The 143,334-nt window shown below is 36.7% G+C and overlaps 8 protein-coding genes, 3 long non-coding RNA genes, 1 other non-coding gene and 5 pseudogenes across 23 annotated transcripts; 10 read left to right on the top strand and 7 right to left on the bottom strand.

Moving 5' to 3' along the window:
* The first annotated feature begins 7,054 nt into the window (after nucleotides 1–7,054).
* LOC147945607 (uncharacterized) lies at nucleotides 7,055–9,122 on the top strand. Its single transcript, XM_087509315.1, has 3 exons — nucleotides 7,055–7,489; nucleotides 7,575–7,713; nucleotides 8,854–9,122. Exons 1-3 carry the CDS (start codon nucleotides 7,265–7,267, stop codon nucleotides 9,120–9,122), a joined length of 633 nt encoding a protein of 210 aa, XP_087365441.1. The 5' UTR covers nucleotides 7,055–7,264.
* Nucleotides 9,123–12,526: 3,404 nt separating this feature from the next.
* On the bottom strand, nucleotides 12,527–13,180 carry LOC104783717 (ubiquitin-conjugating enzyme E2-17 kDa-like). The gene is made up of 3 exons (XM_010508837.1): nucleotides 13,102–13,180; nucleotides 12,895–13,022; nucleotides 12,527–12,787 (listed from the first exon to the last, which is right to left on the bottom strand). Exons 1-3 carry the CDS (start codon nucleotides 13,178–13,180, stop codon nucleotides 12,527–12,529), a joined length of 468 nt encoding a protein of 155 aa, XP_010507139.1.
* Nucleotides 13,181–27,410: 14,230 nt separating this feature from the next.
* On the bottom strand, nucleotides 27,411–30,023 carry LOC104790591 (COBRA-like protein 2). Of its 6 annotated transcripts, none has more exons than XM_010504690.3 (6): nucleotides 29,662–30,023; nucleotides 29,241–29,320; nucleotides 28,676–29,132; nucleotides 28,414–28,570; nucleotides 28,061–28,329; nucleotides 27,411–27,975 (listed from the first exon to the last, which is right to left on the bottom strand). In XM_010504690.3, the coding sequence occupies exons 1-6, from the start codon at nucleotides 29,732–29,734 to the stop codon at nucleotides 27,692–27,694; spliced, it is 1,320 nt and encodes a 439-aa protein (XP_010502992.1). In that variant the 5' UTR covers nucleotides 29,735–30,023; the 3' UTR covers nucleotides 27,411–27,691. The 6 variants fall into 6 exon arrangements, with proteins under 6 accessions (XP_010502992.1, XP_087366193.1, XP_010502989.1 ...); XM_087510067.1 differs by having other exon boundaries at nucleotides 28,414–28,474; nucleotides 29,662–29,978; XM_010504687.3 differs by having other exon boundaries at nucleotides 29,241–29,356; nucleotides 29,662–29,942.
* Nucleotides 30,024–31,618: 1,595 nt separating this feature from the next.
* LOC104780194 (protein RALF-like 27) lies at nucleotides 31,619–32,121 on the bottom strand. The gene has a single exon (XM_010504685.3). It carries the CDS (start codon nucleotides 32,079–32,081, stop codon nucleotides 31,728–31,730), a length of 354 nt encoding a protein of 117 aa, XP_010502987.1. The 5' UTR covers nucleotides 32,082–32,121; the 3' UTR covers nucleotides 31,619–31,727.
* A 576-nt stretch (nucleotides 32,122–32,697) lies between these two features.
* On the bottom strand, nucleotides 32,698–34,941 carry LOC104780191 (putative methylesterase 11, chloroplastic). Its single transcript, XM_010504684.3, has 4 exons — nucleotides 34,384–34,941; nucleotides 33,616–33,852; nucleotides 33,383–33,526; nucleotides 32,698–33,290 (listed from the first exon to the last, which is right to left on the bottom strand). Exons 1-4 carry the CDS (start codon nucleotides 34,747–34,749, stop codon nucleotides 32,880–32,882), a joined length of 1,158 nt encoding a protein of 385 aa, XP_010502986.1. The 5' UTR covers nucleotides 34,750–34,941; the 3' UTR covers nucleotides 32,698–32,879.
* Nucleotides 34,942–38,015: 3,074 nt separating this feature from the next.
* LOC104780190 (uncharacterized) lies at nucleotides 38,016–40,627 on the top strand. 2 transcript variants are annotated; one of them, XM_010504682.2, is made up of 8 exons: nucleotides 38,097–38,395; nucleotides 38,743–39,181; nucleotides 39,284–39,340; nucleotides 39,433–39,514; nucleotides 39,631–39,697; nucleotides 39,786–39,971; nucleotides 40,067–40,127; nucleotides 40,212–40,627. In XM_010504682.2, exons 2-8 carry the CDS (start codon nucleotides 38,794–38,796, stop codon nucleotides 40,403–40,405), a joined length of 1,035 nt encoding a protein of 344 aa, XP_010502984.1. In that variant the 5' UTR covers nucleotides 38,097–38,395; nucleotides 38,743–38,793; the 3' UTR covers nucleotides 40,406–40,627. The 2 variants fall into 2 exon arrangements, with proteins under 2 accessions (XP_010502983.1, XP_010502984.1); XM_010504681.2 differs by having other exon boundaries at nucleotides 38,016–38,395; nucleotides 38,743–39,340.
* A 46-nt stretch (nucleotides 40,628–40,673) lies between these two features.
* Nucleotides 40,674–42,574, bottom strand: LOC104780189 (uncharacterized). 2 transcript variants are annotated; one of them, XR_015596663.1, is made up of 3 exons: nucleotides 41,766–42,546; nucleotides 41,390–41,519; nucleotides 40,674–41,044 (listed from the first exon to the last, which is right to left on the bottom strand). It is a non-coding gene; the product is annotated as an uncharacterized LOC104780189 (long non-coding RNA). The 2 variants fall into 2 exon arrangements; XR_766662.2 differs by lacking the exon at nucleotides 41,390–41,519 and having other exon boundaries at nucleotides 41,766–42,574.
* Nucleotides 42,575–45,096: 2,522 nt separating this feature from the next.
* Nucleotides 45,097–46,829, bottom strand: LOC104780188 (phenolic glucoside malonyltransferase 2 pseudogene; annotated as a pseudogene). Its single transcript, XR_015596662.1, has one exon. The product of XR_015596662.1 is annotated as a phenolic glucoside malonyltransferase 2 pseudogene (transcript).
* Nucleotides 46,830–69,262: 22,433 nt separating this feature from the next.
* Nucleotides 69,263–70,862, top strand: LOC104780187 (BAHD acyltransferase At3g29680 pseudogene; annotated as a pseudogene). The gene has a single exon (XR_015596660.1). The product of XR_015596660.1 is annotated as a BAHD acyltransferase At3g29680 pseudogene (transcript).
* A 2,927-nt stretch (nucleotides 70,863–73,789) lies between these two features.
* On the top strand, nucleotides 73,790–74,760 carry LOC104780186 (UDP-glycosyltransferase 79B4-like). Its single transcript, XM_087510065.1, has one exon. The coding sequence runs from the start codon at nucleotides 73,790–73,792 to the stop codon at nucleotides 74,588–74,590; it is 801 nt and encodes a 266-aa protein (XP_087366191.1). The 3' UTR covers nucleotides 74,591–74,760.
* Nucleotides 74,761–85,699: 10,939 nt separating this feature from the next.
* Nucleotides 85,700–86,458, top strand: LOC147945606 (uncharacterized). The gene is made up of 2 exons (XR_015596659.1): nucleotides 85,700–86,088; nucleotides 86,206–86,458. It is a non-coding gene; the product is annotated as an uncharacterized LOC147945606 (long non-coding RNA).
* Nucleotides 86,459–86,672: 214 nt separating this feature from the next.
* On the top strand, nucleotides 86,673–88,332 carry LOC104780185 (phenolic glucoside malonyltransferase 2 pseudogene; annotated as a pseudogene). Its single transcript, XR_015596658.1, has one exon. The product of XR_015596658.1 is annotated as a phenolic glucoside malonyltransferase 2 pseudogene (transcript).
* Nucleotides 88,333–100,778: 12,446 nt separating this feature from the next.
* On the top strand, nucleotides 100,779–123,880 carry LOC109132467 (MATH domain and coiled-coil domain-containing protein At3g29580 pseudogene; annotated as a pseudogene).
* Nucleotides 115,320–115,426, bottom strand: LOC147945605 (small nucleolar RNA R71). The gene has a single exon (XR_015597839.1). It is a non-coding gene; the product is annotated as a small nucleolar RNA R71 (small nucleolar RNA).
* A 44-nt stretch (nucleotides 123,881–123,924) lies between the features above and the next one.
* Nucleotides 123,925–128,147, top strand: LOC147945604 (uncharacterized; annotated as a pseudogene).
* Nucleotides 128,148–134,160: 6,013 nt separating this feature from the next.
* On the top strand, nucleotides 134,161–135,508 carry LOC104780184 (uncharacterized). Of its 2 annotated transcripts, none has more exons than XR_766660.2 (3): nucleotides 134,161–134,342; nucleotides 134,641–134,737; nucleotides 134,881–135,508. It is a non-coding gene; the product is annotated as an uncharacterized LOC104780184 (long non-coding RNA). The 2 variants fall into 2 exon arrangements; XR_015596657.1 differs by lacking the exon at nucleotides 134,641–134,737 and adding an exon at nucleotides 134,429–134,598 and having other exon boundaries at nucleotides 134,167–134,342.
* A 3,494-nt stretch (nucleotides 135,509–139,002) lies between these two features.
* Nucleotides 139,003–140,938, top strand: LOC104780183 (ninja-family protein AFP3). Its single transcript, XM_010504674.3, has 3 exons — nucleotides 139,003–139,164; nucleotides 139,449–139,861; nucleotides 140,490–140,938. The coding sequence occupies exons 2-3, from the start codon at nucleotides 139,453–139,455 to the stop codon at nucleotides 140,792–140,794; spliced, it is 714 nt and encodes a 237-aa protein (XP_010502976.1). The 5' UTR covers nucleotides 139,003–139,164; nucleotides 139,449–139,452; the 3' UTR covers nucleotides 140,795–140,938.
* The last annotated feature ends 2,396 nt before the right edge of the window (nucleotides 140,939–143,334 follow it).

Genomic DNA, 143,334 nt, shown 5'->3' with positions numbered 1-143,334 from the left:
ATATTTAATAAAAACATGTTGCACATTATTTTCTTCTTGTGCTAAGCTTTTTTAAATTAGAAGTAATAAATCTACTAAAAAAAACAGATAGAAGACAACATATTTAGGTTTGAAGATAATTAGAAAAACTAGTGAGATAATCTAAGCTTAGTGAACATATAATTGAACCTCATACTGTTGGTTTGCTTTCAAAATTGTGATATTTTACCACTATCGCAAATCTGTGGGTGGTTCAGCCTTGTCAAAATTTCTTATCTCTTCCTTTTCTTTTGTTTGACCGTTCATTTTATTCTAAATTTGACGAGGTCAATAATCATTCCAAAGTTTTGAGATGATATCAGCATAGACTTAAAAATAATAATTGGGGCGCGGTGATAATATCATTGAATTTTTCGGGTTAAGGACGTAAATTCGCTTTAATAAAACCAATACGATACTAGTTCGGAGCTGTTTTTCATATACTTGTTAGTAGTATATTTTCTCTGTTTCAAAATATAAAATGTTTTAATTAAAAGCAAACAGATTAAAAAATGTTTATTTTTAAAATGTTTAACCAATTAAAAATAATAATACATAATATAAAATATTAAATTAATCTAAAAATTACATAAAATATAAAAATATCCTATATTATGAACAAATTTTTTTTTTAAAACATCTTATACTATAAAATAAAAAAATTGAATATACATCTCTAATATTGCCTGTTAGAATTTAAATGGTAACAACAATAAGAATAAATAAATTATCTACTAAATTTATCTATTGATTAAATAGATTTTATTTACTATTCATCAAATATTATTTATAACATAGTGGTATATTTCAAAAAAATAAAATGGCAGCAGACCAACTCTAAACTAAACTGCTTCTAAATATAAATAAAATTGGTATGTGGAATCATCGGTCTTATTCTAAGAAGGACAAAATTGTTGACCTCAGTGACAAAAGTAGGGAAGGATCATGGGTGTTATATGACATCCACAAAATTATAAATTTTATCTCAGCTTTTATTAAAATAATTAATTGACATATCTCTAAGCAACTTGTCAGAGCCGTGCCCAGAGATTTAGAGGCCGTAGGCAAAAAAAAAAAAAAATTGTTTCATCTTTAAAATAATTTATGAAAATATAACACTTTTAATACTTAATAAACCAAAGGTATAAGATAATCTTTCATAGTATTGTGTTACTATCAACAACAAAAAATAGTTTGGTGATTATACGAATTTTAAATAAACTGTGGTATAAAAATGTGATATCTAATTAATATAAAAAAATATTAATATGCAGAGATCCTAACTTGTCGTTGTAATTATAGATTCTATGTATTGCAGTATTGCTCTATATTCACTATATTCCCTTATCACTACTTCACTAGTATAAATTTCCATAACCTTACTTTGATACATGCATGAACAAAAACTATTAACAATAATATGGCTTCTTAAACTTTCTACAAAATTAAAGGATGTAGGCGAGTGTTTCTTTTTTGACCATGTAGGCACGGCTCTGCAACCTGTTAACATCCCTCTAAAATTTTTGTTGACACCCCTTAAATAGATATAGCCCTCTACACCTCTTTGGTTCTTTCAAATTTTTTTTTCTATTTAGTTTTTTATATAACTTTAAAATATCTTATTATATAAATCTTGCTTTTCAATTTTAGTAACTCACCAGATCGTGACATGTTTTAGTTTTAACGATCATAAATCAAAGTTAAAAATTCATCAGATCGTGACATATGTCAGTTTTAACGATTAAATATCCAAGTTAGTAACTCATCAGATCGTGACATGTGTCAATTTTAACGGTCAAAAATCACATATCAAAGTTAGTAACTCATCAGATCGTGACACGTGTCAAATTTAACGATCATAAATCATAATTTTCAAACTTAATAAAACGATACATAGAATAATTATATTATTATATTAAAAAAAACTTTGTTAATCCTAAAAGGAAAAGAATTGTAAATATACCCCTCTATATAAGCAAAGAGATGATGACATATTTTTCACCAAACAAAATATTTTGACTAGTTTTGTTTTTTTTGGTAAATTTTTCTTCTTTGTTTTTTATTAACCTTTTGTTTGATACATCATTATTTTTGAACAAGTCTCGAAGGAAATTTGTTTGTTGTCTAATCTATTTCATAATGCATACTATGCAATCTTTGAATTTGAAGTGTTAACAAAGTTTTTTATGTATAATAACTAAGGTTTTTGAGATTAATAAAGTTCTCATGTTGTTATTATTATTTCTATTAATTAGCATAAAAAAAGATGAATACACAAATGCAAGATAACAACAGAGAATATATAACACTCTATCTACTAAACAGAAAGCGTTCTTATCGTCTAACGATAGTACGTCTTACAAGAAAATGGGCACCAAGAAATTTAAAAAAAAAAAAACAATGAGCTAATTAGAATAAATTTTCTCATAAAATAAAAAGGGGTTAAAGAAAATATACAGAAAATTATTAATTCTAAAAAATGTAAATACTCACTTCTATATAAACATAGATCGTCTCATATTATTCATCTAACAAAATAATTTATTCAAAAAATATTGCTTTCAACTTTGTTATATTGGTCTAACTTTTTTAATGGGAAGACAAAATTTCCTTATTTTTTTAAACTAAAATACGCTCCTACTTTCTATATTTTCAGTTTGGACTAGGTAAGATTAATATGTTGACCCAAAAAAAATGGAAGATTAATATATGCATCTTTTTTTTCTAATACTATATTTTAAAATTTATTGTAGTAGTTTTAGATTATTTAGTTTAATTTATATTTTTATCTTTGAAATATTTTGGGGGGAAAGCAAAAATGCTCCTTTTCTCATTTCCCTTTTTAAAAATGCCCTTGGGAAGCGTCCATTTTTAAGAGTACCCCATTTTTGTTGAAAAAGACAATTTTACCCTTAATGAAGTAAACCTAATTACACTACCTTCTCTTCTTCGCTGCCTCACTTCTCTTCTTCGCCGCCTCAATTTTCGTGTTCGTCGCCTCAGTTTTCGTGTTCGTCGCCTCACTTTATGTGTTTCGTGTTCGTCGGATCGTCCGATCGTCAGATCAAAATTGATTTCCTTTCGTGTTCGTCGGATCGTAAACTCTTTTCAGGTTTGTGGTTAAGATTTTCTTTTTCTTTGGTATATTCAAACTGAAAAATTGATTTTCGATCGAAAATTCAGATCGATAAATTTCTTTGATATGGATTTGGAATATGTAAACTCTTGCAAATTTCGTTTTTTGTTACCTCTTGTAAAACACTTTTTAAAAGCCCCTTGTTAAACAATTTTCGAAATCCAGATTCAGATCTATCTGACGCATTCAGATCGATAAGTGTGTTTGATATGGATTTGGAATTAGTAAAGTCTTGTAAATTTGGATTTTTGTTATCTCTTGTAAAACACTTTTTAAAAGCCCCTGTTAAATCATTTGAAATCAATTTTCAGATCAATCGTAGTTGAATTATGTTGATAAAGTGTGTTGATAAGACGAATTCAGATCGATAAAGTGTGTTTTTGAACTTTAAAAAACCCTTTTAAATCTCTTGTAAATCCGTTGAAAACTTTAATTAAGTGTGTTTCTTTAAACAAATGGCATCCAGTGATCTTGAAGCCCTTGTACTACCAAAAAGCATATATGATATGGGTTTTGAACCTATTGGTGGAGCAACCATATGTCAACATTCGGACTTATACCTAGTTGACAAGGTTAAAGGTGTATTAGGAAAAGAATCTTTCAAAAAGCTTCAAGATTCCTTCTTTGGGCCTTTCATCAAGCTTTCTGCCAGAGACATCAAATTTTCTGGGAAAATATTCCACTACTTGATGCAGAGAAGGCTGAAGACTACATGAAGTAACTTATGGTTTACCGTTGACATGCAACCTCTTCGGTTCAGCATGAGAGAGTTCTTTCTCACAACAGGTATTATAAAGTGTTTTGAATGGTTTTAAAAATGCTTTAAAACCCTTTACAAACCCTTTTAAAACTCTTTTAAAAGAGTTTAAAAGAGTTTTAAAAGTTTTAAAAGGGTTTTAAAACCATTTAAAAAGGTTTTGAATGGTTTTAAAAGGGGTTTTAAGAGGTTTGTAGGTTATACTTTGACAAGCGGTGTAAACCTTTTAAAACCCCTTTTAAAACCCTTTTAAACGTTTTTAAAGGCTTTTATACCCGGTTTAAATGTTTTAAAACCCTTTTAAAAAGGGTTTACAATGGTTTTAAAAAGGGTTTTAAAAGGGTTTTGAAGGTTTAAAAAGGTTTTTAAAAGAGTTTTAAAACCTTTTAAAAGGGTTTAAAACAGTTTTTTTTATCAATAACCTCGTATATTAGGCAAGTTTGAACAAACTAACATCATTGTTTTCTTAAACACATGGATTCAATGCAAACCTAGAGAACCAAGGAATAACGGAAAAGATCCAGTTAGTGAACCATATTATTGGGCGGTGAGAGGAGACTACACTTTATCTCAGCTTCAAAATCGACTTTTTTAAAAACAAGACAAGGATGAAGAAACTTTGGGTGATCAAGAAAAGGAATGCCTCGCTGCAGTGGTGTTAACAGAAGGTATTTTGATGACACCTTATTCTTTAGAGAAGATACCACTGTCTCGGCTTAAGCATGCATCAGATTTCGAGATGTAGGAAGCATATAACATCCTTGCTTCATGCATTCAGAAATTGGGTATTGCTTCTTGGGGAAAAGGTCAGTATAGTGTCAAGGGATTTCCCTTGGCATTAACAATATGGGCTTTGACTGCTGTACCAATTTTTGGTTCTACCTTTGGGAAAAGGAGTGATTTTTCTAAAACATTGTATCCGCTGTTTCTCAACTGGCACTCAAGTCGAGCTCCATGGTTTAACGAAATTGTTGATGTTATTAAGACAACAACTTGTGTAAGTTTTGAATTCTATTAAAAGTGTAGTTTTGTTATTCATTGGTTATCTTATTTGATGAGTTTTGTTTTGATGGATTTTGATTATTTTTGTAGGTTGAAGTCAAAACAACAATTGGAGATCCACAAGAATATAAGCATTTTGGTTGATGAAGATGACAATGATTTTGAAGAAGTAATTGGCTTGGTTATGAAAGACTATAGATTAAAGAAAGAAGAATTGTCTTGTAGATTAGTTGATATTTACAATGCCATGGGAGAGTTGGGTGACAAAATGGGGGAAAAATTGCCAGTCTCTGAGAAACATGAGAAAATGGAGAAAAAATTGTCAAATTCTGACAAACTTGACATAATCCTCTTCATGTTAGAAGACTTCAATAAAAGACTAGAAGCCATTGAAGAACCTGTCAAAACCACAACAGAGAAAGATAAGGATAAAGGATTAAAATTCCAAGATCACACCTTTTCCCATACATTGGACACTAAACTCTTTAACTGAGCTCCTTTTTTTTTTTTTTTTCGCTTTGCAGTCTCACAAAGATGAAGATGGACAGAATAGAAATGAAGAGGTTAGAAATGAAGAGGTCAATATCTATTTTGTAAATGGCTGTATAAAAGCTTTAATTAGTCTTTGTTAAGACTTTAAAAGGGTTTTAAAAGGTTTTCAATGGTTTTACAATCTGTTTTAAAAGGGTTTTTAAAAGGTTTTACAAGGTGTTTTAAAAGTTTTACAATGTTTTTAAAAACTGGTTTCAAATGTGACCAAAACCTTTTAAAATCCTTTTAAAACAGATTGTAAAACTTTTTTAAATGATGTTGTTCTATGGTCTTTTGTTTTGTTGCAGGCTGGCAAACAAAATGTTGATGGAGATATTGCTAGAGAAGATGTCGAAGAAAGCCCGTCTGTAGATTCTGTCCGTCCGTCAAACACACAAGATGGGAGCTACGCTGGAGACGATGAAAACACCCAAAAAACTGATGGTGATGATGGTAATTACTTTGAAGAAACACCAAAGGTACATTGATTTAGTATTTTTATAAGTTTCCAAATACCCTTTTAAAAGCCTGTTGTAAACCAAACCACAATTGTTATCATCTTCGAAGGATAAATCTCCTTCTCCACGCCCTTCTACACCAAAATTTGATCTTCTTTCTCAAGAAGATCAGGATAGTGGAAAAGACAAAAGCATGGGTAAAGAGAAGGGAGCAAGCAATAAGAAGAAAGTTTTGAGAGAGAGAGAACAGGTAAATCATTAATTTTTTATATAGTTGTTATGAGTATTTTAAAAGATTTCATCTTGTATCTCATTAGGTTTAAATCATGTAAACATTGTTTTCTTCAAAAACTTTTTGAACTGCAGAAAAATAAGCGTAAACCAAGTGACAATCCTGATGCTGATGTTCAAGCTAGAGAAGGGTATGTATCTAACTTAATAATTTCTATGAGTTATTTAAATTGTTTTCCAGTGTATCGATATAAAGTGAGATATTTTTGTGTTTTGTACCGCCACAGAAAAAGAAGAGAAAATCTGATGATGTTGGTGGTGTGCAAAGAAAAAGTGAACGAAATACAGTTCCTTTTATTCACACTCAACCGCCTTACACGGCTGAGAAGAAGAAGCACCCAATTTTTTTATCCTTTTTCCAAAGTTGATAATACCCGGTTAGAAATATTTACTGAATGGAAGAATTCAAGGATTTTAGTTTCTAGCAACAAAAGTAAAGGTTCAATTACTCTTTTATAGACGTTTTAAAAGATGTATTCATGGTTTTGTAAGTATTCATGGTTTTGTAAGTATTCATGGTTATTCTGTTTATTTTTGGATGTAGGCAACTAACAATTCTGGGTAACAAAGTTGATGCTAGGTGGTTCACAACACTAGACACTCCAGGGAAGTCGTTAACAACAATGGTATGATTACAAATCATAAGGTTTTAAAGGTTTTACAAGAGTTTTAAAAAGTTTTACAAGAGGTTTAAAAGTGTTTTAAAAGGATTTAAAATATGTTTTTTAAGCGTTTTCAAAGTTTTACAATGTGTTTAAACTGGTTTTTCAAGTCGTTAACAACAAGGGTTTTTTAAATTTGTAAACTCTTTTAAATTTCAAATTAAGTTCTAACCCGGTTTTTGTTGTTGTTTAGCATGTTGATACAGTTGTGAAGTTATTAAGCAAAAGAGTAGAAAGTCATCCGGAGTTCTATAAAAGCAAAGAATGGACGGTGGCAGGAGTATCTTTTTTGAGAGGGATTGATGAAAATTAATCCATATTCATTGACGACAAAGATGAATATGAGTTCCCTGAAGAAAGATTCAGTCAACTCTTCAAGGAAGCACCTACAAACAAAATATTGGCACCAATGATGGTTAAAGAAAAGCTTTGGATGCCATTGATGATCAATTTGGAGAAGAGGGTGTTGACTATCTATGATTTAGCCAAGTATTTCTACAGTAACAAAATTAAAGACAAACAGGTGGGTGCATATGCTGTTGCAATGCCGTATATTGCCCAGAAGAAATTTGGGATGAAAAATGATACAGAGAAATCTCCATTCATAATCAATATCATGAATTGCATACCTCAGGTAAATACTGTTGAGCTTGTTTTCTAGTTTTGTGATATGTTCTCTGTAAATATTGTGGACTCTTTACTTTGTTTTTTCTTGATAGGTTGCTAAGATTGAAGATAGTGGTGTCTTCATGCTAAAGACAATGGAGTGTTTAGCTATGAGCATTCCGACATATGACAATCTTACAAATGAGTCAATTGGTGATTTACGGCAGAAAATGGCGGTTGACATCTTTGCAGGTCAGTGTAGGTTTTTACATGGTTATTTAAACTGGTTTTAAATGGGTTTACAAGAGTTTAAAAATAGTTAAATGGTTGGTATTGCAATGTATTTTAATAGGTTCTAACATTAATTATATTATCTTTACAGAATTAGCAAATACCTAGGATATGGAAGTTTGCATCTTGCTGGTATATAAACGTGATTGGAGGAATGAAGCTTTAGCTTATTGCATCAAGAACAATAATGAATGGCAAAGATATTTCAATGTATAGTTTACAAGTAGATTTAAGATTTTTGTGTTTTTACTGTGACACTATTCTAGAAAAATGTTAATTTACTCCCTTCAGATTATTAAATAAAAACGTTGTTTATACTTTTCGAATCCTTTTAAAAACCTTTTAAAAACCACTTGTAAATCCTATAAAAATTAAAACTACCAAAACTAAAGACTTTTAAACCTTTTAAAATCTGTTTTAAAACGTGTGTAAAACTTTTTAAATGGTGTTAATACTATAAAACGTAATTTATATTTTAAAAGGTTTTATAATATTTTTTTATTATAAGGGTGAAAGCCCTAGGCCTAGGCCCAATTGTAAAAATATAACCCCTTGTATCATATTTCCTAAAAAGTCACATGTTCGTCTTCCAAAAAGTACAATTTTTCGTCTGGGAGGTTTGAAATCGCGAAATTCACTCAAAACTGTATTTTCTTAAATTGGGTTCTTGATTTCGTCAGATTGCAGACACAAAGTCGTCGGATTCAAACTAGGAGTTGGCTGATTGGGTACTCGAGGACTTCAAATTGCCATTTTCTTTGTCGAATTACAGACTCTTCTTCTCCCTCGTTTTTCCTCTCAGTCCTCTCTTCAAATTCGTCGTCTCTTCTTCTCCCATCTGTAAGTTTGGTTGGGAACTTAATTTTGACTTCAATTTCTATTCCAATTTGAATTTTTACGATATTTTGGTGAATTCAGAATTCGAAGGTTGAAAATTTATCAATGTCTTTAAAAAGTTTTATATTGGTTTTAAAATAGGATTTATAAAAGGATTTTAAAAGAATGTGAAAGGGTTTTAAAAATGATCTTGGGTGCATGGCATGAATATGTTCTTCTCTATAAACAATATTGACAGATTTTGCGATATGAGTATTTTTGAAGATTCTGCAAAGAAACTGTTCTTCCCAAAAGGATTAATCACGCCAGGCACAGAGGGAGATACATTAGAGAGAGTAACTAAATATTCTTCTGAGAAAGCTGTTTTGGCAACTGTAAAGAAAGCATTAACAAAAAATGAGTTCAAGAAGTTAGAGGAGTTTTTCTTGGGTCCAATTATAGAATTTGTTAATCGGAAAGAAATCAACTTCTCGAGTCAACTGGTCCACCACTTACTACAGAGGAGGATTTTGTCTGTGAAAAACGAGCTCTAGTTTGCATTTGATGATCAACCTATGCGATTTTCACAAAGGAAATTCGTCATTACAACAGGCCTTACGGTAGGTATTGTTACATTGAAAAAAGATTTGTGGATGAATAATAAAATGTCCTGCAAAGATCTTCGTCGTACTTTGGAATTTAAAGGAAAAGACATGAAACCTGATGAAAGAATTCGATTAGGTGCTTTGTTACTAGTAGAGGGAATATTGATAGCACAAAATCCAGTAGTTCGAATTCCCTTAAAGAATTTGGAGAGAGCCAATAGTTTTGAGAATTTCTGCAAGTATCCTTGGGGTGAAATTGCTTACGAATCATTAGTGATAGGCCTGAAACAAATGACTCTGGGATCGTTGGCAAAGATACAATATTGTATGACTGGCTTTCCATTTGCAATCCAAATCTGGGCGTTATCTTTAGTTCGCCAGTTAGAGGAACAATTTGGTGTTAGGGAAAGCATTTCAAGCCAAAATCAACATCTTCCGCTGATCTTGCAATGACAAATGACAAAATCCCCACAACTCAATGAAATAAAATTTGTTCTTGAGGCTGGCAAGGTACTAATACTTCTCTAGAAATATATTTTTTGTTTTCCAATAGTTTTAAAACACATTGTAAAACCTTTAAAATAGTGTTATTAATGTAATTTTGATTTACAATGTGTTTAAACTGGTTTACAAGACTTTACAACGGATTTACAAGGAATTTTGAGAATTATAAAAGAGTTTTAAAAGGTTTTACAATATCTGTATAAGACTTTTGATATATAATATGAATCGATTTATCTTTGCAGGTTGAAGTGAAAACAATTGTTTGTGATCCCGATGAATATAGCCATTTGGTTATGCCACCGAATGATGAAGACAAGGATTTTGATGAAGTTGTTAAACTTGTAATCCAAGGCTATAGGATGACTAAGGAGGAATGGATTCAAGGATGGATTCAAGTTGAAAAAGGAGAACAAAATCAAAACAAGCGTGTGAGAGAAGCTGGTGGGTCATCCTGGAATCAAACTAACAAAAAAAAAAGAATATCTTGTTGTGGAAAAATTGACATGATTTTAAAAACATGTCAACTTATTCACAAAAGAATAGTGAGACTGGAGAATCATGTGGAGATCACTACTGCTGCTGCAACACCACAGTTGGAATCAAGGGCATTTGAAGAAGAGGACGTACCAGCCTCTGCAACTGCCTTTCAAGAAGAGGAAGTACCAGCCTCTGCAATGCTTTTCAAGAAGAGGAAGTACCAGCCTCTGCAACTGCCTTTCAAGAAGAGGAAGTACCAGCCTCTGCAACTGCCTTTCAAGAAGAGGAAGTACCAGCCTCTGCAACTGCTTTTCAAGAAGAGGAAGTACGAGCCTCTGCCACCGATTTTGAAGAAGAGGACGTAAGAGCTTCTCCAAGTGAATTTGTAAGTGAAAAAAAAACTTAATTCCTTTTAAAATCATTTTAAAAGTGTTTTAAAGAGTTTTTAACAAAATCATATAAAATCGTTTTACAAGTGTTAACAATGGTTTTAAAAGGGTTTTCAATGGTTTTAAATGGTTTGAAAAAAAAAACTTAATTCCTTTTAAAATCATTTTAAAAGTGTTTAAACGAGTTTTTAACAAAATCATGTAATTGTTTTTAAAGGTTTTGCTAGTGTTTTAAATAGTATTAAACAAAATTTACAACATTTCATGGTACCTAAAGAAGAGAATCAAGATTATCAACATGAGAAACAAACTGACTTGAGAGGGGATACTAATGAAAATACCCAGGATACTAATGAAAATGATCCACAAGAGGAGGATATGAATAATGATAAGGTATGTGTTACTTGAATATGATCGACTGATTTTAAAAACCTTGTAAAAACATATTTGAAAATAATTTACATATGGTTAATGAAAATATAATTATTTATGCAGGAAGAAAAGCCTAATAGTGCTGATGATGTAGACTCAAGTCAACAAGAAGCGTACATTGTTATATCGGATGACGAAGAGTGTATTAATATTTCAAATACTGATATAGACCCAAGCCAAGAAGAAGCTCCCACTCAACTAGAAGACCCAAGCCAACAAGAAGTTCCCACTCAACAAGAAGACCCAGGCCAACAAGAAGCTCCCACTCAACAAGAAGACCCAAGCCAACAAGAAGCTCCCACTCAACAAGAACACACCAGCCAATAAATGAGCATTTGTAAGTTGTTGAATTCTTTATTATAGATGATTTGCTTTTTCGAAAATGACATATAATATTTTTTTCTTATGTTTGTATTAGTGCAAACACCTTCTACGCAGGAGAACACTATAAGTGACGAATAAATGAAACAAATCGAGGCAGTTATAAGTCGTTGGACTATACTCGGGGACATCAAATATATGCTTTCGTCAATGGATGAAGTAAGTTTGAAAAATCATATACTTGTTATCATAGGCATTAATACTAACAAAATTTGGATGTTATACATTGTAGTATCTTTGGCCAGGGAATAAGTGGAAAAAAGTTGTTCTCATGGATTTGGAAACTAAAGAAGATGTAAGTAAAGTAGCAAGGAAGGCAATGTTAATTCTTCATCCTGACAAAATTCCTAAAGATGTTACTCCACAAATGAGATACCTCGGTACCCAAATGTTTTCAACATTAAAGGTTAGTGAACCTCGACTTTTGTTAGATTTAATGCACATTTTACTGTTATTTAATATTAACTTAAATTTTTCTTTTCTTGTGCAGGAGTATAGGGACAAATACTTCAAGAAAAATCCATAATTTGCAGAGTTAGCAAAAATCTAGGTTATGGAAGTTTGCATCTTGATGGTATATAACGCATCAAGAAGAATAATAAATGGCAAAATATTTCAATGTTTAGTTTGCAAGTAGATTTTAAAAATTTGTCTTTTTTAATGTTAAGTTACTTCTGTTCGCTTGTAAAACCTTTTAAATGGTGTTAATCCTATAAACCGTTTGGTTTTACAAGAGTATATATGATTTACAAGAGTATATATGGTTTTTATAAAGTTTTAAAAGGTTTTACAAGTTTATAATGATATAAAACAGTACAACTAGCTCTTTAAAAAGGCTTTACAAGTTGTATATAATGTTTTAAAATAGTAAAATTGCTTTTTTAAATGGCTTTATAAGTTGTTTATAATGTTTTAAAAGAGTATATATGGTTTTTAGAAAGCTTTAAAAGGTTTTACAAGTTGTTTATAATGATATAAAACAGTACGACTTGCTTTTTTTAAAGGCTTTACAAGTTGTTTATAATGTTTTAAAACAGTAAATCTGGAAAAAAAATTGTTTGAAAATGGAGTTTACAACATAACATACTGAAATATTTTATTAAATAGAACAAATACAAGTTGAATTATTCAAGATTTGAAAAATAGATTTGAACTATTTACGATCATATTTTAGTTTGCTCTCCTAGCGTATTGGTTTGTCATCTCTCTTGCCATCTCTTCAAACCCTGCCCTATCGGTTTTGTAGAGGTTGGCAAGATTTTTATCGACCTGGTCCTCATCATCAAGCTCTGGTTCAATCAATTTCTCCACTATTGCCTTGAAAAGCCAAATAATCGGCATGGAATGCCAATATGTGGACTTCAACACTCTTAGGTATATAGCACCTCTTTCTGATATGTTTGGGTGGAAAATTTTTGTTTTGAAACAAACCTGCATTATTAAGAAATTATATTTAAAAAACTATTGAGTGGCTGCAAAAAGAGGAGTCCTAATACACATGCTTGCTAAATAAAAGGGAGTATAATCAAAACAAATACCTTTGGGGGAATATTTGGGTAATCACACGGAAAGTGAATACTCATTTTAAACACTCCCCCTTCATATGGGGTGTTCACCTGTCCGATTAAAGTAGCCTCCAACTTGAAAATGCTGTCATCAATAATTACTAACAAAAAGGCAAAGACACTCAATCTCTTTTATCCTTAACAGTAAAACAAAACTAATCTGAAGATGTAAGCGTTTACCTGCTGTGACGTTTGTCGAATGATCCTTGTTCAAAGATTTCAAGGCATGCCTTAGATGGGTTGAAGAAAATTGTGACATTTCTGACGGATTGAAGGAAAAAGGTAATAGGAATTGAGGAGTCTGAGAGATGATTTTTACGCTTTCGTGAGACAAAGGTTTGATGTGTAAGTCAAGAGCAAAAAGTATTTATAATACGCGAAGCGTCGCTTTGGTTTACAAAAAGTACCCCTTCAACGCGTAATAATAACTGAAGTGGTACTTTTCGTAAACGAAAGCGACACTTCGCGTATTAGCCCTTCAAACAATTACGGTTTTAAGAGCCTCTTGACTGTTTATCTCCGTCAAAGCATAAATCTTACCCCTTCAATTCTTACCCCTTCGCTGTTTCGAAAGCGACTCTTCGCGTAATACCCCTTCAATCGTCTTCCACAAAAAAAATTAAGCGATTCGAAATCAAAAGAGAGACTCTCTGGGCTTTGGGTAACGGCAAAAATCCTTTGTAGTATCTTGATTTATCTTCTTTGATGTTCGTAATCCAAAAGTGGTAACTGTGCCAATCAATTACGTTTTCACTTGACTGTTTGGTATCCTTTCGGAGGGTGGGCCAAAAAAACTAAATCCGAAAAGCCAAACAGAAGTAATCGATTGAGTGCCAATCAATTAAGGTTTTTAAAAGGTTTTACAACGTTTTTAAACGGTTTTACAAAAGTATATATAATTTTTTAAAGAAATTTACAGTTTTTGAAATATTTTTAAACGGATTTACAAGAGTATATATGATTTACAAGACTGTATATATGGTTTTAACAGGTTTTAAAAGGTTTTACAAGTTGTTTATAATGATTTAAAACAGTACGACTTGCTTTTGTAAAGGTTTTACAAGTTGTTTATAATGTTTTAAATCAATAAAATCTAAAAAAAATCAAAGAAAATGGAGTTTACAACACCACAGACTAAAATATTTTATTAAAAAGAACAAATTCAAGTTAAATTAAAAGAGAGAGAGAGTTAGATAGCAGCTACACAACTAGATTTGTTGTGTCCACACTGACCACACCTACTGCATTTGTATTGTTTTGAATTTGTCTTAGCCTTTACATGCTCCAATGAACTAGCTATTCTCTTTTTCTTTTGCCTGCCACTAGGTATACGAGTAGAAGGTGGGCGAATAGAAGTACTAACACTGTAACATCCGCGAACCGAAATCCCGGTTTAGGGATTGCATCGGTCGATGCACTATGTGCATCGGTCGATGCAAGGTTGTTTTCTGCGGATAAGTTTAAGTTAAACGCTGCGTTTTGGGTCGTGTTTTTGTCTCATTCGACAAGTTCAGCCGTTTTTGAGAGAAAAGAAGGGATAAAAAGTGTTCTTGAGTGTTCTTGAGCGTTCTTGGTGATTTCTGGTGTTTGGAGGCGTTTCCTGTAGAGATCTATAGCTGGGATCGTTGTAGGAGCTTCCTAGGAGCGTGTTCTTGATTGTTTAAGGTTCAAAAACTTCTTAGCAAAGGTAAGTGCATGACCATGGCTTATCTAAGCTGGAGATTCTCTGATCTGTTTGTTTATGTATTGTTAGGCTTGTTAGAATGTTGTATGAGGCGTTAGGAAGCTTTCTTGTGGCTTGGGATCGATTCTTGTGTCGTTCTCTCTTCCCCACCCTTCCTCCTTATCTGTTCAATTCCGCGAGAATTCGAATCAGCAAAATAAATTATTGGTTTAATATTTACCATAATATGTTTTTTTCACTTGAAATGATGAAGAAAAAAACAAAGAAAATCTAGAAAAATTTGTTTCTAAGAAAAATTATTATTATCTTAATATCTTTAAATTATGTTAGCGTTATCTAATTTGATATTTATTTTTAACTTTAAATAGTGAAGAAATAACCAAAACTTTTGTATCTTAAAGTTTTTTTTTAACTTATGCAATTTGATTTTTTTTTTGAAGTGTGATTATATAAATAAATTCAGTTTACAAAAAAATAACAATACATTTACTTTTTAGAAGACACATGTTAAAAAAAGAGATGCTACATGGAAGTTTATAAGAGCAAGTTTTTGGATTAATAACCATAATAAATACATTTAATTCTAAAAATTCAAAATCTTAAATGTATGAAAGCAATTAATCTTAAAGAAATTAAGGAATGAGAAGTTACTATTGTAACGTATGAAGTTTTTAAAAAACATTAATACTCCACAAAATATATTTGTTATAAATAATAGTTTTTCTGTTTTTTAGAACTAACCTATAAAAAAAACTTTGCTACTCTTTCCAACTTGCATAATAAATAACAACATTTTCAGTATTTTCATCATCCTAATGAGTCACTACAACCAAATTAATACAAAATTCTTTAATAAATATAATCATGTTATCAACAGTGGTCCTCTCCATCATAGGAACACAAATATAATAGAGACATTGTTTTTTTTTTGTTTAACAAATATTAAGTTTTACTTACTATATATATCTCAACATTTATCATTAAGATTCCTTTATAGTTTTTTTGGTAAAAAATTCTTACTTAACTATTGCCAATAAACAAAAGAAAAATTTGATATTCTAAAACAAAAAACTTTACTTTACATAACTTAATTATACATTCAAATTTTTTGTAGTCCAATTTGTTAAATGTATTATTTCCTACATTTTGGTATTGCACATATCTAATATTTTTCTATAAGTACTTTGTTAAGAAGTTATAAGATAATTTTTACTCTAACTGATATGAAATACAAAATAATCAATTTGAGAAAAAAATCTAAACAAATCTCAATATATTAAGCTCTGAAGTATATTTTCTATATTATTATACCCACGCAACGCATGGGACTCATTCCAGTTTCTAATAAAGATAGGAATACTACCTATGGTAGCAGACATAGCAGGCAATGTATAACTAAGCTTTAAACATTGTGTCTGAATATCAATGTCAAAATCTTCTAATAGGATCTTTACCAACTCATTAAATCTAGTATTTTCATCAATGTTAATTAAAGAAGCTCCCCTTTCATTATCTATCTCAAATTCCCAATGAATGTTCTTGTTCAACTTCCACAATCCACATAATGGATACAATTCAATCATTTGTACACCAAAACAAGTCGTGAGAAAACAAACCAATATCACGAATTACAAAACTACATTAAAAGAAGAGATATCCCAACAACTATATCAAAAAACAACAATAGATGTCCAAAGATCTAATAAAGGACTTTATAATCACGAACAGATCTAATAAAGGACTTTATAATCACGAACAGATCTAAAGAACAAGTGCTTAAGACCTAAAAAATTCTGACATCAAATTTGAAATCGAAACAACAAACTAATAGCTAACACAAAATTGAAAATGAAATCAAAATTAAAATTCAGAAAACAAGCTTACACGAAGGGAGAAGAAGAGACGACGAAGTAAAAGAGAGGACTAAGACGATGGGAGAAGCAGTGACAACGGCAAATGAGAGATGCGACCGGAGAAGGAGAGATGCGACCGGAGAAGGATAGATGACGACGGAGAAGGATAGACGACGACGGAGAAGAAGAGACGACGACGGAGAAGAAGAGTCGAAGACGAAGATGGTCGACGATGGAGAAATCGGCGACAGAGAAGGTCGAATAAGATTGTCGGTATAATTATGAAAGAAGGATAAAATTTTCTTTAAGAAATAAAGGAGGGGTAGAGTTAAAAATGGCCACCAGAAGAGGCATTTTTAAAAAGGGGTATCAAAGAAGGGGCATTAGTAAGAAATTCTCAAATATTTTAGATTCATATATTACCGTGCTTATAATTTTCTATTATTTCATTAATCATGCCAAATTACTTTTCTTCTAATTTCCCAACCTTGATTATTTTGTCCTAGACCCTTTTTTTTTGCAAACATAATTGTTACCATTCGTTCAATCTCAAAAGGAGATAAAGAGGAGAAGGTCATCAACCTAATGGTTGGATAAAATAGGGTAATCAAACACAAGCCTACAATAAACATAGATAGATTGGAAAAACATAAATCGTTGTTTATAGATCCATAGGAGCTTGAAGATAGAGGTTGCATCATGGTGTGTCAAAGAAACTTCAATAAATACATTGGATAATTTAACATTAGTTACTATCAAAAAATTTTATGACATTGGTAAATGGTCTTTAGTTTCATTGGTCTCTGGAGCAAGCCACTTTGAGATAGCTAAAAGACGTGAACATGTTCTCTCCACACAGGAGGAGGACAGAGCCGAGATTCTTTCTATGGTGGAGGAGGTTAGACGCAAGATTATCTCTCCATAGGAGGAAGGTGGGAGAGGTTGGACGCAAGATTATCTCCCCAAGGGAGGAAGGCGGAGCGAAAGTTCACTGCATGGTGGAGGAGGTTGGACACAAGATTCTCTCTATAAGGGAGGAGGGCAGAACCGAGGTTCTCTCTATGGTTAGTCATACACCATTGTAATGTAAATTATTTTTTATTCAAAATGTTTTTTGAGCCAACAATTTTAGTGATTAAATAAAATATGCAAAAGTGAAAGTAAAGAGATATATAATAGTTGGCTTAATTTGTTCATACAGACATTTTCTAGGTAGTGGCAAATAATATATTTGTAATATACAATATATGTAGGTGTAAAAAATATACTTTTAATGTTAACATACATAAAAAAAATTGTTTATAGATATAAATCAGTGTATTATAGAAAAAAAAGATTTATAAATAATGTACAATAAAAATTATTTTACAAAATTTTAAACCCGCATATCGGGCGGGTCCTTATCTAGTATAGATATACATTAGTGTATTATAGCAAAACAAATTTTATAAATAATGTACAATAAATTTTAATATATTTTTATTAAATTTTATTTTATTTACAAAACTTTAACCGCACATCGCACAGGTCCTTATCTAGTTAATATATGATCAGTGGGCTTTTTTGACAAACTGTTAGGCTTAGCCTTTAACAAAAATTTAATCAATTGTATATTTTGTAAACATAATTATAAGTTGATTTAAAATAAATATAAAAATCCCTAACACCCTAAACTGAAAAAGCGTAATTTCTCAAAATCTTGAATTTTTCCTCTTTCATCGTCATCTTTAGAATATTTCCAAAGTATGAGTGAGCCTAGAATTCATCTTTCAAATAAGTTTTTGTAATAACATTTTTGTAAGGGATTCTTACACAAAATACCATTTATTGAGCCAAATCTTTTGTTTTTGCCGTTTGTCTAAATAATTTTCAGTTTTGCCATTTTTACCATTTTTAAATATGTAATATTTCAGAGCTTTTTTTATAAAACACATACTTCATAACATAAACTATACTCTAAAAAAACTGGAAGCTAATAAACCCAAACATCATGTGTAAATTTATGTTTTTAGATATAAAAATGTGGCAAATCAACAAAGGGATTTCGAAAGTCCCACATCCCACAAATGTCATCGCAAAAAATCCTTTCCAAGTAATAATTTCTTTTAATATAATCTTTTATTTTTGAAAAAAATATTATGACACCCATAAATATTTTTTTGGCTTTGTCAATGGTTGACAGATTTGTCCACCCCATTGCCATAACCATTTAGTAAGCTAACGTTTTTGTGACACCCTGGTTTCAGAGACTTGGGAAGATGTTTAAAAAAATTAATTTGGCCACATATGTCACCAAATTGCACTTATCTTTTGGGTCAAGGGTCCTGAGAGAACTCCACAGTTAAGTGTGCTTATGCTGGAGTAGTCTTGGGATGGGTGACATTCCGGGAAGTGACTGTCGGAACTGTGCGAGTGAGGACACAACACAAGGAAAGATCATGTGGTGATTTGTAGGGACAATAAAAAATCTTTAAAACCTCCCGGACGTAGCAAACCGACTGTCGGATATAGATGGCTCAAGGGCCTAGTAAGAGGTCGTGAGGTCTATTAATGAAAGTGGGCCCATGGACTGAGATTGGACATAGGACCCACTAAGAGGTGGCGGTCGGAGCGTTCAAGTGATATCAGAGCCGAACCCAGACGAGTGTGGAGTTGAGTGGGCTCACACCGACAGGGGGTGACGATCTTGGTGCGCAATGAGGATGTTGTGATCTGTTAGTGGGGGTGAATTGTGACACCCCGGTTTCAGAGACTTGTGGAGAGGTTTAAAATAATTGATTTGGCCACCTATGTCACCAAAGTGCACTTATCTTTTCGGTCAAGTGTCCTAAGAGAACTCCACAGTTAAGCGTACTTATGCTGGAGTAGTTTTAGGATGGTGACCTTCCGGGAAGTGACTGCCGGAACTGTACGAGTGAAGACAAAACACAAGGAAAGATCATGTGGTGATTTGTAGGGACGGGAGAACCTCCCAGACGTAGCACACCAACCGTCGGATATAGATGGGTTCACGGGCCTAGTGAGAGAACGTGAGGCCCATTAAAGAAAGTGAACCTATGGACTGGGATTGGATATGGGACCCACTAAAAGGTGGTGGTCGGGGAGTTACAGTCTTTAACTTAACTTGTTAACGATGAATTAAATAGTTTAGTAAACTTTATCGAAACTTAATGTGTTCGTGCATGCTATATTTTGTAGAACTCCTATCGTGTGTCTTTCTGATTGGCTGAGGATTTCTTCTTATTCTTCGACTTCGTCTCTCTCTCGACACTTTTATAGAGCTCGAAGAAGACAACTTCCTTTGTTTCACTTGTCTAGAATTGGGTTATGGAAGATTTTGATTTTAGCTTGAGCAATTAGGTATCTTTTATGATTTCCTTAATTATAAAGTCCCTAAAAGTTTTATAAAAAGCTTCTAAGTTGTCTTTGAATCTGAAGGTTATACTAGTGAATTCTACTTAAGAATGGGAAGATGTTTGATATTTTGTTGTGAGCTACATGTACGGTTTAGTAAGAGCTTTATTTTGTTGTTCTTCTTCTGAGTTTTGGATCAGAAGGGAGTTGTTAAAAAAAGGTTTTTTTTTCGTTTCCTGCAAATTCAAAGGCTTTGGAAGCGATTTGAGAAATGTGGAGATCATACCGATGATGATTCTGATGGCATGACTACTCAGGTAAATTTTGTGAAAAATATCAAATTTTGTGGAACAATCATGTATAAATGTAATATGCTCAAATTTACTCTAGAGCTTTTTTTTGTGTGTGCAAACAAAGACTTTCATTACTTAAGCCTCAAGAGAGGGAAGTTCATACAACCAAATGGAAAAAGACAAACAAGGGGGATAAAGATAATGGTTACATGAGTTTTCCAAATGGATAAAATTTGAAAAATATTTTGGGACCATTGTGGAATCGACCATGAAGAAGGACTTCGCGAATTCCTGGATCAGCTTGTGATCATAGACGTCATGTGCAAAATATGCGACCCTAGAGCTACTCTCTCAAATTAAGAGATCGTTGTAGTATTTAGGGATCAGATCCACAAAGACTATATACTTACACAATGAACTTATTAATCTTTTAATTATGCTAAACCAAAATTGTAATTAAAAAGAAAAGCAAAAACAGAATTAAAAAGTGTTGTAAACTCAGGGAATTAAGACGCTAGGTCTAGGAAAATTCTCAGAAAATTATGGGATATTAAACCAATCAATTAAATAGGATTAAATCAATTAAAATCAGATCTAGAACTCTAAACTCAATTGTAAAATAAATCAGTTCTCAATGCAAATATTATCTAAGTTTTAAAACCCGAAAATCCAAATCTCTTTGCAAAATTCAAGTTAATAACAAGGTTTAAAAACAAGTTTAGATTGTTCACAAAATTACTAATCCAAATCTCTTTGTAAAAAGTAACTTTGCTCATCAAAGGTTTTATCAGGAAAATCAATTATACTTTCATATCAATTTATTTTCCTAAGTTATTAATTCTAGGTGATCAATCAATAATTAATATAGAGAGCAACCAAAAATGAAGATCACAGAAGAATAAGAATCTGAATAAATCAACAGATCTAATAAACCATAATAACCCTATGAAAACTCTGAACCTAACAAGAGATCTACTCAGACATGATCAATGAAACAAAAACCATGAATAAAATAGACATCATATAAGAATTAAAAAGAGAAAAACAAAGGAGTTTAGAAGGTTCTCTCAACAGGGCTGAGTTCTTGGCTTGTATCTCCAATCAGGGTCTCTCTCTCTCAAAAGGTTGCAGAATATAAAAATTATGTCTAAAAAATGACTTAGAAAACTTATTTATATTCCTAAAATACGTTCAGGGACTAATGATGCAAATACGAGAAACTTTTGGGCAGCTTCGTAAATCTTTAAAACTTTTGGGAAAACTTCCGATTTGGCTTGTGAGCACTGCATCGATCGATGTTGTGGTTGCATCGGTCGATGCATACTCCTGAACTCGTCTCCCAACTTCACAGCTCAGCCTCAATGCTTGATTATACTCCAAATCCTCCTATTTAGCTATATTATGCTCCATCCGTGCTAATAAGTATCTCATCTTATAAAGACTCAAAAACAACATAGAAAACAAATTAAAGACACAAAAAGTACACTTATATCATGGTTAAAACCCGTAAAAAAACCATGATATATCAAAATGTGTGAGAATTTTGTACTAGCAAAGTTTGTTTATTTGCTCATTTGTCTAGAAGTGATTTGATCTCTAGGTTCCTAGGTAACGAGATGTTTTTCACACTCCTGCTCATAACTGGTCATCTAATATACATTCTAAGGAAGAAGATGAAAAAAGAATCAGAAAATTTAGAGAATTGTTGGATTTGGCACTGTTCTTGCAGCAATGGTGAATTCATATTTGTATTGGATTTTGGCTTCTGTTTATGTATTATTTTACGGATTTTAACATCTAATGGTGTTCGATTTTGACAAGGGAAATAGAGCTATTATTGAAGTTCAGTTTGCTATTTATATGATTCATGCATTTGATCAGGTAAATATTCTCTTGTTAACCAAGCATACGGTTTATATGGATCTTGATAGGACTTACGATAAGAGCACAATATGGCGCAGTTGGTCATGGTGGACATTACTATTCACATTCTGCTGGAAGCAAAGGGACTGTTGTTTTCTTGCATCCGTGATCTAAATCACGTTGTCTTCTTCGAACCAAAGGTACTTCCCTTACTTACACCAACCATCAAAGCTTTTTAACACTTCTTTAAAGTCTTGAAACTTTGATCTTCCTACAGTGGCTGTATCGTAAAGCAGTAGAAGAAGTCCCTAAGCATGACTTTATGATACCTTTATCATAAGCTTGTTGGATAATTCCAAAGTATCTTAGGAAACAAGATATCTCTTCTAGAATGTTATCTAAAGAGATAATCACAAATAAGGATTTGTGTAAGGTTTTCCTAATACAAGTAGAATAAGGTGTTGTCTTATCTCTACATATAAATACAAGTCTATGGAGAGTTGTTCCATAAGAGCTTGAGAGAGATTTAGTTTTGAGAAGTTTCTAAATCAATAAGAAAAGTGTTTCTTATAATTCAAGTTTTATCGATTTGAATTGGTATCAGAGCTTGTGTTGAAGCTTTGAGATCGAGATCTGTGTGATCAACCATGACGGATGTGCAGAATCCTCCACCACGAACAAAGGACATTGGAGCTCCGACGATACAATGTCCGATGTTAACAACGTCAAACTACACAGTTTGGGCGATGCGGATGAACGTCTTACTCCGTGTAAGTGATTTATGGGGGACAATTGATCCAGGAGACGAGGATCAAAAGAGAAACGACGTCCCGACGGCGCTGATATTCCAATCCATCCCCGAGGCACTCATCTTACAAATAGGAGAGCATAATTTAGCGAAAAGCATATGGGATGCAATCAAGTCTCGTCACCATGGAGCAGACCGGGTGAAGGAAGCGAGACTCCAAACCCTAAAAGCTGAACTTGATCGGTTAACAATGGGAAATTCAGAGACGGTGGATGAATTTGCAGGGAAGATGTCAGGTTTAGCAGCCCAAGCGACCTCTTTAGGGGAAACCCTTGATGAAACAAAACTTGTGAAGATGTTTTTGTCAGCACTTCCAGAGAAATTCATTCACATAGTAGCATCTCTTGAACAAGTGCTTGATTTAAAAACTACTGGCTTTGAAGACATAGTAGGGAGGATCAAAGCTTATGAAGAACGAGTAAAGAAGAATTCTGCAAGTGAAGACCAAGGAAAACTAATGTTCGCCAACACCAATAACCGTGGAGGTTACGGTAACTTCCGAGGAGGCCCTAGAGGAAGGGGCGGAAGAGGTAGAGGTAGAGGTCGAGGGAGATCTAATAACCAAAACCAGAGCCAAGGAGGAGAAGTCTCAGAGAAAGATCAAAAGAAGAGGGATCTTTCTAAGATTACTTGTTGGCGATGCGACAAAACAGGGCACTACGCAACGAAGTGTCCAGATAAACCAATACAACAAGAAACAAACCTAAACGAGACTCATGAAGCTGATGCACTATATGTTCATGAAGTGGTATTCTTGAACGAAGATAAAGTGTTCCCAAAGAACTATGACACCAATAACAAAAGCGTTTGGTATCTAGACAATGGAGCGAGTAACCATATGTCCGGGAACAAGGAATTCTTCACAAGCATCGATGAGTCTATCACAGGTAGAGTAAAATTTGGCGATGGCTCGTTCGTCAACATTATGGGAAAGGGTTCCATAACGTTTGTAGCTAAAACGGGTGAGAGAAGATCACTCAAAGAGATTTACTACATACCAGAATTAAAACACAATATCATAAGTCTTGGTCAAGCAACCGAGAATGGATGTGAAGTTAATATGAAAGGTGATACGTTGACACTAAAGGATCCAGCTGGAAGACTACTCTTGCAAGTTAAAAGATCTTCCAATCGTCTCTACAAGACTCCATTGAAGATTGAATATCCTAAGTGTTTACTGTCACAAGATGATAACACTACAGAAATATGGCATGCGAGATTGGGACATGTTAGTATTGGTGTTATGAACAACATGGTGAAGAAAGAAATGGTTGATGGGATTCCACAAACATCACACGAGAAGAGTGTGTGTAGCGCCTGCTTAACCGGAAAGCAAATCAGAAATCCATTCCCGGTTAAAGCAACCTACCGTGCAACTCAAGCTTTGGAGTTAGTACACGGCGACTTGTGTGGACCAATTACACCAGCGACACCAGCAAAGAACATATATGTGTTTGTTCTAATTGATGATTTCTCAAGATATATGTGGGTTATGTTGTTAAGGGAAAAGAGCGAGGCCCTCGATCGTTTCAAAAGGTTTAAAGAGATGGTAGAGAACAGAACCGGAAAGAAGCTTCAAACCTTTCGAACCGATAGAGGAGGAGAATTTACCTCGAATGACTTCAACACGTTCTGTGAAGAAAACGGTGTTACAAGACACCTAACCGCACCTTACACACCACAACAAAACGGTGTTGTAGAAAGGAGAAATTGAACTCTCATGGAGATGACAAGAAGTTTGCTTAAAGCCATGAAGATACCGAATGATATGTGGGGTGAAGCCGTACGTCATTCAACGTATTTGATCAACCGAGTCCCAACAAAGGCATAACAAAATCAGACCCCGTATGAATGTCTCACGTTAAGAAAACCAAACCTTGAACACTTAAGAGTGTTTGGTTGCGTCGCATACGCAAAAATCACCGAACCACATCTAAAGAAGCTAGATGATAGGTCGAGAATGGTGATTAATCTTGGGACTGAACCGGGTTCGAAAGCTTACCGGCTTTACGACCCAATCACAAAGAAGGTACTTGTGAGTAGACATGTGGTGTTTGATGAGAAGAAGATGTGGGACTGGTCAGCTTTGACAAAGGAATCTGAAAACCAAGGAGAACCTGGAAGGTTTAAGCTAACGTATAGAGGTGAGATAGAAGATGGTGCTGGATACGATGATGAAGATCACGAACATGTGGACAATGATAATCATGATCACGAACATTATAATCACGATCCTTACCACGAGCCTATTCACCATGATGAAAACGTAGAAGCTGTAGATGGAGATATGGGAGCTGAAAATCAACCGATAGTGACGAGATTCGGTCGTGTTATTAACAGACCAAGATATCTCAATGATTACGTCTTACTTGCTGACCTACAAGTTGAAAAACTTTTATTTACTCTAGATGGAGAACCCGAAAGCTTAACAGAGGCAATGAGCTTAAAGGAATGGGTAAAGGCAATGGAGGCTGAGTTAGACTCAATCGTAAGAAACAAGACGTGGGAGTTAGTCGATAAACCAGATGGTGTTAAACCCATAGGAGTGAAGTGGGTTTACAAAGTCAAGAAGCTTGCGGACGGCTCGATAAACAAGTTTAAGGCGAGGCTTGTGGCAAAGGGCTATGTTCAACAAAAGGGTATAGACTTTGATGAAGTCTTTGCACCCGTAGCTAGAATTGAGACTATAAGGCTACTCATAGCTATTGCGGCAACAAGCGGCTGGGAGATACACCATCTAGACGTCAAGACTGCTTTCTTGAACGGAGAACTAAATGAGCTGGTTTATGTTACTCAACCGGAGGGTTTTGTTAAGAAAGGAGAAGAAAATCGAGTATATAAGCTCCATAAAGCGTTGTATGGGCTACGACAAGCTCCAAGAGCTTGGAACATAAAACTCGATAGTGTTTTTAAAGGGATGGGCTTCAAGAAGTGTAGGAAGGAACCATCGGTATACCTAAAGAGAAACAAGGAGAGTTTCTTAATTGTGGCAATTTATGTTGACGATTTGTTTGTAACATGTACTTCTCGAGATGTCATTGAACAATTCAAGAAAGATATGTCAAAGAAATTTGAGATGTCGGATCTTGGGAAGTTAACTTACTATCTTGGTATAGAAGTAATTCAAGGGGCTGATGGAATTCAAATAAAACAAGAAGGCTATGCTCGAGGAATGCTTGAAGATACAAAGATGGACGATTGCAATTTGGCCCTTGTGCCAATGGATCCAAACGTCAAGATCTCAAAGGCTGAAGAGGAACCTGAGATCGATGCCACACGATATCGAAGAACCATAGGTTGTCTAAGGTATCTCATTCACACAAGATCCGATTTAACGTTTGCCGTGAGTGTTCTAAGTCGGTACATGCAAAGTCCGAGAGAATCACATGGGCAAGCACTTAAACAAGTTCTGAGGTATGTGAAAGGAACCACCAACTTTGGACTATTCTTTAAGAGAGATGGGTCAAGAAAAGTTGTAGGTTACAGTGACTCTAGTCACAACGCCGATATTGATGACGGGAAAAGTACAGGCGGACATATGTTCTACTTTGGGTCATCACTAATAACATGGACTTCACAAAAACTCTCCTCAGTCGCATTGTCGTCGTCTGAGGCGGAGTTTATGGCGGCAACGGAAGCGGAAAAGCAAACCATTTGGCTTAAGGAGCTGTTAAATGAAATCCTAAGTCTAGATGAGAAGATCTTACTAAGGATTGACAATAAGTCGGCCATTGCACTCACCAAGAATCCGGTATTTCACGGAAGGAGTAAGCATATACTCTTGAGATACCATTTCATTCGTGAATGTGTAGAAGAGAAGCAAGTTGTGGTGGAGCACGTACCTGGGAAGGAACAGAAAGCTGACATCCTTACTAAAGCGTTAGCAAGGATCAAGTTCAAGGAAATGCGAGAGTTAATCGGAGTTCAAGAAATCAAGTCTCCCCAAGTTCAAGTTGGAATTAAGGGGGTGAATGTTGGATAATTCCAAAGTATCTTAGGAAACAAGATATCTCTTCTAGAATGTTGTCTAAAGAGATAATCACAAATAAGGATTTGTGTAAGGTTTTCCTAATACAAGTAGAATAAGGTGTTGTCTTATCTCTACATATAAATACAAGTCTATGGAGAGTTGTTCCATAAGAGCTTGAGAGAGATTTAGTTTTGAGAAGTTTCTAAATCAATAAGAAAAGTGTTTCTTATAATTCAAGTTTTATCGATTTGAAAGCTGAGGTATAACAAGTTCCTTCCACCGTTTCTTTTAGTTGACTATCACATAGTTGAGACTAACAAAAAGGAGTTTATGGTGAGGTTATAAGAGAAGGGAATGACATAACACTTGTTGGATGGGGAGCTAGACTTACCATTATGGAACAAGCTTTTCTGGACGCAGAAAAGGTTTTTTAGCTTTATCTTTTAACTCAATGATGATTGGTTTCCAGTTATTAACCCGGGTTGTGGACGCATATATTTGTACAGTGTCTTTTTTATTCAACTTATAAATGACTGCTTATATCATTCCAAAGAACTATATTAAATTAAAACATAGATCGATGAACATTTAAGCAAGATTGAATGCTAAAACTTATAAGATTTTATTGAAGAAATCCTACTATATTTTACAAGTTATTTATCTGTTTTGTAAACAAAATAAGGATTTTTTTTCTTTTCAAAATAAGGAAAAATGAATCTACAATACCGTTCTACATCATATATCAGATACAAAGAATGATGTTTAGCGTACAATTATCTCATATCATTGAGGTGGCTTTATAACACACTCACATAAACTCACTTGTAATGTAAACATCACCAAACATGTCCAGGACAGTATGTATATATGTATCCGAAACTGGATCCTGTCCGAGTTCAGAAGTATGAATCAGGTCAAAAGCGCGATTCTGTGGACCTGATCCCTTTACATAAGAATCAAGAAAGAAAAGAAAGTGATGAGAAGTATAATGAATGGCGAGGTTGCAAGGTTTGGAGTAGCGTTCGGAAGCCATGGATAAGAGTCTGGAGATGGCATGACGCAGTTATCACCATTGAAGTAAATGCGCCTCGGAAACCCCCATCCTTTCTCGAATGTGAACTTTGACGGGTCCTTTCGGAAGAGAAGCTCAGACTGTACATTGCCTACGGGACCAGCTTGGCTCAACAAATCGTTGTAGAACTTGATCCCCCAAAGCATGGCCGTGTCATCTGCAATATATGATCGAAAAGATGGGGAATAAGAGAAAGAAATATTGGAAATGAGAAATTGTAAAGATGAAGCTAAGGAACTTACTTATGTCAGCGTAAGGAGTAAGAGGTTTGTAGTTAAAACTGAAAAGCTGAGTGATATTGTCAAAGTTGGGATGCTGAACGACTAAGTTCCACTGCGAGTAGTTCATATTGTAGTTAAAGTTTGTGATTGCCACCTTCACTCGCCAGTACTCTTTGTAGTTAGTTTTGACATGCCAATGAACTCGGATGGGACACATATGCTTCGTACATTGTAAAAGTGGTTCGAGGCTGTTCTTCCCTGAAGCTGGTACTACCGAAGCTATCTTCGGGCTGTCACAAGAAATGAATCAGAAAATTAACAAAACAACAATATAACTAAACCAAGATTGAGTTATTTAGAGATAAGGAACTTACTCGACACATGAACCAGGTTGAGAACTATTTTGACATCCACAAGAACAAGTTGGGCATGGTACTATAGTTTCATTGTAGAAAGATGAGAGTGAGACACAACAAGTCGGAGTTTTGCGTGCTAGAAACTGTGAATACGTGCAAGTAATGTTCCATGTAACTAACGAAGGAAATTAAAGTAACAAGAGAGGTTGAATTAGAAGCAACAAAATATGTCTTATAAGGAAACATTATATGCAAAAAAAAACACAAAAGTTAAACTTACACAAGGCCTGAGTCTTTCTTCGTTTATCCGCAGAAATGAATTTGCTAGGCTTAACGATTTGCGCAGGCCCGCAAGTGTAACCAGGTCCTGGTCCCTTCAAAGTGACGTTCCTAGGCGCTCTAACCGTCGTATTAGTCGTGCCAGATTGACCAACACTAATCTGAAACGAAGAAATCGCAGTTGCTGGATCTTGTGCCCACGAGCTAATCACACCGCCTCTACAACAGTTGGATATCTGTTGGGTGTAAGGAGTTCCCGGTAACAAGTCAACAATGGTTGGAGTTTTCTTGCAACAATGAGGAATGTTACCCTTGAACTTAAAACAATCTCCTTGTTCTGTTGCTTGCGCACCAACCATACTCCATATAACTTCCTTCTTCCTCCAACTCCATCCTAATTGCCACCCGGGCGCTTGAATGTGACGGTATTGTTGGAAATTGAAGATTGTTACAACAGCCTGCAGCCAAATGCATCGGATAATGGTAATTATTAAAGGAAACATTTGAAACACGATTTATTCTATAACATTGGTGACTTTAGTAAGTGAAGTGTTAAGAGTTCTTACCACATAACCATCAGGAGTCCAGGACATAATATCCCATTTTATGGTAATGTTTCCAGTTGGATCAAGTGCATCATAAGCTTCTGTGTTAGAAAGGTTATACCAAATAGGTGAAGTCACTACCAGAAAACAGAACCAACACACACACACACAAACAAACAAACAAAAAGAAAAAATTCTTATCAATTGGTTAAAGATATTAGAAAAGATTAAAACCCAACAATTAAAATTTAGATAAACCCCAAACTATCATCTCATCATCGTCATCATCAATCATCATAAGTAGATCATTTCAAGGGATTTCTCAGAATAAGAAGCAATTCTTGTTTTATTGGTGCAACCTCTCAGAATTACGAATTTATCAGAGACAAAAGTGTAAAACAAGAAACTTATTCTTCTTTCTGACAGAGCATTGAAAACAAACCTGTTGTAATGAAACTGTTCCAAGAACAGAGAAACAAAAGCAAAACCGAGATTCTTGAGAAGTAAATGACCATTTCTCTGATCTCTGAGCAAAACCGTTTCTTTGCTCTCTCCCGCCGGCGGAAACTTCTCGAAGATGTGAGAAAGAGAGGAGAGAGAAGAGAGACAGAACAACTGGCTTAGTTTAAGTTAAAAAGACTTATAGAAGCACTTAAAGCTAAAAGTTTCTAGTTTTAATCGGTCTTCCATTAGCTCACGTTTTATACAGTTTCTAGATAAACTAAACCAAAACAAGAAATGTAATTACTATTTTTAAATAGTTTGAATAGCATACGTTACAAAACTTACACTAATCTTGTGAAACAAAACTTCAGTCTTAGCTGGCTTGCAAATATAATTTCAGAATTTTTTTGTAAAAAAAAAAACTAAATCTGAAAGTAGAGCCGGTCAAGTTACGCCTAAAAAAAAACTAATGATATATGATAAATTAATAATAGGAAAAATCTTACACTCAAATCAGAATTTCTATTAATGATATAAAAATACAGAAAATATTCTCATGTTCAAAGCTGTGGTTTTTGGCTGATATATTATTATAGTTGATATTTTTTGGTTAACTTATAAAATCAGTTTATAAGCTAACAAGAAAAAACTTATAAAAACAAACTGAAGTTTGCTAATTTTCAAGGGATCGAATAAATTAAGTGAAAACGAAGACTAGACTTACAACAGAATATTTTATTTTTATTCAACTAAGAAAATATATAAAATAAATATTTTAGTGGCTTTCAACTACAGCTACTAGCCTACTACTAATCTATTTGCAAAAGTACAGTTGTTTCGAGAAAAGGACGGCAACGTTTGTCACATCGGTTTGGGTCCAGCAGAATCTAGAACCTTAATTCTTTTGTGTTTTCGTCTGTCATAGAAAAAAACATCACCGCGTATTAAAATAGAACTAGGCTGCCTCGTCACAAGCCGTGTGAATTGGACAAATATTTCATATATGGGCTTCAAATTCGTGAATTGGGCCAAATTCGTCTCATTTATATCTTCAAAGCTTAATTAAGAGTTAAATCTTATTTATTAAACTTTTCTAAAACAAGATTTTATGAAAACTAAATTGATATCAATCAAATCTAAACAGAAAGGCATATTTCATAATAAGAAATAATTTAAAATTATGAGTAGGAGATTTTTGGTACTAAATCTAAAGAAATAACCTTCAATATCCTAAATTTAGTAATATAAAATATATTCACTTAGTCAGTATAAAAGTTTAGATATGCTTTAATTTCGGATTTCTTATTATGTAAAATATGGATAATATTCAACAAATCTGACTTGATCACCAAAATATTCTGGATTTCCTCCTATATATCTAACCTACTATAACCTCTATAAATAAGTTTTCACTAGCAAAAGAAATATCACAATACATTTTACCTTTTTCAACGATATATGAAAGTCATTCCAGAAATCAATGGTTGTTTCATTTGTCTATCTCAGAGATTTGAGTACTTTTTACAAAACTTTGTATTCAGTCAAGTTTAAATCAGCTCAGGAGCATGAGGAGTTTCCTTAGACTTAATAATGTCTCCATGAATGCAAGATCTGAACTTGGATGGGTATACAGTTTTGGAACTGATCTCAACTAAACTAAGTATCGTACGTTTTTTATATTTATCCATAATTTGTTAGCCATGTTTATATGCCTTCACAAATAATTTCTCATTTCCTATTTTCTTTCCTACGTATATATATATTTTTTTTCATTTTCATTAGCAAGCTTGTCTTCTTAGTTATGTGAATTTGTATTTTAATAGCTATTGTCAACCTCACAATTAGTTGAGATCCGGTTTGTATAACATGTTTTAATCTCTTAACGAAATTGAAGTTTCCCTGATTCAATATTTCTTATATATAACGTTAAGTGCATTAAATACGATCAACATGTGTTTACTCAATCGACCAACTTTCTTATTAGTTACTTTAAACACTCTTACATTTTAGTTACAAGATCATCATTAAAACACACATAATTAAGAAGAAAACTAAAAGAACTAGTTAGACTGCATGTTTGCATCTCTGGTAGTAAGTACAAGTTGATCCTCTTGGATTAACAGTTCCTATGCAATTACCGGCGATTCTACCATCACAAGTCGGCTGTTTCTGTAGAGTTTCGTAGCTTAAATACCTTCGTTGTTGCAGAATCCGCCTCACCACAGCCTCAACTCCTCCCTCATCATCCTCTATTCCCGCGGTTATGCATTCTTTGATGGTGTCTCCTGGGGCACATCCGTTATATCTCAAGTCGCTAGTGACATTCCTTGCAGATGCGGTTGTCGAAGCCTCCACGAGGAGAAGGAGGAGAAGAGAGACATTGAAGAAGAACGAATAGGATAAAAATGATTTGGTCATGTCTAAGCTAAAAAGTTTGGAGATGTGGATTGAACACGAAGATAATATACACTATTACTCTCTCATCATATGTATGCAACATTAGTTTATTTATTGTTAGTAATTATGTTCATATTAATTATTGTCTTGTTGGTCTAATAATTGCGGTTGGGGATTGACTTCAATTGTTATATAGTAGGTTTGGTTAGACACTCAGGTAATTTTAAACTTTGATATCATGACTAATAAACACAATCGATTTCGACAAGGATGAATTTATTATTATTTTTATCTTTTTGGACAAGGATGAATTGATTTCCATGAATCTTTACAAACATTTTATAGTGGCCTATACATTATTATAGTGGTTGGTTGACTCTGATATATATGCGTTCACTTTTGAGGAATTGTAAAGCATTGACTATCAGAAATTGAAAGTAATGTTTGTTGCAAAGTTTTATAGTATCCTTATCCTTTTGCATATATGCCAACTTGATTCACAGCTTCTATGATTCTCTCTCACAGGAATCTCATACTTCAAATTAGTTCATAAATACCAAAAAGAGAGCAAGCCCATGAAACCCTGTAGAACATATATAATAAAACAAATTTTGTAGTCTATGTCCCGGTAGAGTCATTTTTATGAACAATTTATTTCTGGTAAAACAAGAACAAAAAAAGAGAAAATACAGACATAACCTTAGAAGGATACAAAAGAAACAGAAACAAAAAAAAAATACAAAGGGAAGAGAGATCTCATGAGCCACTTTAGAACACCTGTTAGTGAATATGATAATGAAGATACTTGTGAGAAAGATGTTAAGTAGGGGTAATCCTGGCTATCTCAAGTAGAAGTTTATGCAAAGCTTGTGGCTTGGAGAAGAAAGGAGCATGGTCAGAGCCTTTTAACCGGTAAACTTTTTCAGGTGGACTACTATTGATCATGTTTTCTTGGAGAGTCACTGGTATGGCATTGTCTTCTAGCGTCTCTATGTAGTACCGTCTAACTGATCCATAATTAGCATCTGAAAGAGAGAGTTTCTCAAGAACCGGCGCAAATGGGATTGACCTCATTGATACAGAAGCCAATGCAACGTCCTTTGAAGGGCTTTGGTTAAACAAAAGGTCTTTGAGAAGAGATTTGTCTAAGTCAATTGCGGTTGGAGGGTTTTCATTACCATTTGTGTAGATAAAAATCTGAGCTGTCCTCATTAAATCCTTCTGACCAGCCTACAATGTGTGTGTGTCATAATAACCACAGTTAATATATGGCGCGGGGCAAAAAGACTGAAACAGGAGAAGAGATAAGTGAGAAAGCAAACCTTAAGAGAGAACATATCGAGTGTGCTTTGACCGTTGGTTAACATCGCTGCAGCGAGGTAAACCGCTTTTGAAATCTTTGAAGGAAACAGTTCCATTGCATAAGATATACAAGCTCCACCAAAATCGTGACTGACCAAGATCACCTGCAATTTTTACACACAACATTTTCAAGATTTCGAAAAAAAGAAATTGGAAGGGAAGGTGTGGAAATGGATGCAGTCAGATACAGAACCTTCTCTCCTATGGGAAGCTTTTCGAGAACATCGGTAAGTGGCTTCACATACTGAGACAAACTGGCAATGCTATTTATATTGAATGAGTTAATACCGCAACCAGCTAAGTCTATAGCGGTAACTTTGAAACCATCTTCCTCAAGAAGTGCAATGGTTTTGTACCAACACCAAGCGCCAAATCCTCCTCCATGGATGAGGACAAAATGGTTTGTTTCCAAGTCATCTAGCTTCACACCCTACTCAAGTACTCATAGTCATAGAGCAGGAAAAAAAATAAATGAACTTCCATATAAAGAATGAACCCAAAATGTATAAAATCATTTCCTAATTTGCAGGATGGTTAGGTTTGTTTGGACCTTAGGAAACACACAAATTGAATCATCTATACGAGATTAAGATGAACAAATTAATTGTCAAACATAAATGAACAGAACAACACATGAAGAGGATGTTTCCAAGTTTGCATCATTAAGATAATACTTTCAACATTACCTATTTCAGAATATAGTCAGTCTCATATTGTCACCACAATCACACCATTGATCATAATAATCAATGAAACAAAGATAGAGCCACCAAGTTTCAACTTTCAAGACTCAACACCAACCTCTACTACAATACTCAAAAGACTTACATTGCTCTGCAACCACTAAATCAGTTGAGCCAACTAGAATTATAGAAACTATAGAATATAACAATCCAAGACGCATCATTAAATGCCTGACACTAAGTCTAATTAAAGTGACAGTGAAGAAGAAGTAAAGAACCTGATTAAGAAACTGGTGAGGCTGTAACAGAGGATCAGTAGAAGACCTTGACCTCGAACTCGAGCTACGAGGCAACTGATTCTTCTTCGAACCAGAACCAGGATAACGCTGAGACGCCGACCGATCAAACGGCAAAGATCCTCCACCGTTCTGCTGTCGGAACAAGATAGCAGCAGCAGCAAGAGCGTGTTCTTGAATCACAGCATCTTCGAACTTGTTGTCTCTCCTAGAAGAAGAAGAAGAAGAAGACCTGACCCGGTTGCTATTGAGACCCGACCTGGAACCGGTAGAAGATTGTCGTTTCGTGATGGGTCGTTTCTTTTTCACGGGTTTAGGCGGAGCAAACAAAGAACAGAGATTTCCCATTGTTTGAACATGAGAGAAGAAGAGTGTGAAAAACTTTGTTTGAGCTTTATGGAGTTTTTTTAGAGAGAGAGTGACGTGGGGGATTCAGGTGAAAGTGGTGGCGAGAAAGTGGAATGGGAGAAGCTGGCAACTTTTTAATGGCTTTCTCGGAGAGTCTATAACCGTGAAAGGGGAGAGAGGGACCATTGCTTTAAGGGAAAAGTGCTTAAACCATCTCCAATATCAACTTGAAATGTCACAATTTTTTTTTTTTTTCTTTTTTTTGTCACTTTTGAGTTTTATTTTGAAGATTGTAAATTTAGCATTTGATACGCTCCCTCGTTAGCAAAATGTCATTGGTTATTCTCACACTCATCGTAACAATAGAAAGCAAATATTGGTTACACACAATGATACGCTCCCTCGTTAGCAGCGATAATGTTAAGAAAGCGGAATATATTTAGGTATATAAACGATTGGTATTATAGACCGCTTCTATTTTACTATATTCGGTATTGTTAAACTTTTTTGTTAACCATTGGCCACAACAGATCGGTCTATTAGCTTAATCCCTACATTCGTAGGGAGCGAGACTGGATCCTGGTGTAATAGTATCTTATGTATTAAGGACTTAGTTTTGGCCACCGTACTAAAGTCACTTCACCAATATTGTTAAACTTAAACATATGATTATAGTATTTGACGGATTATACGGTTAGAAACTTAGACGGACTAGTGGTCATTGGGCAGGCTTCGATCGTTGGACGGGATCCACAAGTTTAAGTGTGTCTAATAATTTTAAAGTTTTTTTTCAATTGCTAGTCTATGTTATTCGTTGTAAAACTGTTTAGACCCATCTAAAATGGATAGGCACCTACTAAATACTACTCGCTCATTATCATGATTGATTTGCTGAGGTTTTCTTTTTGTATAAAAAGATTGATTTGTTATCAACTTTTATCAAATAGTGTTAAGAAATTGTTAATTTTAAAAATAATTAATTAAGAATTTTAAAATTTAATAAATTATGATTAGTTAATAGTTATGAAAAATTTGTTAGTGTGAATAATAATGTATTTATAACTAAACATTATTTTAAAAAAAAAAAATTGTATGAAATTTTTACACGATCAATCTTTTTGATACAAAGAAAAGAGTATAATAAGAAAGAAGGAAGAAGAGCAAATCTTTTTGTAAAGACTTTTTATTCATCATTACAAGATAAAAACCGATTAATAATTACAAATCTAGACATGAATTAATCAAGTCCCAAATTTCACCTACTTAATATTTTCGAACTCTAATTATACCTCTTTGGAAATGGTAAATTTAACCTAAAAAATTTATGGAAGAAAAAAGACTAAACGTTTTTTAATTGCGAGCGTAACTTTCTCGTGGCTATCCACTTACAGAGACAAAGCACTCTTGCACATTGAGGTTCATTACGAAATATGAAAAAGACTACTAAAATCACACTTTTGTTCGATATATGATCATCACAGGATCAAAATTTTGTTTGGACCACCACTATATAAAAATAAAAGTAATTTTTAGCTAGGATAATCAGATCCCGAGGCATATATATAAGTAATAATATATCAAGATATGTAGATGCTAAGTTATCATCATCACATAGCACATGCGAATTCCCTTGCAATGGCATTGCAATATGTACACAATCACAGGAATAAGTAAAGTGTTTAAAAAAGTTAGTGGAAAATTTTGACCACTATGGCTACTTTAATTTGTCTCTCCGTGGAGAAAATATAACTTTGATATAAATCACATTATAAACTTTGATATGAAACATTTAAGGGTCTAAATGAAATAAAACTTTGATATGAAACATTTAATCCTATATTTTTTTTTCATCGCTGAACTATTTTCGTAAGATAATATCTTAGCATCAATTGCAAAAAGAAAATCTAACAGGGTACACGTCAAAAAATATAAGAAAAAGAGACAAAGCAACATCCTTGAGATCGAGATTAAAAATTAATGCATGAGCGTTTCCAGCTTATGATAGAGAGTGTCATGACTAGTTCTCAAACTTGTTAATAGAACTGATCTTTCGCTTTTTCTGACAGGGTTCTAACCCATCCTTTATCTGCTTCTTATGAGTACAGCGTACAGACCTTACGCTACAAGGAAAAGAAGACGTTGGAGAAGGGGTAACAACTTGTACGCTTCCGTTTGGATATCGAGAGGGCTCCCACCAGTTGATAGGTCAGCCCAGAGCCACAGTGAACTTGTAGTGCTACCGCTACGTAGCAAGTCAGATGCATAGCCATCGCACAAATTATAAGGGCCACAAGCCGAAAAGTTTTTAGAACCAATTATCTTTGATGAATCAATGAAAATTAATAAACCTGATTGTTTGTAGTTACTTACCACTGACTAATATTTTACTGATTTAGGGGCCGAAAAACTATTTATGAGAATCCAACCGTAAGCAGCTGCTTCATGAGCATGTTCTTTCAGTCGGATCTGGTCAGGTGGATCATAAGAAAGTGCCAAGATGTGTTATCGTAATATGTTTGGAATAAGAGAATAATTGATTATGTTTGTATTAAAAGTATAATATTTTTAGTTTCTATAGTTTAATTTATTACAATACACAAAATCTGTCAAATACTAAAATAAAACACTTGATTTATCTGTTGGACTATTGTTGTAAGCTATTGTTGTAAATAAATTTACACAAAACAAAAAGTTTAATTAATAATTTTTTTTACAAACCTATACTTCACCAGTTTCACCAATATTTATGTTTTTATTTTTATAAAGAAAAGTTAAGTCATATAATTATCAGGAAAACTAATTAAAATTATGAAAACTATGATTTCAAATATTAAAGTATTCAATTTTTTTTTTAAATAATAATGAATAGATATTTTATTAAATTATGTAACCATGTGAAGAGAAAATAAAAGTCCTCAAATTTACCTTAAGTTTTTTAATTTATGTAAATGGTGTAAGCAAAATAAAATTTCAAAACTTCACTTTCAAATGGTGATATATCAAACAAAACTTACTACATTATTTTCGAACAATTATTTTCTTTTATTTTTTCAATAAAGCGAATTAATACCACCAACAGAATTTTTATAATTAATAAAATTGCTTCAACTTTTAATAAATAGTTAGATTACTATCTAAAGAAGTCCTCATTTTAAAAAAAAAAAAAAAAAAAAGAAGTCCAATAATCAATATGGTTTTTCCTAAATGAAAATTTTCCCTAATGTATTTGGGCTATTCAAAACTTGGGGCCGAATCACAGCGGCTCTAACCAGTACTATATCTAATTAAACAACTGTACAGTGGTTTAAAACTAGAATAACCAACCCCACGACCCGACCCACGAATCTGACGACACGAGACGAGAGGGAGAGATCTAAAGACCCCACAAAAAGTCACGTCTAAACCACTTAACTTCCTTCTTGTCTCTCTCTCTCTCTCTCTCTCTCTCTGCAAAAAAATCTCTCTTTTCTTCTTTTTCCACACATCCTTTCCTTGGGAACACCAAACGACATTCCAAAGCCGTCGTTTCATATGCTCAGATCCTTAAATTCTCTCCTTTCTCCCAATCATATATTCCCCACAAACTCAATACGAAGCTTCATCTCTTCCAATTTCGTTCTTCCTCTTCAATTTTTCCAATTCATCGGTAAGTTTAATTTTTCCTCTCTTTTTTTTTTTTTCTTTAATCGGCGAATTTGTGTATAATCTTCTTTAGTCTTCATGATTTTAACGAAATCTAGACCGATAAATTGTGTAATGATACGAACATTTATTAGTTAATTTATGTTCTTTTTAAAAAAAAAGTTCAGATCATCTTTAAATTAACGTGAGATTTGTGGTTGCAAAGACTCAGATTTTTTTTTGTCCATTAAACGTTAATTATGTTTAATAATCAAAATTGTTTATATTAATTTTTTTTTAATATTTTCTGTATATATATATTTTAATTTTGACATGTTAATACATATATTTGTTACACTTTGGTCTTCACAGCTTCCACATTGAAGTACAACTAGTGATGCGAATTCTGAGGTTTTTTGAAGAATGAGAGAAATTATTGAACTATCTGTTGAAGAGGAACCTGTGATTAAGAAAGCTAAAATGACTGGTAACGTAGAGAATACTTACGAGGTTCCTATTATGTTGTCGTCGCAAACCGAAACAGCTGTTGAAGGGAATGTTCTAGTTCCTTTGTTAGATATTGAAGAGAAGAAAGAGATTTGTCTTGATGATGGAAGCTGCAAGAATGGCCAAGAAACCGAATCTAATGAGACAAAGATAGAGAATGATTCGGTGGCTGATCGAAAACATGTTGTTGTGAATGATGCAAACATAGGAAAGCTTCCTGTTTTAGAGGTGGCGAACAGTAACGAAGCTAATGTCATATCGACTGTTACGAGGAGTGATGAAGTTCCCGGGGTAGAGAACAAAGGTATCTGTGTTGATTCGAGTGGAATCAGAGAAGAGTGTGGATCGAATCCGTTGGTGTTAAGGAAAAAACTTCTTGTTCTTGATCTTAATGGGTTGCTTGCAGATGTAGTCTCTCCTCTTAAAGATGTTAAAGCCGACATTAATATTGGAAGAAGGGCTAGTGAGTTTTTAGATTCTTTTGTGAGTCCATACCAATACTTATTTGATAGTATAACTTATATATTAGTATGCAATTGTTTTTGTTTCTGTCAGTTTTCAAGAGACCTTTTTGTGAAGAGTTTCTGAAGTTCTGTTTTGACAAGTTTGAAGTTGGTATATGGTCATCGAGAAAGCAGTACGACATTACTCACACTTCGTCATTGACACTTTCATATATATATAGATCATATGATTGTTACTTCCATATTTGTTATGTATAATCAATATCACTTTTGTTTACTTGTCTTGCAGGAACAATGTTGTAAGAATTACTGACTTCTTGCTTGGTGATATGAAGAATAAACTGTTGTTTTGCTGGGTAAGGTGGTTCTTGCCATAGGTTTCTCTGTTTTCGGAACAAGTGTTCTAATATTCATTCGGTTTTTGGTTCTGATATATTTTTGCAGGACATGTCTTATTGTGCTACGACGACTGTTGGCTCTCTTGAAAATAAGCACAAATATGTGGTGTTCAAGGATCTAAACCGGCTTTGGGAGAAACACGATCCAAATCTACCGTGGCAAATGGGTTATTACAACCAAACCAACACGGTTTTGCTTGATGATTCTCCGTACAAGGCTTTGCTTAACCCAGTACGCTTTTTGTTTGCATCTTCTTTTGGTCTTTTTTACACAACAATTCTAGTGTCATATCGATGTTTTTTTTTTTAACTTCTTGAATGTCACAGCCATATACAGCGATATTCCCTCATTCATACAATCATCAGAACAAGACAGACACATCCTTAGGTATCCAGCAAGAATCAATCTCTTTGTAATTATATATTAGATCTCCTTTATTTACTATTTTGAATGCTTTCAATGGATTTTCAGGTAATGGTGGTGATCTGAGACTTCATCTTCAGAGGTTGGTAGAAGCTGAAAACGTTCAAGATTTCATCAAGAACAACCCTTTTGGTCAAGAAGCAATTACAGAAGCAAGTGAATCTTGGGAGTTTTACAAAGAGGCAATTCGTATGCTACATGTACCTGCTCAAATATACAGATTAAGAAACTTGATACGGTAGAAAATAGAGGATTGTTTCAAGATTATCTTTTTGTTGGGTTTGGGGGAAAACAGATGAAACAAAGAAAAATTAACGGAAACGGCGTGATGTTCGAATGTTTTTGTTAGAGATGTTTGGTGTTTCTTTTTTATAAGTTTGAAACAACTGCTCTTTTTTTTTTTTTTTTTTTTCTTTTGTGTGTAAGACCATCTTTACTCCAAAGACTCTTTCAAGTTGCTCAAATATAAACTAATCATATATTAAATACTAAACTAATTATAGCAATCCATTTAGAACCCCTATCACATTAATCATTAAAATAGTAATTTTTTGAACACCAACACACCAAGATATAAATTGCTAAGTCAAAACAGAGAAGCTTTTTATTAGTTGCAGCAAAAAAACGGAGCATAGAGAGATCAGAAAAAAGAGTAGAGAAGAAGATGGGAGCACACACATTTAACAAGTTCAGTAGTGTCAATGTGACACCACCTACATCTCGCCGAGACTTGTAGATTCTCTTAGATCATAGTAACATCTTAATTTGCTTCACCGAAGGGCAATATCACCAAACACGCCATCGTTTATAGTATTTTTAAAGCATGGTGTGAAGTAACATCAGGTTGTCATCAGCTTTTCTCTTGGATAGTTTATGAGACACTGAAACAGCCAACATTATCAGAAAGCTTTCTAATTGTAAATAAATGTAATCAAGACTCCACTAAAAGAACCAAAATTCTCACCCTCAAGTTAGATAAACAAATAAGAGAAAGAAAGAAAGATCAAACACTTTATCATCTTCTCATCAACCACAGAGCAGTTCGCTACCAAAAAGAAAACCAAACTGAAACTTACCCCAAGTATAACCAAATCATGGACAGTAAGTTATAGGCTACCAGAACGTCAGAATAGAAGAATTAAGTAAACAAAAAGCCCAAGCTTTTCTAATGAAATGGTTCTGTCTAACTACAAGCATAGCAATGAAGACAGGAAAAAAAATCTCACAACAGCTATATCATCTTATAGATCTAAAATGTGCCAAACCAGCAAAGATTGTTCACTATTCTGCCAAATCATTCTTGTTTCCTTTCTCACATTCTATCTGCAAAGCTTTCATCTTTTGTGAATTTAGCTCCTGACGCATACATTAGGAATAAAACTAGTATTAGTGCTTCAAAGTATCACAACCAAGATCATAGAAACAAAATCAGACTTGGCCAATGTAGAGAAGGATACTGAGAATGCACAAGACGATTCACATACACACACAACCAAAATTCAATTAAATTCTCAGCAACTGAACTAGAGTCTACATATACACACTTTGCTGCAAACTACTTATATAGGATCCAAAATAATACATGCTTAGAGCGACACAAACCTGATCAAGAACCAGCTACTTACAACTGATCCAATGTCACTTAACTGCAGAAGAAAGTGCTTGTGGCGAGTTGGACTTCACCTGAAAACAACCAAAAGCATACATCAAGTTCAGAAGAATGTTTCAACGACAAAAGAGGAATGGCAGCTACGAGACTGCCCTGTTGCAAATACCTTTCAAAATCAGTAATGTTACCTACGGCTCTAATAAGGACACTAACAATCCATTACCCAATCGAGTCCAGACAAACAAGGTTCATAGATTTAGATAAATGTTTTCAAATTATAAGCATAAGACTTTTTATAGAATCCAGTACACAATTGCAGTAGTTTGAGCTAAAAAAAAAGAGCTTAATTTGCATTGGTGGGTAGGTAGCAACTCATATTTGAAAATCAAAGGGAGATTTGCGATTAAAAATTAAGACTTTAAGATCCAAATCAGTAGAACAGAGATAGAACAAAAAAGAAAACAAGTCAACTACAAAACGAAGAAGAAGAAGAAGAAGAAAAAAAAAACAGAGATTGAATTAAATCACTTATCTTGCTCAACGAGGAAAGAAGGCTGTGATCGAGGAACTGCGATGATCGAAAAGAGATAGAAAAGAGATTGAATAGAGATAGAAAAGAACGGAGTTGGGCGGAGATCGAGGAACTGCGATGGCGGTGAATCGATTGATTCGCCTTTCGGATTGAGAGAGAAAAGAGAGAGGATCGCGAAAGAAAGAAGGAAGAAAATGAAAAAAGAAAAAAAAAAATTATTTACTCATCAACGTATCAAACACGCCACGTAATGTTGCTTATGCCTTGCTTAAGACCATGTGCATCGCCGTTGTCTTGGGCCGTCCCTCATGTTTTTGGAATTAAAAATAAATCAAAAATAACCCATTAACCAAAAAACGTATTCTCAACGGGGACGTTTTTTCTCTCGTCGACTTGGCCACGTGCTTCCTTCTGATTGGAAAAAGAAATTGTCTAGGTAAACAGAACAAAAACTTTTCTCTCATATCTCGACGGCGATTCCATCTTCTGTGTCTTCCGAAGGCGATCCGATCATATCTCCAGAAGTTGTCGACGAATTCCGGTAGCCGATCTTCTCTCTATCCCGAAGGTGGTCCGATCTGCAGTCGAGAGGTTCTGTCTTCTCGGGTTTCAGTTTGTCTCTTGAAGACGCACTTCATCTTCTCCAACGTTTCTTCAACTCTTCAAACCAGATTAAGCAGATTATGTTTTATGATTTCTGTTATTAATTTCTTAATTGTATGTTTTTGTTTTGTCAACTTTAAATAATTAATACTTAAACTTTCAAAATATTATTATTTTATTTGAGGGATCAAATACAAATAGACACCAATGCTCATACTAAAAATAAGAAACTTTCAAAATATTATTATTAAATGTGAGGGACCAAAAAAAGTCCCAACCGATGTGCATGGTCTAAGTTCCTTCCTGCAGAAACGTTTCTCCGCTTTTGTGGACCCAATTTTGGTTTTTTATTTATTTTTTAGGCTAAAAAATAAGAGAAACTCCCATTGACCATTGACCATTGACCATGCTACCGTGTTCTCGTTTAGTAATGCCCTTATGTTATAGGTTTTTTTTGGATTAATTATAGAAATAATGAATTTGGGACTGATTGTCCGGACTTCCAGTTTTAGGCATTTATTTTATCATTGAAGGACGATTTTACCCTTCATTGATGGAGCATCAAGATTCACGCATGTTCATCGTCTCTTATTCTTAAAGTATCTCCAAACTCTATTATAGAGTAATTTTTGCTTAAATTGATCTCTATCTTCACTTCTATAATAAAGATTACTATTTTTTTCTCTATTTATAGAAGAACTCTATTTTTTCTTCTATAAAGAGAGGTGAACTATTTTATTTACAAAGTAGTCCTCTTAATCTTTAATTTTTTTATTTATTACCAAAATAAATAAAATAAATATTTTTAAGAATTAACAATATTAATTTAAGTATAAATATTTATTCTAAAATATTAAGACTACCATTTGGAAAAGATAATTTATATAAATAATAAAATTTATTTTTATTCATTCCATAATAATTATTTTATTACAACAAAAATGGTATGATGTGATGCTCTTTATAATAATAAATGTTTAATTTAAATAAAAATAATAATTTTATGAAAGTGTTACAAAATTTAAATTAAAATGGGTTAGTTTGCAATTGTTATAAATAAAATGTGTTAATTATAAAATAAAAAAAAATATCTATTTGGAATATTTTTTTTTAAAATAAAAAATAGGAAAAACCATTAGGGCAATTTCAAATCTCACATACATGTCCTTCTCGAGTTTACAATTTTATGACTGTTAGGATTTGACAAATAATGCAACGATGCACAGAGATTCACTACCGTCGGAACTGCAGATCTGACAGATCTTATATGTGATGATTGTGGTTTTTGAAAGATATGGTAGACAATACAAGGGATAAGAGATCTAAAACTTTAAGAAAAGAAAGATTCACAAAATTTGTTTAATTTTTTCCCTTTGAATTCACAAGGTATTAGTTTTTAAGGTTTAATTTTGATCAATGGAATTGAAAAATGAAGATGTCGATGGTGAAACAGAGAAGGTTGAAGAAGATGACCTACTCTTTCATTAGAGTTAATTTTGTCATTTACCCTCACTAGAAAATGACTAATTTTGAAAGCATGGACAAAAATGCTTTATCTCAAATATATTTCAAATATTTGGCCCAAAAAAGGCTCAAATCAATAATAATCTTTTTGTTTTTTTTCGGACAAAGCCCTTATGTTAGGTATTTTAAGTGATTTTTCATGTCTCATCCAGGATTTTGGGGTGTTTATTCAAGATCGGTTCAATTTGAATTAATCTAAAGTAAAATTACAACTTAAACCAAAATGTAAAGTTTTAAGCAATCTTGTATCATCTTTGGCATGAGAGACATGCTATGAGACATGAAGATATCCGTTCACCGCATACTCGGCCTTTCAAGCTTTTTGATTAAGACTGTACGCAATCAACTTTTTTCAATTCTTGATGGTGGAGACACTCACTACGAGGACGGTCTTCGGCTGTGGTTTGCCACAAGACCTTACGCAAGAAAATAATATCTTCAAGTCTCTTCAAAATCTCTTTATTTTAATTTCTAGATTTGAGTAACAAGTATATGCATTTGTTGTAAAAAAGTTTTCTTGGTTGAATACGATCTTACATACATTGACTTGACAAAAATTACACCAAGACCAGAATTACACGATATACAGTATTCCGAAATCGAACCGAATATTAATTAGTTTCCGTTTTAAATGGGTACTGTTAGGAAAGTTACACCGAACAAGATTTATTTCTGTTTGAAACTAGAGCTATTCCCAAAAGTTTTATTGTGAGACAAACAAGAACAACTGAACAAGCTTTTACCTTATTAGTAAAATTTTACAAAACAAAAAGGTTTAACTTTGTAAACCATTCTTGAAAAAAGACATTACCATGTCCATTTCTGACTTTTTCAAACACATTCCAATCTCCACGCCACACGATTCATCACGTCTCTCTGCCATCGAGATCGCCTTCCCTTCGTCGATAGAGACAATATCAACCTTAACGGGTCTTCCCCACCCGAAATCCGTCTCGTACACTCCCAACCGGGTCGACCCGGCAACAGTCCCAAACTGTGTGCTCCAACTCTGAAAACCAAATCCTTCAATAAAGGAGTCCGCAATAGTCTCTATCTTTCTTGAACTCAATCCTTTGACCAAATTACTAAGAATCTCGGCCGCCGTCACAAACCCCTTCTCTTGCGTAAACTCCGCCGCCTTACGGTTGTAACAACCCACCGGAAACATACAGTTTCCGAAGTAAGTCGTCGGAAGCTTCGGATCCAACCGTTCTCTAAAATCTCCTACGAACAGAAAACTCACTGATCTCTCTCCATTTCCTCCACGTGCCTTAACAAAGCAAGTCCACGCGTAAGCGTAGGCAATGACAAAAGTGGACAAGTGAAGGCTCGGTGACTCGTTCTTGACTCGCTCCCTTAGTGTCTCGATGTCATCCCTAGAGAGCACGAGCGTGGCCAAGACAACGTCGTCTCCGAGTTTTTTTGCCGGACGCGGTGTCAAGCTCAAGACAACGTTGGTTTTGTCCTCTTTGAGAGATCTCACCATCTCTATCATCTTTTCATCGAGTCCGGTCGGATCTTTGATCACCGACCGATCATAAGATGGAATCAGATTCTCTGGCATGTTTTCAAGTTGTAGTTTGCAGATGTGAGCCCAAGTTTTGATGAACGTGCTTGACGTTTTCCCGTCTAAAACGGCGTGGTGTGCTGCGACGCCGATAGAGAATCCTTGGTTCGGGAACAACGTGATTTGTATGGAGAAGGCTGTGGCTGAGTCATCCGTAACAGGTAACTTGGGAAGCAAGGCGTGTAACTTGGAGACAGGACGTTGTCCATAGCCGGACAAATGAGAAAAGTCAGCTTCACTCTCGGCTATAGTCACCAAAACGGCGTCGTTTGGAGCGACAAGGATGCTTGGTTTGGGTTCGTTTGTGTTCCAGGTGATGTGGCCGGTGAGAGGGAGGTAGTTGCGGAGGACAAGGGAGAGAGAGAGCTTGAGCTTAGGGAGGATGATAGAGTGGAAATGCTCATGGGTCGACTCGGTGAGTTTGTAGAAGAAGACTCGTTTGACCGGGTGGAATAGTAGCCATGGTAGGTCGAAGAATGTTAAAGGGATTGTGAGCGAGTTGGCTGAGTTGAGGACAGCGTCCGAGTCGGCGGCAGGGGAGACTCGGACAGTCTCAGTGATGTGTAGCGTCATTGTGACGTTTGTGGAAGAAGGTAAAATTGATTTTGGAGTCTCAAATGGGTAAACTAATAATATATAGTAAAGAGTCGCAAATGTTGAATCAATGAATCTTCTCTACTTCGACCAAATCGTCATCTCTATTCACGTGTCATCAAATTACCTTTTTTCTTCTTTTTGACAACTTCAAATAAGTTTTGTTTTTTTGGTCAGATTTGGTTATCATATGACTTCTTTTCTCATTATGAAGTGTATTACTTTTTTTGTTGATATCCAAATTTGGAGTAGTTCACATTCTTCCCTTAAAATTTGGAGTTTAGTATATATAATTCTAATTTCAATACTACCACACTCACAATCTGTGATCGTGCGAAGCAATAACTTTCGATATGTATTGAATCTAGTGATATATATAAAATTTACAAATCTTATATTATTCGATTGTATATTTTAAAAAGTCTAATGAAATTTACTGTTATATAAATTAAATATTTTAAAAATTTATTTTAAAATCTACGGGTATTATTTGATTTTTAATGAATTTGAAGGATTTGTGCAGATTATAGAGGATTTCCTTGTTAAGAATACTTAGTAGGAATTATTGGTTTAATATTTGAATGGAGTTTTAAAGATTTTAAATGTTATGTAAAATCTGTTGTTTTATATTTAAGATTTTGTTAAACTTTGTTAAAGTTTAGTGTTATTAGTTTGTGATTTATAAAAAATCATTTAAAATCTTAACAAATCTGGGTTATTGGATTCAGACTTCTATAAAGTCATTAAAAGTTTTGTGTTATTCAATTAAAACAAAAGAATATAAAATTGTTAATGAGTTCAATTATTACGTTATTGATTCATGATTTTAGACACTTTCTTTACAAAATAAAGTCATGGAAAATATCATAAAAATACAGGAATTATTTGGAAGACTTTACAAGATTTTTAAAAACTAATCAACAAAACTCTCTAGCAATCTTTAACAATCTTTCATTTATTCACTTTTAATGATTTTGTTAACCTCTTCAAAAATCTTCATAAATTAGAATCCAATACCACCCCCTTAAGTCTCTTTGATTTTTTTCTACTGATTTAAAACATTCTACTCTCTAAGTTGCATTTAATGTAAAATAGTTTTTTTGGGGGTTTGTTTGCAAAAAGAGTATGTATTGCAAACTTAATTGGAGAATTGATACAATCACTATTCATAATTGGTAAAATAAGAAATTAGCTTTTTGTGTAATAGAAATTAGAGACTATTCCGATTTGGTGAAGATGGTGTCTTCGCCCTCGAGTGGCCAGCTTTCAAGCCTTATCTGGACGCGATTCAGCTTGACAAGGAAGAGTTTACTTCTTTTGCTCTGGTGTTAATTCCACGTAATCAGAATGGTGCTGCAGACAGATTGGCCCGACGTGTTCGGTCCTAACCGCGTTGATTACCTATGTAAACAATGTTCCTTCATGATGGCTTATTTGAGTCAATCTAGTTGTTGTTATCAAAAAAAAAAATGTGTGAGATAAGAGGGATAATGGGGGTATATGTGTTTTGGTTAAAATTACCAATAGAGCCTAATGTATTACTTGAGGGGGTGAGGATTAAATGAGGGACAATTCTTGATTTCACCCCTAGGGGTAAATCTCTTTTTTTTTTTTGCAACCAAACATTAAATAAATTAAAAATGAACTCCAAGATTGGTTGCCCAACCTAGAGGGTAAGAGTTTACAAAAGAAGTTTCAGAAATTAACAATCTTGAAGAACGGGCAAGGCAATTTGCCCTGACATTGGACTCACGAGAGATCCTGGTCAAGGTGAAGGAAGGGATGGAGGATCTGAGCAAAGAGAAATCTTCCAGCATGTTCGAGAAATCTGGCCAATCATCGCGTAGCTGCACCATCGCAAGTAACTCTGCACAATCTGTCTCGTAGGCTTGACAGTCAACCCCAGCCGCCAACAGAGACTCCATAACCCAGATCAGAGCTTGTAACTCCGCATGTAAGGGGGTTGGTCCGCGTCGAAGACTTCGTTGTCCCAGGAGAAGCGTCAAATCTTCACCATTACAATATCACCAACCCAAACCCTGAAAAGGATATGAGCCTTTCCAGGAACCTCAACCTGACAGCGAGGAAAAGAAGCCTATACTCCAAAATTAGTGGAGGTTGCAGATATCTCCCCGAAAAAGATTTGACCTCCTCCTACACTAATTTATCATTAGCTGCCTGATTTAAAATATCACTTGGTTCGGCCTCTATTCCCTGGAAAACCTTTTTATTCCTATCTTTCCAAACTGACCATAGAATCCAGAGGAGATGGAAAGCTATATCCAATACTCCCGACTGGGATGATGCCCGCCAAAAAATAAAATCTAAATTCGCATAGATTGAGGCATATGGAAAGCTCTCATGATCTAAAGATACTTGAGACAGCTCCCATATCCTTCGCGAACGAGGACACTCAAAAAGAGCGTGATTTATAGACTCTGCTGTAGAATCACATTTTTACACCGAGTATCACATCGAACTCTCCGATATGCGAGCCGCTCCAACACTGGGAGATTACCAGAGGCAATCTGCCAGAAAAAGTGTTGAACATTCGGGAGGACTTCCAGTTTCCATGATTGAGCCCGAAGGGCCATACACGTCGGCCCGTATTCAACTTCCGCGATTAATTCCCGAGCGAACCGATAACCTGATTTCACTGAATACTTCCCCGATTTAGTAAAATGCCATATTAAACGATCCGGTTTATAAGTTTTACTGACCGCCATACTCCGTATAAGCTGTATATCCACTGGATCCATAACCTCTTCAAAGATAGGCAAATGCCAGTCTTTCGTAATTGGGTTAATTAAATGGCTAACCATCAGATGTCTCTTATTCACCCCCCTTAATTTTAAGGAAACAAATCTTAAATATGGAAACAAATTATGTAGATCAATCAACTTTAAATGTTTTAGTTCTAATATAATATTACATTTTTTATTATTACATCTAAACCCTAACAACATTTTTATAAACCGAAACCGACATATAATTTTGTTTAATTGTAAAATCTAAATCCTAATCACTCTTTTATAAACCCAAACCGACATATAATTTTGTTTAATTGTAAGATCTAAACCCTAAACACTTTTTTATAAACCCAAACCGACATATAATTTTGTTTAATTGTAAAATCTAAACCCTAACCACTATTTTATAAATTCAAACCGACATATAATTTCGTTTAATTGTAATATGACAAAAATATAAACTCTAACCACTCTTTTGTAAACCCAAACCGACATATAATTTTGTTTAATTGTAAAATCTAAATCCTAACCATTCTTTTATAAACCCAAACCGACATATAATTTTTAAAATTATAAATTTAAACTCTAATCCTCTTTTATAAACTCAAACCGTCATAATTTCTTTAATAAAAGATCTACATAATTTATTTTCTTAATTTTTTTTTTTTTTTATTTTTTTTTTATTTTGATTTATTTTTTTAAATATGATATGACATGACATATTGTTTTATTCTAATTGGTTAATTAAGAGGGGGTGAATGAAAGTGGTTCACCCCTAGAATTTTTCTTAAATGAGAGTATACTATTATTATTTTTTTCTTTCTTTCTTTACACTACTCCTCAAATCTGATATATATATATATATATATATATATATATATTAATCGTCTTATTAAATGTACATATGAAAACTAAATACCACTATACTACTTTAACTTTTTAATGTAGATACCAACTTTAATAATATATAACCTAAGTATTTGTCTTATTATCTATATAGCATCCTAGTCAGCATAGTATTAACAAAATATTAACGGTCTTTGTGGGGTTTGTGGGTTTAGACCGAATTTGTTTTGTTTGTGTATAAAATTGTAACTCCCCGACCGTCACCTCTTAGTGGACACCATGTCCAATCCCAGTTCATGGACCTACCTTTTTTAATGGGCTTCTCGTTCTCTCACTAGGACCATGAACCAATCCATATCCGACGGCCGGTTTGTTACGTCTGTGCGGTTTTAAAGACTTGTTACCGTCCCTACAAATCCCCACATGATCTTTCCCTGTATTTTGTCCTCACTCGCACAGTTCCGACAATCACTTCCCTCAAGTTCAAGCACGCTTAACTCTGGAGTTCTCTCAGGACCCTTGACCGAAAAAATAATTGCACTTTGGTAACATAGGCGGCCAAATCAATTCTTTTAAATCGCTCAACAAACCGGAGTGTCACAGTTCACCCCACTAGAAAATCGTAACGTCCTCGTTGCGTACCAACACCATCACCCTCGACAGTGTGAGCCCACTCGACTCCACACTCGTCTGTGTTTAGCTCTGATACCACTTGTAACTCCCCGACCGCCACCTTTTAGTAGACCCCATGTCCAATCCCAGTTCATGGGCCCACCTTTTTTACTGGGCCTCATGTCCTCTCACTAGGCCCATGAGCTCATCCTTATCTGACGGCCGATTTGCTATGTCTGGGAGGTTTTAAAAACTTATTACCGTCTCTACAAATCACCACATGATATTTCCCTGTGTTTTTTCGTCACTAGCACACTTCCGACAATCACTTCCTGGAAGGTCACCCATCCTGAAACTACTCCAGCTCAAGCACGCTTAACTCTGGAGTTCGCTGAGGACCCTTGACCGGAAAGATAATTGCACTTTGGTTACATAAGTGGCCAAATCAAATTTTTTAAACCTCTTAGTAAACCAGGGTGTCACAAAAAGTCAAAGTTAATAGAAGTTTGTGTAGTTATAAGTTTTGTGTATGAATGCGATAATGTAACATTGCTTGTGGGTAGGCATGACCAAAATTAAACCTTAACCGTATTTCGAACCGTAACCGGACCGTATCTAAACCGTAACCAGACCGTAACCGTGTAAAATGGTTAAAAACCGTAACCGTTAACCGTAAATATATGGTTAAATTATATTAACCATATCCGTTAATTAACCGTAACCGTATCGAAACCATTGGTTAACCGCATAGTTAAACCGTAATTGGTTAACCATAACCGTTTTAAAAACATAATAAAATATACTACTAATTATTTATTTAATATGAATCATATGATATATAGAAATATGAGTACAATTAATAAACATATTAATTATAAATAAATAATATCATCAAATAATATCAACCGTATCATATTATCAAATAACCGTAACCGTATATAATCGTAATCGTTTCAACCGGAACCATATTTAACCGTAACGTTAAACCGTTTATTAAACGGTTACGGTTAAGATTAAACAAAATTTCTAACCGTAACCGATGGTTAATAAATCGTAATCATGATAACCGTAACCGTGGTCATGCCTACTTGTGGGGAGATAGGCCATTTTTCAATCCAAAATATATATTTATATACATTTATCCATTTACTATTTATAAACTGAAAAGAAGTGTTTTTTACTATTTGTATAATAGAAAACAAGTAGATATCCCGTGCTTAAAGCACAGATCAACATTTAAAAAAAATTTATAATATAATAATAAAATTTATTGTTTTATTTTTTAAAAAAAGTTACTTTGTTTGAGATAATATTTATTTTTGATTGTTCAGTAAATCTATTAGTCTATTTGAATATTAATTATTTTAGAAGTAATATTTTATTTTTGACGTATTATAACAGTTTTATATTGTTTGTTTGTTGTATTTGCATCATTATTTTAGAAATATAAAATAGTAATTTTAATATTATAATTGTGAGCAAATAAAAATTATTAATTTATCATCTATATAAATTTAGTTTTACCAACCCGCCAATGTGGAAATTAAAACACACATTTTTCATACATTGAGTAATATATCTTCGTTTTAAAAAAAATCAAATGACAACATATGCAGAAAAAAATATGCATTTTATTAATCATAAGTATTATATGAAAATTCCAAACAATTTGTAAATAAAATAAAATAAAAATGATAGGAGAATCATAATTTGAAATCTTAACAAATTCTTTGAATTTAGTTACTAAAATAATTGTATTGTATACTTGGATATATATCTTAGTTTTTAAAATTCTGATTGGTTTATATATATTTTTTCTAAAACAATTATTTCGTCCATAATTTATTAGAGAGAGAAAATACTTTTTTAGATTTTTTAATATTTGATCTGTGGGTGTTTTTTAATTTTTTAGTTAATTATATTTATTTAAATTAGTTAATTAAGCTTAATTATTTTTTTTAATGGCAATTGAATGTAATTTTTACACATTTTAAGGTTAGTTTTATATTTGTACTTTCCAATTAATATAGTAGGATATGTGAGATAGATGAGAGAGCGGAGTAAAGTGTAAGGGTGTGAAATTAAAAAAGGGCAGTTGAACAAAAGGGCATCCGTAAAATTCATTAGGTGTACAGAAGAACAAAAACATTTCAGCTGTACGAATGAAATGTGTATATTAATATACATATGTACACTAAAATAAGCTGTACGGATTAAAATGTGTGTATTACGATATATTTGTACACTTAAAAAGTTGTAAAGATTATTACATCTTTTCAGTAAACTAAGTAGCAACCAGCACTATGTGCGGGATAAATCGATTTAAAAAAATATTATAAGTAAAATTATTATCTAGAACCAATATCTGTTTGTGTCAAACATAAATACATAATATGTAATTAAAGATTTTTTTTTATTTATTCAAAACTGCATTTTTCGCGTAAATTTTTTTGACAACCCATCCCGCGGACCCCACTAGCCCCCCGCTAGCTGCCCCAACGGACCGTACGTGGACCCTACTAGCCCCCGCTAGCCGTCCCAACGGACCCCAAGCTGGCCCTGCAGGGCATCGATCCTAACCCGTCATCGTGGAAATGAAACTATTCATCCAAATCCACCAGTAGGTTATTGGTGCGCGAGGCGTTCCTCGAATCCTGGTCCCCACCCTTTAACAACCTTCCCACAGGACAAGCTGTCACCAATTGTAACCATAACAACATATACTAAATTACTCGATTGTTTAATTATTTAATTTTATAATATGTTAGTAACAATCAAATTCTAAACTAAATTTCTGAAGATAATCTAATTTATTGATTTAAGTTTTTTGATTAGGCTATTTAAATCTTTTAAGGTAGTCGGTTTGTTAATTTTTTTTTTCGTCGAAAATGTGATTTTATTTAAGAATAATGAAAGTCATGGTACATCTGTTTATACAACCAAGTTGGGGGAGATAAACAACTAGACTAGAAATTACAATTAAGACATCCATTCTTTGCAAGTAGATGCGCCTCATTATTACATTCTCGTCTAGCAAATGTAAATTCAACATGTTGAAAATATGTAGACCAAAGCAAAATATCATGGTAGAGTCCATCAATAGAGATGTCGTATGAATGGCCATTTAGTATTTTAACAAGTTTTTCACAAGTGATGCCCGAATCCAAGTCTGTTGCATTGCAGATAGTAAAGCTTTTCCTTCAGCTTCTAGAGGATTTGTTGCATTTGGGAGTACCGATGAACCCCAACCAAGAGATCCACCTGTGTTGTCTCGAAAAATCCATCCTGCCGTAGTCTTGTTTGTAGTTGCATCAAAACCAGCATCATAATTGCATTTAGTAAAGGGAAGTGTTGGTCGCTACCAATTTAATATGTGTTGTAGTGTAGTTAGATTTGCTACGTTTGGAGAAGGTTGTGTGTGCAAAATCCATTCTCAGTAATTGAGACACTTTCAAAAGTGAAATTGTTTCTTGATTTTCATATATGCCAAAGTAACCAGAATGGTAATAATTTTTGTTCCATGATAATATAGCCAAAATGGCAATATATAATTTTGTGTGTTTTAAAAATCAAATTTCTGTTTATGGTTTATCAAGTAACTATTACAATTTTGCATAATCTAATAGTCACTCATTTTAAATATATAATGATTTTTTTGTACTAAGTTTATTTATAATGATAAGGGTTATTGTCTCATTCCTTTTTAATAGCAAATAGATGAATATACAATTAGAACGTATATTCCTATTCGTTTATCAATATTTCCATTTTTAATGGATAATGACACTAAATATTGAGAATAATTAGTTTACATACTTAGATATATATAAATAATCATACATCATGATATCCCCTAATTTATTGACATTTTTATATTTATTTATGAATATATATAAATCTATATTTATTGGGAATTAAATTTCTTTTAATAAGTTGGAGATAATTCAGGGATAATATACTTATATCTATAATCAATTATAATAACTATTGAAATCTTGTTATTTAAATTATTATGGTAATAATACTAACATAAAAAATAATATTTTGTTATTATATGATTATGTTAATAAGTTATATGTTTAATAAGTTATATGTTCTTTATTTTTATTAACTTTATATTAATTGATATGTTTTTATAGCCATTTTAGAATATTTTACTAATATTGATTTTAAGAAATCAATATAACTTTGACTTGTATATTTGTAAGTAAATTTTAGTGAATTTTTGCCTTAAAATAGTATGTAATTATTTAATTAGTTTTAATATGTGATATTTAAATTTATGTGAGAAATGATGACATAAATAATTATTATTCAGTTAATTGTTTTTTAAATATAATAGCATGCTAATGTAATTATGTAGAAAATTAAAAAGTATTTTGCTAAAAGGTGTACAGACCTCTCTGGCACTGGCAGCAACACATTAGCTTTTTCAAAAGTGTGCTTCTCTATTAATATATAGAGGATATATGTTCTTTATTTTTATTAACTTTATATTAATTGATATGTTTTTATAGCCATTTTAGAATATTTTACTTATATTGATTTTAAGAAATCAATATAACTTTGATTTGTATATTTGTAATTAAATTTTAGTGAAATTTTTCCTTTAAATAGTATGTAATTATTTAATTAGTTTTATTATGTGATATTTAAATTTATGTGAGAAATGATGACACATATAATTATTATTCAGTTAATTGTTTTTTAAAAATATAATGACATGCTTATGTAATTAAGTAGAAAATTTAAAGATATTTTGCTAAAATGTGCATAGAGCTCTCTGGCGGCGATACATACGTTTTTTCAAAAGTGTGCTTCTCTATTAATATATAGAGTATAAGTTGATAAATAAATTGGTAAAAATTATTTGACATTATCAAATAAAAATATCATACAAATGCATATTAAAAAAACATAGGCCATGTTCGTTTATGAGTCGATGCAGTAGCGACTGCGACTGGTTTTAATCTATCTTCTTTTTGTGATTATAATTATTGTAAAGGGTATAACTATCAATTTTGTAAATTTTAAGTTTGGTCAGAGAAGAAGATGAACAGGCCTCATCTTTTATGTCTCGAGTTTCTTTTCTCTAAGTTCAACAATGGTGATTTGATTATAAAAAAGGTAGCCACAATTGCTGGTTCAAATATTGGTTTGGTTCTTCTCGTTGGGTTTTCCGACAACTCCAAACTATTAAAATTCTAGTCGCAGCGATCAAAATTGAAGGAGAGATGAAGAGATGTGACACCCCGGTTTTAGAGACTTGCGGAGAGGTTTAAAAGAATTGATTTGACCACCTATGTCATCAAATTGAAAATGTTTAAGCGTATTATGATTATTGTTTGACATCATAATTATAAACAAAAATTATGATTTTAATCCTTCTATTTTATAAGATAATATAATTTTTTTACGACTTTAGTAAAAATTAAAAAAATCATAAACGTCATCGTTTTAGTTCGAGAATTCAGAAAAAATAATAATCGGACTACTTATTTAAAATTAATTAAAATCTATTTATAAACGGGCTTAAATGGGTATACCCATCTAAATTTTTTTGTTTTTAAAACAGATTCGGTCGAAAAATAATATATTGAGCCAATTAAAGCCCGCGGACTTGCTTAGTTTAACATCAAAACATCCAATACTCGCATCTCTCACACCCCTCTCTCTTCTCTCACCACTTTCTCTGCACTTTTGCTTTCGGAGCTCGGAGCTCACACTCTCTCTTACTTTTTGCTTCTTTTCCGGAGGAGATGGGTAACGCGTTCGCAGCTCAGTACAAAAGGATATCTAGGTTTTTTTCCCGACCGACGAGGGGTTCGACCAGTACACATCATCAACAAATCCGATTCTTATGAAGCTTTTCTAAGAAAGTGAGGATGTCATATATTTGAAAGGATTAATTAACAAATTAGCAGATATAAAGAATAAGATTCATATTATAAAGTAAATAAGATTCGCTGAAATTTAAATTTGCAAAAAGCTCCAATGACCATTATGTGAAAATATATGTTAATCTGCATTAGAAAGAAGTCGGGAGAAACCCCATATTATATTTATTTCCATTGGGTACATTGTTTATCACACATATACAACTTTATTATGTTTTTATCTATTTGCAGTTATGTTATGTATTTTCCTTGTTTAGGTGACCACATTAAACATGTTAGTAGAAAGAAATAATAATATATTTTTTTTGTTGATCAGAAGAATGCATGCATGCGAATAAAAATTAGAGTGAGATATGATTAATTAATTAATTTTTTTTTGGAAAACATATTATTTTCATTTACCAAGTGCTTAAAAACAATATTGGTCTTAACATACACAACGCCTAAAAACCCAAATAAAAAATTGTATATTTACACAATCATAATTACTTAAATATACACAGCCCCTGAAAAAATAAACCCTCAACCATATACATAATCATATTGACTTAAATATACACAATCTCTAAACAATCGTTAATACATTAACTTGAACAGTATTCGCACGCAATCAATTGTTGAATTAAAAATTCATTATTTCTAATGTTAAAAGTAACAAATTGATAGAGTTTTAGTTAGCTAGTTGGATTTCCGGTAATTTGATCTTGCAGAATGTGGTTTGGGACCTCGGCCGCCGCCATTTTAAAATAGTAAGAGGTTAAAGTTAAATATAGTAATTTTGAATTAAAAAAAATAGAGAGAATGTATTTGTAATCACTTTGTGTTTTATTTTTTTTTCATTCCATCTATTTAGTATCAAAAATTGAAAATTGAAAATTTTATTTGGATCCACTTAATTTTTTTCCATTTCTTTTGTCTGTTCGCTTATATTTTATTTTTGCCTAATGTACTTTGCTTCTTTTTTCTTCTTCTGATTATGTTAGTTTTGGGCATTTTGGCCATTTTAAATTCTTATTATGTTATATATTTTAAATATCTTTGGACTGTGATTCTTATTTCTCCTTTGAAATCCTCTTATGAGCTTAAAATACTCAGACCAGAAATTTAAAAACCTTAAAATCTATTATCATTTTGTTTCTTCTTTGCATGTCTCATTCATTTCTTCGTCACAATGATCGGCCATCAGAAGATTTTGGCATAAACCTCACTTATTATTTTATTTGTATTTGGAGATGAAAGGATATTTTGGTTAAAAAACTAATAATATTTATTAAATTTTATCTGAGATATATATATATATATATATATATATATATATATATATATTTTGCTAGACTAGGACCCGTCCGATGTACGGATTTAAACTTTTTAAAATAAAATTAAATTTAACAAAGAATATAAAGTAAGTATTTTTAGTAAGTAAAAACTATATTTAAAAGCAAATAGATATACCAAGATGTCCAATGTAATATTTGGTATAAAAGGTGCGACTCTATGGTTGAGACAATTTATCACATTTTTTTATTAATGCCCTCACTCGTGTGAAGTTTAGAATTTATCTCCGACTCCAGTCTCATGAGAGGGTTTTCCATATAAGTAGGTGTACTCGAATTTGGATTTTGCTTTCTGGAGGGATGTCTCTCAACATGGTGGTTCTGATCAACTTCTTCAATTACCATAAATTTTATGGAAAATCTGGAAGGCCATAAATAAAAAAGGTTTTAAAGGTTTAGAGATCGAGACAAATGATATAATTGCTCAGGCTTTGGGCGATAAGTTAGTATGAGAATAAGCGCTCTCTTTTACGGCGGTCATGTTAGCTCCGTCTTCGTCTTCGGATGTTCAGGATTGGGATGGTGGTGTTGCGTTGGTGAGGAGCGAACCTTTTTGTTGGGGACCAAGTGTCTAAGACGGAGCTCCTCCCCTTGCATTCAGAGTTAGAAGCGTTGTTGTGGGCCATAGAGCGGATACGTGTTGAGTTACTCACTATGGTGCAGTCCCCTGAATATTGGCCGTCCTTCACCAACTTGCTCGATGAGTTTAACGCGCTGGAGTCTTTCCCACTATTCTCCATCTCTTGGATCCTGCGTGTGTCAAGTTCGAAGGCGGATTGTCTTGCCCGTACTTTGCATTCTCTTTTCTCTGAAGTTTCTTTTGTAAACCCCTTCCTTCTGGCTTGGGCAACTAACCGAGAAATTTCCTTTTAATTTATTGTTTGGTTTAAAAAAAAATAGAAACACTTTAAGTTAAAGAAAAATAGTTATAGATCAGTTCAAAGTTATTGAAATTAAATTAAACAAAGAATATATGTTTAATTTTTTTGGTAAGTAAAAACAATGTATAAAAGTAAACAGATAAACTTTTAATTATAGAAAATAATTGTTTTTCTTTTTTTAATCTTACATACTCATCTTATATATTACAATACCAGTCTTTTTGAATAAATTATTTATAGGTGAAAAAAATATAAGACGATATATATATATATTTTTTTTTACTTCAACAATATTTTTCTTTATGTAAAGGTGAATATTTACATTTTTTAGAAACAGTAATTAATTGTATAATTTTCACAATCATTTTTTATCTTATATAAAAAGTAATCCTTTTTTGTAAAATTAGCAACTTAAAATTAAAATAAGTAAACAATACTATACTTTTGAATTTTATGATATATATATATATAATTTATCTTATAATTAGATTTTAAATAAAATTAGGTTTTTATTTTATCTATGTTAATTTTATATAAAACCCTTTTATGGTAGGTTTTGAATTTTTACATTTTTATTTTTTAAAATTTTAATTAATTTAGAATTAACATGTGTCAACATCTGAATGATACAACTAACACGTGTCACGATCTTGTTAATAAGTAATTTTGACATCAAAATTTATATAATAAGATTAGATTTAATACACCCTCCTTTATGTTTTTTAAGTACAAGAGGTAGTAACAGATTTAACAATTCTAAATTGGGAAAATGTAAAAAAATCATGAATTTTCAAATTTGAGAAGAAAAAAACATTAACTTTCGAAATATCATTTAAATCCCAAACTTTCCGTTGATTTTTCAATAAAATAGCTAAATTTCATTTACCCGGCCATTTAAGACATGACGTTAACGTCCGTAAAAATCACAATAACGGAGCTAACTTCCGTTAAAACTAAAGCGACGTCAATTTAAGAAAACTAAAACTAGAAAAAAATAAACCAATTTCGGATTCGAACCCGTTCCATTAACAATAAAGCGACGGAGCTAAATTAGGTTTTATTTTATCTATTTTACTTTTATATAAAACTTTTTTTTACGGTAGGTTTTGAATTTTTACATTTTTGTTTTTTAAAATTTTAATAAATTTAGAATTGATATGTGTCAATATTTGAATGATACAATTAACACGTGATCTTGTTAATGAGTAATTTTGACATCAAACTTTATATAATAAGATTAGATTCAATACACCCTCCTTTATGATTTTTAAGTACAAGAGGTAGTAATAGATTTAACAATTTTAAATTGAGAAAAATATAAAAAAAAGTCATGAATTTTCAAATTTGAAAAGAAAAAAACATAAACTTTCGAAATGTCATTTAAATCTCAAACTTTCGTTGATTTTTCAATAAAATATCTAAATTTCATTTACCTGGCCATTTAAGACATGATGTTAAATGTCCGTTAAAATCCCAATAACGGAGCAACTTCCTGTTAACACTAAAGCAACATCAATTTAAAAAAACTAAAACTACAAAAAATAAACCAATTTAGGATTGAACCTGCTCCTCTTAGACGTTTTCCATGTAGCCATATCCAACTGAGCTACATTGTTTAATTAACCAATGAATGAACGCATAAATTTCTATAAACTAAAAGCACTAAACCATTCTTTGATTTACTGATACGGTTAGTTGGTTCTCTGCAACGTTGGAACTTCCTCTTTGTCCAGCGGAGAAGGCGATGGACTAATTTACCCGATAAGCTGCGAATCTTATTGGATATTAGAAAACTAGATAAATCTGGGGTGATGACCAAAAGAGATATAAGAAGAGAGAAACTCTTTCTTGAGTTTACAGAGGAAGCCAAAAGAAGTGAAGAGCTTAGCCATGGGCCTCTTGGCAGATCTGTTTCTTATTTTAAATTAATTGGTATATATATATATTTATGTTTGACAATTTTTGGATTATTATTATGACAACCCGTCCCGCGGATCCCACTAGCTGCCCCAACGGACCGTCCGTGGACCCTGCTAGCCACTCGCTAGCCGTCCCAATGGATCCCAAGCTGGCCCTGCAGGGCATCGATTCTAACCCATCACTGTGGATATCCCAATTCACCAGTAGGTTATTGGTTCGCCTGACGTTCCTCGAACCCTGGTCCCCACCCTTTAACAACCTTCCCACATGACAAGCTGTCACCAATTGACCTGCAAAGGGTCCACGGACGGTCCGTTGGGGCAGCTAGCGGGGGATAGTGGGGTGCGCGGGACGGGTTGTCACAATTATCATAGCTCAATGGCAGAGTACTTGTTATGGAAATCCAAGGTAAGGGTTTCTATCATTATTGGTTTCAGTTATTATTTTCAATTTTTTAAAACGAAGTCGATTATAAACATTAAAATGCCACACAGAGACTGCTAACAGAAGTTAACGCCGTTATTGTAACGGAAATTAAAATCATGCTTCAAATAGCCAGATCAATGAAACTTAGATATTTTATTGAAAAGTCAACAAGAAGTTTAGGATTTAAACGACACTTCGAAAGTTCATGTTTTTTTCTTCCTAAATTTGAAAGTTGATGATTTTTTTTGACATTTTTTCCATTTAAAATTTTTATTTTCCCTTTAATAGTTATTTAGAAATAATTGCATAACTATCTTTAACACATTATTGTATATTTTAAATTAAAACTAATTAAATTTGTGTAGATATTAATATTTCCTCTCCTTTTGATTAAATCATTTTTATGTATTTACACATATAAAACAGGTTTGTAAAAAAAAAATAGTTGTGTCTAACGTCCCACATCGACTAAATTTGAAAATGATTCAGAGCCATATTAACTTAACAAGCATCTAAATTTATAAGTTTGTATCCGCTTTAACTTAGTTATTTATGTAACGTCCCGACCACCACCTCTCAGTGGGCCCATGTCCACTCCGAGTCCATGGGCCCACCTTCCTTAATGAGCTTTGTTGGGCATAATTTTAATCATATAGATGATAGTAGATAAATTATATTATATTTATGATATATTCTATAAAGAATAGAGAATTATGCATTCTCTAGAACATTGAGTCGATACCAGCCGTAACGGTAAACATTGAGTCAATACAGGCCATAACGGCAAACATCGAGCCAATACGGGCCGACACAACAAACATTGAGCCAATTCGGGCCATAGAAACAAACAACGAGTCAATAAGGGTCGTAAATGAACTTTGGGACCGACTATGATTTGCTATGACATTATCAAGAAAATATTTGACTCAACCTCGTGTAGAGAATATTTGGAAAAATTTTATCTCATGAAGAGGCGGTTACTCAAACCCAAATCCCATGAGGATTAGGGTAAAGAGACTTGCCTATAAATAGGGAGCGATATCAGCACAATAACACACTAAATCGAAGCCAAAACAAGAGACCCAAAACATAGCTACACGACTCAATTCCTAAGCACAACTAGGGTCCTAAATTGACTCATTTTGCCTTAAACTCTTGTATTTGAGCTCGATAATTTGATCAATAAAAGCGATGATTCAACATCTAGTTCTTGTCTATGTAGTCTCTAAACGAATCGATTATTTTTGTCCAAACAATTGGCGCTAGAAGGAGGGGCTAGAGTAAACTACGTGAGATGATGGGAAACGGAGGTGACACAACTAACATCGATGTGAATGTCGCTGCTCAGCTTGAAGCCCTAACTACTAAGCTGAACGAGGTAGTGCATAAGCTGACACAGATCGAGGCAGATAATGCTAGGCTACGGGAGGAGAACGCCTCACTAGTGACAGCAGGGAGAATTTTTACCGAAGCAATCAATAGATTTTGTGGCGTGCAAGTGAATCGGATGCAAGACCTTAACTCAACGCCTAGAACCAATAATCGAACACCCACAGCGGAAGACGGACGGCAGGAAACTCCTCATCAGGAAGAGAACAGCGGAGGAAACCCTGACACAAGGCAAGCACGTGGAAGCCTAATCCGAGAAGAAAATATGGATCAACAAGGAGTTGTCAACACACCGCGGATGACAGGAATCGAGCATGGAAAATTTGCCTACTTGGAAGCAATGTTCAACAAACGTTTTGGAGAGATGGAAGCGATGATCGAACGACTACCAGGTGTAGCTTAGCCAATCCGGAAGAGAAACTTACACTCTTATGCTGACACACCGTTCTCTGATGAAATCGCACTCACTAAGATGCCTAGAAAATTCGTGCTACCAACAATGAAGATGTATGATGGAACATCCGACCCGGATAACCACATAGCGCAATACAAACAACGAATGTTCACGATAGCCATTCAAAGAGAATATCAAGAAGCTACCATGTGCAAAGGATTTGTCTCAAGCCTTACGGGGGCTGCGATTCAGTGGTTTATCAACTTGCCAAACGGGTTAATAAATTCGTTTGCATTATTGACGAATCTATTTATCGAACAATTCGCAAGCACCAGGAACCTCGAAAAGACAGCGGATGACCTTTATGAGGTACGACAGAAGAGAGATGAGTCGTTACGTGCCTAAGTGGGACGATTCAACAAGGAGAAGGTGTCGATACCAAATTGCAATATGTCTACTGCCATATCGGCATTCAAGAGATGTTTACTTCATGATGGTGACTTGTACAAAGAACTTACCAAGTATCAATGCAGAACCATGGAAAATATGCTCTCGCGGGCATGGGCACAAATAAAATGGGAAGAAAATACATCGTATCGACATCAACATTCGTCACATTTTAACTCTCGCGTAGTGAGAAACAAAATATCAACACGAGATGATAAGCCTTACCAAAGACATTGAAGCGAATACACTGGAGTCATATGTAATGGTGAGGAACCTTATCAAACTTTAAACAAAACTGAAAGTGAGGAGCGCAACTCATCAAAATGACAAAGACGTCAACGACGTTTCGATTTTTACGGCATGGTGATATCAGGTTATTGAAAGGTTTTATAAGTTATTATTCGTTTTTGTTTTTAGTTCTAGTTTTACTTCTTTTTTAACATTGATAGATTTTGATATAAAATAACTAAGTTTTTAGTAGCTCATTACCCATTATGAGAGTATACTTTGTCAACTTGGTAGCCATGTGCTGATGACAAAAAATCAGAAGAAAAATGCTTACCCTTGGAGAACCAATGCTAATGAATCGACAGACTTGAAAAGTTTACGAATGCTTACCCATTGAGAAAGTATTTTTCAATATGATAGTCACTGCTAACCAATTGAGGAAGCAGGTGCTAGCAAATTATGTGACGAATCACTGGATGCAAAAACTCGACAACGAAACACTCGTTAACAAGAATCTTATGGTGAGACACTTGATGCACAAATCTTCAAGACGTTCTCTACTAAAACTTAGGATTCATGTCATGAACATGGGCTATAAATCTTGTTGCAAGACAACAAAATCATGTCATTCGATGTGAAGCTTGTCACGATACAAGATAAACATTACTTACAACACAGGACATGGTCCTTAAGTTGTTCATATAGTAGTGAGGCCATTGCTACACGAATATGTGAACGATAGGCTCGCTACAAAAATTGGGTAATCACCTAAAGGCAAAACACTCACTGCACTTGTTGTAACGCCCCGACTGCCAGCTTTCAGTGGGCCTCATGTCCAATCCCAGTCCATGGGCCCATCTTTCTTAATGGGCCTCACGTCCTCATTGGGCCTCACGTCCTCTCACTAGGCCCGTGAGCCATCCATATCTGAAGGCCGATTTGTTACGTCCGAGAGGCTTTAAAGACTTGTTACCGTCCCTACAATTCACCACATGATCTTTCCCTGTGTTTTGTTCTCACTCGCACAGTTCCGACAATCACTTCCCGGAAGGTCACCCATCCTGAGACTACTCCAGCTCAAGCACGCTTAACTCTGGAGTTCTCTCAGGACCCTTGACCGAAAAGATTAGTGTACTTTGGTGATATAGATGGCTAAGTCAATTATTTTTAACCTCTCTGCATGTCCCTGAAACCGGGGTATCAAAATTCACCTCCACTTGTAATGCCCCGACCGCCACCTCTTACTGTCTCTCATGTCTAATCCCAGTCCATGAGTCCACCTTCTTTAATGGGCGTCACGTCCTCACTAGGCCCGTGAGTCCATCCATATCCGATGGTCGGTTTGTTACGTCCGGGAGGCTTTAAAGACTTGTTACCGTCCCTACAAATCACCACATGATCTTTCCATGTGTTTTGTCCTCACTTGCACAATTCGACAGTCACTTCCCGGAAGGTCACCCATCCTAAGACTACTCCAGCATTAGCACGCTTAACTGTGGAGTTATCTCATGACCCTTGACCGAAAAAGATAAGTGCACTTTGGTGACATAGGTGGCCAAATTAATTCTTTTAAACCTCTCCGCAAATCTCTGAAACCGGGGTGTCATACTTACCTACTAGCGAGATGTCGCTAAGGCAATTAAACGAATTTTGTATCCACCTGGTGGTTGGGTAAAAGATTTATGAACTTGACAGCAAAACACTTGCTAACAATAAATTCGATGTGAAACGCTTGAAAGTTGAACTCGTTAGAATGACACGAGAATTGGGTCACGAACCTGAATCATATCATGATCATGGCATCAATAATTTGGCTGTGACAAACTCGTCAATGTGAAGCCAATTCAATAAATTGGTTAGGAACCACGGTGTCTATTTAAAGCCAATGTATGGTTAGGAACCACATTGTCTATTGAAAACCAATGTATAGTCAATGTGTAGCAAATTCAAGAAATTGGTTATGGCTGCACTGTCGTTTCTGAACCAATGCGAAGTCAATGTGTAGCCAATTCAAGAAATTGGCTAAGACCACATTGGCGTTTTAGAGCCAATCTGGGGCCAAAGTGCGGCCAATTCGATAAAATGGATATGGCCAAATGTCGAATTAAACCAACACTGAGTCAACCGTCTATCTGATTCAAAGAATTAGAGCCAATGTGAAGTCAAGTTGTAGCCAATTCATGTAATTTTGGTTACGCTAACTTTATCATTTTAAAAGCCGATGTGAAGTCGATGTGAAGCCAATGTGATAATTGACTAAGGCTAAACTGACAAATTGGAGCCAATGCGGGATCAATGTGTAGCCAATTCAAGAAATTGGTTATGACTACTATATCGTTTTAGAGCCAATGGGAAGACAATTCACTAAATTGGCTATGACAAAATTGTCATTGTTGAGTCAATGTGGAACCAATTCATTAAATTGGCTATGACAAAATTGTCAATATAAAGCCAATGCCCAGTCAATTTGATAAACTGGTGATGACAAACATTGTCACAGGTCTTGCCATGGGATAAACATTGTCCCAAAACTACAAAACTACAAGATCACGATTTGGATCACGACATCGTTAATGGAAGGGAACGAATTAATAAAGTGCGAGAAAATGGCTACATCTAAAAGTATGTCATGACTTGTACAAATATTTAGCTTTATATTTATGGTTTAATAAAATGATACATTTGTCTATGCTACTCTTTAAATTTTTACTAAGAAAATAGAGAGTGGGTGGGGGGGGGGGGGGAGGGGAGACAAACAGTTAGACATAATTTTAATCATATAAATTATAGTAGATAAATTCTATTATAATTATGATATATTCTATAAAGAATACATAATTATGCATTCTCTAGAACATTGAGTCGATACCAGCCGTTACTGTAAACATTGAGTCAATACGGGCCATAACGGCAAACATCGAGCCAATACGGGCCGAATCAAAAAACAAGCCAATTCAGGCCATAGCGACAAACAACGAGTCAATAAGGGTCGTAACTGAACTTTGGGAACGACTCTAATTTGCTACAACATTATCAAGAAAATATTTGACTCAATCTCGTGTAGACAATATTCGGAACGACCTTATCTCATGAAGACGCGGTTACTCAAACCCAAATCCCATGAGGATTAGGGTAAAGAGACTTTCCTATAAATAGGGAGCGATATCAGCACAATAACACACGAAATCGAAGCCAAAACAAGAGACCTATAACATAGCCACACGACTCAATTCCGAAGCACAACTAGGGTTCCTAAATTGACTCATTATGCCTTAAATTCTTGTATTTGAGCTTGATACTTTGATCAATAAAAACGACGATTCAACATCTATTTCTTGTTTCCGTAGTCTCTAAACGAATCGATTATTTTTGCCTAAACAAGCTTCATGTCCTCTCACTAGGCGCGTGAGCCCATCTGTATTCGCCAGTAAGTTTGCTACGTCCATGAGACTTTAAAGATTTGTTTACCGTCCCTACAAATCACCATATGATATTTCCATGTGTTTTGTCCTCACTCGCACAGTTCCGACAGTCACTTCCCAGAAGATCACCCATCCTGAAACTACTCCAGCTGAAGCACGCTTAATTGTAGAGTTCTCTCAAGATCTTTGACCGTAAAGATAATTGCACTTTGATAACATAGATGGTATAATCAATTCTTTTAAACCTCTCCGCAAGTCTCTGAAACCGGGATGTCACACTTTAGGCCAACCATTTGATTATTCCGAATATAATAAATTTTACATTCTAAAAAGGTTAAAAATATTATGAACCTTTACACTTATAAAAATATCAAAATATTACTGACGAAATTATATATCAAGACAGTTTGAGTCACTATTAATATAAATATAAAATATCATGAAGTGTTACAACTCATGTAAATCATAATCTCATTAATTTGTTGACACAATAAACATTAGAATATTAGGTATATCTAATTAAGTGATTAATTAAGATTTTGTAAAAAATTAATTACGATTAAAATTAATTATCGCGGGTTAATTCCTAGATATAAAAATTTAGCAATCAAAATAAAAGTTTACAAAGGTATTTAAAGGACTTTATAAGAGTTCTAAAAGGAATTTATAAAAGCAAATCCAGTGGGAGAAGCGGGAAAGGTTGCTCAGCAAAATATATATATATATATATATTTAAAAGAAAGAGAGAGATTCATAATCGTTTCTCAGAAGAGCAACTTCAGAAACGTTGCTGACATCCATCTAACATGTGTTAAACTATTATTGATTTAATTTTTAATTTTTTATTTAAAATTTAAATAAATAATTAAAAATAATAAAATATTGTGTTTGAGAAATCTAGTGTGTTTCTATCCATTGGACATGACCTAAGGGGTTAAAAGGATTTTATATAGGTTTATAAAAGGATCTACAAGGGGGTTTAAAGTTTTACAATGGTGAACACCGAAGAATTCTATCAGCAAAAATAACTGGTGTTAATATGTGTTCATATCCACATGATAAGAAACTGAGAGTAATCTATCCATAAGGTAATTATATCACAATAGATAAACTTATTGAATTTGGCTATTACATAACCAAAATATTATAAATACTTAAAAGACTTTTATTTGTATCAATATTTGTGTTTTAGATTTAAGATTCTTAAAAATATAATTAAATATTGGTGATATAATATTAACATATATAATCCTAATTAAATGATTTAGAGAAATAATAAAAGAGTAAAAAAAGAGAAAACAAAAAAAAAAGGGAGATGGACACTTTTATATCTCTGCTAATTATGATTTAGAAATAATAGTATCATGTATTTAGCGTTGTTGTTGCTTATCGTAGGCTCTTCTGGAAGACCCGTGTGGTGATCGATAATCTTCACAGTTGCCGACCCAGCTTTCATCTTACAAGTGATGATCAATTTTTTGCAGGCATAGCCTAATCCCTTTATTAAAGTCAGATTTCCGATCAGTGACAAAATCTCCAAACTCAACGGAGTTGGTGTGCCTAACTCCAAAAGAACTCTACAATTTGAGTCCTGCGCATCTCTCAAATACAACATATTTCAAAATGACTGTCACAAACCGTTAAAATAAAACTGACTGTCACAAACCGACATAAATTCTGCATGCTTTTAAACTAATCACATGTGCGCTTGCGGCTTGCCTCTTGGTAGACGTAACATTTTCCTTTGAAGAATTTTTAAACTTTGTCTACTTGACATAAAGTTAATTTTGAGGTAAAAAAAAAAAGTTGAATTAAAGCGGTTATCCAACATATTTAAGAAAAGCCATCTTAAAATTGTGGGAAGTTCACTACATTGATACTGAAGCATCTCTATAATAGTCTAAATTCCATCACAAAATCTATTAAAAAATCCTTGCCAAACACATGTTACTAGCTGGTCTGAATCTGCAGTTCTAAATATTATTTCACTCCACTTGATATAGTTATTTGATTTGTAAATTAATAAAGTTTTATTTTGCGGCAAACGTGGATCTACCGTGAGTCCGTGATATATTATATAAGACCAATGAATTAAGAAAGGTCTATTTGAAAATATATATTTCTTTTTGTGACCAATACAAAGACACAAATCTTGTTTATATCCGATCTAGAGAGAGCTGATGAGCAGCCTAATCTTCATCAATGGCGTTAAAGATAACCAAGATCTCCCAAGTCAACCCAGCAAGAAACTCCTCTCATGACTCATCCGACCCACTTATTTACCCACTCACGTTCTTCGACTTACGGTGGTTAAAATTTCATCCAACCGAAAGAGTCATCTTCTACAAACTCAATACATGTTCATCGCCCGAGGCCTTCTACTCTGTGATCCTCCCCAAGCTTGAGCACTCTCTCTCTCTCGTCCTTCGTCACTACCTCCCGCTCGCAGGCCGCCTCACGTGGGATCCACAAGATCCTAAGCCACATATCGTCGTCTCCCCCCACGACTCTGTCTCATTGACAGTTGCCGAGAGCGATGCTTATTTTTCCTGTATTTCTGGAAAAGGGCTACGTCCTGAGACCGAGATACGCGCTTTGGTGCCCAAATCTTCGGTTTTTGGTGACTCACCGTCTCTTGTTTCATTGCAAGTCACGTTGTTTCCTAACCAAGGGTTTTGTATTGGTATAGCAGCTCATCATTCTAGTATGGACGGCAAAACAATGGTTAGGTTTATCAAATCATGGGCTCACATCTGTAAACATGGAGCCATGGATTTACCAAATGATTTAACTCCGTTTTTAGATCGTACGGTTATCAATGTTCCCCCAAGTCTCGATGCAAAAATCTTGGAACTTTTGTCATATTTGTCAAAAGAGAATGATAGCTTCAAAACACTGAAACTGCCTCCTATCGAGGAGATCAGCCCCGACGTCGTCCGGGTCACGCTGGAGTTAACTCAAGAAAATATAGAGAAGCTTAGGGAGCGAGCCAAAAGGGAGTCAACTCGCTCTCATCTTGAGCTTCACTTGTCAACGTTCGTTGTCGCCAACGCGTATCTTTGGGCATGCTTGGTGAAGACGCGTGGGGGAAATGTGAACAGACCAGTGCGTTTCATCTTTGTTGCTGATTATAGGCACCGGTTAGATCCACCGGTTCCTGATACGTATTTCGGGAACTGCGTGTTCCCCGTCGGTTGCTTTGGTTACAAAGCGGAAGTATTTTTGGAAGAAGATGGATATGTCAACGCGGTTGAAATGCTAAGTGATTCGGTAAGAAGTATTGGTTCACAAGAGATTGAAACAATTTGCAAGTTGTACATTAATGGAACAAAGAGTGTGGAACCGGGTACACAGGCAGGGTCAGTAGCTGGTTCGAACCAGTTTGGTCTATACGGGTCAGATTTCGGGTGGGGGAAACCTTGTAACAGCGAGATTGTGTCCATCGACCGAAACGAGGCAATTTCTATGTCGGAGAGGAGGGATGAGCCCGGTGGTGTGGAGATCGGCTTGTGTGTAAAGAAATGTGAGATGGATATATTTCTTTCTCTATTTCAAAATGGTTTAGAAATGGAGAATTGAGATTCTTAAGTTTGTGAGATTTTCTTGTCTTTTGTTTATATTTTTGTTGTTTTGTTCGAGGTTTATGGGAAATGTTTTGTGGATGCTTTATGATAAAAGTATGGGTTTGTTGGCAAAATAATACATTTTCAAAATTTTATTGGAATTGTAGTACATTTACTATTTATATTGGAAAAATAGATGAGTTTTACTATCTGTGTAATAGAATAGATATGAGATAGATAAGAAAGTGGGGTATAGTGTAGTAGTGTAAAATTACAAAAGGGTAGCTGCATAAAAGACATCCGTACAACATATTTAGTGTACACATTTATTACACACATATAAATATTTTTATTTTATTTATATTGAATATATTATATATCAGTTGTATAGATAAAAACATGTATATTAACATATATATAAGTACACTAAATGAACTGTACGGATTAAACTTATGTATTATTATTCATTTGTACACTTGATATCTGTACACATTACAATGTGTACAGATACATGTACAGACACCTGTACACATTATAATGTGTACAGACACCCGTACACTTAATAAGGTGTACGAATACAAAATTTATAAAAAATATTTAACATTATCAAATATAATCATTACACAAAATGCATATCAAATTATAAAAAAACATAGATTTTTTTGTATTTGTAAAAAAATTAAAAATATATATATATTGAATAGTATTGTAGTTATTAGATTCAAGGGGTAATTTAATAATATATATATATATATATTTAATTTCAATGGCACATTTGTAAATAAAATGATTAGTAGAAGATTAAGAAGTAAATCAAATAGTAGTAAATAGTGAATGTACTAATTCTCCAATTAAGTTTTAAAAATGTACTAAGATGGCAAAATGGTTAAAAATACACCCTTAAAAAAAATTGGGTTCAAATCCCTTTTATTACATATTTTTACATTTAATTCGGATTAGTTCGGGTGGGCATTTGGGTTCGGATATTACCCGAACCCGATCGGGTATCCGAACTTCAGAGGTACTGAATCCGATCAGGTTTTACACACTACCCGAACCCGACCTGAACCCCCTACTTCGAGTCGGGTTCGGGTTCGGATTTCGAGTTCAGGATAATATACCCAGAACTAGTTACAATATTATATATCACACAAAAATATATGATTGTTCTGGGTATAATTCGACAATAATATGAACTAACATGTGCTTTTAAAACCATACACATATAATTTAGCCATATCCAAAAGTAATATCTACAAATATGAACTAAATCATATTTACACCAATAAATATTAATGTTTCTGATTTTTTTTTTACTTTTGCTACTATGGTGTGGACAGTTTTTTAGTTTTAACTAAACATTCAGTTTATTTATATGACTACATGTTTAATCATATACTCAAACAATATATAATTTACATATATTTTAGGAAATCTTAATTTATAATTAAATAAACGTGATTTTTGTATACTTTATGAGGTAATACCCTTTTTAATGAATTAAGCAATTGTATACTTTATGAGGTAATACATTATTGAACTAGATTAAGTCCGTGCTGGAGCACGGGTTGAAATTCATTTTATTTATATTGTAATTTTTATATAAAATATAATTTATGTGATTGTTTTTAAAAGCCTTTTTAGCATGGGTTGAAATTCATTTTATTTATATTATAATTTTTATATAAAATATAATTTATTTGATTGTTTTTAAAAGCCTTTTTGGATAAAACATTATGCAATAAAATCATATGCTAAATATGATGGCTTGAAAAAAGACACATATTTTGTAAGTTTTATATTGTTAATGATTCTAGATAAGTACCATTACTATAACACTGGTTAAATTTTATTTTATACAAATTTTTTATATTTTGTATTTTAAAATAAAATTTTAATATGTTGTATTAGTTATGTATGTGAAGTTATTTCAACAATGTATATTTTACATCATAACTTGAATGTCATTATAAGAAATAATTTTGTAAATTTGGTTTTTAAAAAGCGAGTTATTATATTATGAGTAATTTGATATATTGTTATACTTTTTGTTTTAATATACTTGGTTTCTTGAAATTCTTTCATATTATAGTGACATTTATTTACATTGCTATAACAAATCAATTTAGAGTGTTCTATATTTTCTAACTTTTATATCAAGTTTCAATATTTTAAAAATATTTCAAAATAAATGATTTAAAGTTTACTATATTATATAAAATTATAAAATTCAACAAAAAAATATGAAATTGAATTGAAATATTAAATTTTGACCCGTTACTCAGGAAATTTTTTAATTCAATAGATATTATTTTTAAAGAATAATGTTACTAAAGCTTGTATATTTTATAGATTGAAAATTTTATATTTGTTTTTAAAAATTCAATTTATGGTATATCCGGAAATAAAAATAATTTTCAATTATAATAAATAATATGATAATTTATTTATTTCACAAAATAGACTCATATATATAAATGAGAGGTGAATTATAATGATAATTAACAAATTAATATGTTAAGTTAGATATCAAAAAAAGTTATTTGATGAATAATTTAATAAAGGAAATTAATATGGTAAGTTAGATGATATCAAATGATTATTTAGAATATTTTCTTTAAGATTTTCGGAAACAACGTGCTCTAGTAATTAAATCTTACGAAAATAAATTAAGGTTGCATCTACTATTTAACTTGTAACCAATTAATCTATCAATTAATCTATAAACTATTTATAACCAACTTATTAAAATTATATAGTCTATAAAATTATGTTGTGTACTTCCGTTTTATTATAAAAGGATTAATCAAAGTAGTTTTCTATAAAGACAACCACAACCAATCTTGACAATCACACTAACACGTGAAACATGAAAACCAATCAACTCCCACCTAATCCAACTAATCATTCACTGTCTCACTCTCACTGATGATAATAATACAGATAAATTTCACCACTAAAATCATCCGTCAGATGATCACATACCATATTTTTCTTTTCTAGGGGGGAACAAAATATTTCTTTCGTTTGCTTCTCTCGAAGATCCAAATATCTCGTTTTGGGCTGTAACAATTTTGGGGAAAGGTAAATGGGGTCAAAGTTTCATGCTATTCTTTACCCATGGTTTGGTTTTGGTCATATGATTCCGTATCGTCATCTAGCTAACAAATTAGCTAAGAAAGGTCATAGGGTTACTTTCTTGTCTCCCAAGAAAGCTCGAAAACAGCTCGAAGCTCTCAGTTTGTTCCCAGACAACATTTACTTCTACCATGTTACTCTTCCTCAAGTTGATAGTCTACATGTTGGCGCAGAGACAACCTCAGATCTGCCAAACTCATCTAAGAGAGTCCTCGCTGATGCCATGGATCTTTTACGCGGACAGATCGAAGCTGAGATTCGTGCTTTGAAACCTGACCTAATCTTCTTCGATTTTGTTGACTGGATTCCAGAAATGGCGAAAGAACTAGGAATCAAAAGTGTCAGTTACCAAATCGTATTCGCAGCTTTTGTAGCTATGTTTCTTGCACCTGGTGCCGAATTAGGTTCTCCTCCACCAGGTTATCCTTCACCGAAAGTAGCATTACGTGGACATGACGCTAACGTCTATTCATTCTTCGCAAACACCCGCAAATTTCTCTTTGATCGAGTCACCACAGGTCTTAAGAATTCTGACGTAGTCGCCATAAGGACATGCGCAGAGATCGAAGGTACATTTTGTGATTTCATCGAAAGAGAATGTCAGAGAAAAGTTCTCTTAACCGGTCCGATGTTACCTCAGCCACAAGGCAAGAATGGTAAGCAGCTAGAAGATCGATGGAATAATTGGTTAAACGGATTCGAACCATGCTCAGTAGTGTATTGTGCGTTTGGCACCCATTTCTTTTTCTAAATAGATCAATTTCAAGAACTCTGTTTAGGATTGGAGCTCACAGGTCTACCGTTTTTGGTAGCAGTTATGCCGCCTAGAGGCTCGTCAACCATTCAAGAAGCATTACCAGAAGGGTTCCAAGAAGCACTATTTTTTTGCATCGGTTTAGTCTATGTTTAAAAAAGACTAAACTTCTCTTCTTAAAAGTCGATGCCCCTGGTTGTTTTGTGGCAGAGACTTGTGTTTGTTGTTCTTTAGAGAAGAGAGAAAGAGTTTTGGGTTTGTGTTAGGGGTAGATCATCACCCCAACAAAAGGCCTGGCCCAGCAAAGGCCCAAAATAAATCTCCAAGGAAGGAGGGGCAGTTTGATTTTTTCAGAGAACGAACCGACACAGTTCCCTATAAGAATGGGTGTACGGTGTCCGAGAGAAGAGGTTGACCGAAAAGGGAGAGAATACTGATAACAAATACAAGCACTCATCCACTAAGAAAAAGCCGACGAGCTCGTAGCTCATCTATTGTTTCCCGTCTATTACCAGTAACTCGTCTAAATTGAATTGTCATTCGTCCTTTTGTGCCTCAACACCGATCAATAAAAGAACACTTCGACCTTCCTTTTTACCGAACTAAAATACTTAAATTGTGACCGATTTGGACATCAACAATTTGGCGTGCCAGGTAGGGGGAGCCAAGTCGAAATCTTCTTTGAAAGTTTAAAGAACGAACCTGCAACAGCTAGACGAGATGATTATAATCGCCAAAGAAGGAAACAAGGAAGCCAGTTCGTCGGGGGGAACGATGACTCCTGCGATGGACCAAGTGGACCAAGGAGTCCTCCCGACTCCGGACGCTCCAAGAAAGGCCGTAGCAGCGGAAAGTCCAGAAACGTTCGTCATCGCGACCAACCTAACAAGCCCGACGACCACAGAGCCGGCGCAGAACCCTACACAACTCACCTTGCTCAACAGTCGGCCCGTCTCCAGTATAGACGAGCTATTCCGTGGATTCTTAACGCGTCTCGACCAGCAAGAAGAACGAACCAACACCCGGTTAAACGCGCTGATCTCAGCACAAATCAGCTCTCAGGAGGAAATCAATCACCTCCACACCATCCAGCAAAACCCGGTGAATTTTCTCTCAGCAAGAACGACGCGAGGATCGCATGCGCAAGCTAGCAGCCTTGAACGAAATCCCACCGCGCGCGATGACGAACAGGACAAAAGGGCGAAGGACGCTGAGCTGAGAGAAATTAGAGAGACGATGCAAGAAATGGAAATCACATTCCATAAAGCGACGAGCAAAGCACCCGAGGTAGATGTAATGCTCGAAGCAACACAGCGGACGCCATTCTCTAGAAGACTCGCAACCACACCAGTAAAACGAGCAGTCAAGCCAAGGCTGGGCTACTATGACGGAACAGTCGACCCACGGGATTTTCTGCTTACCTTTGGAGTAGCTCTCGGCCCCTTGCAGTTCAGCCCGATAGAGTATGATGTCGGGGCATGCCAAGTCTTCGCTGAGCACTTGACAGGTACTGCTCTGAGTTGGTTTTCACGACTTCCATCCGGGTCGATCGACAGTATCAAGGATCTAATAACCGAGTTTCTGAAGCAATTCTCCGTTTTGATGGAAAACAAGAATTCCCATGCCGACTTGTACGCCCTAACCCAGGAGCGAAACAAATCGCTTCGATCCTTCATCGGACGCTTTAAAGAAGTCGTCGTTAACGTCTGGATTCCGGACGCTACAGCCATTGTCGCACTCAAAAATGCGCTGTGGTACGAATCTCGATTTAAGGAGGAACTGTCCTTGACTCACGTAGAAACCATAGCCGACGCTCTGTTGCGAGCCGCGAAGCATATCAAAGTTGAAGAGGAAAAGGCGGTCAATGCCAAGAAGCATGCCGAAGAAACAGGCGTTGAAACTAAGCAACCAATAGTCGTAGCTCCAAAGGTCGAACACATCGAGCCACGACAACATTTTTCCCGGAACCAAGATCGAACTCGTCAAACCTTCGCGATCGGCGAGAATAATTACATTAGGAAGGAAGGGGGTGAGAATAGTGCGACTCAATACTGTGATTTCCATCAAAGTACGACCCACGCAACCGAAGAGTGTCGCTACGTCCAGACGATTCTAATGGAGCGGTATAAAAAGGGGGCAATAGTGGTCGATTCCGACAAGAACAAGACAGCCCGACCCGGAAAAAACGACACCAAACGAGCCAAAAACATCACCCGAAAATTTGTTAAAGACTCCAAGACACTCGCCGACCAAAGTGAGGACGAGATAGAAGTTCCGAACGACGTCAATCATGGCAAACGACCACGCACTGATCATCAACCCGACCAACGTCCCCCAGTAATAAGACGGATAAACATGATCATGGGAGGGCTCGCATGGTGCAATGACTCGGTCAGGTCAATATGGGATTACACTAAGAAAGCCGAAATGAAGAAATCCTGGCCATCTAGGATCAGTTCCTAAAACACACCAATATCCTTTGACGATAGCGATCTGGAAGGCTTAGATCTCCCACATAACAACCCATTGGTCGTCGAACTCTTGATCGGCGAAAGTGAGGTTACGAGAATCCCGGTCAATGTGATCTTCAGGAATGTCCCGACACAAATGCAGGTCGGCAAAAGTGATATCAAGCCAGAGTGCTACTCTTTAACCGGTTTCAACGGAGATCATATCATGTCGGTCGGCACCGTTGATCTGCCAATCTTCGTCGGGGGGATGGCGAAATATTTCCGATTTCCCATCATCGACAAGCCGACTATTTACAATGTTATCCTTGGAACCCTGTGGCTCCACAAGATGAAGGCAATCCCGTCGACGTACCATCAATGCATCAAATTTCCAACCCCAAAAGGCGTGTACACGTTGCGCGGCAACCAGCTAAGCGCAAGGACCTGCTTCTTGATTGAGCATAAGATTCGCACAGCGAAGAAATTAAAGCAATCAAAGCAGCGGGTCGGCGACGACAGCTCATCACCGACCGACGGGAAACTGATCCCAATCTAGTAGGGCGTCGCCGCCACAGAGGAAGTAAGTCTCGACGAGACTGATAGGAAGCGTTGTGTGAATATCAGAACAAAGATATCTCCAGAAATGCGCGACGAGCTGATCCTCTTTCTCAAAACAAATACCTTGACGTTCGCTTGGATGTGACTGACATGAAAGGAATCGATCCGACCGTCACAACCCACGAGCTCAATGCCGATCTGACGCATAAGCAAGTCAAACAGAAACGACGCAAGCTAGGCCCTAAAAGGTCGCAAGTAGTAAACGACGAAGTTGAAAAATTCCTCGGTCCCGGGTCCATCGTGGAAGTAAAGTACCCTGAGTGGTTAGCTAACCCGGTAGTCGTCAAAAAGAAGAACGGGAAATGGCGAGTCTGTGTGGATTTTACCGACCTTAACAAAGCCTGTCCAAAGGATAGTTTCCCACTACCTCAGATTGATCAGCTCGTCGAAGCAACAGCAGGCAACGAACTCCTGAACTTCATGGACGCCTTCTCGGGATATAACCAAATCTTGATGCACAAGGATGACCAGGAAAAGACGTCGTTCATCACAGAAAGGGGAACCTACTGTTACAAGGTCATGCCCTTCGGTTTAAAGAATGCGGGAGCAACTTACCAACAGCTAGTTAACAAAATGTTCGCTGAACAACTCGGCAGGACCATGGAAGTATACATAGACGACATGCTCGTCAAGTCACAGCGCGCCTGCGACCATATCACCTATCTCCGGTAATGCGTCGATACTCTGAATAAATACGGGATGAAATTGAATCCGGCCAAGTGCACCTTCGCAGTCAAATCAGGGGAGTTTTTGGGTTACCTGGTAACTCGGCGAGGAATTGAAGCGAATCCAAATCAAATCAAGGCAATCATCGACCTTCCCTCGCCTAAGAATGCCAGAAAGGTACAACGACTAATCGGACGAATTACCGCCCTGAATCGCTTTATATCCAGATCAATAGATAAATGCCTGCCATTCTACCAACTCCTCAAAACCAAAGGGAAGTTCGAGTGGAACGAGGACTGCCACGATGCATTTAGGAAACTGAAGAGTTACTTGTCAACACCTCCGGTGCTTGCAAAGCCTGAGCTCGGCAAAGTTTTATTCTTGTACATCGCATTTTCCGCATCAGCGGTCAGTGGAGTGCTCGTCAATGACGACCGTGGAGAGCAACGACCTATTTTTTACATAAGCAAGTCACTCGACGATGCTGAAACTCGTTACCCAACATTCGAGAAGGTTGTCCTGGCAGTCGTCACTTTGGCACGAAAGCTCCGACCGTATTTCCAGTCGCACACCATCGTAGTGCTGTCCAACCAACCATTGCGATATATACTGCACAGTCCAAACCAATCTGGACGATTAACCAAATGGGCAATCGAACTCAGCGAGTATGATATCGAGTTCCGCACCCGCCCAGCCGCTAAGTCCCAGGTATTGGCCGACTTCTTAATTGAACTACCTTTGGAAGGTGTCGAGCCAACACCCTCCAAACCGACGGATGGACAGTGGATCCTACATGTTGATGGTGCGTCTTCTCACTTAGGCGCTGGCGTCGGAATTCGACTAACATCTCCAACCGGGGAAGTTTTGGAGCAATCCTGCCACCTTCGGTTCCAGGCAACCAATAATGTTGCCGAGTATGAAGCGCTCATCGCCGGCCTCAAACTCGCCAGCGGGATGCAAATCAACCGAATCAGATCCTTCTGTGACTCTCAACTCTTCGCTAGCCAATTCAGTGGTGAATACGATACTAAAACCGAACCAATGGCCGCCAACCTCGACGTGGTTAGGATCCTGTCTAAGCGTTTTGACGAGTTCGAACTCATTAAGATCCCGAGAGGGAACAAAGCCCCGACTGACGCCTAAGCAGCACTCGCGTCAACATCAGATCCTGACCTCCGACGGATTATCCCAGTGGAAAGCATCGACATGCCAAGTAAAGCAGAAACTAGCGCACGAACCTGCCTTGCTCTTCGCCAGCCCAACGAGATCAGGACCACCTGGAGAACCGTGACCTCGCGACGACAGTTCGAACCTTCTTCGGACGACGACAAGACAAATTGGCGGGTCGAGAGTCGCGCCTATCTTGCAGACGGCGACGTACCAACGGATTAGTGGGCCAAACGGTGATTGAAAACAAAGGCCGACCACTACACCTTAATGAAGGAACAATTGCTCCGATAGACCGCATCAGGCGCCCTCTTGCTGTGTTTACACGGGTACAACATAGAGCGAGTCATGATGGAAACTCACGAAGGCGCTAAAGGTAATCACTCAGGAGGACGAGCATTGGCACTATGAATCAAAAAGCATGGCCATTACTGGCCGATGATGATGTCCGATTGTGAAAAGTTTGTCGCCAAATGCGAGAAGTGCCAGCGACACGCCCCCATTATCCATCAACCGACCGAATTGTTGCGAGTCGGCATAGCCCCGTACCATTTCATGCGTTGGGCGAGAGACATTATTGGCCTGTTACCTGCTTCGAGACTGAAACGCTATATCCTCGTCCTCACCGACTATTTCACCAAGTGGGTCGAAGCCGAGTCCTACACCAATATCAAGGCCAAGGACGTCCAGCTCTTCGTATGGAAATACATCATCTGCCGTCACAGCCTCCCTTACGAGATAGTTATCGACAACGGCTCGCAATTCATCTCTCTGCAATTAGAAGACTTTTGCGCAAAATGGCGAAACAAGTTAATGAAATCAACGCCGAGATACCCACAAGGGAACAGACCGGCCAAAGCAACGAATAAAACTATACTCGACGGCCTGAAGAAAAGGTTGGATGCCAAGAAAGGTGCTTGGGCCGACGAACTCGATGGCGTACTCTGGTCCTACCGAACAACCCCAAGGGAAGCCACCAACCGAACTCCGTTCTCTTTGGCCTATGGCATGGAAGCAATGGCGCCTGCCGAAGTCGGCAGTACGAGTCTTCAACGAACAATGCTCATCCAAGATACCGCACTCAACAGTCAGATGCTCCTAGACAGACTCGACGAGCTGGAAGAGGAACGCGATAAGGCACTTCTGCGAATTCAGAATTATCAGCTCACCGCGGCCAAGTACTACAACAAGAAAGTCCATAACCGATATTTTAATGAAGGAGACCTCGTCCTTCGAAAGGTTTTCGAGAATACCGCTGAGCCAAACACTGGAAAAATGGGAGCAAACTCGGAAGGTCCATATCAGGTGTCCAAAGTCGTCCATCCCGGCGTGTACGAGCTTTTGACAATGAACGGTGAGCCGGTACCCAGATCTTGGAACTCCATGCATCTAAAGCGTTACTATTACTAAAAAAAAAAACTAGCTCGGCTATACTAGCTCACTCTTTCTAAATTCGAAAAATCATGTAATATGAACTACGAGCGGCTTGATCCCTCCGGATCGGAGGGTACGTAGGCAGTCCCGTCTGACGGGACACAACTGCTAGTAATATATATTCTCCTTTTCTTTATCATATCAAGTTTGAATTGTTATCATCCGCAAACGACTTCACAAACTATTTTAGTCGTTAATCTGGCCAGATAACGACTCGACGTTCCGACGTATTATTTAAGCTGAGTCGCAACTCGCACTATAGGGGTAAGCCGATCATCATGAGTCGCACCTGATTGTATAAAATTAGCCGAGTCGAAACTCCTATAACAGGCTTAAGCCGATCATAAGTCGCACCTGATAAAATCGATTTGCTACTTGTAATAAGAATAAACCGCCCATCGCACGTCGTATCTAACCAGCTTATAACAGTAAAAAGAACGAATAAAAGGGAGGGGATACGTTAAATCAACAAAAAATGTTGATTCAGAGATCAACAATAGTTTGATACGGGAGCCGACCCCATTCCGGCACATACCACAAATAGAAATACAAAAAAAAAACTCGACGAGCGAGCACTGCATACAAAACCAATCATTCAATTCCCAGATCGGCGTTGGTAGGTTCGTTAAACTCCAACCCGCCGATCGCTGTATGCCAATAACGGCACGACGCCTTCACATCCTTCAGCACGACCCCCCGGAACGTCAGCACTCCTAGCGACCATCTCTTCGAGATACGCGCAAATCCCTTCAGAACGACTGCTCTCACTGAAGTAGTGACTCGTGCTTTCTAGCTGAAAAATGTAGCGACGCAACACGTCAATACGAGCTCGGCAAGCGTCAATCTCCGCACGATCTTCAAACGGTCTCCAACCAATAACCTCAAGGTAGGAATCCTCACTTCAGCAAACGATGCCTCACGACGAGAGCGCTCCTCTAGCAATCGGTCCCACCTCCACTTCGGAACAAAGAGCCCCCCGTTGATCAAAATTTTGAGACACTCCACGGTTCCATCTATGCAACATAAGTGGAAATAGCGCTCGAACGAATGATGAGGGGAAATGATATAAGCCCTTAGCCTCTGGATACGAGCATGGTAGTAGTCGAGTTTCGAACGAATTACTTTTTCACATCTCACAGCAAGTCGCTCTCGCGCACTTCGTAGCCACGCCGAACTCGTTGTTACAGGCATAAGAGCAATTTCTCCGACCTAAAAACAATGAATTACTCAAACAAAATAAAACACCCGAAATGAGCTGGGTAGAGTTGAGGCTTATTTATATAATAAAATGCACAATTTCCGAAGACAAGCGACCAGTAAGAGACACCTCGGAAATCACACCCATTAAGTGATGGACACGAATCATAGAGGTTGCCAGATAAAAAGAAACTAATTCAAATAAATGGATAAAGGTTCACAAAGATCCGACCCCCATAAACGGCGAGTCAAACACAGAACGAACAAAAGGGAGCCGACCCCTGAACACGGCAACAAGATAATAAAGGGAGCCGACCCCTTGAACACGACAACAAGATAATTTTCGGAGCCGACCCCAATATGGTTACGATCCCATCAAACCAAACCGGCGACCGGAGAACCTCCCCCTTGTTCCTGGGTAGATACCTGCTCGTCCTGCTGTTCCCCTTGAACGACGACTCGACCACCTTCATCTCCTTCTGCTCGAGCGTCGACCCGCCCACCGCCATCTCCCTCCTGGCCGACAACTTCATGGTCCTGTACCTCCACTCGTTCAGTACCGGGAGTTTCCATCGCTACGGCATTCCCCGCTTCCTCTTCCTCATCGCTGGACGCCTGGTCCTCCCACTCATGACGCCTTGTCGAAGGAACATGTGGACATGTTAAAGTCGCCATCAACGATATCGGGAATGAAGATTTGTCCGACCTCCTCCTTAAGCTGAGCAGCCATATTTTGAACCCCCTCAACCACCCCGTCAGCTAGGAGAGATATTTGGCCATCTGCGACGAGTGTGTCCAACATGCGTACATTCCCGACGGCTTGATTATACTCCAGAAACCTCAGACGAGAAGACTCGAACGCATCAGCATAACTCTTGTGCTTCGACAAGAGCCTCTGAGCACGGCCAGTGAGATGGCGATAAGCAGAAATTTTTACGTAATGCCCATAGTCATCGCGACGATCCCGCAGCCTCTTCGTTTCAGCCTCCAGTGCCACCTTCAGCTCGTCACATGACGACTTAGCAGCCCCCAATTTGACAAGAAGTTCGTCCCTCTCGGTGACCAACCTGCTGTACCCGCGTTCAAGTTTTGCGGCATGTTCCTTCAGTTTTCGGTTTGAACTTAAGGCCTCCGACAATTGATTTGTGAGCCAATTGACTTTGCTAGCAGAAGGGTCGGGATAGCTCAGCAGCAGCAGCTTCTAACTCACGAATCCTGCGCTCGTAACGAGAAACCGACCAATTGATCGTCGCAATAAGCTGCAGAACGACAAAAAAAGGGAAAGGCTCAGTTAAAACATACAAAAAAGATGACCATAACAACAGACATCCGAGGAATAAGAAAACAAACCTTAAACGATGTCTTCGCAACATCTGTGACCGAGTCCTTCTCCTTCACCCGGTCGACCGGCATAAGGTGCCCTGTACCGAAATGAATTTTGCGAAATAACTCAGTGCAGGGTGTCACTAGGGAAGGCGAGCCCGCACCATCCTTCCTCTTTTGAGGGGTACTCCCCCCGGCACTATCAGCACCTTCTGAACGACCAGAATCTTCGTTCCTTTTTTCTAAAAAAAGTGCCCCAGCTGGGACGACCTGGCGATTAGAAGGTGCAGGCGGAACGACAGCTTTCTTCCCTGCACGAGCCTCAGCAAGACGGGCGTCTTGCGACGATGTAGTCTTCCTTCCCGCTAACAGCTCCTCCGCGCGGTCACGTGAATGAGGGGGGTCGGAAAGCGGAACGGATGCCGCCCCAATAGCTCGATGAAAACGAGCGGACACATCAAGAACATCCAAGTTTAGACGACCCATTACTGCCAATGGACAAGATATTTATAATAAATAAAATAAAAAAGTAGCTCGGCTACCCGTAACTCGCTCAGATACTTGACGACGAAGTTTTCTTCACTCAGGTCTTCTTCCCAGTCGCAGGAGTTGTCTCCGGCCAAATGTAAGGACCAGACGACTTGATCTTGTCAACATCGGCACGAAAAGTAGCAGGATAGGGAAGCAGACACCTCGGCACAGAAACTGCAAGACAAGAAATAGGGTTAATTACAATAACATAAAACCAACGCAAGAGGATACAGAGCAAGTCGTCTACCGGGCGAAAGATTCCACCCAGTGTATAAGGGAATTGAGGGATCTTCGACGACCCCCGAAACTACTTTCAGAAAGAAATTTGACCCGGCCCAGTTATAAATCTTCCCCTTCGTTCCTTCGACGAGTATTGGCCTCCTCGAACCAACATAATAGGTGCCCGGAGTCTTGTTTCGGTTTATGGGAATAAACCGAGTAAGTTCCTCAAAATGGTCGACCGAAAGATTGATCCCCACTGACTCGGCCATGATAGAAATGCCGACTGCATTCCGAAAGGTCGCCATCGAAAATTGATATATCGCCATCTTGCGGTTAGTACAGTACGACATTAAGAAAGCGGGAAGGGGAAATGTGATCGCACACTTGGTGAAAAGCTTCTCCAAGAGACATATGTAACCGTCCGGAACATCCCAAGGACGTTGACTTTCATCCGGAATAATAATGGGAGGAAGAGGATATAATCCGCCGAGCCTAACAGCTCTCTCAGCCGATTCGAGGTTGATACTCGTCCGAGGAACATGTGAGAGGATGTGCATCCTCGCCCCGGAAGCACAGGAGATAACTGGCAACGACCCACGAGTAACGATATCGTTCACGGGGATATCAGAATCGTCCAAGTCCTCATCAATCAAGGAGGGGATCGCGCAAGGAAGTTGGGACGAACTCGTAGCCGCCGCATAGGAGAAAGCCCGACGTTAAAGCTCATCCAAGAAAGAAGAATCCGAATACGTATCGGAATGAGGACTCGGAGGCGACCTAGGCCCACCATGACTTGGTCTGTCAACGCCATCAGAATCCGAAGAGGTCGCTCGTCGAAGGTGACTCGCCGCAGAAGAGTAGGAAGAAGCAGATCCGGGGGAAGCCATCGAAAGCGAATAAACCAAAGCAAAATAAAGGAGACAGACGATTTAAAGGAAGAAGAGGAGGAAGTGTACCTGATGACTCGAGAGCAGAAGATGACTCGTAGACAGGGTAAAGAAAATAAAGAAGGGAAAGAAGTATTTATAGGAAGGGATGGAGGATTCTAGAGATGCAATCATTACTCCACGCATTCAGCGGCGGTACGACTTCCGGGTCTCACGCGCGCCTAGAACCACATACGATGATTCGACCCCACACATCAAAAACCGGGGGATCCCACACGCGACCTTTCGCTTCCTAGAATCTTGTCCAAAAGTTACCATCCTAATGATCAAAAGAAAAAGTCTGAGATCATTTAGACGAGTTAAGCTCTCACGCCGAGCCATCTGGGAGAAGATGAACCTTCCTTCTAACACCAGATAGTTCTCCGTCTAACGGCTACGAACTGGCGTTGAAGGGGGGACTACTGTTAGGGGTAGATCCTCACCCCAACAAAAAGCCTGGCCCAGAAAAGGCCCAAAATAAACCTCCAAAGAAGGAGGGGCAGTTTGGTCTTTTCGGAGGACAAACCGACATAGTTCCCTATAAGAATGGGTGTACGGTGTCCGAGAGAAGAGGTTGACCGAAATGGGAGAGAATACGGATAACAAGTACCACTCACCCACTAAGAAAAAGCCGACGAGCTCGTAGCTCGTCTATTCTTTCCCGTCTATTACCAGTAACTTGTCTAAATTGAATTATAATTCGTCCTTTTGTGTTTCGGCACCGATCAATAAAAAAAGATTTCGACCTTCCTTTTCACCGAACTAAAATACTTAAATTGTGACCGATTGGGACATCAGATCAAGTAAGATATCAAAGGAAAGAGTTTTGCTTGGTTTGGTGCTTGTTTTGGTGTGGGAAGGAGAGGAAAAAGAGGTCAGAGCGTTGATGTGCCGTGTTGGGGTTGTTCTGCTTGTATTGTGTCGCTTTTTTCCATCAATCCTTCTTGACTTCTTGTTCAAAGTGAGTACTGGAAAATGGTTTATATAAAAATTTTAAAATTTGTGTAATTCGTTGTTTCTGAGATGGGTGGATTGATTTCTATTTTTTTGTGTCTTGTTTCTTGTTGTTCATTTGGAGGGATGAGCTGGTGCATGAGAAAGGATCCATTGTCGACAGAAAGCCAACGATTAGATAAGTTGACATATGTCATAATTACATTAAACACTAACTTTGAATTTTTTTTTTTTACAATTTACATAAATTGTTAGTTTTCTTATTTTAATTTTTTTGACATATGTCAAAATTTCAAATTAATTATTTGACACAGAGTCAAAATCTTTGTTAGTGACTATTTTAAAAACCAAAATTTATATAATAAAATTATTATTAATTATGTAGTTTAATTATTTATTTAAAATTAAAAAAGAAGTTAAAAATTTAAACCAATTACACGTTGTCGCGTGTGTCTTCCCATATTCTTACTTTTCATTCCTACTTTTTATTATTATTTATTTCTTTATATTATATCATATTATTAGTATTGTATTAGTGAAATCATATAACCCATACCGACATCATATTAAAATGATTTACTTTTGCTGTTGGTTTCGGGGCACTATATATATATATCATTCATTCAGTTGATAACTCCAATCAATCTTGTTACCTTCTTACCAAAAAAAAAAAAAAATCAATCTTGTTACCTTATTCGGTTCTTCCTCACCAATGACGCTACACATCATTGACATTGCCCGAATCAGCCCTGCCGGCTACTCGGACTTGCTCGTCATCCCTTTAACGTTCTTGGATCTCCCATGGCTACTCTTTCACCCAGTCAAACGAGTCTTCTTCTACAAACTCACCGAAGCGACCCATGAGCACTTCCACTCCATCATCCTCCCTAAGCTCTCTCTCTCTCTCTCCCTTGTCCTCCGCAACTATCTCCCTCTCTCAGGCAGCATCACTTGGGACCAAAACGAGCCCAAGCCAAGCATAGTCGTATCTCCAAACGACGCCGTTTTGATGACCATAGCCGAGACAAACGCTGATTTTTCTCATCTTTCTGGCTATGGACAACGCCTAGTGTCCGAGTTACACAGCTTGCTACCCAAGTTACCGGTTTCAAATGAGTCAGCGACCGCCTTCTCTACACAAATCACGTTGTTCCCGAACCAAGGAATCTCCATTGGTGTAGCATCACACCATGCTGTTTTGGATGGGAAAACATCAAGCATGTTCATCAAAGCTTGGGCTCACATCTGTAAACAGCAACTCGAGAACGTAATCTCTCTGCCCGAGAATATAACTCCATCTTATGATCGGTCATTGTTGAAAGATTTTACGGGACTCAATGAAAAGACGATTGCGACGGTGAGATCTCTCAGAGAGGACAAAACAAACATCAGAAGCTTAACTCCGTTTCCCGCAAAGGAACTCGGAGATGACGTAGTCTTGGCCACGCTCGTGCTCTCTCGCAATGACGTAGAGAGACTTAGAGAGCAAGTCAAGAACGAGTCACCGAGCCTTCACTTGTCGACTTTCGTGGTTGCCTACGCGTACCCGTGGACCTGCTACGTGAAGGCTCGTGGAGGAAGCACAGAAAGGTCCGTGAGTTTACTGTTCGTTGGAGATTTTAGACAGCGGTTGGATCCGCCGCTTCCGGCGACGTACTTCGGAAACTGCATGTTTCCGGTGGGTAGCTACGACCACAAGGCCGCCGAGTTTACTGAAGAGAAGGGATCGTTCATAACGGCAGTTGAGATCCTAAGCGATTTGGTCAAAGGATTTAGTTCAAGAAAGATAGAGACGATCGTGAAGGAGGTAGCGGACAGTTTCCATTTCCAAAGAGGAAGCACACAGTTTGGGGCTATAGCCGGGTCAACCCGGTTGGGAATATACGAGTCGGATTTTGGGTGGGGAAGACCCGTTAAGGTTGATATTGTCTCTATTGACCAAGGAGAGGCGATCTCGATGGCAGAGAGACGTGATGAATCGGGTGGTGTGGAGATAGGAATGTGTTTGAAAAAGACTGAAATGGACTTGGTAGAGTCTTTCTTCAACAATGGTTTACTAAGTTAAAACAAGATTTTTGAAGAGTTGTTCTTGTTTATTTATCCTTGTCATGTTTTCAATTTCATAGATCACTAATAAATTCGTTTGACAAATCTTTTGGTGTGTAAGCCTTTCTGATCAATCTCCCCATATATATACTCTCTTCATAAGATGCTTTGTAAGATTTTTATAGTTGTGAGCTTTGTACGTGAATTTTCTACAATTGCATCTCCTTAATTTGAACCTTTTCAAGAAATACACATCAACAGATCAAATACATATGGCAAGAAAGTTTTTTTTTAATTTTACACACGTCTAAGAGTATTACATTGACTATTTCATTCAGTCAACTTATAGCTAGCTATAATGAAAACATTTGTATTTTCCAATTGTTCAATTGATTTGACTTTACATTGCATCATTCGTAGTATTTTTTTTTTATCTTTTTAATATAACAGATTTCCATTCCACCTTTGCCTAAAAAAGGATATCATTTTCATTCGTAATATTTGTATCTTTCTTGTTCAAATTTTGTATTATATATCTCAGACTAGTACAAGTTTTTGACGTAAGAAGAAGACTAATAGAAGTTCTTTTTGTCTGTTCTTGTTTTGCCAACACGTGTTTGCATTTCGAAAACTTTTGTCTGTTATGTTAATATCTGCGTTTCGGTTAACAAAAAGGTCACGAGTACAAAAATCAGAAGCAACAAGTTAAAAACAGAGAGCATAGACAGAAAACAGGGCCTCACTCACCACTCCGTCGACCCTCTTCTATTCTCTCCTGCAGCCACGACGGACCACCTTAACCTAATGCAAGGTAAGAAATGTAAAGTCCTTGTGACGACGTTACAAGCAATATCCTTGGTCAAAAAGTTGGTTTTCGATGAAAAGAGAACTACTATGGTAATTAGCACTTTGAATCAATATAAACAACAGTTATAACCTAAGTACTTTTACAACACGTTACCGCTGTTCTTAAAACATGTCTAATGATTTAGATATCCAAAAACATATTTTGTATTTTTGTTAACAATTACATTATATTAGATTAGTTCAAGTAAACCAATGCTAAAGAATATTATTTATATATATAATATAATGCGGTCTGATATAAATTTAATTTTTGTGCCAAATTATCTACAACAATATCTTTCTCTGGACACCCACATTTATCACATCCTACGTCACAATTTATATACCGTTTTCTAAAATTTACGGTAACTGACACACATCTTATGATTACTTACTATATAGAATGCTTTAGTTTTGGCGGACATTTTACCTTTCCAAATTTGAGTATATAAACAGTATGATGTCCGCTCTGCTCTGGATTACATACCAAAAAAAAAAAATCTTAACATCAAAATTTTTATATTTTATTATACATTAATTATATATTTAATTTTAGATTTAAAAATAAAAGTTGAACCAATTAAACAAAAACTAGTGTAAAGAAAATATCAACTTAAATACCAAAGATACGTCGACAAAAAAAAAATACCAAAGATACATTTGAGAAATCTTCTGTCATTTTTTTTTGTTTTGTTTGATGTAAATGTAAATATCATTAATCAAAATAAAAGGTTTAGGATATACTTAGTGAATAGTCTAAAATTTGAAAGCTTGCCGAAAAATGGTAAAAAACAAGGAAACAAAAGAAAAATCTGAGATGAAGAGATTTGGAATCATCGCAGTCAAAGTGACATCAGAGTGGTGAATCGACACACGTCTGTCCTTGTTTTTCATATTTTTAAGTTTTTATTCTTAATTTAATAAAAGGATGAGATATTTCCATTAGAAGAGTTGTGCGTTTAATTTAAGTAAGAATCGCGCTACAAAATTTTAAAGTTGATTTTATAGCCTAATTTTATATGAGCATCGTCGACAAGGGGTAGTCCACGTTTGTGATTCTAGAAGATACATAAAACATGTCGATTGTGTAGGTTGTCAATTGTCATCATATAAAGCTAATATCATATTCCAAACTTTTGCAGTAGATTACCTATCATATGCACCGACATAAGACATTCGCATTGTTATGTATGTATAGTGTATCACGATGAAGTACTTTGCAAAGAAAAGTCAAACATACGCACTCGATAAAGTATTATATAAACACATACGTACTGGAGTCATTGGCAATTTCCAGGCCATAACTTAAAAGAACAAAATCGAGATTCGCTTTCCACGACGTATACATGTTATGTTGGCTAAATCTTATGAGAGCATTAGTTCTCACACAATATTTATAGTTATAATAATGAATAGCCAAAAATTAACAAAGAAAAAAAGAGAGACGTCTTTCTTTTTTTTGTAGCAACTGTGTTTTATTCATCGTACACAAACACAGCCAAAGTAACAAGTCAATTTTACAAACAAGAGATTAGCCCATTAAAACTAAACAAAAGCCTAATAAGGAAACCCTTGGATATGGAAAATTCAAATACAACACATAACACGTGGCTTTGGAGAACACGTTGGAAGACATGTGAAAAGACGAAGAGGTGGAAATCTCCGATCACCAGCAGTTGTTGTGTCGCCGAAAAGCATCTAGTCCGGCCGAAATTGCCGGAAAACTGACTGCTCGACCGATCTCAATCTTTGCTCAAAGAAGTAAAGACAAGATTCCAGTTCAGCTTGATGAGAAAAAGATTCCACTTAATGCAAATCTGAAAATCTTCTTCATATTCAATTAGCAGCTTTTCAATTTTCAAGGAATCACCGAACACAAGCTTTTCTTCAAAACGTTTCAAATCCAAAAAGAAAAACTAGGCTAAAGCTTTGAACTCCAGATTCTTAACAATATAACTTCTGAAAGCTTAAAGAGATATTAGAATAAAACTTGGAGAAGAAGAACTTTATTAATCTTGACAACTCAAGGTCTTTTACAAAAGAGACATTTTATATTTATATGAGGGGACTTGGACTGATGCCCTAGACAAGTGTTCTATTGGCAAATAATAACACTAGATCCAAAAATCCCAAATTTATTGTTGGGAAAGCTGTGTGGCAGAATTCCTTTTGTCGAGAACACTATTTGTGTGTGGTCCTGTTGCAGTGTTTTGGCGCCAATATTGAAGGCTTGTTGGGCTTCGCAGGATCCATAACTGGTGTTGGGCTTGTTGTTGAAAGGTTCTCAAGGAAGAGATTTGGTAAAGATATCTGCAGTATGATATTCAGCATGAATATGTTTAACCACCAAGGCATCTTGCGCAACCCTTTCACGAACATAGTGAAAATCCACATCAAAGTGTTTAGACCTGGCATGTAAAGCTGGATTGGCAGTGAGATAAACCGCTGAGATGTTATCACAGTATAAATCGGGAGTGTCCTGCTGATCTATACCAAGTGAGTTAAGTAATGCAGTAATCCACTTTAGTTTAAATGCAACAAACGACATGGTTCTGTATTCAGCTTCAGTTCAGGACTTGGAGACTGTAGGGTGACGTTTTGCAAACCAAGATATGATGTTTGTTCCAAGAAAAGTACAAAAACCTCCTGTAGAACGTCTGGTTTCTTTGCAGCCTGCCCAGTCACTATCACTGTAGGCACGAAGAGCAGAGTCTGTTCTTGAACTTATATCAACTCCCATATGAATTGTGCCCTTTAAGTATCGTAGAACACGTTTTAGGAGATGGAAGTCTGCAACAGTAGGATTATGCATCTTCTGACACACAAAATTAACAGCAAATTGGAGATCTGGTCGAGTAAGAGTTAAGTACTGCAGTTTTCCAGCCAAGCTCCGAAAATAAGTGGGATCAGAAAAGGCTTTATCTTGTCCTTCAACTTTATCAAGCTGAAGAGGTAATGGAGTTGGCATAGGAGCACAATCAAGCATACCTGCAGTCACTAGAAGATCTTTGGCATACTTTTCTTGATTCAAGAAAAGACCACCATCATGAAAATGAGCTTGTATTCTTAGAAAATAATGTAAAGGACCCAAGTCTTTCATCCGAAACTCATTTTTTAAGCATTCCAAGAATCCTTTAATCAATTGATCATTACTTCCTGTTAGTATCATATCATCAACATAGAGCAGTAGATACATCATATCCTTGCCTTGTCTGTAGATAAACAGTGAAGGATCCGGGATACTGCAAAAGAACCCGAACTTTAAGAGATAGTTCCTGAACTTATCAAACCATGCACGGGGAGCTTGTTTAAGCCCATAGATTGCCTTTTTAAGTTTGCAAACATAATCAGGTCTTAGAGGATCCTCAAAACCAGGTGGTTGCTGCATATACACCGTTTCTTTAAGATCTCCATGCAAAAAAGCGTTTTTTACATCTAGCTGCTTAATGTTCCAATTCTTAGCAATTGCAGTGTGAAGAACAGATCGAATGGTAGCTGTTCTGATTATCGGACTAAAGGTTTCAATGAATTCAACTCCTTCTTCTTGATCATACCCCTTAGCAACTAATCTTGCTTTTAACTTGTCAAGACTACCATCAGCATTGAGCTTAGTTCTGAAAACCCATTTACAACCCAGAACATGCTCAGCTTCCTCGGGTGGAGCCAAGTCCCATGCATCAACTTCGCGCATAGTAGTCATTTCTTCTCCCATAGCGTCAGTCCAACCTTCATCTTGTAAGGCTGCCTTTACTGTTTTCGGTTCAGGATAGTTGCTTTTGACTGTGAACAACACATATTTAGGATTTGGTTTGACGATCCCTGACTTGGCTCGAGTGATTATTGGATGAGTAGATGTTGTTGGTGGAAGATCTTCACTAGTGTTGATATCGTTGATTTCTGCTGTGTTAGAGGATTCCTGATTCATGTCAATAACTTCGTCATTTGCAGATGAATCAACTCTCGGGATGGAGACAGGATCAAGAGACGGTTCAGGTCTTGTTGTTGATGATCTTGTAGCCAGAGGAGGAAAGTCTTGTTCTGAAAAAAGAGCATCCGACATAATTTGAGGAACTATGCTTGACGATGAGACAATATGAGACGAAGACTCATTTATATCCATCCTGCTGGCTGAAACAAGAGAGTTGTTGCCTATAGAAGCAGGGTCAAGGCCTGTCGTACACTCAGAACTCTCTGTTTCTTTAGCAGTAGACAATAATGAGGGACTCATTGAAGAGGAAATAGAACAGGATTGCCAAGCTGAAAGCAATGGAGTCGTAGCCTTCGAAGCATAGTCATGGTATATTTCTGTATATGGAAACCGCTTTTCATCAAACAAGACATGTCTACTGATATAGACTTTCCCAGTTGGAGGATGCAAGCACCTATAGCCTTTGTACTTTTCATTGTACCCCAAAAACACACAATGCAGAGATTTTGGATCAAACTTATTTATGCCATAATCACGAAGATAAGGATAGCATGAACATCCAAAAACTCTTAGAGCAGTGTAAATCGAACTCTTCTGATATAAAACCTCATAAGGACTAGCTTTGTTATGCAGCACAGAGGAAGGCAACAAGTTTCCTAAGAAATTTGCAGTGAAAAAGGCTTCGACCCAAAGTTCTTGTGGTGCATGACTCTGAAACAACATTGACAAACCAAGTTCTGTAATATGCCTGTGTTTGCGTTCAGCAAGACCATTTTGTTGTGGTGTATGAGGACACGAAATGAGCTGTTTAATCCCTTCATTTGAGAGATGAGTAGTGAATTGTGTACTGATAAATTCACCCCCTCCATCACAGTGGAACATCTGAATCTTTAATTGAAGTTGGTTCTCGACTAATTGTTGAAATTGCAGAAAAATAGAGTAGAAGTCTGATTTTCTCTTGAGAGGATAAAACCATGTGAATCTTGAGAAATGATCAACAAAAATAACATAGTAGCGAAAACCTTGAGGAGAAACAATTGGAGAGGGACCCCATAAATCACAGTGAATGCGTTCTAGGGGCTTAGAAGAAACATAGTCTGAAGAAAGAAAAGGTAGTCTACTGATCTTTCCTAGTTGACAGGCTTCACATATATGAGAAGGTGCCTTATTCAGAACAATACAGTTGTTTCTTGACCAGAGCTGCAGAATCTCACTGTGTGGATGACCGAGCCTTTGATGCCATATCTCTTCACTGGCAACTTGTTGTCTGTTGGAGTAGAGGGCAGCATTGAGCTTGGAATCCTTTAACACATAGAGACTATTGTCCTTGTTTCCTGTCGTGAGGAGCTGTCTTGTCTGCAGATCCTTTATTTTAACATAGTGTGAGTCGAATTTTACAGAGCATGGATAATCATCAGTCAACTTAGACACAGATAGGAGTGACTTAGTGATATTAGGAAAAACCAAAACATCTTTTAGAGGTAACTTACCTTGAAGAGTTGTGGAACCAACATGCGTTATTGGAAGAAACTCACCATTTCCAACAATCACTGAATCTGTTCCTGCATACGGTTGAGCATTATGTAAGGCAGTTGTTGAGTTTGTGATGTGTGTTGTAGCACCAGTATCGGATATCCATTCATGCCCTGCAGATTATTCCTAATCAGAGCACTTTCAAGAGTTGGAAACCCTGTGGAACCAGCTAGAGCCTCCATGTACGAGCCAATTCAGAGGAAGAGGAGTTTAAGTAGCCGAGAACAACAATTTTCAAGGCACTCGACCGGGTCACTCGAGCACCCACTCGACCGAGCACCCCAAATGCACTCGGCCGAGTTCCAGTCCAGAACACCTTATGGTTTCCCAGCTCCAGCTGCTTATCCAAACTATCCAGGTTACCCTCCCTTCCCATCCCAGTACTTCATGGATCCAGCACTCTTGCACCAGTTCTACCAGCAACAAGGTCAGAGTTTTGGCACTCGCAGCTCAGCTCGACCCCCCCACTCGAGCACGTACTCGACCGAGTCCCAGTCAGTTGCCATCATCGAGCTGCCCCAATCACCTTTTCCAAGTCACAACCAGACCCCAAATACACATTTGACAGCATGAATAAGGATGTGGACAGCTTCTTCTCCAATCCTTGAGGTACCACTATCACCTTCATTTGTGTTTTGTTTTCTGTCTTGAATCCTCTTACAAATTTCTTTCACACAGAGGACTGTGTGATTTAAGTTTGGGGGAGGGTTTGAGATAGCATTTGATGTTGTGTTTTGTTTTCTTATTTCAAATTTTTAGCATCATCATGTTAGTTTTTGCATAGCATCTAAGGCATAGAAAACCCCTAAAAATTTGAATTTTTTTGCAAAAATCTTTATAAAAAAAGAGTGTTCATGTAGTTTGCATTGCATAATAGCATCTTGTTTAGCATGTTTCATGTAGGACTGTTAATTATTTGCATTAGGGATCTATGATGAGTTTTGCCTTGTTAGCTTGTTTAATTCACTAAACTAGGATCAATGCCCAAGTTAATAGTACTTTGATGCTAGTTGAGTAGTTAGAAGCATAAGATTGAACCAAGCCTTGAATTCCTGCATTGCATTTGGTCTAAATTGAAGCATGTTGTGATTTGATGCCATTTCCTATTTATATGAACCTAATATTGACTTGTAATTATCAGTTTGTGCATTGCTTTAAACTCATGGATACCATATACATATTTGGATCATCTTTCTCCTTTTTACCACTCTTGTTGATCCAAGTAGCTGATTGAATCATTAAAATCAGTTTCCAATACCCTTAACCAACCCTTCTTTCAAGCCATGTTTATTCTTGAGTGTGTAAGGCCTATTTTGGGATTGAGCTTGGTAGAAAGTGTTAGGTTTGAACTGACAAGAATAATGCCTTGTGTAGTTCTAGTTTGCATTTTCCAAACTAGATAGGACTAGGTGATTTCATTGTTGGATTTGGAATTTGGTTGTTTGAAAAAGAAAGAAAAGAAAAGAGGAAAAGAGAAAGAAAAGGTTAGAGTCTTTAGGAGGGGAATGTGTTTAAGTAAAATCAAAGTCTAGTGAAAGAATGGGAAGTATGATATTGTTTAAAGATGGTTTCAGTCAAAAAAAAAAAAAGAAAGAAAGAAAAAGAAGAGTATAGCAAAATGCTTTTATGTCTTAAGAATAAGAAGAAAAGAGAACCATAGCAAATAAGTAAGAATCTCCCATTCCACTAGAAATATCAAATAAGAAACCTCTCCTAAGGCTTGAAAACAAAAGAGAAAAGGGTATTTGAGAAGAGAAGAAGATAAAGGGTAGAACTAGGATCATTTGGGCTTAGAATGATAGTATCAAACACTTGGGTTACTTTTGGGTAGACAAGGTTTTGTTCTTGTATGTGTCTAAGTGTTCTTACCTTTAACATTCTTTTAAAGCTCAATCCATTTTTTATGAGAGAACCTTGATATTGATAAGCCCCACTCTAAACAGAGACCATCATTGTCTCTAAACCTTTATTTCCAAGCCAAATGAGTTTAAAACATTGCATAAGATTGATCCATGTTCTTGATTAAATGAATGTTAAAGGAAATGGTTGATTTGAATGCATGTGGACATCTAAGGCTCAAATCGGTAAAGGTTGTGATAGGTTTGTCTAAAGTCTTTAAGTACAGCTCATTCAACTTGCATCATAGTACTAGTAACTTGGACATTGATTCTAGCTGGTTTATTTGCAAGCTTTAGGAGCTGAGATCCCACTTTCAACCCTCACCTACCTTCTTATGTCTTGTTTATTTGCTTGAGGGCAAGTAAAAACTAAGTTTGGGGGTGTTGATGTTCACATATTTTACCCTGTTTTCCCTTAATATATTCACATCTTTTGCATCCTTTGCTATCCTTTTTAACCATTATTGCATAGTTTTAGGATTGTTCTTGCATTATAGTGTAGTTGCATTGCATTTGCATCTTTTCTTGCATAAACAGGTGATTTTGGAGCCTAAGGAGCATGGAAGCAATGTTGAGGAGAAGTGAAGCAATCATGAGGAGAAAGCAAAGGAGTTAAGGCTGGAGAACCAAGGTCCGGAGTCCAACTCGACTGCCCACTCGACCAGACACTCGACCGTGTGCTGAGAGTGACTCGACCGAGTGGAAGGAGCACAAGAAAACCCAACTCAACCGGTCACTCGATCGAGCACCGGGTCGAGTTGGCCGAGCCACCTGGCTATTTTGTCTTTTAGCATTTTTAGGGCTTCCCCTCCTTTTTCCTATTTAAGGACCTTGTACCCTGCAGCCACAAAAGGAGAGAGTTTTTTAGATATTCTAAAACCTAGTATTTTACCTTTTTTGGGATTTATGCTTTTTGCACTTTTATTTTCTTAGATCTTGTACCTCTTTTGAAGGAGAAAACACAAGATTCTTCATACTTGTTTGTTTCATAACTTTCAAAGTATCAAGAATTCGAGTTTGATTCCTTCTCCAATATTGTAGATCTTTTTTTTTATCTTTCTAATCATGCAAGTTTTGTGTTTTTCTGGGTTTATGACTTTGCTGTTCATCATGTGTGATTGTGAGTAGTTTCCTTAGCTCTTAGGGATGGTTTAGGCTGGATGGATGTTGTGGTTATTTGATTTGGTCAAGCTTGATTGTTGTAGATCTCTTCTAGGCTAGATGTTCTTAATGCTGATCCTATAACTGAGAGGGTAGGGTTTGATCTCAAGCTTCTTAGCATCACACCAGTGTCTAAGGTGCATAGATAAGGCTAGATCTAGAGAATATCATTAGGCTTGCTAAGAGATTAGAAGTCTTGTTTGATTCTTGACATATTGCTTAATGCTTGCTTGTATAGATTCTTTACTTTGTGAGAACAAGTCTAGAAATATATGAGCTTGATTGTTTTTGCCATGAGAGTGGATTAACATGTTCTTAGAGATTAATGTCTAGGGATTAGCTCATGTTGATTGAGGTTTGTTGATCAAGTTAGATAACCACAATCTAAGTTCAGCCCATGAATCCATCCCTAAGATCTTCCTTGTCTATTGATTTCTTAGTCTAAATCCTGTTGTTTGATCGTTGTTTGATTTACTTTTGTCTTGCTCTGTTTTGTCTGCATTGCTCTGTTTTACGTTTTTGTCCAGCTCGACCCTGCACTCGATCAACACTCGATCGAGTGCTTGCTCGAGTTCATTCCCAGAACTCTTGTTTATGATTCGTGTCTGTCCTGTCTTGTTTCTTATTTCATTCTAGTTGCATTTCTGTTGCATTCATTTAGTTTCCTGTTCATTACTTTCCTTGCATTAGTTCATTACCTGCATTACTATAGTTTGATATATGTTCTAGTTTCATTACTGCCATAATCATTCTGTTCCATTACATTTAGTATCTTGTCCATTCAGCTATTACATTCTGCATTTTACATTCTGCAATAGGTTGTTAGTGGCAAACACCCTCTATAATTGGCTTAACTTAGACAAGTATTGCACACCCTGATTGCTTGCATTCACTCAATTAGGATTGATACCTCTTATACTACAATTGCATAAGGGGAATTGAAACACCTTGCTTTCACCATTGTTCATCATCATATCATTCATTCACATTCCATTTCACACACACACACACAAGAAAGATACAAGTTTCAAAAGGCTTGATGAGGTATGACTGCGGTTGCAGCTACATATGCCTTAATCTTATCTTCAAATTTTGTTAACTTGAAAACAATATCATCAAAACATGGAACTGGATAGGTTTCCATAGAATCTTCAATCACAGTGCAAATAGACTCATACTCACGACCTAGACCAGTCAAAACCCCATAAATCTTCTCATGTTCTGACAAAGGAGATCCGATAGAGTCAAGTTGATCACACAGGGATTTTATTTCAGCAAGATACACAGCCATAGACTTTCCCAACTTATCTGTTGCATAAACTTTCTTCTGCAGATCTAGCTTCCTAGTGGTAAAAACACGATTGTATCGTTTGGCAAGAGAGAACCATACCTCAGAGGAAGAACGAAGACCATAGACACTTTTAAGAGCTGACTCAGAGAGAGATCCAACTAGGCAAGCCATAACAAGCTTGTCTGCGTGCATCCATCTCATGAACTCTGGATTGCTAACCTCTGCAACTCGATCTCCATTCTGAACCATTATTGTTGGAGAAGGACGAGGTATGGCACCAGTAACGAAACCAAAAAGCATTTGACTGGATAAAAACTGCTCAAAATGCATTTTCCAGAGCAAGTAGTTATTGTCAGTTAGCTTCAGGATAACACACTGAGAAATAGTCATTGTCGGTGGAATAAACGTTGCTGCAGAAGGAACTGGGAAAGGCGGCATAGTAGGTTGAGGAATCGGTGGTGAGATGGTAGGTTGAGGGGTCGGTGAAGAGACTGACAGATTTAGAGGAACTGAGATTGAAGTTGAGATTTGAGATGTGATGGGTTGAGAAATTTCTGCTGCAGTTTGAGATGACATGACTGCAACAGCCGAAACCGGTTGTGAAAACAAAGAAACTGAAGCTAAGTTTTCCATAGCTCTGATACCATGAAAGCTTAAAGAGATATTAGAATAAAACTTGGAGAAGAAGAACTTTATTAATCTTGACAACTCAAGGTCTTTTACAAGAGAGACATTTCATATTTATATGAGGGGACTTGGACTGATGCCCTAGATAGGTGTCCTATTGACACATGATAACACTAGATCCAAAAACCCCAAATTTATTGTTGAGAAAGCTGTGTGGCAGAGTTCCTTTTGTCGAGAATACACCATTTGTGTGTGTGGTCCTGTTTCAGTGTTTTGGCGCCAATATTGAAGGCTTGTTGGGCTTCGCAGGATCCATAACTGGTGTTAGGCTTGGACCGGTTTTGCTGAGCAAAACCTCTGTAACAGTTGGAGGGTTGTTGTTGTTGCTAATAACTTCCTTTGAACAAATCTAGATTGGATCAAAGCTTCCGCCACTGAACCTGCAAAACAAACAAACTGCCTCTATCCAACCAGTATCGGCATATGAATTATACCATCAATTACTCTAATTGCATGCAAACCAAATTGAGCCCCTTAAACAAGAGAGGACCAGCGAATTACAAACTCAGATTAAAGGAAGATAGATGCAATTAAAACCAGTTGAAACCGATACAAGATTGAAATCCAAGGAGAGAAAATAAAATACTAAATCCAGAAAAACCGGAGCCAAAAGTAGCGAAGTCTCGCCCAAGAGATGAGCGGTGAGACCACTAGAGATAAGCCAGCTATCAATGCTAAGGAAGCCGCTCGATGCCGGAGTACAGAGCCGACCATCGGTGTTGAAGAAACCACCGATGTCAGAAACATAGCCGGCCGAAAATACTAACGAAGCCATCTACGCCAGAAGCAAAGCCAACCTACACCGCTGAGAGAGCCGGTGAAGCTAGACGAGAAGCCCGAGAAAAGAAACACTGACTTACCTTTGGCCACTGCACTAAGGTCAATTCACATTTTTGTAAATTTTTATATATTGATAAGAAAACAATTTGATCAAAATTTTGCTTTAAAATTATCTTATAACTTGATTTAATTTTAGAAATTATACTTAAATAAATTTAAATGAGGTTTTCATGTGAAATTTATCTGAATTTTTTCAACATAAAGTATTCAAATTTTCATAACAATTTTACTTTAAAGTTTAAATTAATATAAATATTAACTGCCCTAAATGAAATTTATAAGATAAATCTTCATGTCAAACAAGTGGACCAAAATTGTGAAAATGTGCCAAAATAGAGCATTGGACATTTGGACTGGTGCACAAATGAAGAACAAACAACAGTACAAAAACCCTCAAATGGAGAAAAAACAACAGTACAAAATCCACCGATATTTTTGCTCTCTCGGTTTCTACTTTCTAGGGTACTTCAATGGGAAGTCTAGTCGATAACAAGTTCACTTGGGAGATTAACAATGTCTCCTCTTTGACGTCGGATCTTCTCTTTTCGCATTATTTTCTGATCGATGAATGAATGTAGTTTGTAAGAGAACAATACCCTGTTATGCGATTTGGAATGACATTTTTTTTTTTTTTTTGGCTCGTAGGCGTGTGGTGGCACAATCCAATGAAAATTGGCTTGTAGGCGTGTGGTGGCACAATCCAATGAAAATAACTATAAAGAATCTTTATCTTTATCTTTGATTGTTGCTGAGGACTCTGCTCAAAAATTGGGTTTTGGATGGAGTAGATACGCAAAATTTACAGTTACTTTAATTAATCAACATTCTAAAAATCTCTCCCAACGTATAGGTTTGATTCTTTAGTTTATACACTCTCTTATATCATAAACTTCACATTTTTAGTAAGTGAAAGAAAACAGGGACCTCTACTGATGTGGCAGGCGATTTGGAAAGCGATCGAGGGTTTTGGTGTGCGCTACACTCTCCGTTGGAATGGCGGCTCAGTAGCCGTCTCCTATGGTGGCGATCTCGTTGTCACACAAGGTCTCTTTTGATAGTCAGGCAAAGGTTTCTAAAAGACCCTGACCACGGACCATCTATGGCCAGTTAGGTTCTCTCATCCCAATTCACTACCTAGTCATATTTTAGGGCCCATTCTTTAAACAATGTTCATTCGCACATTCTGTGATTCAATACTTTTGAGTCTATATGATATAAACTTAGAGTAAAGCAAACATTCGGGTATTGTATTAATAATCAAAGGATTCGATACAACTTATGAGTTTGCATAATAAGCTAGTACAAGTTGTATAATCGATCCTAGCTACCCATATCACCACCACTCATCTTTCCGGCCATGAGTCTCGTGCCTAAGCAGTTCCCTTTCCACGATCACCCTCCTTTCCTGAAACCAAGTAGCCATCAATAACATTTCCCTTAAGCCTTACAATGTCATGCAATGCACGCTAAGTTATAATATCCGTCCAGTACAGCAATTGGCCGGTACAGAGTTATCCCGCGCATCAGTTCGACGGTGTACCGAGATATCTGTAGAGATCCCCTGTCCAACCGCGGAGCTGCATTTACTTTTCTCCGACCATACCGTCCATACATGGACACTCTGGATGGACGCTGATCGGTAGGGAGGTAGCATGCGCATAAGTTCGGTCGTATCACGGTGAACATAGTGGTTCCCGATCCACTTCCGAGCCGCACCCTCATTCTTCTGACCAACTGAACCAACCGAAGCGTTATAAATGCTTATGTAGATGCAACTACCCCATCCATCAAAAACCATAAGGTCGGTACTGTACCGTACCTCCGACCCTTAAACTTTACTCCCGAACTTTACTCTCGGAACCTTCTTCTTGATCTTATACTCGAACACTCGAGTTTTCAGTGTGTTTCTCTGTTTCTGATAGTGTGTTGGAAATGAGAGCAATGCCCTCTATATATAGGGTACTGGCCGCGGTCTTGGCCCCAAAAGGCACCTATCCGACAAGACTGTTCGATCGTGCACGTTCGGCCATGCCCGTTCGGCCGTACCTGTTCTGTCACCGCATACCACCTTCTTGACCGCTCACGAGCTCCCCAGCTGACCCACACATTGTCCACACCGTCCAGCTGGCCAAGCTGGGTTGACCTCCTTGGCAGCTGGTTGAGCTAGTGGTAGCTGACTGGCGGCTGGTCGAGTTGATGCTAGCTGGTTGAGCTGACTTTAGCTGCCCGACAGCTGGTCGGCAGCTGGTCGAGTTGTCCGTAGCTGGTCGGGAGCTGGTCTGTCCTTTGTCCCACACTTGGCACGTTTCCCTCTATGTCCGAGCTACCGAGTAGCTCCTTCCTGACCTGTCCTAGATCTCCCGACCATCTCGGACCAAGTCACGGCCTATGATCCTATTCAGGATCGCGGGCGTTACAGTTTCCTACTCCACCGTGGTCCAAAATTCTCAAGGTTTGTCTAAGCACAGAGTTGATGTCATTGTTGTTAATGGTGATCAAACTATTCAAGTCCCGGATGATATTCTTAAGGATGCGACTCCCCTATGGGAGGACTTCTTAATCGGAAAATTTCTCTCCACCTCTACTCCGCATGTGGCAAAGATTCATGTTACTGTTAACAAGATATGGCCGGTTGGGGAACAGGAAGTGAAGGTAGATGTGTTTGTAGGGAATGAGACAACAGTAAAGTTTCGGATCCGGAATAAAGAAGTACGTAATAGGTTCTTGCGACGTGGTATGTGGATTATTGCATATGTTCCTATGGTGATTTCTCGGTGGTCACCAATTCTAGAGGAATCTCAGCTGAACATCAAAACTATCCCGCTATGGGTGGTTATTAAGCATATTCCGCATAAGATGTTTACGTGGAAAGGGCTAGGGTTCCTTGCGAGTGCGGTTGGGGATCCTAAGCGTTTGCACCATGATACTGTCCTCTATAAGAGCTTAGAGGAGGCAAAGGTTTTTGTCGAGGCGGACTTGTCTCAAGAACTGTCTAAGTCTTTCCGGTTTTGTTCTGAAAAAGGTGTGGATGCAGTGGTGGAGTTTGAATATCCTTGGCTTCCCCCCAAGTCCTCTGTATGCTCCAAATGGGGACATTTGAAGGTAGTTTTTAGGGTCACAAAAGGGAAGGAGGTTATTCATCTTGAGGGTTCTGTCTACTCAGTCGAAATGCTAGATCATACTAGTGGATCGGTTGGGGATGCAGGGACTAATATCCAGAACGCTGCTCTGGAGAAGGTTGTCTTCCCGGTTTCTACTATGGGGGCAGTTGTACAGTCGGTAAAAGGGGCTTCAGCGAATGTAGTGGAGAGCGACAAATCAACCACTATGTCTGCTGCAGGGGAGAAGTTGGATGTGGATGGGGAATGGAGCTCGGTTTCTCCATCAAAGGGTGGCAGGTTGTTGGAGAATAGATCTCCTATGGTTACTAAGGGCATGTTTGTGTCGCCTTCCCGATTTGCTGTGCTGGGCGAGGAAGAACATACATAAACAGAGGAGGAACAATTAAAGGATGTGGAGGAAGGAGAAATCCTTGTCTCGAATACTCAAGTCCATAACGAGGTCAAGCGGACAACCTCAACCGAGGTGGTAGCGGAGGAAATGAAGCAGGCTGAGCTTAGTATTCGGCCTTACTCCCACGGGGTTCGAAAGAGTCACATAGGTATCTTTCAAATACTGGTTCCCAAGCCACCAAAGCTACCAACTCTGGTGCTTGGAAAAAGAAAGGTCTCAAAAAGAAACCTTAATGTCAGGTTTCTTTTGGAATGTTCGAGGATTCAATAAAACATCTAAACACTCGATCATTCGTAGCTGGATCACTAGTAAGAACATGCAGTTTGGCTGCTTGTTGGAAACAAAGGTTAAGGAAGATATAACACCTCGAATTGTAAATAATTTTTTTCAACTTGGTCTTTTATGTTTAATTACGAGCATCATCGCCTTTATCGTATCTGGGTGGTGTGGAAGGATAGTGTCAGGTTGAACCCGATGTTCAAGAGTAGTCAAATGATCACCTGTTGGATTCTGCTTGCTGGAGCGGAGGAGGAATTTTTGTGTTGTTTTGTATATGCATACAATACCGCCGACGGTCGCAAAGAATTATGGGATGATATTAAGGGTCACCATAACTCTCCATTGTTTCAGAACAAGCCCTGGATGATCTGTGGGGATTTTAATGAGACTCTTGATGGAAGTGAGCATTCTACTTTTGTGGACTGTCCAACTTTGCGGTATGGGATGCGTGACTTTCAAGACGTTGTTAATCACTGCTCTCTTGTTGATTTAAAATACCATGGGCCTCAATTTACCTGGATTAATAAGAGGGATATGGATTATATTTGTAAGAAACTGGATAGGGGACTCGTTAACAGAGCCTGGTTGCGGTGTTACCCTCAATTGTATTGTGTGTTTGATTGTGGTGGTTGTTATGACCATTCTTGCGGAAGGGTTTGCCTTGATGCAGTGAGTCAGCGTGGGGAGAAACCATTTAAATTTTTGAATGTCCTAACTTCGCTCCCGCAGTTCCAGACCACTGTGAAGGATTACTGGCAAGGTTCTGTTCCTCTGTTCTCCTCTACTTCTGCATTGTTTCGCCTATCTAAAAAACTCAAGAATCTGAAGCCGCTCCTACGTTGCTTGGGTAGAGACAATCTGGCAGATATCTCTAGACGCACTAAGGAAGCTTATGATGACCTTTGTAGCAAGCAAGAAGCCACTTTGGCTAATCCATCACCAACTCGGATGGAGGAGGAAACACGAGCGTTTCAAAGGTGGGATTTTGTTGCTAAACTTGAGGAACGATATCTTATACAAAAATCAAAACTTCACTGGCTGAATGTAGGAGATCAGAATACTACTTATTTTTTTCCAGAGTGCAGAGATGAGGAAGATGAAGAATACTATAAGGCAAATCACAAATCCTAATGGGGACATTTTACATCAACCACACGACATAAAGGAGGAAGCGGAGCGGTTCTTTAAAGATTTTTAACACATATACCAGCTGATTATCAGGGTATGTCCGTGGCGGACTTGCAGCACTTACTGAGTTTTCGATGCTCTACCGCTGATCATGAACATTTGCTCACACCAGTTACGGCGGCAGAGACCAAATCGGTCCTGTTCTCCATGTCGTCTTATAAGTCATTGGGACCAAACAGTTTCACTAGTGAATTCTTCAAAGCGGCATGGCTGACGGTGGGAGGTGATTTTACTGTGGCCATTCTGTAATACCCCGTACTAAACCTAAAAATATGCGGGAAGGACGCGAACAAGACTTTTTGACCAACGAGAACCAAAGGAGTGGAAGATTGGTTAGAAATCAACGGAACAACGATGATCAAAGCTTAGTAGAAGGGATCCAGAGCACTTGTCCCGTTAGATTATTACTCAGAAAAATAATCCGAAGACAAAAAATGCAGTAAGATAGCCGAACGACCTAGCCGGGAAGAAATTGTTGAAGAAGAGAATTTCTAAGAAAGACTAGAGTCAATCAGTAGCACAGAGGACTGACATAAAAAAGCTCTCCAAATATTATTTAAAGATCAACGCTAAGTTCAACAGGAGCCGATAGTCGTTTAACGAGAGACGCTATTTTTCCGGTAATTAGTCCAGCGACTAAGAATCAGTTTGGAAGGTAGAAAATGAAGCATTAAGTGGGCTAAGGCATATGATTAATCAGATAAGAAGCTTGAAAGGTTTTAGCAAAGAAGAATTAGTCAGTTTTCAGATTTCCAGAGAATTGACCCAGAAGCTACTCAGAAGAGCGCTAAGGAGCAGAATTAGAATTTTGTGCTAAAGACAAGCATGCAATAAATTAAGAGGATCTTGAGGAAGTTGAGAATGCTACAGCAAGAAGTAGAAAATCAAGTTGAAGCTCAGAATAAATTTTCTTTTAGAAAATCAAGTTGCCTGAAACTCTTTTAGTCGATCACCGAAAGGAAAAGTGATATGGTTAATTTTATTTGAGCTTGAGGATTTTAGGGAAGCTAAAGGATGGTTAAATAGGGAATTTTATCTTGAAAAATCAGAGTTTTCATTGAAGAATTATTTTAGGATAATGTCACATAAATCTAGTCAAAATGGGATATTTCCGGCGAGAAAAAGTTAATGGTTTGTGGGAGTTTGGCTTGGAATCAGTTGGGAGAGTTTTAATTGGTCATTAAGAGACCAAGTGGTTTATTCTTAGCCAATAAAATAGGATGAGGGCGTTGTTGAGCTGTAATGCCATGTGTTGGCATGACAAAATGGATAAGTATGGTCAAAGTTAAAATGGCGAGATGTGATTGGCTGAGAACTGAACGAAAGACACTTGTGTAGGTGATTAATCAACCTCATCAACGACCCTAGAGGAGTATAAATACCACCCACCGTTCATTAGCTTAATTAAATCTAAAATCCACTTTAAACCTTAGTTAAAGTTCTTAGTTTGTTCTTGGAGACAAGGGAAGTCTCCAAGTAGCTCAAGGAGTTTTCAAGGAAGGTTAGCAAGGTTGTAGGTAAGTACCTTAGTCTTAGTTAAGTTTCCTTTCTAGCTTTTCTCTTTAGATCCCAGCCTAAGCGGATCTTGATGATGCGAAATCCAAAGCTTTCGAGTTTGCGGGGATCTAGCTAGTCGGAGACGTGAAACCAAATCAAGTTCCAGATTAACCTTGTGAGTTCCAAACACATGTGAATTAGCACATGTCTAGAATTATTTTTCTTATTTCGTGTGAGGTTAAGTTCGGTTGTTGTTTGTTTGAGTGGTTGTTGTGTTTATTATTGTAATTTCTTAGGGTATGTGTTTCATGTTAGGTTCATGTTCTATTTTGGTATAGTTGATGATCATTATTGTGTGTTTAGTTTGATGTGGTTATTATTGTGTGTTCGTTTGTTGTGAGTAGTTTGATGCTAGTATAATCGGTTATGCTATCGTTATAGCCGTTATGCTGCTCTTTATTTGCAAGTCAATAATTGGTAGTTATTGACAAGTTTGAAATGTCTTGTTTGATGTTGTGTTTTATTTGTTATTTATTATGATAGGAAGCATTTTAGTTTGTTGTGTGTTGTTGTGTTAGTCTTGCTTTTGCATGGCCAATGTTTGTTTGATTGATTGTTAGATTATGTTGCAAGTATTCTTAGTTTTTAGATATACTTGTATTTTTGGGTTAAGTCATTAGTCTTGGTAAGACTTGGAAGGGCGATAACGTGATTGTCCCAATGGCTCAGAGTATTTAGCTACCAACGAGCACTACTTGACGAAGTAGTAAATTTTACCGCAAGGGAATATGTCCATTATACACGGTTTTGGGAAAGGGATGTGATCCTTCTAGCCTTTGTGGCTAAGGGTCAGGGAAGCATTGCCTGGTGGGAAATCCGTATCACAGAAGATCGAAGACCTTAAGGCAAAGTTTATTAGTATCATACAGGTGGTAGTGTGAATCGTGGTTCAAGTACTCTTTATTTGAGTACTTTAGCTTCTTTAAGCATTGGTTTAATTGTGTGATTCTCTGATTTATTTAATGCATGCGTTGCTTGCATTAGTTGCTTGTTTGTTGTTAGAGTCCAAGTTGGGATGTTGTTTAGAGGTTAGTTAGGCGAGCTCATTGAATAATCTTAGATTACTCATGATGCTACCTTTTGTTTTTGCAAGTCTTCCCATTAGGTAAACCCCTACCTGTCGCGGTGATTATAGGCTGGCCAGATTAGATGTTTTACAGCTTTTTGCTAAAAACGTGATACATTTATGTATAGTATTCTTTATGGTCCCAGGAAACTATATTTATTTTGTAAAGATTTAAAGTATGATACTATAATAAATAAGATTCGGTTTTATTTAAACTTGAAAGCGTTCGAATGATATATTAGTCCTGTCCGGACTGATACAACTCGCGACCGTGGTACGGGTTGAAAAGCCTTAGGCCATGATCAAGAGGTAAATATACTCGAGATCGGTTGATTTGGGCAAACGGATTCGTTCCGAGAACCTCTGTCAACTGATTACGAGTGTCATACATGACGCCCTTGTTCCGTTTTAGTTATAGAATGGTTCGGGGGTGTTACACATTCAGTCTCTCTTTGAAAAGGGTTTTCTCCCTAAAGGTATCAACACTACCATTCTAGCTTTAATCCCAAAGGTGGAGTCAGCCACAGAGATGAAGGACTACAAGCCCATCTCTTGCTGCAACGTGCTCTATAAGGTCATATCCAAGATACTTGCCAATAGACTGAAGGTTTTGTTGCCTAAGTTTATTGCTTCTAATCAGTCTGCGTTTGTGATGGACCGATTGCTGATGGAAAATATTTTGCTAGCCTCTGAAGTAGTCAAAGACTACCATAAGGACACAGTTGCACCCTAGTGTGCTATGAAGATCGATATCTCCAAGGCTTGCGACACTGTCCAATGGGATTTTCTCTTAAATGTGCTCACGGCGTTGAGTATTCCATACACATTTATTCACTGGATTAAACTCTGCATTACCACCGCGTCTTTCTCGTTCAGGTGAATGGAGAACTAGCTGGTTTCTTCAGGAGTGAAAGGGGATTGCGCCAAGGTTGCTCTCTTTCCCCTTATCTATTTGTTATTTGCATGAATGTTTTATCAACATTATTAGATAAGGCGGTTGTCGAGGGGCGTATTGGCTACCATTTTAAGTGCGAGCGAATTCAACTTACACATCTCTGTTTTGCTGATGACCTGATGGTGTTTGTGGATGGTCAAAAAACCTCTGTTGAAGGGATTTTGGGGATATTTAGTGAGTTTTCAGTAAGGTCGGGCCTCCGGATAAGTGTGGAGAAATCCACCTTATATATGGTTGGGGTTTTTGAGACATGCCGTTCTGATATTCTTCAGCACTTCCCCTTTGCAACTGGTCACCTCCCCGTTCGCTACCTGGGTTTACCTCTGCTAACGAAGCAACTAACTCTTGCAGATTGTCTCCCTCTTATTGAGAGTATCCGCTCACGAATGACTTCGCGGCGAGCACGCTATCTATCTTTTGCAGGCCGTCTACAACTGCTTCGTTCAGTAATTGCTGGCACACTAAACTTTTGGATATCAGCTTACCGTCTTTCTAGTGAGTGTATCAACCAACTCGACAAACTCTGTTCTGCGTTTCTCTGGTCTGGACCAAAGCTCAAGCCCAACATGGCAAAGGTTTCCTGGATAGAGGTTTGTAAGCCTCTTGACGAAGGAGGTCTTGGTCTGCTTTCGCTTAAAGAAGCCAATATGATAAGTTGTCTCAAGTTTATCTGGCGTATATTGTCGGGGAAGGACTCTCTTTGGAGTCGCTGGATTTCAGGGACGCTTCTGAAGTAGAGATCATTCTGGGAACTCAAAGCTACTACCTCCCAGGGTTCTTGGATGTGGAGGAAACTACTGAAATACCGACACTTAGTTCAACAGTTCCACAAATTCGAGGTGCATAATGGCCAGTCCACTTCTTTCTGGTATGACAGTTGGAGCCCACTGGGTTGTCTCTATGATTTCACTGGATCTCTGGGACATATTGCTCTTCGTCTCCCCTCCCAAGCAACTGTCGCCTCAGTTAAAGCTACCCATCGCAGGAAACATCACCACCACACTGCCCTGAATAACATTGAGACTTTGATTACTAATCTCACACTCACCGAGGCTTTCGATCTCTCCCTCTGGAAGGGACCGAGGAAAACATACACGGGGGATTTCAATACTAAAGACACAGCATATCTTACCCGCACAACAACTCAAACAGTCTACTGGTTTAAAGATGTTTGGTTTAAAAAGGCCACACCTAAATACTTGATAACTCTCTAATTTACATGTTTTAATCATCCCTTTTTGTCCATGTTTTGCATTGTTTTTACCCTAACCTTAGCATTTTTAGGTCATTTACTGTAGGAATCCACATTTAGGCCATTTAGGGTGTTGCATTCTTGCATTTGAATATTTTGGATGAAAACAGGTGTTTAAGAGCCAAAAATGAGGAGAAACAAGGTCAAATCCGAGCATGTACCCGAAGGAGCTATGGAGCAGTAAGAATAGTCCGAACACCAACCCGATCGAAGAGGATCTAAGAACAGAAAGAACAACCCGAGGACCTACATGAAGAGAAACCCGAGCTCATCCTTGTGCACTCCATCGAGCAGACCCTCAGGCAGGACTGGGAAGCTAGGGTTAATGGGTTTCCATATATAAACCCCCCCTCTTCTTCCTCTCGCCCTAGCACGCCGCAGACCCTCAAAACATAGAGCGAGAGCTTCTGGGAGAGAAACTGAGCGACTCAAACACTTTCTCTACTTTGTTAGGATTTAATTTCATTTCTTTTTGCATTTTCGATTCTATACTCTTCTACTCTACTTCTATTTTTAATACAATGCAATTTTTGTTTATCTATGTTTTTATGTTTTCTGCAATGAGATCTGAGTAGTGAAGTGAGGTTTCTAGGGATGGGATAGACGATTTTGTGTTCTTCATCGATTAGGATGTCTTAGCTTGGTTGTTTATGTTTTATAAATTCCCTTCTAGATTGTTGTTCTTAATGCTATCAACAAACCGAGAGGGTTAGATTAGATCTAGGGTTTTTTACCATCGAGAGGTGTAGCTGAAATGCTTGAATCAATCAATGCTAGAGATTTACTCCATCCTTAGGAGCTTTCATATTTAAATTGTTTACATTTTTATTCATAACTCGATCACTTACCCAAACAGGTACACGGTTACCTGCTTCGAGTATACCTTCGAGCTGTTCTTGCTTTTCTTCTTTACTCGATCACCCCACCCGATCCTGTACTCGAATGCTTGCATCGAGTGCTTAGGTCATGTGGTTCATATTTATTTGCTTTCTTTTATTTATTTTAGGATTGTTAGAAAATGGGTAACATCATTTTCCCAAGATTTGGAATACCAAGAGTAGTGATCAGTGATGGAGGAACCCACTTTATTAACAGAGTTTTCGACGGCTTGTTAAAGAAGCATGGAGTCAAGCATAAGGTCGCAATAGCTTACCAGCCACAGACCAGCGGACAAGTGGAAGTAAGTAATAAACTGATCAAAGCGATATTAGCTAGAATCGTGGGAATCACAAAAAAAGATTGGGTATTTAAGCTAGATGATGCGTTATGGGCTTACAGGACGGTCTACAAAACACCGATTGGGCGGACATCTTTCCAACTTCTTTATGGAAAAAACTGTCACCTTTCGGTCGAAGTAGAATATAAAGCAATGTGGGCGGCCAAGCTACTGGATTTGGACATAAAGACTGCTCAAAAAAAGAGAGCAATGGATCTCCACGAACTTGATGAGATACGGTTGGAGGCTTATGATAATCAAGGATCTACTAGGAAAGAACCAAAGCCTTTCATGACAAAAAGATCCAACACAAAGATTTGAAAGCTGGAGACAAAGTCCTTTTATTCAACTCGAAGCTTCGGCTATTCCCCGGGAACCACAAGTCAAGATGGTCAGGACCCTTCGAAGTTAAAGAGGTCCTGCCCTATGGAGCAGTAACTTTGCTCGGGAAGGATGGGACTAAGTTTACTGTGAACGGCCAGAGAGTGAAGAAATACATGGCAAACGAGAGCACAGAGGCGGGGTCGTCTCTGCAGCTCGTCGATCCCATGCCAGTCTGAGATGAATTGAAAGTCAAGTTTAGCGACTATAAACAAGCTTACTTGGGAGGAAATCCCAACGGCAGAATTGTAAATATAACTTACATTTGTAAGTCCTTTCTCTCCTCAGTGTTTTCACCCTACCTGATGACCTACACGACTACTTACCCGATCAACCCCTCGGATGCTGGTCCAAGCAGGTCGTCCATGCGCGTAACCGAGCTCTCTGATGAGCGAATCCCAGCACTTGCTGAAGCCGGTGACAACCCTGGCTACACGTTGGCGAGCATGGAGGCTGCCACAACCTCCTTCTTCACCAACCTATGAGGTACCACATTCATCCAACCTTTGTAAATAACATTGCATTTAGTTTATTACATTTTGTATGATTCTTAAATTCTTTTTCAGACTTTTATTTACACAGGGACTGTGTAATTTAAGTTTGGAGGAGGGTCCTAGAATGTATATAACATTGTGTTTTATTTTCTTATTTCAAATTTTTGCATGCTAGTTTTCTTCATTTGAGTCTGCATCTATTTGCATAAAAAACCCTAAAAATTTGAAAATTTTGAAAAATTAAAAAAAAAAAGAGATTGTTCATGTAGTTGCATTTTCATATTAAGATTGAGTCTAGATTGCTTCATATAGGATTGTTGCATATGCATTTTAGGGGACAATGATTAAAACTACCTTGTTTAAAGCCAAACCTTAGGATTGAAGCTATAGCCCTTAATCACAGTTCATTGTTGCTAGATCAATCTTTGGGAAAAAAATGAAAAATCTTTGTTTAAAACCTTGTGTCTTTTGAAAGCCTCCTCCACTTGCTTGAACATTGAACCATCTCTATATTATTGACATAAACTGAACTTAAATTGTCTTGCTTATGAAATTTGAATACATGGTCATGATAACTCTAATCTCGGGTTAACACTCCATTTTTACCAATCTTTTCGTTTAACCTGATTTGTTTTTCCCTACCCTTGAATCCAAACCTTTCTTTCAAATCTTGTTGTGAATTGTTGAGTGAGGCCTATTCATTGTGGTATAGGTTTTGAAACCTTGAGAGTATTGAGAACGACAAAGAACTGGCTCTTGATTTAGCTAAGTTAGAATCATTTGAACTATCTATTAGGATCGGTTTTGAAAGATAGGTGGTTAGCATTATTATTTGGGGTTGGGTTGAGGAATAAAAGAGAAATTAAAGAAGAAAGTCTCTAAAGTTCGGTTTAATTAGCTAGATGTTTAAAGTATAGACCTTAGAGATTATAAAAAAAAAAAAAAAAAAGAGTTTAAATCAAGGATATGGGTAGTTTTATTTTAGGGGGTTTGATAAAAAAGAGTGAATGAGAAAGGGTAGATTATCAAGAGTTAAGCTTTGTATGCCCTAATTGTTCTCAATTTTAGATAGTTTTCACAACTGTCTAACATTCCTTCTTTTGAGAGGAAACCACCCAAATATATTGTTTGAAACCACCCTACCAAAAAGCCTTACCCTTGAAACTGATTGAGCTTGATTCACTTTCCATTTGCAAGAATTCGCCAAACATCTTAATGAATGTAAAAGAGATGTTCTTTAGAATTGCAAGTCTTTACTAATAGTTGGAGGTTAAACTAGATCGATGCATGCTAATAAGCATAGAAAAGTATTTGTAAGTATGTTGATTGATCTTAGCACCATTAACCTATCTTTAAGGACTATAGCTTGAATCCTTCGCTTAGCTCAAAAGGTTATGAGTCCCATTTTTGTCCTCTTCCTCCTACTTCCTTGCTAGAGGACTAGCAAGATTTAAGTTTGGGGGTATGATAACTCTCTAGTTTACATGTTTTAAGCATCCTTTTTTGTCCATGATTTGCATTGTTTTTACCCTAACCTTAGCATTTTTAGGTCATTTACTGTAGGAATCCACATTTAGGCAATTTAGGGTGTTGCATTTGCATATTTTGGATGAAAACAGGTGTTTAAGAGCCGAAAATAGGGAGAAACAAGGTCAAATCCGAGCATGTACCCGAAGGAGCTATGGAGCAGGAAAAACAGTCCGAACAACAACCCGATCGAAGAGGATCTAAGAATAGAAAGAACAACCCGAGGACCTACCCGAAGAGCAACCCGAGCTCATCGTCGGGCACTCCATCGAGCAGACCCTCGGGCAGGACTGGGAAGCTAGGGTTAATGGGTTTCCATGTATAACCCCCCCCCTCTTCTTCCTCTCGCCCTAGCACGCCGCAGACCCTCAGAACAGAGAGCGAGAGCTTCTGGGAGAGAAACTGAGCGACTCAAACACTTTCTCTACTTTGTCAGGATTTAATTTCATTTCTTTTTGCATTTTTGATTCTATACTCTTCTACTCTACTTCTATTTTTAATACAATGCAATTTTCGTTTATCTATGTTTTTATGTTTTCTGCAATGAGATCTGAGTAGTGAAGTGAGGTTTCTAGGGATGGGATAGACGATTTTGTGTTCTTCATCGATTAGGATGTCTTAGCTTGGTTGTTTATGTTTTATAAATTCCCTTCTAGATTGTTGTTCTTAATGCTATCAACAAACCGAGAGGGTGAGATTAGATCTAGGGTGTTTTACCATCGAGAGGTGTAGATGAAATGCTTGAATCAATCAATGCTAGAGATTTACTCCATCCTTAGGAGCTTTCGTATTTAAATTGTTTACATTTTTATTCATAACTCGATCACTTACCCGAACAGGTACACGATCACCTGCTTCGAGTATACCTTCGAGCTGTTCTTGCTTTTCTTCTTTACTCGATCACCCCACCGATCCTGTACTCGAATGCTTGCATCGAGTGCTTAGGTCGTGTGGTTCTTATTTATTTGCTTTCTTTTATTTATTTTAGGATTGTTAGAACAAACCCATTTATTGCTTGGCTTGACTTGCTTGTTTCTGATCGCATCTTATCTGCTAGCATAACAACCATTTGGATTGATAACCCTTTGTACTACAACTGCATAGGGAATTGATACCCTGGGTGACAATCCTGTTATCAATTTGGCGCCAAGCAATAATCAACAACAATTGAGGAGGAAATGAATAACCAGAATGGTCCACCAGCTCCTCAAGCAAGGACCAACATAGGAGCAGGAGATGCTCCATCTACTCAAACTCGAAGACATGGCATTGTGCCACCTGCTGTCCAGAACAACAATTTTGAGATCAAGAGTAGTCTCATCCAGATGATACAAAGCAACAAGTTTCATGGATTGCCAATGGAGGACCCATTGGACCATCTGGATGAGTTTGATAGGCTCTGTAGCCTAACCAAAATCAATGGAGTTAGTGAAGATGGATTCAAACTCCGGCTTTTCCCATTCTCTTTGGGAGACAAAGCACACATCTGGGAGAAATCACTCCCCAAAGAGTCCATCACCACTTGGGAAGCGTGCAAGAAGGCGTTTCTAGCCAAATTCTTCTCCAACTCTAGAACCGCAAGGCTGCGAAATGACATCTCCAGCTTTGTTCAGAAGAGCAATGAGACGTTCAGTGAAGCTTGGGAACATTTCAAGGGATACACTACCGGATGCCCTCATCATGGTTTCAGCAATGCTTCATTGCTAAGTACACTATACCAAGGAGTGGTCCCTAAGATATAGATGTTGCTGGACACCGCAAGCAATGGTAACTTCCTCAACAAGGATGTTGATGAAGATTGGGATCTAGTGGAGAACTTGTCTCAATCTGATGGGCATTACAATGAGAAGTACGATCGCACTGTGCGATCTACTGGAGAGGAAGATGCCAAGTACAAGAGAGACATGAAAGCCCTCAATGACAAGCTCGATAAGCTCCTCAACCAGCAGCAGCATGTCCATGCAATCTCAGAGGAAGAGCAGTTTCTACAACAATATGGGGAGAATGCTCAGCTAGAGGACATGAACTACATCTATAATCAAAGTGGTCACACAACAAGGACTAGGACCTACATCCCAACTAATCAGATTATCAGCCCAATACCTTCATATAATTCCTCATCGCTAGATTTGCTCTCACTGATGCACCAAGTCCTGTCAACTCAGAAGACCGATGCCGTACAAATTACTACAAGATTCAATGATCTTGCTTGCCGTTTATCAGCCAATTTCAAGCAACTACACAAAAAGTTTGATGCCTTAGGCTCTCGAATTTAGGTGCTTACAGATAAATCGGCCTCAACTTCCAAGATTCAGGAGTCTGCGCTTGCCATAGCCCTACAGAGTGGACGCCAATTACCACCTCGGACGGCACCACCGCACATTACTGAGGACAGCACTGACTTAGATGGGGAGGATCTCCGTGAACCGCCCACTCCTGCTCAACCACCAAATCATTCTCCAGAGCAACCCGACCCATCACCCGACCAAACTACTCGGATAGATGATCAGGTTGATACTCTGGTCAGTCCACCTCTTACAGACAAACTAGGAGGAGAAAAACAGAAAGAAAGACGATTCATCCCTCCACCTTACAAGCCACCCTTGCCATTTCCTGGACGATTTCGCAAGGAACTTCTTGAGAAGTACAAGGCATTGTTCTAAAAACAGATGCAGGAACTCGAGCTTCGCATGCCTCTAATGGACGCTTTCACTCTGATACCCCCTTACCAGAAATTCCTGAAAGATGCGGTGATGGAACGGATCAAACAAGTTCAAGGGATGGTCATACTCAATCATGAGTGCAGTGCTATAATCCAGAGGACTACTGCACCTAAGAAACTGAGTGATCCGGGGTCATTCACATTACCTTGTTCGATTGGCCCTTTGAAGTTCGGAAGATGTCTCTGCGATTTGGGAGCATGAGTCAGCTTAATGCCTATAACTGTAGCCAAATGCCTTGGGTTTGAGAAATTCAAACCCACCGCCATACAACTAGTTCTAGAAGACCGAACTACAAGGTTGCCAGGTGGAGTGTTGGAAGACCTACCGGTCAAGGTAGGATCAGTAGATGTACCAACCGACTTCGTGGTTTTGGAAATGGATGTAGAACCAAGGGATCCGCTTATATTAGGACGACCATTTTTAGCCACCGTAGGAGCAATGATCGATGTGAGGAACGGGAAGATTGATCTGAAGCTTGGAAAAGACCTCACTATGCAGTTTGATATTTGGGAAACAATGAAAAAGCCCACAATCGCGGGGCAAACTTTCTGGATAGAGGAACTAGAAAAACTACATGAGGAGACGTTTGAGGAAGTAATAATCAGGGATTGTTTACAAACAACGCTAACAAAAGATAGCGAGGAAGGATTCATACACCAAGAAACAGTGCTCTATAAGGAACTGCTCGATACCTATCGGAAAGTCATCGAACCGGAGTTAAGTGAAGATTTGGGGGAGGCTGAAGAGGAGAAGATGATGATCGCCAACCAAAGCTTGAGAAATTCGGTGATTACCTCCTGCGTCATGTCGTGCAGCTGCTCAACACCAGACCACCCGGTCACAAACCCGATCATTACCACGACCAACACACCGAGCAAGGTGATTGAGCACCACTCCGAGTCACACCTACAAGCCAACGATGACTGGTCCGACTCAAAGGCGCCCAAAGTAGAACTCAAACCTCTCCCATCTGGACTAATGTACGCTTTCTTGGGACCTAACTCAACTTATCTGGTTATCATTGATTCTAGCTTACCTGGAAAAGAGCTGAAACTGCTCTACGCTCAGTTGAGAAATTATAGTGGTGCAATAGGTTACACTCTAGACGACATCAAGGGTATATCCCCTGATCTCTGCACCCACCGGATAAACCTAGAGGATGAATCATACTCTAGTGTAGAACCTCAGTGCCGGCTAAACCCGAACCTGAAGGAAGTGGTGAAAACGGAAGAAGTTGCTCGATGCTGGTGTTATCTACCCCATCTCTGACAGTACTTGGGTGTCCCCGGTGCACTATGTTCCGAAGAAAGGAGGAATCACCGTCGTCAAAAACGAGAAAGATGAGCTAATTCCCACGAGGAGGATAACAGGTCATCAGATGTGTATTAACTATAGGAAGCTTAATGCAGCCTCTAGGAAAGACCACTTTCCTCTGCCCTTCATAGACCAGATGCTGGAAAAGCTCGCTAACCACCCCTACTACTGTTTCCTTGATGAGTATAGTGGATTTTTCCAAATCCCTATACACCCTTCCGACCAGGAGAAAACGACGTTCACCTGCCCTTATGGTAAATTTGCCTATAATAGGATGCCCTTCGGTTTGTGCAACGCTCCCACAACCTTACAAAGATGCATGACATCCATCTTCTCGGATTTAATAGAGGAGATGGTGGAGGTCTTCATGGATTACTTTTCAGTATATGGAGCCTCTTTCTCATCTTGTCTCTCAAACCTCTGTAAGGTACTCAAAAGGTGCGAAGAAACCAATCTAGTGCTGAATTGGGAAAAATGCCACTTTATGGTTCAAGAAGGGATAGTCCTAGGCCACAAGATCTCAGAAAAGGGGATTAAGGTTGACAAGGCTAAGATAGAGGTGATGGTTCAGCTGCAGCCTCCTAAATCGGCGAAAGACGTCAAAAGCTTCCTAGGTCACGCAGGCTTCTACAGGCAATTTTTTAAAAACTTCTCTAAGATCGCCCGACCGCTAACCCGGCTCCTTTACAAAGAAGCAGAATTCATTGTCGACAAGGACTGTTTGGATGCTTTCAACAAGATAAAGGAAGCTTTGGTGAGTGCACCAATAGTTCAACCACCTAATTAGGACCACCTTTCAAGATCATGTGTGACGCCTCAGATTACGCTGTGGGGGCGATACTAGGCCAAAGGATAGTTAAAAAGCTCCATGTGATCTACTATGCCAGCAGAACCATGGACGATGCCCATACAAGGTATGCGACAACTGAAAAAGAACTTCTTGCTATGGTTTTTGCGTTTGAGAATTTATGGAGTTACTTGGTCAGATCAAAAGTGGTTGTTTACACAGATCATGCCGCCCTAATGTACATTTACTCAAAAAAGGACACCAAACCTAGGCTCCTCAGATGGATAATTTTTCTGCAAGAATTCGACATAGAGATTCTGGATAAGAAAGGAATCGAGAACGGAGTGGCAGACCATTTGTCTAGAATGAGAATTGAGGATCCACATCCAATAGATGACTCGATGCCAGAAGAGAGACTAATGCACATTGACTTCTTGGAAGAAATGAGCCACACGATCGGGCACACAATAGCTCACTCGATCCCCGAGTCAACAGGGTTGATCAAATTCATGGCAATCGAGTCAGCTAAGCTACCTTGGTACTCTAACTTCGTGAACTACATGGTTTGCGGAGAAATTCCTAAAGACTACGATGCTCACAAAAAAAAGAAGTTCTTCAGGGACATCAATAGCTATTACTGGGATGAGCCTTATCTGTACAAAAAAAGGGACAGACGGCTTGTTCAGATGATGTATAGCAGAGGAAGAAGTCTGAGGGGTACTAGAGCACTGTCATGGGTCCGACTATAGAGGTCATTTCGCTACTTTCAAAACCGTCCAAAAGATACTTCAATCTGGTCTCTGGTGGCCAACTATGTTCAAAGACGCGCAGCTCTTCATAACCAAGTGTGATCCATGCCAGAAAATGGGTAACATCATTTTCCCAAGATTTGGAATACCAAGAGTAGTGATCAGTGATGGAGGAACCCACTTTATTAACAGAGTTTTCGACGGCTTGTTAAAGAAGCTTGGAGTCAAGCATAAGGTCGCAATAGCTTACCAGCCACAGACCAGCGGACAAGTGGAAGTAAGTAATAAACTGATCAAAGCGATATTAGCCAGAATCGTGGGAATCACAAAAAAATATTGGGTATTTAAGCTAGATGATGCGTTATGGGCTTACAGGACGGCTTACAAAACACTGATTGGGCGGACACCTTTCCAACTTCTTTATTGAAAAAACTGTCACCTTCCGGTCGAGGTAGAATATAAAGCAATGTGGGCGGCCAAGCTACTGGATTTGGACATAAAGACTGCTCAAGAAAAGAGAGCAATGGATTTCCACGAACTTGATGAGATACGGTTGGAGGCTTATGATAATCAAGGATCTACTAGGAAAGAACCAAAGCCTTTCATGACAAAAAGATCCAACACAAGGATTTGAAAGCTGGAGACAAAGTCCTTTTATTCAACTCGAAGCTTCGGCTATTCCCCGGGAACCACAAGTCAAGATGGTCAGGACCCTTCGAAGTTAAAAAGGTCCTGCCCTATGGAGCAGTAACTTTGCTCGGGAAGGATGGGACTAAGTTTACTGTGAACGGCCAGAGAGTGAAGAAATACATGGCAAACGAGAGCACAGAGGTGAGATTGTTCATGTAGTTGCATTTTCATATTAAGATTGAGTCTAGATTGCTTCATATAGGATTGTTGCATATGCATTTTAGGGGACAATGATTAAAACTACCTTGTTTAAAGCCAAACCTTAGGATTGAAGCTATAGCCCTTAATCACAGTTCATTGTTGCTAGATCAATCTTTGGGAAAAAAATGAAAAATCTTTGTTTAAAACCTTGTGTCTTTTGAAAGCCTCCTCCACTTGCTTGAACATTGAACCATCTCTATATTATTGACATAAACTGAACTTAAATTGTCTTGCTTATGAAATTTGAATATTTGGTCATGATAACTCTAATCTCGGGTTAACACTCTATTTTTACCAATCTTTTCGTTTAACCCGATTTGTTTTTCCCTACCCTTGAATCAAAACCTTTCTTTCAAATCTTGTTGTGAATTGTTGAGTGAGGCCTATTCATTGTGCTATAGGTTTTGAAACCTTGAGATTATTGAGAACGACAAAGAACTGGCTCTTGATTTAGCTAAGTTAGAATCATTTGAACTATCTATTAGGATCGGTTTTGAAAGATAGGTGGTTAGCATTATTATTTGGGGTTGGGTTGAGGAATAAAAGAGAAATTATAGAAGAAAGTCTCTAAGGTTCGGTTTAATTAGCTCCAAGTCTCTAAGTAAAAAAAAGAAGAGAAAGAAAAAAGATCTTGCTATAGTCTCCTAAAAGAAAAAAAAAAATATAGGAATATTATTAGGAGTTTAGCAAAGAAAGAAAAAAAAAAGAGAAAGAGAAAAAAAAAGAGCTAGATGTTTAAAGTATAGACCTTAGAGATTATAAAAAAAAAAAAAAAAGAGTTTAAATCAAGGATATGGGTAGTTTTATTTTAGGGGGTTTGATAAAAAAGAGTGAATGAGAAAGGGTAGATTATCAAGAGTTAAGCTTTGTATGCCCTAATTGTTCTCAATTTTAGATAGTTTTCACAACTGTCTAACATTCCTTCTTTTGAGAGGAAACCACCCAAATATATTGTTTGAAACCACCCTACCAAAAAGCCTTACCCTTGAAACTGATTGAGCTTGATTCACTTTCCATTTGCAAGAATTCGCCAAACATCTTAATGAATGTAAAAGAGATGTTCTTTAGAATTGCAAGTCTTTACTAATAGTTGGAGGTTAAACTAGATCGATGCATGCTAATAAGCATAGAAAAGTATTTGTAAGTATGTTGATTGATCTTAGCACCATTAACCTATCTTTAAGGACTATAGCTTGAATCCTTCGCTTAGCTCAAAAGGTTATGAGTCCCATTTTTGTCCTCTTCCTCCTACTTCCTTGCTAGAGGACTAGCAAGATTTAAGTTTGGGGGTCTGATAACTCTCTAATTTACATGTTTTAAGCATCCTTTTTTGTCCATGATTTGCATTGTTTTTACCTTAACCTTAGCATTTTTAGGTCATTTACTGTAGGAATCCACATTTAGGCAATTTAGGGTGTTGCATTTGCATATTTTGGATGAAAACATGTGTTTTAGAGCTGAAAATAGGGAGAAACAAGGTCAAATCCGAGCATGTACCCGAAGGAGCTATGGAGCAGGAAGAACAGTCCGAACACCAACCCGATCGAAGAGGATCTAAGAATTGAAAGAACAACCCGAGGACCTACCCGAAGAGCAACCCGAGCTCATCGTCGGGCACTCCATCGAGCAGACCCTCGGGCAGGACTGGGAAGCTAGGGTTAATGGGTTTCCATGTATAAACCCCCCTCTTCTTCCTCTCGCCCTAGCACGCCGTAGACCCTCAGAACAGAGAGCGAGAGCTTCTGGGAGAGAAACTGAGCGACTCAAACACTTTCTCTACTTTGTCAGGATTTAATTTCATTTCTTTTTGCATTTTCGATTCTATACTCTTCTACTCTACTTCTATTTTTAATACAATGCAATTTTCGTTTATCTATGTTTTTATGTTTTCAGCAATGAGATCTGAGTAGTGAAGTAAGGTTTCTAGGGATGGGATAGACGATTTTGTGTTCTTGATCGGTTAGGATGTCTTAGCTTGGTTGTTTATGTTTTATAAATTCCCTTCTAGATTGGTGTTCTTAATGCTATCAACAAACCGAGAGGGTGAGATTAGATCTAGGGTGTTTTACCATCAAGAGGTGTAGATGAAATGCTTGAATCAATTAATGCTAGAGATTTACCCACTTAGCCTAAGAGATTAGATGAGTAAGGGGTTTATTGACAATAATGAATCGGTTTGTATTGGCTGCTTGGTCATGTTTCTCCAACGAGAGTTGGGTAGGGGAGTGATTAAGGTTGATTGTTTCTATCACAGGGGTGTTTTAACAAGATTTTAGAGATTCATTGTCAAGGGAATATTTGCTTGAGGCATGTAGGGCATCCATATTGGTGAGGAACAATTAGGAGTCGATTACCCCATCCTTAGGAGCTTTCGTATTTAAATTGTTTACATTTTTATTCATTACTCGATCACTTACCCGAACAGGTACACGATCACCTGCTTCGAGTATACCTTCGAGTTGTTCTTGCTTTTCTTCTTTACTCGATCACCCCACCCGATCCTGTACTCGAATGATTGCATCGAGTGCTTAGGTCGTGTGGTTCTTATTTATTTGCTTTCTTTTATTTATTTTAGGATTGTTAGATCAAACTCATTTATTGCTTGGCTTGACTTGCTTGTTTCTGATCGCATCTTATCTGCTAGCATAACAACCATTTGGATTGATAACCCTTTGTACTACAACTGCATAGAGAATTGATACCCTGGGTGAAAATCCAGTTATTAATACTCTTTCATTTTCTGGTTAGCAATCAAAAATAGGCTCTCTACTTGTGATCGTATCGCCGTTGGAACTCTGCTCATAATTCTGCCTATGTTTTCTGCGGCTCTGAGGAATCCGGGGATCATCTGTTCTTCTCTTGTTCCTAGATAGGCTCAGTTAGGTCAACGCTTGTTGCAGTGTTCCTGGTGCAGACTACGCTTCTCAGTGGACTCCCATCCTCACACTGCTTCACGCCAACCAATACAGCGTAACACGATTATTCACTCTGACGTAGTGTTTCCAATCCACTATCTATCACATCTGGAAAAAACGTAATAAATGAAGTCACGGCAAACCACCTCTTCCTTCTGCTCAACTTGTCAAGCGCATTGACAAGACCATTCACAACAGATTCATTTCCATCTGCAATCAAGGAAATTACTCCTACGATGACGGGCTTGTCCAATGGCATGCAACGAGGCCATAATCGACACTTGAAGTTCAAATTCTAGTAAACAAAAAATTTCTCAACTCCCAGTTCAGTTTAAAAACCAGTACACGTCCATTGTAAAAACAGTCTTTTTTTGTTTGAATTAAGTTTACATTCAATTCAAAAAAAAAAAAAAAACTTCACATTTTTAACGAGTAACGAGTTTTGAGTTTTTTTTTTTTTTTTTTTTTTGTTGGGGGTTTTTGTACAGAAACATAACCATGTTTAATCATAGGGCTTCAGTGTTTAGGTGTAAGAGCATGTTTTCGATTGGGAAACTTGATGAGAAATATGGTGGGTTTATTGTGAATGGAGGAATCAAGATTGTTGTGGAGTTCTTTGAAATTATTGATAAATTAGTGGTAGCTAAAGAGTTGTCAAACCGGACTTTAAAAAAGACAAAGCTAAACGATGATGGTGGTGATGAAGTGTCTAAAGATGTGATTAGGGAGACTACTCCACCATTGGGGATAGGTCTTCGTTGATTGATGTTTTTGTTGTTAATGAATACACAGTTAAGTTTCGAATCATGCATGAGGGTATGCAGCATCGGGTTCTCAACCGGGGGATGTGGAATCTTATGGACATTCCTATGATAGTTTCTAAGTGGACACCCTTTGTGGAGGAGGCTCAACCAGCGTTGAAGTCGGTTCCCTTGTGGGTTAAGATAAAAAATATCCCTCCGACTTTGTTCACGAATAAGGGTTTGGAGTTTTTGGCGAGTGCAGTGGAAAAGCCTATTCGTTTGCACTCTACAACTGAGAATTGTGTTAGTTTTGAGGAGGCACAAGTTCTGATTGAGGCGGATTTGACGAAGGAATTACCGGTGGAGTATGTGTTTATGGGTGAGGAAGAGGGAGAGTTGGACTCTGTTATTACATATAGTTACCCCTGGCTTCCACCGAAGTGTGGTTGTTGTAAAAAATGGGGTCATCTCAGTGCCACATGTATGTCCGCAAGGATAGTGGATGTGGCTGCGGCTACGCAACCAGAAAATGTTGATGTACTTGTTCCGCCTTCTGGTTCAAGTGTTATTAATGAAGGTGGTCAGGGGAGTGGTCTGGTGGAGGTTTCTTCAGAAACTTCACCTGACGAGGGTTTGATACCGCAAGCAAAGGAGGGTTTGGTGGTTAGTGCTATGGTGGAGGGGGTTGCATCCGAGGAGGTTGGGATGGAGACAGAGCAGGAGGGTTGGATCACACTAAAGTCAACTTGGGGGAGTCCTAGCAAAGTAAAAGACGTTGTGGCATCTCATGGTGGTTCGCTGTTAAAAAATTCTTTTGCAGCTTTGGGAACTGAAGTAGATGAGACCTCTGAACCACCTGCAGTAGACGGTTCCCTGGTTCAGGGGAATCCATTGGTCACGGTACGTCCACTGGATACTGCTATTAAACCAAAGATTTCGACAAAGGGGATCCCTTTAAGAATTTACTTGCCTAGAAGCACCAAAACGGCCCAGAAAACCGCTTCTACTCTTCCTGCACTTGTGACTAGGGACCAACCTAGAAATGAGGGGAGGAAGGCTTATTTCGTAATAAGCCTTGGGTTCTGCTAGGTGATTTTAACGAAACTTTGGATATGGTAGAACATTCCAGGGTGCACGATAGTCCATTGACCATAGCGGGAATGAGGGATTTTCAAGTTGTGGTTAATTCATGTTTGTTGGTGGACTTAACTGCCCACGGTCCCCTGTTTACGTGGTGTAACAAACGGGATGATGACTTGATACTTAAGAAATTGGATCGGGTGATGGTCAATGCCATTTGGGATAGTATATTCTCGCAAAGCTATACCGTTTTTGCTGCAGGGGGTTGTTCCGACCATCTCTATAGTCGGCTTATGGTCCATGGTGAGGCTAGTCCTCGAGTAAAACGACGACCGTTTAAGTTTGTCAATGTTTTGACAGAAATGGAAGAGTTCTTGCCATTGGTGAGTGACTATTGGAGTGAAACAGAGCCTTTGTTTTTATCAACTTCCACTCTCTTTCGATTCTCTAAGAAGTTGAAAGCACTAAAGCCACGATTAAGGACCCTGGCAAAACAGAGAATGGGGAATTTGGTTTGAAAGACAAAGGAAGCGTTTCAAACATTGTGTCACAAGCAGCAATCCAATTTTCAATATCCTTCACCACAAGCCATGGCGGAGAAGCATGAGGCATATAGGCGATGGGATTTTTTGGCAGATCTGGAGGAGAAATATCTCAAACAGAAGTCGAATTTGCATTGGTTTCAGGTGGGGGATAGAAATAACAAAACTTTTCACAAAACGGCTAAAGTAAGGGAAATGCAAAACAGTATCCGGGAAATACAGTGTCCTGATGGTCGTGTGGTTGTGACGGGTGAGGACATTAAAGTCGAGGCTGAAAGGCACTTCAAAGATTTTTTGCAGGACATTCCGAGTGACTTTGAAGGTCCAACAGTGGAAGGGCTGGAGAGTTTGTTGTTATACCGTTGTTCAAGGGTAGACTGCCAAGCTCTTGTGAATGAAGTGTCGGGTGAGGAAATTAAGAAGGCTTTGTTTTCCATGCCGAGTGATAAGTCTCCTGGTCCAGATGGTTACACAGTAGAGTTCTACAAGGCTACCATTCTTGCTCTCATCCCCAAAACTTTGGAAGCAAGGCCAATGAAGGATTATAGACCTATATCCTGCTGTAATGTGCTGTATAAGGTGATTTCCAAAGTTTTAGCTAATAGAATGAAGTGCGTCCTCCCCAAGTATATATCGAGTAACCAGTCGACTTTTGTTCAGGATCGGTTGTCGATTGAAAATGTGTTATTAGCCACTGAATTGGTTAAGGATTACCAGAAGGATTCCATCTCTAGTAGGTGTGCAATCAAGATTGATATCTCAAAAGCGTTTGATTCGGTTCAGTGGTCTTTTCTTTCTAAAGCTCTCACTGCGATGCAATTCCCGCCATTATTTATTCATTGCTTAATGCTCTGCATTTCTACAGCTTCTTTTTCGGTACAAGTGAATGGTGAATATCTGGTTTCTTTCGTAGTTCAAGAGGGCTTCGTCAAGGTTGTTCTCTTTTGCCGTATTTATTTGTCATTTGCATGGATGTTCTATCAAAGATGATGGGCAGGGCTGCGGGGGATCGTTTATTTGGTTATCATCCGCGATGCCAGCATCTGGGGCTCACACATTTGAGCTTTACGGACGATATTATGGTGCTTATCGATGGAAAGATACGTTCCATAAGAGGGATTGTTGATGTTTTTGAGGAGTTTGCTAAGATGTCAGGGACGAGACGTTCCATAAGAGGGAAATCTCTCCACCAAAGGATCCACATTGCCAGCCAGTATGGAAAAGTCCACAATTTATTTGGCTGGCAATGTGGATCCTTTGGTGGAGAGATTTCCCTTTGCAGTGGGGCGCTTGCCGGTTAGATACTTAGGGTTGCCGTTGGTTACTAAGCAACTTACTTATGCAGATTGTTCTCCTTTGTTGGAGCAAATTCGAAAGCGTATTGGTCCGTGGACAGCACACCATTTATCTTATGCAGGACGTTTCAATCTGTTTTCTTCTATCATCTTGAGTGTATGCAACTTTTGGCTTGGTGCTTTTTGCCTTCCTAAACATTGTTTGGATGCTATTGATTCGATGTGTGCGGCTTTTCTTTGGTCGGGACCAGATATGAATCCTAAAAAGGCAAAAGTCTCATGGGAGGTGGTCTGTAAACCCATAATAGAAGGGGGTCTAGGTTTGAGATCACTTAGCGAAGCAAATGTGGTTAGTTGTTTGAAGTTGATTTAGCGGGTTGTTTCGCAGGGTAGCTCGTTGTGGGTTCAATGGGTTCCTTCGAACTTGTTGAAACAGGGGTCTTTCTGGTCGGTGCAGGATACTACAAGTGTAGGTTCTTGGGTTTGGAAAAAGCTACTCAGATTCAGGGGTATTGCTGCTGCTTTATGTAGGGTAGAGGTGGGTAATGGGGAAAATACTTCGTTCTGGTTTGATATATGGTCGGATATGGGTTATCTCATGGAGTTGGTTGGTGAAGGTGGGGTTATTGATATGGGGATTAGTAAACAGTGTTCTTAAGCGGAAGCGTGGACCCATAGGAGACGGCGTCGACATCGTGGGAACTAGCTTAATGAAATAGAACGAGCTCTGTTTGCTAAGAGGGATGCAAGAGTGGAGGCTGCGGATAGAACACTCTGGCGAGGGAAGAATGATGTTTTCCGTCCAAAGTTCTCAACCAAGGATACTTGGAACCATATTCGAACCGCTTGTAGTTTGGTTTGTTGGCATAAGGGAGTTTGGTTTACTCATTGTATTCCCAAATACTCCTTTTGTGTGTGGTTGGCGGTTCAGGATCGACTTTCAACTAGAGCTAGAATGGTGTTATGGAACAATGGGGTTCTGGGGACTCTTGGATTTTGCAATTCTGCTCTAGAAACTCGGGACCATATTTTTTTCTCCTGTGCTTTTGTCTCGTCTATTTGGTCTGCACTGGCTAAAGGTTTGTTTAAGGCTAGCTATACAACGGATTGGGGCTCGTTTATAGCTCACATTTCGCAGTCTCAACTGCCCCGGGTTGAGGGTTTTCTTCTTCAATATGTTTTTCAAGTGGTGGTATATACGATCTGGCGAGAGCGAAATGAGAGAAGACATGGAGATGCACCGAAGTCTGTTGATCTTTTGATCGGCTGGGTGGAGAGACAAATACGCGACCAGCTTTTAGCTATTGGTCGTTTGGGAGATCGTCGCTATGATGAGGGTTTCCAACTTTGGCTACAGTCTCGAGTTTGATTTAACGAAACAATTTTGTTTTCAAGTACTAGTTCAGTTTTTAAGTTCTACATAAACGATGCACTAGTTGTAACACAATTATTTTTTTTTTTGAATATAATTTAACATTGAATTCAAAAAAAAAATTGATAATGTCATCTTATCTAATTTCTTAATGTAATTTGTATCGCATATCTGTGAGCTGTATGTTCGTCAGAGCTACTGATATGTATACTTATTTTCGGTTAAACGTTAGGAACCGATCTTACACTACAAGAAAACCTACATTTTGGGACTCTTGTTTGTGACTGTTTGTTTAGTCGCAAATATTTGCGACATTTTTGTGACTACTTTACTACGTATTGACGACAATAGAAAAGACGGATGGAAACGGGTCGCTTATTAATGACGAATGAAAACCGTCGCAAATTCGTCTCAATTTAGCCACTAAATTCGTAATATTTTGTGACTCCTTACTTTTCGTCGCAAAATAGACGCAATTTGTGACTACTTTGCAACTACCGTTTTGATACGTAATATTTGATTTTTGGAGAACTGTGTAGACATTGTGAGACTGATTTGCTACGGTATTGGGACGTCTTTGCAACCACATTTGCAACCGTTGTGCGACTAACACCTGAAGTAGCGACTCCTTTGAGACAATTTACCCACACTCGATCTTTTTGTATCTCATCTCAAATTTCATATTTGAGATGTATTTACATCTTTAGTTATACATTTATGCTTGTATTTGATTGACTTAGTCATTAAACTTTTTATAGGTCTTAAATTTCAATGCTTACAAAACAAACATGCACTACCTCCAAAACTATTTTTAGTATTACATATCACCATATAGAAAAATGTGTAGAACTTTAGAAGATTTTAAATATTGTGTTATAAAAACAAAGTTTTACTAACTCTTGCTATTGTATCTACTATTTTACTACTAATATGAGTGATTGATGTTGCAATTCAGCTCATAATGTGTGAAAATCAAGCTTTTGGGTTGCAACTAATAACAGACAGTCACAAAGGAGTAACACTTTGCGACTATCTTGCCAGTACTTTCCTACTGGTTGATTTTTGGAGAACTGTGTAGACATTGTGCGACTGATTTGCTACGGTATTGGGACGTCTTTGCAACCACATTTGCAACCGTTGTGCGACTCCTTTGAGACGATTTACCCACACTCGATCTTTGTATCTCAAATTTCATATTTGAGATGTACTTACATCCTTAGTTATACATTTATGCTTGTAATTAATTGAGTTTAGTCATTAAAACTTTTAAAGGTTTACAAATTTCAATGCCACTATTTTCCTACTATTCTGTTATATGACCAGTTTGCTACATATTTGCAACTTCATTGCTACTGGTTGTGAGACGGTTTTGTTACTGCGTTTTGACGGTTTATTTTCCCACCACTAATTTAGTGGATTGTGTCTAATTATTTTGGGACTCTTTTGTGACCAAAGAGAGACGTTGTTTCGTTATTAACTAGGTAAACACTTAACGATTAAACACTTGGTCCTTTCTTAAAACACTTGATCTAGGGTTTTCTCTCAAAAAGCCTCTCTACTCTCAAACAGATCTTATCTATCGATTCTCTCCTTCCTCAATCCAATCTCCCAACTCTCTCCTTCTCTAATCGGTTTCTTCTCCATTCTCACCTTTCTCTAAATTGTTTTCTTCCTTCTCTCTCAATCCTCTCCGTTCTCGATCTAATGCCTCCTAAGGATAAGGGTTCTTCCAGAGCTCGCGGTGCCAGAACCGCCACAGGTGTCTGAATCTTCAATGACAATCACAGATCCTCTTCTCATTTGTCGAACCCATCTGAACGGACACAGTCTGCGACATAGTCTGCAACCCAAAGTCGTCCTTCATAGTTTCTGCCAAGGATAAATCCAGCGCCGATAACGAGACCATCGTCGAGTACACATCCACCGTCGAGGGGAAATCCTGAATCGAGTACACATCCACCGCAGAGGACAAATCCAGAGTCGAGTACACATCCACCGCGGAGGACACATACACCGCCTTCGAATCCTCAACAACTGCCTCCTCCTCAACCGGAGCATGTTCCGAATGATCAGTTTGGTTTGCCGCAACAAAACCCTATTTACGAAGAGGAAGATAATGGTGAAGATGGAAACCAAGAGCAACAAAACCCTGATCCCCATGTCGATTAGTACCAAGATCTGTTGGATGGTTTGCTAGCTCTTCCAGGCCGAGAACATCTACCACTCCTGTCTGAGCATCCTATCCCTGGAGTCGAGACTCTATGTTATAAAACTCTCTCCTTTTCTTTTGCTTTAAGTATCTTGAAGTGTAGAAAGGATATGTGTTTACTCGGTTTTTCTTGAAGTATCTTTAAGTGTAGTTGTTGCTTTAAGTGTCTATAAGTGGATGTCAAATTTCAAACTCAGTTTTGCTTTAAGTATATAGTTGTTGCTTTAAGTGTCTGTAAGTGGAAGTCAAATTTCAAACTCGGTTGTTACTCGGTTGCTTTAATCTGTTAACTAGCTTGCGGTAATGGGTTCACTAATCGGTTGTTGTTTGATATTCAATAGTTTCAAGTCAATATTTAGTAGTAGACTTACTCAGTTAATGTAACAGGTTTAACCGGCACAAAGGAAAGCTGTCTCGAGTAATTGCTGGAATCTTTAGGAGAAAGTTTGATGGGCCTTACTACAGTTGGAAGGTTACTCTACTGCCCATTCAAGAGCGATATTTCAGGACATTTGCGGTAAGGTTTACTCCCTTATTTTTGTACTCTATATATGAATTGGTATTGTTGCTAACTAAACTGTTTTGTGTTATTGTAGCGAAAGTATAATTGGGATATCGGGATTACTGAGCTCGTTAAAGAAGGTTTCTTGAAGATAGCCAAGAAAAGGATGAAAGACATTGTCAGTCAAAGCTAGGAGGAGCGGTGTACAACCACCATGGATTCTTGATATATTATGGGCTCTTATGTGGGAACATTGGAACACCCCTGATGCCATTGAGAAGAGTGAGAATGCTTCACAGTGCAGAAACTGTACTCGTGGAGGTCTTGGAGTGCACAAACACTTAGCTGGTCAGAAATCAGTTGTGCAAGTTCATCAAGAAATGGTAAGACTTCTCTTTCCATCCACTTCACCTTAAAGTTTTTCTGATATTTCCATGATTTAATCTGTTTCACTATCATTGTAGGAGGAAGATTTGGGGCGTCTTGTATCACTGGTGGAAGTGTTTCTTAAAACACACACTCGGCCCGATGGATCATTTGTTGGTCAAAAAGCCAAACAAGTTGTTGAACATAGAAGAGAGACAAACTGAAACAGACAATGATGGTCAAGATGGTTCAGAGAATTCAATACTTCGTAATATTTCCCTTGATGAAAGAATTGAAATCTTCCTTTAGGTAAATCATTTCTGTCTTTTTTTACTTTTGGTTCCATTTAGTCTGTGATGATTACTGAATGTTTATCTTTTGGGTTAGTACACTCAAACAGATAACAAAGGCAACCCATTTGGACTTGGATCACTTGTGGAGACACTAAAGAAAAGGAAAAAGACAGAGATTTATGCAAGCGCTTCTCCATCAACTCTTGTGGAGCTTCAAGATCAACTTCGGCGCAAGATTTCTGAACACGAGGCTGAGAATGCACGACGTGATCAGGAACACCGAGAGTCTCAAGCTGAGATGAAGAAGCTTTTCCTATTCATGAAAGAAAAAATCCTGAGTTTGAAGCTTTCATGGTTTCTCCTCTTGAATCATCCACACCTGCAGTCACCCATCCAGTTACCGCACCTGCAAACACTGCACAACCCACCATTTGAGGCACCACACCAGACACCACACCAGCCTCTAGTCCAGCTGCCAATTACCCTTCCTCTAATACTGCTTCCAACTAATGAACTTCCAATTCTCCTCTTTTTTTTAATGAACTTATTTTTGAATTCTGTTTGTTGGCTGTTTAGGATGATCTTTTTGTTTTGGATGATAAGTTTTCTTGATTAGTATTTTAAATCATCATTCCTTTTAATTAATATCATTTCAAGATCCGATATTAATCAGATTTAGGATTGCTAAACCGTGACTAATATGTGACCAAACCAATTCAAAAATGTGACTATTTTGTGAGCAAACCAATTCAAAAAAATGTGACTGTTTTGTGACGAAACCAATTCAAAAAAAGTTACTACTTCGTGACTATTCCAAATAACAAAAATTGTCGTTAAACCCCCGTAAGCATAGGACTGTTTTATACAGTCACAAAAATGTCCCCAAATAGACTTCGTTGCAGTTTAGTCAGAAATGTGCAACTACCACAATGTGTCACATATACGTCGCTAATATACGACTATATTATAGAGTCTGAAATCCGTCGCAAATAAGCGATCTTGTTGCGACCAACATATTTTGCGACCGTTCTTTAGCGACCATTCATGAGTGGTCGCGAAGGAGTTGCAAAACCCTTATTTTCGACCATTGAGCGACGATTATTGGAGTCACAAATGGTCTGTTTTCTTGTAGTGTTAATCATTGTTATGTTTTTAACTTAGGCCATGTTTGTCAATTAATTGTTGCGATAGCAATAGCTATTCCAATTAAGGCAAAAAAAATATAACAGAGATAAAAGACAATTGTTCAATATGATCGTCGGTATTATCATCAGTAAAGATAAGAAACTTGTTGTTATTTTAAGCGACCAGAGTCGTCGCAGAGCATATTGAGCATATTAATGGTGTATCAATGTTAAGGCTGATTTTGTAAAGGACCAAAGAAGAGAAATTTTTTAAAAAAAAAAGATGGTGTAGAGGCTCGAACACAAGACCTCATTTACCTCTTAGTTGACTTTTACCACTACACTAATGAAACTTTTTTGAAAATGGAGGGCCAAAAAAATAGATATTATTTCACGGCCGCAAGCACATGCTTCACCAGCTTGTGCTTGGGGCCGGCTCTGTAAGCGACACATGTATATGCCTTATATGTTGCCGTTATTGGTCCTGTTCGGGAGAGGATCGCAGCGACATCGACTGGTGATACAAAATTTGTGTTTACTTCTTTGTCATCTGCTCTTTATCTCTCTTGAACTTCTGTCGCGCGATTTGATTTTGAAGATTTTGGAATCGCTGGAATAAACAGCGACACCACACAAGCTTTACTTTGAAAGCAGCGACTGTCGCTGCATTTTAAAAGTCACCAAGAGATTTGCAAATCTGTAATTTGTATCTTTTTCTCTAGCGTAAATATCGATATTTATGTTGAGAATTTTTTAAAATTATAGTTACAGTCCTTAAAATACTTAAATTACAAAACTAGCATGTAAAAAAAGAGAAAAAAAAAGAACAGAAAATTCAGTCGCTAGCTGCTGTCGCTGCGACATGCTTCCGAACAGGGCCATTAACATCAAGCGACTCCTCTTTACCGTACAACTTTCGAGAGACTCTCCACCAATTTATGTGTTAAACAACTGCTTTTTTTTGTCATTGGATTTAATCGCAAAAAAACATTGTCTTTTTTTTTTTTTTTTAAATATGGATTTGTATTTGTTTCATGTCTAAGTGCTTTTAGAAAGATTATCTAATAACATATTAAATAAACTCCACAGAAAACATTATAAAAGAATTCAAATTATATCATTAATGTTTAGTTGAGTTTTCAATATCTACATAAAATAGCTTTCCAGTTTTTTTTCTCTGTGTACTTTCTAATTTGATTGATTGCTTTCTTAGCTGTTTTGAAGCAATGAAGGAGAGGCACGTGTGTGATTGTCGAGGATGTAAACGTGTCAAACACCCCAGAGGAATGACATAGATAGACTGAAACAACAAAGTGAGATTTTTGCAAGTTGGGTTAAAAAAAGAAGTACTAATGAATTGTTGTCAGGTCCACCATCTGATCTATTGTCTGATTTTTTGCGTGTTTCTCTTCAGATTCCGTAAATTCACAAATATCTTTTCTTTTTTTGTTGTCAATTTTCATACGTATCTTTCACATGCTATGAAATGGTATAATTAATTTGCTCCATTTATCATATATATACATGTTACGATATTTGTATTTTTATGAGTTTGAATGGGAGAGATTGCAAAGTTGAAAAGAACAACCGAAACCTAACTTTCTCTCGAATAAACACAAAACCAGCTGCCGTCCATTCAGATCTGATTTTCGTTTGCCCTTTCCGGTGACCGGCACTCCTCGCCGCAGCCGTGAGAAGGTATTCGGTAGTTTCCTTTTCGTTTAGTTATTGTTTCCCTTATTTCGTTTTAGCTTTGATGGTTAAGTAGAGAGGAGTTTCGTCAGGCTGTGACGGTGGTTCTTCTCGGCGAGCTTTGGAGACATGGCAGGTGGTCAGCTTCTCCAGAGAGATTGTCGTTTTGGGCTTCCGAGATCTGTAGATCTACTGGTTGCTCTATCTTAGAAAAAAATTTGCGAATCTGTGACCTTTTGTCTCGCTCCAGCTCCTTGGTCCGGTAAACTGACTATCCAGCCTTTCTTCTTTGTTGTTTTGCTAGGGTTAGATGGAATCGATTTGGTTGTTTCAATACTAGGCTGGTTCAGACTGGTTCAGTTTCAGAGATGGTGTCGTTTACCTTTTCTTCTTCTCCCATGGTAAGGGATGTGGAAAAGGCAATATCTTCCCGGAATTAGTTGATTAGGTTTCGTATTGTCTCTGACTGTTTTGGATAGAAGTTGAGGTTCCCAGTTTATGCTTGTTTGATGAACAAACGAATCTTCGTCGTGGTGATTGTCAGGCCTACAAGTTCTTATGTGTCCTTTAGAGTTCTCTTTGGGTTCATTATGGTTCGATCTTCCGCTGTCATTGATTGTGATTGGTGGTACCCAGTTTGGATTGTTCGCTCCTTGTCTCTGCTTTCCAGATCTGATCGAGATCTGGTCCTATGGGTTTTGCTTCTACCTAGGTGCAAAAAAGTCGCCTTGTATACGACGTCGCCGTATCCGGAAGAAAGTGTGAAGAACTATGAGTGGTTCTGTCTTTGCGGATTATGAAAATTAGAATAGGAGTCCTGTTACTTTTAGGCAGTCTCTTAGAGGAGGAATGAATTTTTGAAGGTTAGCCGAGGGCATCTTCGATTTGTACAAGCAAAGGATCTCTTAAAGTTAGCATTCTTTGTTGGGCTTGGTATAATTCTTTCTTTGTGAGGTTTTCGTTTTGGTATGTTTTTATTATGGGTTTCTCCTTCGATCTTTGTAATAGTCTTGTTTTCCAGTTGTTAGTTTCCCTTAGATTTTGGGGATATCTTGTTCTTCGGTCGACTTTAGACTCCAGAAATATCATGTTTTTCCGCCGGTTTATGTTGTAATTCAAAGTTGTAATGGTTTTAAATTTCAATAATAAAATTTTAGATGACAAAAAAAAAATGGAGAGATTGATTGGTGCGTGTGCAGAGAGTACTATGAGGTGAGGAAAGTATGGATAATTCTGTTTATGTGCTTGATTTTATTTACCATTTTTTATAATTCCAAATTTCAAGTAATGTACGAGTTAGTATTTTATAGATTCTCAAACACAAAAACGTTTAATTCGTGCTACTGTTGAAACTTGTCTATTTTGCAACAATTATTTAAGATTGTAATGTAGTTATGTTCTATTCCGGAACGAGTATCACTATTTATAGTGACGCGTTCTACCATGCAATCAGTTGACATACATAGATATTAAAACCCTAATAAACTGATCCTATTACAAATTATAAATAACCCCAATAATTTTAAGGAGATTTTCAAAAATATTTTTTTTTTATGTAACTTTTTTAAAATATCCTTTTACGTTGTCTATTTCAAAAATACTCCTTTTATATGTATAAAATAATTAAATTCTAAACCCTAAACAACAAATACTAAATCTTACCCCCTCAAAACTATATTCTAAATGTAAAATAGAGAACCGAAAACAAAATAAAAATCTAAAAAATAATTTAACATATTGTAATTGTGTAAAAGAGGATAAAAATAAAAATATTTAAAAAAGTGTATTTTTAAAAAAAGGTATTAATTTTAAAGAAAATACAAAATATTTATCTACTAAAAATATTAGCCAAGTTAATTTTCTTATAACTAAATATACAAATATCAAATGAATACATAACATTGTGGCAAGCAAAACAATTACAAGATATAAATGATGATAATTTTATTTTTGATAATTTTTTAATAATATCTTTTATTTTTTTAACTCCTATAAATAATGTTTTCTCTCCCTCCCAAAGCATCTACGCTTTGTTTTTATTGTTTTTGATTAGCTTTCTTTAGCTAGTTTTCACATTACTACAATTACTACAATATATAAGTATAGGAACCATAATTTTTGTGATTAATAGTTTTTAAACAAATTCTTTGTATATAATGAGAAATAATATAAAAGTGGACAAATGATCCAAAATTATTTGCTTGATCCAAAATTAGTTTTCAACCATGCTAAATTTTACATATATAGAAGTGCGAGGACATATTTATATTTATGAGAATGATTAAGTAAGTTTTTGAATTCAAAAAAAAATTACCAAACTTAGAAAGACATAATAAATTTTACATACGTAAGTAATTATTATTTATTCACATCCATTTGATTTTTATTTATGCAAAAGAAACTTTCCACTTCTTCTCTTTAAATATCCTACTATTTTCTTTTTAGAATTACTGAAAAGTTTCACACATATTTAAAATGATGATAAATTTATATTTACATTTTTATAACATCTGATATTATTAATGGAAATTTTCAAAAATACCTCTTTTTCTATGATACTTTTTAAAACTATTTTTTTATGGTGACTATTTTCAAAAATACCCCCTTTTAATATATTAAATAACCAAATTTTAAATCCTAAACTTCAAATACTAAACACTAACCCTTTAAAACTATACCTTAAATATAAAATAGATAACTCAAACCTAAAAAAAATTCTAAAAATTAATTTAACATATTGTAATTATGTAAAAAAGCAAAAATAAAAATGTTCAGAAAAAGAAATATTTTTTAAAAAAAAATATCTTAAAAAAGGGCATTTCTAACAAATTCTCTAGTATTAAAATTAAAGAGTTTAGTTACAATGATCCTCATAGAGGATTGGTGATAAACCAAAAGGAACAAAATAATGAAATACAAAAGATTCATTTAGAGGCAAAGGGGACTTGGCAAGATGGTATGTTGCTTTGTTAGAGCAAATCCAGCAGAGCAGCGTGATCAGGTTTCTTTTTAAAAAAAATATTATTTTAATTATATATATATACTTCCTCTGTTTCAAAATATAGAATTGTTTGGCTAAAAGCACGCTTATTAAGGAAAATTTTAACACAAAATAACTCATTAATTGAACACATTAATTGACCACAAAAAAAAAATAGAATGGATAATTAAGAATATTAAGAGATACGTTTTATTCCACTTAAATAGGGGTTGTTAACAAATTACAAGAAAAAAATTTCAGATGCCAGCCATATTTTTGTAAACACATAAAATTGTTTGACCAAAATTGTTTTAATATTTGCATAGAAATTTGAGAAAATTCTATATTTTGGAACAAAAAAAAAGCTAAACAATTCTATATTTTGAAATAGAAGGAGTATATATATATATATATATTTATTACTTTTTATTAATAATAACCATTTTAAAACTGACAGATGTCTATTTGAGAAGAGAAATGTTGCTTATCAGTACCGTTTCTCTCCTTTTTTTTTCTTCTATTTCATTATTATATTTATATTTTTAAACAATTTTCTGAATTAGCATCTCTGAGTGGAGATACCCTTATTCGTTCTTCACCAATCCATGTAAAAGTTTACTTTCCAATGTTGTATTTTTCTAGACCAATTATGAACTCGGAAGTTGATTGTGCTCTCTGAAAGAAGTTGTATTACTTCTTGACAGTCGCCTTCAAAAACAGTTTTTCTATAACTCTGAGACCAACAATGCTGCATTGTTTGAACTAACTCAGGCACTCACTTTTCAGGGGGTTTGAACGTTAGAGCAGCATTGGCTTTTAATTGTTATTAACTAATAAATTTAAATTTTACAATTTAATAATATTATAAAATTCTAATTTTACGGATTATTTTCTAATTATGGATGATGATTTTTTTTGGAAGATAAATTAGGATAGTAATCATTTACTTGTTTAAATGTTTAGTACATAAAATGATAAAATAAAACCACAAAGTATATTTGTTTTTTTTTTTGCTTGCGTGTTAATCTTATATGGCTAAAATAGCTAAATTTATGTTCAAACCAAATATTACGTAGCTTTCAAATTAAAAAAAAAAAAAAACCCAAGAAAATAGGTTTTGACCCTTGATTACAATAACAGAGAAAATTAGTCTCTTCAGGCATGTTGTTCATTCTAATAAAAATATAAACCCACCATCCCACTAACTAAATAAAAACGTTATTCACTTATTCTATCATACGATGTTAATTGTTGACTACTATTAAATCGTTGGAAAACAAAATACACCCTTAATTTTGTAATACTTTTTTTTTGGGGTCAAATATTCGATTTTTCGTACTTTTCAGTTTAAATAGAATTAAAGTTTCGTCAAAGTTGCGTTTACTTATAAACCCATATAATGCTAGAAAATATGTACAAACCAAACAATCGACGTGTCAATTCCCAAGCAAAGAAGAGAGATAAAAAAAAAGTAGAAGATAACATCGTGGGACACGTGGCAACACAAAAGATAATGTGATTTAACTTTAAAAACAAAGACACGTGACGACCTGACGCTGCGACATCCCATCTTACAACGTAAAAACCACTGAACATAAGACACGTGGACGGTCTGGTTTTTGTTTTTCTCGATCAAAAACCATGTGGGTGCTCTAATAAGTCCTTTGTCTACAAATGATTCCACGTGTCCTTAATGCACAAAACAAGGGTAGGTTTGGTACTTTAGCTTTTTCGCAATTTAGACAAACAGCTTTTTTTTATTTGTAGGCTCTTATTTTTTTTCTTGGATTTTTTATTTTTCGTAATTTCTTGGGAGTGTTCGTTCAAGATTTGTCGGAGATTTTTTCGGTAAATGTTTAAAAAAAATTCTGAGAATTTTAATTATTTTATTTATTGAAAAATTATAAAAGGGAAGGTCGTCATTAATCAGAGAAAGGGAATCTTCTAAAATTTGATATTTTGCTCTTTTATTGGGATTTGTATTTGCTTCTTTTATCATCAAGAATCTGTTGGAAATTTCTAACCTTTTAATCTAAATTTTATTTATTCTGAAGTTTTGAGAAAAAGAGTAAAAAAAAAAAAAATCGGAGAGATCTCTAATCTAACCGGAGTAATTTATTTTCTCCGACCAGAGTTATGTTGCAGAGGTTCATGTCGAAGAAGCAGAGATTGTCTGAAGAAGATGGAGAGGTGGAGATTGAGTTAGACTTAGGTTTGTCTCTCAATGGAAGATTTGGTGTTGACCCACTTGCGAAAACGAGGCTCATGAGGTCTTCATCGGTTGTTGATTTGGTGGTCAACGATAGATCAGGTTTGAGTAGGACTTGTTCGTTGCCTGTGGAAACGGAGGAAGAGTGGAGAAGGAGGAAGGAGCTGCAGAGTTTGAGGAGGCTTGAGGCTAAGAGGAAGAGATCAGAGAAGCAGAGGAAACATAGAGCTGCTGGTGGTGGAGATGAGAAGGTTCTTGAAGAAGGATCTATTGGTTCTTCTGGTAGTGGTTCCTCTGGTTTGTCTGAAGTTGATGCTCTCCCTCCTCCTGTTCAAGGTACATTACCTCAATTTTTTGTTATCTTTCATGAGTTTTTGGAATTTGGATTAATGCATGGTTTCTATATAGTCTTTGAGATTGAGTTTTGGTTGGGTTTGCTTGTCTTGTTTAGATCTTTGATTCTTGATTAACTAGGGTACAAAAACTTGAATCTTCTTTTGAATGTAGTGATATTAGATTCCTTATCTTAGGGTTGATGAATTGTCTGCATTGTGGTTAATGTGTTGTGTTTTTGAGTCTATGATTCTGTGTTATGTCGGGTATTTTATCCCGTCTAGGTTTCTTTTAGGTATTTTAAGAGATTTTGAGTCTTTGTTCAACGTTTTATTTCGCCCCTTTTATCGCGTTTAGGTGTCTTTTAGGTTTTTTAAGTCCGATTTTTGGCCATTTTAGGTAGCCTTAAAGATCAGTTATAGTTACTACATTGTTTGTAACTTTGTATTTCCATTCCAAGGAAAAAGATACGTTCCTGTAAAAATGCACAATTTATCAAAGGGATTATCGATAAGATTCGAAAACAAACCTAGTAAATCGTGTAGGTTTTGCTAACATTTTGGTTGATATGTTTAGTATTGTCTCTTGTTTGGAGTTTTATAGAGATATATTTATTTTCTTGTGTTTGAAGCAACAACAAACAAGTCCATGGAAACAAGCCCTTCAACTGCCCAATCCCAGCCCGAGAATCCGGGTAAAGAAGCGAGCCGAAACATCATGGAAGACATGCCATGTGTGTCAACAATAGGCGATGGACCGAACGGGAAAAAGATTGATGGGTTTCTGTATAGGTACAGGAAAGGTGAAGAAGTGAGGATTGTGTGTGTGTGCCATGGAAGCTTCCTCTCACCCGCAGAGTTCGTTAAACATGCTGGTGGTAGTGATGTTGCACATCCCTTAAAGCACATCGTTGTAAATCCATCTCCCTTCTTGTGACCCTTTGAGTCTCTCTTTTGAGGGGTTTGTTGTATCGGTAAACAATGTTACAAATTCTCTTACCTCCGAGGTGTATAAACTGATATTTATCGAACTCAGAGATTTTCGGGGTTTATACATAAATAGTATGGTTGCATTCGTTCTTGTGTTGGAGATTAATTTTCATTCTTTGACTGGTTTCGATTTAAAGTCGTCGAGGTTATATATACGAGCTTGTCTAATCTCTTTGTGACATGTTTACGTACCGAACAGTTCAACCTGACCCACGATACGATACCAATCAGTTGGGACTCGATAGCTGTGCGCCTGTGGACTGTGGGTGGTTTGTTGCTTTATATATCAATGGAGGAAAGAAAAGAAATTTAAGATTTTTAATTTCTGTTGGGATTGTTTTCTCTCTTTGTTCATTTCCTATTTCGTAGGATATAAATATTTTTTGGAAGTTCAGTTTTCTATTAATGTAGGATTCATTTGTTTCCTTAAGCGCACTTAAATAAGAGACAGCGTAATCTTCCTTAGGAGTTAGGACTTATGACATTAGTATTTTTTTTTCTTTTCTATAGCATCTTTTTCTAAACAGTTTTTGAGAAAAAAGGAAACGAGTATTTTGCAAAATAAATTTCACTCTAAAAAAAAAAAAAAATATAGAGACCTACAATGGGCCACCAAATTATCAAGACATAAACTGCATTTTCGTACTCTATAATCTATATTATCAAATCTGTTGGTGGTCCCTGTCCATACCATAACGATATCACTTACATTTTGTGGCCATTTTTCCAGAAATATAAACAAAATAGTAATATAATAAACACATAAAATTAAATGGAGACATGGCTTCTTCTTCTTTTTATATAAAAAAAAAACAACATTATGCTATAGTTCTTTTCAGATAAAAAAAAAATTCATATGAATCATATCACTATTTTTGTTGACTCATTTTTCCAAAAAAAAAGTGTTGACTAACTGAATAATCAAGTCTAATTTATGCGGCTTGTACAATATAAAACCACATTATTTGTCTCGATTTAAGTTGAACTGATAGATATGATTATATATATGCACTTGAATTGTTAGTTTTGCGTCAAATATAAAGTGACTAAAAACTTGTTTATTTTTTCAATGCGTGGCTGAAAACTAACAAGTTCAATAATATATAAATAATCTATGTGTTATATATATATATTAGATAAGGACTTGTACGATATGTGGGTATTGAAATTGTTGAAGATAATAAATCATAAATCCTAAACAATATTTTTAAAATATAAAATTTTATTTTATTTTTTGAAGTAAATAATATAAATAATTTTAGTTAGAGAAAAAATCATATTTGTATTTACTTTCATACACTTATTTATATTTTTTATATATTATAACAATTAGTACAATAATCTAAAGCTAAATTATACCCTACCAAAATCAGATTTTTATTTACCTTCATATACTTATTTATATTTTTATATTTTTAATATATTATAACAATTATTACAATAATCTAAAGCTAAATTATACCCCCACCAAATTTTTTGCCAAATACTCATCATTAAAAATATTATTACTATCAAATTTCAAAAAAGTTTCACAACTTATTACAAAATATTTTACATTCAAAGAATTCATCAAAGCAATATATAATGTAGTAACCACATACAATTTTACTGTATGTTTCACCATTAAAAATATGCTCTTAAACCCCTAAATTATTTTATTGTTCAAGTATGCTCGTTATCACTACCTATAAAATGTCTCTTAAAAATGTCTATATAATTATAGTTCTTATAATTACTAAAATTGTATTGCAACATAATTTCTTTAACCATTAATTTTTTTTACTCCAAAGATATTTTGGATGAACAACTGGTGAAAATTATCTACTCTATTATAATGATTTTATGACCAACCCAATTAAAGTAAAAAAATTGAAAGAAAGTTAATATCACATAATAAAAATAAAATTTTGAATAATATAATCATGATGGTATATATAAAGCTTTAAATAATTCAAATATGCAAAATAGAAACTTTATAAACAATCCAAAACATGATATATGTCATAATCACGTTAAGGATCAATGCCTTATTTACTCCTCAGAAGTATTGCATTGTACCAAAACTACTTAGAACTATGACCTCATCTCAAATATTCTCGAATCGTAAGTTCTCAACCAATTTCTATCTGAATCAAAAGTTCTCATATATTTCTCTATATACCTGGATTTAAACGGTTTACAAGCCAAATTTGATAGAAACCCACATAAATCAGGTTTGAAACCAATTTTAAAACGGTTTATCGTTCCAACTTCCCAAATTACAAAATCGCTACCAAATAGATCAACCACCGACTAATCTTTGAAGCTTATAACGCTACTAACTGTAGAATTATTTTTGGAATCTCCATCAGTGGCTCCATCCTCGGCTTTATATACTTTGATTTCATTTCATTGCATCTGATAGCTTCCATTGAAGAACCCGCACAAATTAAAGACCCAAAATAGATCAGCAAAATTATATCAGAAAAAAAAATCAAAGTTTAAAGC

This window comes from Camelina sativa, chromosome 4, assembly GCF_030686135.1.
Source record: "Camelina sativa cultivar CO46 ecotype springtype chromosome 4, ASM3068613v1".
NCBI classification, from domain to species: domain Eukaryota; kingdom Viridiplantae; phylum Streptophyta; class Magnoliopsida; order Brassicales; family Brassicaceae; genus Camelina; species Camelina sativa.
Note: the sequence above shows the minus strand (reverse complement) of the source record. Positions and strands in the feature narration are given on the sequence as shown.

Bases quoted from the DNA above. Each gene is read 5' to 3' on its own strand.
- LOC147945607 (XM_087509315.1), top strand. From the start codon at position 7,265: ATGATGGTTAAAGAAAAGCTTTGGATGCCATTGATGATCAATTTGGAG. The intron at 7,490-7,574 runs GTAAATACTGTT...TTTTCTTGATAG, and splicing joins TCATGAATTGCATACCTCAG to GTTGCTAAGATTGAAGATAG. The intron at 7,714-8,853 runs GTCAGTGTAGGT...GTATTTTTGAAG, and splicing joins GGCGGTTGACATCTTTGCAG to ATTCTGCAAAGAAACTGTTC.
- LOC104783717 (XM_010508837.1), bottom strand. From the start codon at position 13,180: ATGTCACAATTTTCTTCAACCCATCTAAGGCATGCCTTGAAATCTTTG. The intron at 13,023-13,101 runs GTAAACGCTTAC...CCTTTTTGTTAG, and splicing joins TTCGACAAACGTCACAGCAG to TAATTATTGATGACAGCATT. The intron at 12,788-12,894 runs GTATTTGTTTTG...TTAATAATGCAG, and splicing joins ACCCAAATATTCCCCCAAAG to GTTTGTTTCAAAACAAAAAT.
- LOC104790591 (XM_010504687.3), bottom strand. From the start codon at position 29,734: ATGGTCATTTACTTCTCAAGAATCTCGGTTTTGCTTTTGTTTCTCTGT. The intron at 29,357-29,661 runs GTTTGTTTTCAA...GTTTTCTGGTAG, and splicing joins GAACAGTTTCATTACAACAG to TGACTTCACCTATTTGGTAT. The intron at 28,330-28,413 runs GTAAGTTCCTTA...TTCTTGTGACAG, and splicing joins CAACCTGGTTCATGTGTCGA to CCCGAAGATAGCTTCGGTAG.
- LOC104780194 (XM_010504685.3), bottom strand. From the start codon at position 32,081: ATGACCAAATCATTTTTATCCTATTCGTTCTTCTTCAATGTCTCTCTT.
- LOC104780191 (XM_010504684.3), bottom strand. From the start codon at position 34,749: ATGGGAAATCTCTGTTCTTTGTTTGCTCCGCCTAAACCCGTGAAAAAG. The intron at 33,853-34,383 runs GTTCTTTACTTC...GTACTTGAGTAG, and splicing joins CTCACCAGTTTCTTAATCAG to GGTGTGAAGCTAGATGACTT. The intron at 33,291-33,382 runs GTTTGCTTTCTC...CACACATTGTAG, and splicing joins TCGATATGTTCTCTCTTAAG to GCTGGTCAGAAGGATTTAAT.
- LOC104780190 (XM_010504681.2), top strand. From the start codon at position 38,794: ATGAGAGAAATTATTGAACTATCTGTTGAAGAGGAACCTGTGATTAAG. The intron at 39,698-39,785 runs GTAAGGTGGTTC...ATATTTTTGCAG, and splicing joins ATAAACTGTTGTTTTGCTGG to GACATGTCTTATTGTGCTAC. The intron at 39,972-40,066 runs GTACGCTTTTTG...TGAATGTCACAG, and splicing joins ACAAGGCTTTGCTTAACCCA to CCATATACAGCGATATTCCC.
- LOC104780186 (XM_087510065.1), top strand. From the start codon at position 73,790: ATGGGGTCAAAGTTTCATGCTATTCTTTACCCATGGTTTGGTTTTGGT.
- LOC104780183 (XM_010504674.3), top strand. From the start codon at position 139,453: ATGTTGCAGAGGTTCATGTCGAAGAAGCAGAGATTGTCTGAAGAAGAT. The intron at 139,862-140,489 runs GTACATTACCTC...TTGTGTTTGAAG, and splicing joins TCTCCCTCCTCCTGTTCAAG to CAACAACAAACAAGTCCATG.